The following is a 137,465-nucleotide window of genomic DNA, read 5'->3' on the forward strand; positions in this document are numbered from 1 at the left end:
AGAATTAAAGGCTGAAATTAAAATCATTTTTAAAGTAGGATTGTTGTTTTTTACTCTGTCCTGCAGTTCAAGCTGTTCACATTTAACAAATTAACTTGAACATTTCAAAAAAAGTTCAGTAAAGCTGCTTTGAGTTCAACTTTAAGGAAACACAAGAGGAACAAACAATAAAACTGAGACTTTAAAGTGTTTTAGATCAGCACAGTGGAAACTTATATCTACTACAAATGTTCAGACGTAGAAATTATAAACTTAACTGATGATACAGTATTTAATATTTTAGCAGAAACTTACTTCCAACATCCAGTCTGGTTCCTCCACCGAATGTGAACCACAGTGATACAAACTCATTGAGCCGCCGTACAAAAACCTCTCAGTGTAGAGAGACACGGCTCTCTGACTTTGACACAAACAAACTCACCAAAATGAAGTAAAATTACTGAAATAACTCGAAAACTTACAACAACACAGAGCCGCCAATTTATGAATATGTGATTTTATTTCGTATATAATGATTTTAAAACTCAAGTTATATTATCTTTTTGTGGTAATACATTTGAATATAACAAAATACATTCTAAAAAAAAAAAACAGTCGTCAATACACATGAAGTCCAAACCACATAAAAATAAACACTGACACATCCTAATCAATACTGTGATAAGTTGATTGATCCATTGATGAAACAGCATCATCAGAGTAATCCAAGTCCCTGTTGGAGTCAGTCAGAGCATTTCCATAGAGAGCCACTTTGCATCAGCGGCACCATGCTCCAGTGCTCTGGGAGAGTTTATAGTCCTGAGAGTTGAACACTGGATGACTGACAGCTGTCCTTCATCACAACAGAAGCCACAGAAATCCTCCTCATCAACAACATGACTTTGATCTCCGTCCTCATCTGGACTCTCCTCTGCTGCTGCTTCACAGGTAAAGTCCAGAGAATCAAACTCCTCTCCTCTATGAACATCCGTCCCTCTGAAATGAAGCCCACAAAACCATCAAAACCATGACGCTGCTTTATGTTTTTGTCTCTGTATCCTCAGAGTCCAGAGGCCAGATCACAGTGACTCAGCCTGCAGCAGCGACATCTGCTCTGGGAGGCTCCGCAACCATCAGCTGTAGGACCAGTCAGGATGTTTATAGTTGGGGCAGGGCTCGCTACCACGCTTTAGCCTGGTACCAACAGAGAGATGGAGAAACTCCTAAACTGCTCATTTATGATGCTAATAATCGAGTATCAGGGATTCCACGTCGTTTTACAGGCAGTGGATCAAACTCTGACTTCACTCTGACCATCAGTGGAGTTCAGGCTGAAGATGCAGCAGTTTATTACTGTCAGAGTCTCCACTCTATCAACAGTCAGTATGTGCTCACACAGTGAAAAACCGTCGTACAAAAACCTCCCTCAGTCAGACTGAACAGAAACTGACTGATACAGTTCACTGAACACACACACACACACACACACACACACACACACACGCACACACACACACTTTATTAAGTGTGTCAAAACTAAAACTATATTCAAACAATGAAATAAAGGACTCACACAAACAGTTTTATTTATAAGGAGATTCCTCTGAAATCAGTGAAGTTTACCATCACAGCTTCTTAGCATCAACTCAACAATGATCCCATGTTTGTCATTAATTATGAGCTCAGTGTTTCCTCTTTGAAAAGAGAGAATATACCAGTCTGCTACTGTTGGTGAGCCATGGCTCAGTATGGCTGATGACCTTTAACCAAAACCATCAAAACAGGTGATATACTGTGGTTATTACATATGTAACAACAGCTCACATGTTGTAACAAGATCATTAAGGAACAGAAACATGTCAGGTATTTGGGCAGGAAAAAAATCAAGGTGGTTAAGCTGTTTCCTTGATATCAAATATGTTATTTGTGCAGGTTTTGAGACACACAGCTCTGAGATTTGTCAGCCCAACAAAGGAAGCGGGAGTCATTTTCACAGACCTATCTGCATGGAAAGATATCACATGAAAGAGCCGACCAGCAGTGTGTTTGAGAAGGAAAAAAAACTCAACTAAACATTGACATACATTAGTATTAAACTGTGTCATCCTTATGATGGTATGGTATATATGGCTGTGAAGTCAGAAGGAGGAGGATGGAGTGGATGGCAGGCGTACAACATGCAGGACTCTGGCAGCAGAGACCCGGGTTTGCATCCTGAGTCCCGTGTGTAGTTGGGTTTAGGCAACAAGTCAGGGTGGGGGCGACTCCACCCACTGCAGGGAGAGAGACTGATCACATTTCTGCTCTTCAGTGTTTCACTTCCCTCTTTGAGCTCAGTAACCATGGCAACAGACAGGCATCACTGCTGAACCATGACAACAGACAGGTTTCAGTACTAAAGATAAAAACCAAACTAATAGTTTACATCTTGATCATTTCAAAAATCACCCGTTAGCAAGAGTGTAAAACTTTAGTTTCATTATATTAAAATTAAAAATTTCTGGACCAAACCTTCAGGTTGTGTGAACCAGAGGGCTATTGCACAAAAGCAGAATTCAGAAATCCAGGATAACTGAAAAAGTGAGGCTTGACCTGGTCTAATCAGTGCATCCAGGCTTAATCCGTTGCACATTTGCCAAGCCAGGATGAGGAGGTGCGACTATGTCAAGCCAGGTGTAAGTAATTCCGATAAGTTTCTTGAACAGACCACAAGGTCGATCACAGATTTACTGATGCAGAAATGGAGAAGACGTGTGACTCATACTTCTCCCCAAATGAGCAACAGCTTGTCATGGAAACTTATGAGGAGGTGAAACATATTATAAGTAAAAAGGCAATATGGCCGCTGTAATTAAACAGAGAGAAAAAGCCTGGTAGACAATAGCAGACCGACTGAATGCGTAAGTAGTCCAATAATATACACTTATTAACCACTACTCCACTGAAACCGTCATAATTACAATTCAACAAGTTGTCATTTTCACAAATTAACAGTTGTACACTTTGCCTTAAAAGTGATCAGTGGAAGTTAATGTTACTCAGGAAATGTACCATGAAGACTAATTACAAACCACAATGCAAGAATATGTACTACAACCATATGTGCAAATCTGTGTCTCTATATCTCTATATCTCTCTATCAATGTTCATACAGAACAAACATGACTGGACAGAAGAGGATTTGGCAACAAGTAAAACTTAAATGAAAGAACATTTTGCAGGCTGGTTAGTGCCTTGATTGCTGATGATAATGTACAAATGAGGTGTATAAATTACTTAGAACGTGCCTGCTCACATTTTATTGTCTGTACTGATTTTAGGGGGGTGTTGGCCCATGGTGTTATGTGGACCGTCTTACTTTGGCTTGCCTTGCAGCATCTGGTAACACACTCTCTCTTCTGGAGCCACTAGACGATAATCTGGTGAGTATTATTCATTAAAGGTGTAGGTTTGGCACATCCTGTCAATACAAGTTCTATTGGATATGACGGGGGGGGGCACTTCTGCAGCAGATGACGAGGAGTCTGTGTCACTGGACTCCAGAGGGCTTGAGGTATCATGTCAATCTTGTGGAAATACTTTAGTCCATAATGGATAAGAAGTCAGTGTTGTGGTGCTCCATAAAAAAAATATCACATTTGTAACAGGACCCAGATGTTTTACAGCCAGATAGCCAGCATGGAAACGTAGTGAGTATTGCCTAAAGGAAATCCACATTATGCACAATTCCTGCTGTGCTAATTGACAGGTGTTTTACAGAATTCACAAACTCTCAGATGTCTATACACCAAACACCTAGAGAGACAAATAGAGCTGGCAGATGTGAAGATAAAAGTCTACAAGAAAAAACTGCAGGATATGGACCTTGATATGGAGATCAAACGAAAGACACTGAGGAAACTGGACCCAGAAATCCTGAAACTAGAAAGGGAAGTGATTTCAATGCACACTGTAAGCATGACTGTAACACAGTGTATTAATCATTGTTGTTCTCTCTCCCAAGCTCCAAGCTGACAAGTGATGACTGCAAAATAAAAAGGTCAAAACACTTTGTGGTGTCCTCCCAGTTTCATGAATGTACAGTACACTATATAGTTATCGGTCCACTGAAGTGAGACTATAATTTGGGAAGATTATACAATTATGAAACCTAACAACAAACTGTGTGCTACCAATTCCAAATAAAATATATGTACACAGGGAAGAGTGACATACACTGTCCTTTATTAGTAAGGGATAGGCCTCATCAGCATTTCTAATCATCTCAAGATGTGCAATAATATACGTATTCATCAAACCTCTGACAGCAATATGAACAGTAGGCCTAACAGTGATGACTATCACATGAATAATTATAAAAATGATAATGGTTACAATTAAAATAACAGTGGATCTACTTCACTGAATGGCAATGTATCTGTGGTATTTTAAAGCAGGATAATAAAAATGAAGAAAAATATATACAGAAGAACATGGAATAACTGTAAAACACACTTATTACCGATCGGAGTGACAGCTGACTGGTCAGATAGAGCCAGGATTAATCAAGCCTGGCCGTTAGCCTGGTCTGAAGCAGGCTAGCTGCACAGAATGAATCTCCATGGTAACTTATGTGCCTCACCTTTAGTGGATGTTTCTCAAGCATTTGTTGTTTGATATCCTTAAAGTTTAACAGTGTGTGACTCCCTCTAGTGGATGTTGTGGAGTATTCTGTTGTCTTTGCTCCAAAGGTTTTTGTACAGAGTTTTGGTGTTTCCTGTCACTGTGGGCTGCAGAGCACAGTAGTACACAGCAGAGTCAGACACTGCAGCAGAGGAGATCTGCAGAGGAACTGATTTTGAGGTTGAATCCAGTGTAGATGAAAATCTTTTTTTAAACTCATTTGGTGTGTTCCCTTCGTTCAGGTTAACTCGGCTCAGGATGAACTTGGGGCTGTTGTTTCCATCCTGTTTGTACCAGAACAAAGTGCGACTTGGGTAACTGGTCTCAAATGTACAAGCAAGTGTAACTGTGTCTCCTTCAGCAGCAATGACATCTCCTGTTGGCTGGGTCACGCTGTCTTGTCCTTTACACTCTGGGGAAGAACAGAACATGCAGAGGAAGAGATGAATCAATAAAGATGATTGATTAAAGGAGAACAATCAGCAGCTTTAAAGAGTTACCTAGCAGACACTGAGACATCTAGAATAGTCTGTTTCTACTGACTGCTGTCTGTCAGACTGAACTACACCTCATTCTCTAAAAAAGTTATAAATGGAGGCAGAAATAACTTGTTTCCTTTATGATGGACATTAAAAGCACTTTTAGCTCAGTTGTGTGTTAAAAACTGTTGAGAAAGGAAACACATTCTGCTTTCTGTCTTACCAAAGAAAAGAGCAGCAAGAATAATCCACAGCCAATGTTCCATCTCTACAACAAGGTTTAAATCAACAGGAGAAACTATCTGATGTTCAACATTCAGTCTGAGAATTGTTCTCTTCACAGCAGCAGTTATTATTGACAGAATGGTTGAACACAGTGCAGAAGTAGTGCACCGCCTACTTGATAATGTGGCCCTCTAGTGGAGGTAAAAAGTTCAGTACAACAGTGTGGAAAAAAGGCTTCCAGCAGCTTGTCAGTGTGTCAGCTTGTGTTTTTGTACAGAGACTGTGGGTTTGCTGTCACTGTGGGCCTCACAGCACAGTAGTACAGAGCAGAGTCTGTCACTGCAGCAGAGGAGATCTGCAGATCCATTTGGGTTTTATCTTCATTCACATTAAAAGACAGTCTAGGTACTGGATCTGATATCAGACTTCCTGTTCCTGAGTGAGAGATGAGGAATTCTGGTTGTTTTCCCGGATATTGTCGATACCAGAAGAATTGATTAGAACCAGTTGCAGGTTTTGAGTATTTGTAGGACAGAGTAACAGTGCTGCCTTCTAAACTGTTCTCTTCATTGTTGACTGGAGTGAGTTCTTGACAGCTGACACCTAAAGGAAGAGATAACTCTGTTATAACATGTTAAAGTCACGATCAAGGAATCACATTCAGACAAAAGTGGAATTGAATTTTTTTCATGCAGAAACTTTCATACCTGTCAGAATGACTAGAAACAGTAAAGAAAATACATAATAGTCCAATGCCAGCATGTTGAATGAAGGTAATGTTTGTGGTTTGTGTATTGAACTCTGCTGAATATGGAAGTTCGTCTCTCTTCTATAGTTCAGTAACAGCTTAGCTCCTCCCTGAATCTCTCCGTCTCCTCTTAGATCTGTATTTTCACTTCTCTCAGTTACTCTTCCTCTACCTTCAACTCTGGAAACTCTGATGCTGCAGTCACCATCATATAAATCATGTTTCACTCATGTTGGATACAAAAAGTGATTTTACATTAAAATAATTTCAGTTTTTTTTCACATCATCACTTCGTCCTCAGTAACAGTTCAGTCAGGAGAGACTTGTGTAAGTTGTACTAATTACTCAGTAATTACAAGGAAGCCTTTTTGATTCAATTATAAATCACTCAGAGGAAAAAAGATATTAGTTTTCTTTGACTATAGCCATTTAATATTTTATGCATGATGAATAAACTCCACTACTTGTAGCTATTTAATATCTTGATGGAGGATGGAATGAATGAGTTCTTGTACCGGTTCAGTCTGCATTGCAGGATCCTGAAAGGCAACACTTCAAATTCAGAGTTCAGGATGTGTGTTGGATCATTCAGAATTTTCTGTGCCTCTCTGAGCACAGATTTTTCACACAAAGACTGAAGATGGTTTTGTTCTTTTTGACCTATAATCTTCATGTCTGTTTGGATAAGATGTGCAAGCTTAGACTTAAAAAGTGCTGACAGGTTACCAAACTTTCTAAAATCATTTGGTAAAAATAAAAACATTAGTTTGCTGTTTAGAGTCTAAGCCTTCTCACAAAGTACATCCTCTGTTGTGGCCTGGAGCAGATTTTCAACATGTACATGCCATGTGAGCGAGCTGTCAGTGTGAACAACGAGATATTTGTATGAAGAAACCTGTTTGTTGGGTGTGTTGTGAGTGATAGTTGGACTATGGTCACCAATTGACTTTGGATCGAATATCATCTCCTCTGTTTTATTTATATTCAAGATAAGATGGTGAGCGTCACATTAATCCACAAACTGTTTGATATCATAGTGGTAAAGTGATGTGTCTTCATCACTGTGTAATAAGCCCAGAATGGTGGCGTCATCAGAGAATTTTACAATGTAGTTTTGTGGAGTTTTGCTCAAACAGCCGTTCATGTAAAGCGTGTGTTATGGAATTTTCCTTCTTCAGGGGTTATTAATTGGGTTGCATTGGGTCAAGCCTGGGCCTTGAGGTCACACTGTAATTCTTAAGCAGGAATGGGACATATTCTCCTCTCCTTGAGACTCCAGCTGTCTGTGATGTTTTGGGGAAAGCAGAAACCTCTCTGATGGAGGGTAAATCAGCATCGCCATGGTCACCGAGGTCGGAGGAGGGTTTCCTGGACAACACAGATAGGTGGATACGTAGATTCTACTGACGCAGTCAGACATTCAAAACAAATCTCCTGACAGTGGCCTGAAATTTCATGCAACCTGACCTAAACTGACATGGGTAAAATGTAATTCCTTGTTTAGAAACTAGTGAACCAATTAAACTAATTTTTGCTATATAAATAAAGTTTATTATTATTTGTTTTTTTCATTTAATATTTTTTGTCTCTGAAATGGTGTCTTGTGTTTGAAGCATCATCCAGCTGGTTTGTCATTGATGTGGATTTGCTGCTCATGTGAATCCTCCCACAGTGTTTCATTAGCAGCTGTAACCACAGTGACTCTGATAAAACAGGAATTAGCAGAATCCATCTAATATGAAGCTGTGGTTTGAATACCACTTCCCTCCTCTTTGAAGAGTAGTCAGATATCTGTGTTCAGGTTTTTGTACAGCCTCTTCTACACTTTCTATCACTGTGGGCCTCAAAGCACAGTAGTAGAGAGCTGTGTCTGCCAGGGTTAGACTCGGTATGGTCAGCTCAGTTGATGTAGCTAATGTTTGGTATTTACGTTGTATAAACTGAGGTGCCTGAAGATCAGAATGATGTTTGTACCAGTAAAGGTAAGCATCTCCATAACTCGTCTCATAGGTACATGTGAGTGTGACAGATTCTCCTTCTCTTCCACTGACTTCATCTCGTACAGGAGAGATTGTGTCTCCAGCTATTAGTCCTGGAAAAAGTAGAGAAAATGAAGCCATTAGACTAATATTGTTCATGAGGCTGAGAGGAGAAGACAGTGGAAAATGTCAACTGTACAGTGTTACTCTGTGGACACAAACTGATCAACTGTTCATTTGACTGATTTCAATAGAAATCATCTTCCAAGGTGTTACCTAGTGAAGGAAACATGTTGTATTAAAGTTCTGTTCCAGAGTCAAATATCCATCATTTGGAAAATATCACACAATGACAAAAACATACGTACCTACAAGAGCTGAAAACAGTAAAATGACAGCCAGTGTTTCCATGGTTACACAAGTGAAATGCTGTAAGTGAATGTTGAGTTTGAATAAGTGTTGAGTGGTTTTGTGAGTTGTGTTTGGTCTGATGTTCACAGCTGGAATCAAACGGCTCTCTGCCATGCAGCCACCTCTGCAGTCAGTAGGAGGAGACTCATATGTCAAATGACATTCATTTGTAAAACTCTTCATCACAACTGTGTCTCATGAGGGAAAAGAATCTAGACTGTTTGATAAGAAACCACTGAAGTTTAACAGTGTGTGACTCCCTCTAGTGGATGTTGTGGAGTATTCTGTTGTCTTTGCTCCAAAGGTTTTTGTACAGAGTTTTGATGTTTTCTGTCACTGCCACAAAAAAACCTTACAAACACAAACTAAAATGAAACACACAGCAGTGAAAACAACATCAATAAATCCATAAAAGCAGCATCATATAAAATAGGGTTAAAACAGTAAATAGAAGTATAAAATCATCATCAATGCAAAGTTGATTTGAATAAAGCAATCAGAGGGAATGAGCCACTTTGAAAAGCTGCGTTTTAAGACGGGATTTGAAGGTTCAGAGAGAATCAGTGTTGTGTATGTCTGGGAGACAGAGGTCCAGAGGTGAGGGGCAGCACAGCTGAAGGCTCTGGACCCCATGGTTGTCAAGCAGGCAGGAGGTGTAGTGAGGAGAATGGCAGAGGATGATCTGAGAGTACAGGAGGGTGTGAAGGTGTGAAGGAGGTCAGAGAGATACAGAGGTGCTAACTTATGAAGGGCCTTGAAGGTGAGAAGCAGAATCTTAAAGTCAATATGGTGTTTAACAGGAAGCCAGTATAGTTGCTGGAGAACAGAGGTGAAATGTTCTTTGGAAGAGGTTCTGGTAATGATACGGGCAGCCGACTCTTGAACAAGTTGAAGTTTATGGAGGAACTTGTGAGGAAGACCAGAAAGGATAGAGTTGAAGTAATCAATACAGGATGTAATCAGAGCATGAGTGAGAATGGCGGTACTGTTGGATGTAAGAGACAGACAGAGATGAGAGATATTGTGTAAGTGGAAGTCAGCAGACAGGGTGATATTATTGATGTGTGGCTCAAAGGATAATGTGCTGTCAAGGATGACGCCCAGACTCTTAACCTGGGGGGAAGGGGTGACTGTGGAATAATCAATAGTCAGTGAAAAACTGGTGAGTTTGGATAAAGTAGATTTTGTACCCACGAGGAGAATCTCTGTTTTATCACTGTTAAGTTTGAGGAAATTATGTGAAAGCCAGGATTTGATTTCCAGCAGGCAAGCGGAAGAGGAAGAGGATGCAAGAGTGGAAGTAGGTTTGGTAGACAGGTAGAGCTGGGTGTCATCCGCATAGCAGCGGAACTGTATTCCAAATTTTCTGAGAATATGGCCAAGTGGTAAGAGATAAATGATAAAACGAAGGAGGCCCTAGACAGAGCCCTGAGGAACACCGCTAATAACAGGGAAGGACTGGGATTTTAGATTTTCAAGTTGGACAAAATGAGGGCAACCAGAGATATGAATGAAACCAGGAAAGTGGGATACCAGTGATTCCAGTGGAAGCTAATCTGTCAAGGAGGATGGTATGTGACATGGTGTCAAAGGCTGCACTCAAATCCAGGAGGACAAGTATGGTTGAGAGGCCAGAGACTGCTGCTATCAACAGGTCATTGGTGATTCTGACCAAGTCTGTCTCTGTACTGTGGGAGGGACGGAAACCAGACTAAAAAATGTTCATACAGGTTATTGTCTGACAAGTGAACCTGAATCTGAGCTGCAACTGTTCTTTTGAGCATTTAAGAGAGAAATGGTAAATTTGATATTGAAATTATTCAAATTGTGTTGACAGATGAAGGAACAAGACCAGAAATAAGGGAGGAATGTACGATGTCGGTTATTAGAGAGGACATGTGGGGTAGACAGGCTCTTACCAAGTGAGTAGGAGGAAGATCTAGTTGGCAGGCAGAAGATTTGGATTTTTGAATGTGGCTAGATATTTCAGCAACAGTTGGTAGTTTAAAACTAGAGAGTGTAGAAGAGGGGGAGCACAGACTGGTGGATAAAGTGAACTGCATGTTATATTTCTTGAATAGGTCAGTTTCAGGTGGATATTTTTAATTTTGACACTAAAAAAGGTTTTTGTACCTCAGTGACAGTTTGCTCCTCCCTTAATCTCCTCCTCCCTGCTCTCACAGCTCTGACTAATAATGTGTTCAATGTGCTTTTCATATCACATCATACTGATTAGCTCATAGCTAATATGATACTGAAATATAATATTGAACATTTTAAAGATTGACCTAAATGTCAAATTATGATTTTACAGCAGAACCTAAACAGCTCATGATAAAAACTGACAGTATGAAACAAACATTCTCATATTTTCATTACATTCACTTTTTAACCCGACGAGTAACTTCAGGTTTTTGTTCAACACACAGTTTTATGTCACTTTATGTTTGATGGTGTCTTGTGTTTGAAGCATCATCCAGCTGGTTTGTCATTGATGTGGATTTGCTGCTCATGTGAATCCTCCCACAGTGTTTCATTAGCAGCTGTAACCACAGTGACTCTGATAAAACAGGAATTAGCAGAATCCATCTGATATGAAGCTGTGGTTTGAATACCACTTCCCTCCTCTTTGAAGAGTAGTCAGATATCTGTGTTCAGGTTTTTGTACAGCCTCTTCTACACTTTCTATCACTGTGGGCTGCAGAGCACAGTAGTAGAGAGCTGTGTCTGCCAGGGTTAGACTCTGTATGGTCAGCTCAGTTGATGTAGCTGATGTTTGGGATTTATATCGTTTATCAGGAATATATTCAGCTATGCTCCCCTTTCCTCCTTTCCTGAGTATAAACTGAGGTGCCTGAAGGTCAGAATGATGTTTGTACCAGTAAAGCCAAACACTCCCTGCATAGCTTGTCTGATAGGTACATGTGAGTGTGACAGATTCTCCTTCTCTTCCACTGACTTCATCTCGCACAGGAGAGATTGTGTCTCCAGCTATTAGTCCTGGAAAAAGTAGAGAAAATGAAGCCATTAGACTAACATTGTTCATGAGGCTGAGAGGAGAAGACAGTGGAAAATGTCAACTGTACAGTGTTACTCTGTGGACACAAACTGATCAACTGTTCATTTGACTGATTTCTATAGAAATCATCTTCCAAGGTGTTACCTAGTGAAGGAAACATGTTGTATTAAAGTTCTGTTCCAGAGTCAAATATCCATCATTTGGAAAATATCACACAATGACAAAAACATACGTACCTACAAGAGCTGAAAACAGTGAAATGACAGCCAGTGTTTCCATGGTTACACAAGTGAAATGTGCTGTAAGTGAATGTTGAGTTTGAATAAGTGTTGAGTGGTTTTGTGAGTTGTGTTTGGTCTGATGTTCACAGCTGGAATCAAACAGCTCTCTGCCATGCAGCCACCTCTGCAGTCAGTAGGAGGAGACTCATATGTCAAATGACATTCATTTGTAAAACTCTTCATCACAACTGTGTCTCATGAGGGAAAAGAATCTAGACTGTTTGATAAGAAACCACTGAAGTTTAACAGTGTGTGACTCCCTCTAGTGGATGTTGTGGAGTATTCTGTTGTCTTTGCTCCAAAGGTTTTTGTACAGAGTTTTGGTGTTTCCTGTCACTGTGGGCCTCACAGCACAGTAGTACACAGCAGAGTCAGACACTGCAGCAGAGGAGATCTGCAGATCAACACGTTTCTCTGTTTTGTTAATGTGAGCTGAGAAATCAGAAACAGTTGGATAAATCGATCCCCCCTCAGTGATGTAGAGCAGGAACTCTGGTCTGGATCTCTGGTATTGTCGGTACCACTGGATATTGTAGATAGAACCCTCATATTTACAGGTCAGGTTGATGTTTCCTCCCTCTGCAACACGTTCTTCAGTATTTTCTGGCTTTATGCTGTTCATGGAACCCATGGCTGCAAAATGAGTCATTCATGTCAGTTAGTCTGCAAGAGATTTTAAAAGAGACTCAACAGAGGTTCTTGACTTTTACTGTCATCTTTGATCATTTTAAAATACATTAAAAACCCAACATGTTCTTTCTGTTTGTGAATTTACTTCCACAAAATCATCCAGCTATGAAAAACAGATATCTGGTTAATACATCAGGTAAAATGAGACTTTCATCTCTGTTCTAACACTCACCTATAAAGTGAGATAACAGCATAAAGAGGTAAAGCAACATGTCTTTGGAGTTGTTGAAACCAAACAGACAGTAGATGATCAATGTTCTTCCACTGCAGTAGAATGAAGAAACTAAACAGCCTCTCTGCTGCACAGCCCTTCTCCTCAGCATCAAGCTGATTGGGATTTTACTTCCTCAAACATTTCTGCTCTGCAGACAGAAAGAATCTCATTGGTTGAGTTGAACCTCAGTGGGCGGGGCCAGGAAATCACCTCTATAGGTTGTTGAACCGTCAATGACATCATGAACTTCATCACAATTTAACACGGCTTTCAGTTCTGTTAAGTTTGAGTTGAACACTGAGATCCATCAGCCTCCTGACAAACTCATCATATTTACTTGGAGCTCCTGACAGTTATCTCAGGCCAAACACTCGCTCCAACTATTTAAAATGTCAGAAAATGTCTTTCTGTGTGCATGAAAAAGAACAGCTTGCCTGAACTAAAACTTGTTACTGATTATGTTTGTTATATTTCTGTGTCATGGAAGCAGCAGGAGATGTTCTGTTGTTCAGGAGGACTGTGTGGAAAAAGCAGTGCTGGACCAGCACAAAGCAAACACTCCCTCAGTGTTTGGAATAGATCTGCAGCCATCAATCAACCAGTCAATCAACAGGAAATTAATCAGCATGTATTTTCATAATCAAATAATAATTTCAGCCATTTTTTCAACAGAAGTACCAAATATTTGATGGTTGCAGCTTCTTAAATGTGAGGATCTGAAGCTTTTCTGTGTCATACACGATCATACACTGAATTTCTTTGGTTGTCAGACTGCTAATCAGACTAACAGGACATGTGAAGACGTCAACATAGTCTTAAAGATGAAGGGTAAAGTCCCTGCATGTTTTGAAGGCAGACAGCACAATCCTCAAGCAACAGACCAACTCTGTCTTCAACCCCCCAGCAATGCTGGCCGATAATACCAAACTCCTCACTGACCAGATCATCTAAACCACCTCCTGCAAACAGAAAGGATCGGATAATGAACCCCCATCTCCTGCATGGTCACCAAACCAGACCACTGACCCAAACCATCTTTGATCCTTCAAGCTACAAGAACCAGCAAGATGGAGAGACCAATTCACACCCCAGTGTGAACTGATGGTACCATCTGGATAAAAGACCCCCACCATTGGTTATCATAACTCACCTCTAACAGCCAGTCACACACAGAGACGAGCTGGCACCAACTTTAATCCCACTGTGGATTTTGATTTTCAGATTTTCCAGGACTCGAATGACCAACCCAAGAACTGATCACTGGGCAAACCAGCATAAGGCACAAGACATGCTCCACAATATGTCATGCTCCAGTGACATACAGACACTCACAGACATTTACCAGAACACACACACACACACACACTAAAGCTACTATCAAAAATGCAAAATTAAGAATCATGCAATTGCTAAATTGTAAATACTTTGATTAATGGAGTAACCATATTCAGGAGTTGAACCTGCCTGTCCATGAACAGGAGGGGACTGACTGTGCCCCCCCAGAACTCTGCAACCCCTGGGACTGACCAGGATGCACATTCTAGGCGGGCAGACCAAAACTTTAAAACAGTGTCTTATCTGAGACTCTAGGCTGTTTTGTTGAGGCCGCTGCTTTTTGCTGGTTGCTGGCTGGTTTTTCCAGGCTGGTTGTCCAGGCTGGCTACTGGTTTCTTCTTACTTTTGATTTTGTATTCTTGCTTTCTGTCATGCCAGTGTGAAGCTTGAAGTTTGCTAGTCTGAAGATGTGACTCAGAACAACAGGAGGTTAAACCTCAGAATCTAGAGTCATGAGTTGAGGGTCAAGCCTAGGAGAGCATGAGAACATAAACCAGGAGCTTTCAAGTTCAGACCGGCCAATTTACTCATCATTACAAGATCCAGACTCCAGCTCCTCACCCCAGCACATCAGACTCGATTCTCCATAAGAAGCCACCCCAGAGAGCAAGCAAGTATTCATACAAAACCTTCACCAACTTGCTTAAACCCTGGTGCTTTCATGATTTCTCATTTCAATTGGCAATTCAGAACTCAGTTGTTGTACCATTGATTTGACTCACTGCTTCTCAGGTAACAGTCATCTCATCTGTTTATCAGGTCTCTCATACCAACTACACAATAGATAACTCTGCATCATGCATTTCAATCATTCACTAGCCATAGCCTTGTGTACCAGTTTCTCTTTCCCTCTTGTGTCTTGTCTGTAAAATGTTGTAGTGTTTAGTACTATTATTAGTAATAAATGTGAATGTAACTAAAGTGAACTTGTTTCTGTTGTCTTGTGCTTGCATGTCAGTCACTTAACCTTAAAAGACCTTATACTCTTGCAAAATCATAATTAATATTAATAACAATCATAATTCTAATTGACCTTTCTTGTGCGGCCAACAAGGAGGACTATTTCCCTGTTATTATACCTACTCTAATATGAGTGTAGCCCGTCTACCCTCTATATTATGTAGATGGGGCCCTGAGTTCTTTATCCTAATTTCCTTTGTTATATTATCTCTGATTAATTTAATGTTTTTTGCTTGGGTCACTTTGGAAATCCTATACCTCTTGAATAAACCTTATTGTAAGACCACAGTGTAACAAACAATTGAGTGTACTAACCCTTTAACACAGTACAATACCACACTCTAATATAAGTTGGTATAGAGTATGAAGGCTATATAGCTTTTAACCTCTGAAATAGTAAACACACTCAGAAACCATTTAAAATTAGAAGTAATAATTTCCTCCTTTAATTTTAAAGCTAAATTAAATGAAAATAATATTAAATTAAATACCAGGAGTGTTCACTGCTTTTGTTTCACAAGTCTCTATCACATGTAAAACCAGTTCAAGTGTTGGTGCCTACCTCAACTGGTACCTTCAAAAAGATGGAGAATGACCCAAACTCCTGATTTATCAGGCTACAAATCATTGGTCTGGAGTTTCAGACCATTTTAGTAGAAGCGGATATGAGACTGACTACACTTTGACCATCAGTAGAGTTCAGACTGAAGATACAGGAGTTTAATACTGTCAGGAGTTTATTACAGGAAATTCAGGATTTTACTACATTCAGCAGTGTGACAGTTTTCTGTTCTCACAGTGATACAATATCATACAAAAACCCCCCTTAGCTGGAGAGGAACTGATCTGACTCAAGCTGCACAGAGATTTAATCACTAGAGGTTTGATTAAATTACAGTTTATGGTAGAACACCAACACTAAAAACTCATTAAACTTTCAGCATGATGATATTGTTCATGTTTTACATCAATGTACATTTAAAGTTACTCTTTGTGGAATTTTTATAATGCAAGTTATCAAAACATTACAGTGTTAGTAACCGAACACAATCCCAAGCTTCTCTTTTCATCTTTGTTCTACTTTTAAAAAAGTCAGAAGCTTTATTATCTCAAACTGATTCATGCTCTCTTAAACTGCATAGTAATATTTGTAACTTTTAACATTTTTAGTGTGTTTGTAGTTCATATTGTGATTCATTGTGGAGAATAATAATCGCAACACGTAATCTCAACAAACTAATACAGTAGAATCCAGTGGCGGGCAAGGCCTGGAGCATTATTTCTTTGTAAAATCATCACCTGAAATCCTTGTGACCTTAACCTTTAACCAAATTCTGTTCGCGTTGATGAAATATATCTGTTTTCAGTAGTTATAGTAACATACAGTATAACAGCAGTTATATTTTTAATAATATGGACACAACTGATTTGATGTATAGATCTGCATAGTTTTAACATATAAAGCACATCAATATTACTGCAAGAAATAAAAAAGATAATGTGAAGACTGCTGACAGAGAGAGAGACTGTGCTATCTTCTTCTCTCAGTCTGTCGCTGAAGTGGAACTTACTTATGACTTGGTTTAAATCTCAGATCAGAGACATTTTATATCACATGATGCTGATGATACCCTGATTTCTCTATCTAATGTTGAAAATGAAAAAAACATGTCCCTCTTCAAGAAGATCCATGTTTTTAACCAGATATTTAGTGGTGACAGATACCCTAGATTGGTGGATTACCTTTGCATCAATAGAGATGATACTGCTACATGAAGAACATATTCCATGGTACACAATGGAATTAAAAGGTGATCTGGGAAAAAGACTGACTTGTTTCTATCATGGATGTGTATATTAACTGAGTTAATGCTCCTAATGGATTCTATATATGGAATAGTGTCACTCTTATTGTAAAATACACCTTGACAGTTGCATTTTTGATGAAACTTTATTGTTTTAAAATTTTGAAACATTCAACATTACAGCAAACCAGAACACTTAAATGTTGAAACACGCAACGAGAGAAAGAAACAGACAAAGTGCAGACTGAAAGCAGTAGCAGAGTAAAACCAGTAGCAGAGTCCCAGTGAGTCAGGTCAGGACTGGGAACACTGGTCTCTCCTCAGTGTCTCTGAGACTGGAGTCTGGGAGCCCTGGGTGGCCTCACAGGTCACAGAGCCCACCTTCCTCCACTGGTCTGCAGGGAGCCTCAGGGTGCTGCTCCAGCTGTAGCGGCCGTCCTTCTGCAGCACCCCGGGGCTCCTGCTCTCCTCCCCGCTGCTGCTGCTGCTGCCGTCCACCTTCCAGGCCAGACTCCAGTCTGAGGGGTAGCCCTTGTTGGCCAGACATATGAGCGTGGCCTTCCCCTGCTGCAGCTCCTCACTGGAGGGCGGCAGCACCGTCAGGGTGGGGGTGACTCGACCCACTGCAGGGAGAGAGATTGATCACATTTCTGCTCTACAGTGTTTCACTTCCCTCTTTGAGCTCAGTAACCATGGCAACAGAGAGGCATCACTGCTGAACCATGACAACAGACAGGTTTCAGAACTAAATATAAAAAGTTGAAAGCGCTCTGTCTTACTCCGATGTATCATTTTCAACAACTAGACTAATTGTTTACATCTTCATCATTTCAGAAATCGCCTGTTAGCAAGAGTGTAAAACTTTAGTTTCACTATATTAAAATGATTTCACTGAAGCTTAACGTTTGCACAAGATACACATGTTTGCTGTCCTCATGTAAGCAGGTATCTCTACTGAATAACAAGGTTTCATTACTGGAAATATAAAAATGAGCATTTTAAACAACTTTAATTGTGTTTTTAAATCCAGTTTAATTCTAATAATCCAGAATATGATTCATCTCCTACAGTGGGATTATATTTACTGTCAATTCTGAAATTAATCTTTCATTAGTGTGAAAGTAAGACTGAGTAAAACCAATACAACATTTACAGAAACTGTAATTACTCATTAAGCAGGTTGGAAGATTTCTTCATGTAAAATGTATAAATTGGTTGTTTAAAACTTTACAGAATGTTTCTCAGACATTAATTAATTTAACCAATTAAATAATGAGAATTTACAAACTGTCAAAACCTTTTTGTATAAAAGTTTTTAGTCTCTTTGAATGGATTTAAGGAGGGAAGAAAAAAATACTGAACATGTTACATTTATTAATTAAAATATATATAATTAGATTGATCAAGTTCATGGAGAAAGAAAATGTACTTACAGTCAACATCCAGTCTGGTTCCTCCACCGAACGTGTACCACAGTGATACAAACTCATGGAGCCGTCGTACAAAAACCTCTCAGTGTGGAGAGACACGGCTCTCTGACTTTGACACAAACAAACTCAACACGATTAGTCTGTTTGTAACATTTATAAGATCATTTAAAAACAACAACAACAAAGTGCCACAAATGTAATAAATGTGTCATTTTATTTATACAGTATAGTAATTTTAAATGAAATGCACTGACACATCCTAATCAATACTCTGATAAGTTGATTGATCTACATTGTTGAAATAAATTTTAATTCAACGTCATAATAGTTAATTACTAAAAGGAACATTTAAATACACATTTTGGTTAACATTTTAAAGTTAAAGTATTCTTCTTTTATCTTTTCTTCATTTCAAGCTGTTCACATTTGAGTTTTTTTTTTTTCAATGCAATTCAATTTTATTTATATAGCGCCAAATCACAACAAAAGTCATCTCAGAGCACTTTCACATGGAGCAGGTCTAGACCGAACTCTTTAATTTACAGAGAGAGAGACCCAACAATCCCCCCATGAGCAGCACTTGGCGACAGCGGTGAGGAAAAACTCCCCTTTAACAGGAAGAAACCTCAAGCAGAACCCGGCTCTAGGTGGGCGCCATCTGCCCTGACCAGTTCGGTTGAGAGAGAACAGCAACAACAACAACAACAACAACAACAACAACAACAACAACAACAACAACAGATACATGACTAGCAGCAACAAACAGCAACCACAGGAGGAACAGCTGGTGAAGGACAGGAGAAGGACGTCAACACGTCAGCATGGTTTATGGGGTTTCCTGCAGATGAGAAAGCACAAAGAACTGCAGGTTAGAGGTCAAGTTAGTAACATGCATTAATGGTAAAAGAATACATACAGATGGAGAAGAGGAGAGAGGAGCTCAGTGCATCATGGGAAGTCCCCCGGCAGTCTAGGCCTATAGCAGCATAACTAAGGGCTGATCCAAGGCGAGCCTGGTCGGCTCTAACTACAAGCTTTATCAGAAAGGAAAGTTTTAAGCCTACTCTTAAACGTGGAGAGGGTGGTGGTAGCAAATATTCAAACGAGAACTTTGAAGGCCGAAGTGGAGAAGGGTTCCATGTGAAAGCAGTTGAACATGTGAGACAATAATGTTTAAAGATCAGTTTATTGAAGCTGCTCTGAGTTACTCCATGATTAAAGTAATGAAATTAGAGACACGGCTCTCTGACGTTGAAACAAACAAACTCAACAAAATTAGCCTTTAATATTAAAAGAAACATCCATCGAGTGCCACAGATTCACAAAGGTATACTTTTATTTCATAAATTTTACTGTTAAATTAATTTTATACTAAATTCTGTAGAAATAAACTTTCATACACAATCCAAGTCCCTGTTGGAGTCAGTCAGAGCATTTCCATAGAGAGCCACTTTGCATCAGCGGCACCATGCTCCAGTGCTCTGGGAGAGTTTATAATCCTGAGAGTTGAACACTGGGTGACTGACAGCTGTCCTTCATCACAACAGAAGCCACAGAAATCCTCCTCATCAACAACATGACTTTGATCTCCGTCCTCATCTGGACTCTCCTCTGCTGCTGCTTCACAGGTAAAGTCCAGAGAATCAAACTCCTCTCCTCTATGAACATCCGTCCCTCTGAAATGAAGCCCACAAAACCATCAAAACCATCAAAACCATGACGCTGCTTTATGTTTTTGTCTCTGTATCCTCAGAGTCCAGAGGCCAGATCACAGTGACTCAGCCTGCAGCAGTGACATCTGCTCTGGGAGGCTCCGCAACCATCAGCTGTAAGACCAGTCAGGATGTTTATACTTGGACTGAAAGTGGGAGCACCTACCATGCTTTAGCCTGGTACCAACAGAGAGATGGAGAAACTCCTAAACGTCTCATTTATGCTGCTCAGTATCGACCATCAGGGATTCCAGGTCGTTTTACAGGCAGTGGAAGAAACTCTGACTTCACTCTGACCATCAGTGGAGTTCAGGCTGAAGATGCAGCAGTTTATTACTGTCAGAGTCTCCACTCTATCAACAGTCAGTATGTGTTCACACAGTGAAAAACTGTCGTACAAAAACCTCCCTCAGTCAGACTGAACAGAAACTGACTGATACAGTTCACTGAACACACACACACACACACACACACACACACACACACTTTATTAAGTGTGTCAAAACTAAAACTATATTCAAACAATGAAATAAAGGACTCACACAAAGAGTTTTATTTATAAGGAGATTCCTCTGAAATCAGTGAAGTTTACCATCACAGCTTCTTAGCATCAACTCAACAATGATCCCATGTTTGTCATTAATTATGAGCTCAGTGTTTCCTCTTTGAAAAGAGAGAATATACCAGTCTGCTACTGTTGGTGAGCCATGGCTCAGTATGGCTGATGACCTTTAACCAAAACCATCAAAACAGGTGATATACTGTGGTTATTACATATGTAACAACAGCTCACATGTTGTAACAAGATCATTAAGGAACAGAAACATGTCAGGTATTTGGGCGGGGAAAAATCAAGGTGGTTAAGCTGTTTCCTTAATATCAAATATTTTATTTGTGCAGGTTTTGAGACACACAGCTCTGAGATTTGTCAGCCCAACAAAGGAAGCGGGAGTCATTTTCACAGACCTATCTGCATGGAAAGATATCACATGAAAGAGCCGACCAGCAGTGTGTTTGAGAAGGAAAAAAACTCAACTAAACATTGACATACATTAGTATTAAACTGTATCATCCTTATGATGGTATGGTATATATGGCTGTGAAGTCAGAAGGAGGAGGATGGAGTGGATGGCAGGCGTACAACATGCAGGACTCTGGCAGCAGAGACCCGGGTTTGCATCCTGAGTCCCGTGTGTAGTTGGGTTTAGGCAACAAGTCAGGGTGGGGGCGACTCCACCCACTGCAGGGAGAGAGACTGATCACATTTCTGCTCTTCAGTGTTTCACTTCTCTCTTTGAGCTCAGTAACCATGGCAACAGAGAGGCATCACTGCTGAACCATGACAACAGACAGGTTTCAGTACTAAAGATAAAAAGTTGAAAGCGCTCTCTCTTACTCCAATGTATCATTTTCAACAACCAGACTAATAGTTTACATCTTGATCATTTCAAAAATCATCTGTTAGCAAGAGTGTAAAACTTTAGTTTCATTATATTAAAATTAAAAATTAAAATTTCTGGACCAAAACCTTCAGGTTGTGTGAACCAGTTTCAGTTTGAAGGATAAACAGCAGCAGAGAGAGAGAGAGAGAGAGAGAGAGAGAGAGAGAGAGAGAGAGAGGACACCTTTAGTGGATGTTCCTCAAACATTTGTTGTTTAATATCCTTAAAGTTTAACAGTGTGTGACTCCCTCTAGTGGATGTTGTGGAGTATTCTGTTGTCTTTGCTCCAAAGGTTTTTGTACAGAGTTTTGGTGTTTCCTGTCACTGTGGGCTGCAGAGCACAGTAGTACACAGCAGAGTCAGACACTGCAGCAGAGGAGATCTGCAGATTCATTTGGGTTTTGTCTTCACTCACTTTAAAAGACAGTCTAGGTACTGCAGCTGATAGTGGATTTCCTGTGCCATAATGAGAAATAAGGAATTCTGGCGGTTTTCCTGGATATTGTCGATACCAGAAGAAATAATCAGTATAATCAGCTCGTCTGGAGTATTTGTAGGACAGAGTAACAGTGCTGCCTTCTAAACTGTTCTCTTCATTGTTGACTGGAGTGAGTTCTTGACAGCTGACACCTAAAGGAAGAGATAACTCTGTTATAACATGTTGTCAAAGACTCAATGAATCACATCCAGCTACTATTAGTATTCAACTTTTATAAAATACAGAATCCAACATACCTGCAAGAATGGCCAGAAATAGTAAGTAAAATACGGAGTATTGCAAAGCCAGCATGTTGAATGAAGGTAATGTTTGTGGTTTGTGTATTGAACTCTGCTGAATATGGAAGTTCGTCTCTCTTCTATAGTTCAGTAACAGTTTAGCTCCTCCCTGAATCTCTCCGTCTCTTTGTAGTTCTGTATTTATAGTTCTCTCTGTTAGGAAAGGCAAGTTTATTTGTGAAGCGCATTTCAACAACAAGGCAATTCAAAGTGCTTTACATAGACCATAAAAGGCATCAAGACAGAATATAAAAGCAACACAAGTAAAAAGACATTTAAATACAATAAAAAGTGTTAAATTTGGAAATAAAAAGAAGCTAAAAAAAAGAATAAGACAGATAAAACAGGAGAATAAAAGTTACAGTGCAGTGTAAAATATTGACCCTTAAATTTGGTTTAATAAAACTCAAACAGAAAAGTCTTCAGCTGCGATTTAAAAGAACTGAGAGTTGCAGCAGATCTGCAGTTTTCTGGGATTTTGTTCAGATATGTGGAGCATAAAAACTGAACGCTGCTTCTCCATGTTTAGTTTTGACTCTGGGGACAGAAAGCAGACCTGATCCAGACGACCTGAGAGGTCTGGATGGTTCATAATGAAGCAGCAGATCAGAAATGTATTTTAAACCATTCAGTGCTTTATAAACATACAGCAGTATTTGACATCAGTTGTTTGACAGACAGGAAGCCAGTGTAAAGATCTGAGAACTGGAGTGATTTGATCCACTTTCTTGGTCTTAGTGAGGACTCGAGCAGCAGTGTCTGAATCAGCTGCAGCTGTCTGATTGTTTTTTAGGGAGACCTGTGAAGACAGCGTTACAGTAGTTGAGTCTACTGAAGATAAATACATGGACAAGTTTTTCCAAATCCTGCTGAGACATAAGTCCTTTAATTCTTGATATATTCTTCAGGTGATAGTAGTCTGACTTTGTAATTGTCATAATGTAGCTGTTGACATTCAGGTCTGAGTCCATGACTACACCAAGATTTCTGGCTTGGTTTGTAGTTTTTAACATTATCGACTGAAGCTGAGTGCTGACTTTTAAACGTTCTTCCTTGGCTCCAAAAACAATTACTTCAGTTTTGTCTTTGTTTAATTGAAGAAAATTCTGGCACATCCAATCATTGATTTGTTCAGTGCACTTACTCAGTGCTTGTATTGGACCATAGTTTCCTGGTGATATGGTTTTGTAAATCTGTGTATCATCTGCATAACTAGTAACATATTTAGTTGTTTTCCATAACTTGAGCTAGTGGCAGCATGTAGATGTTGAACAGAAAAGGCCCCAGAATGGAGCCTTGAACAGACAAACACTGACACACTACATCAGTATCTGCAGTAATACTCAGGTGATTCATCAGATCAAGTATCTGCCATGATGAGACCAATCTACATGTAATACAGTCTCTTCTTCCATGTCATAATAATACTTCAGTGTTTTCACTACCAGTTATATTCATTCAGTCACGTCAGCAATCCATGACCTCATGTGACCTCATGTTGAAGTTGTTCCAATGAGTTTCAAGCAGTGGGGTGCACAGATTTGAATGTGGGAAAAAGAGAGCACTGCTATGGGATCAGTACTCTGCATCAGCAGATACTCTGAGCTGAGAGACAGGAATCCTTATCAAGAGAGAAAGAGTCGGACCCATTCATCCCTTCTGTTACACTTCTGTGATTCAACTGTGGAAATGACACCGATGCTGCAGTCACCATCATAATCCAGGTTTCACACATGTTGGATACAGATGAGTCTTTTGTAGGGCTGAGTCAAATATGTGAAGATTCAAACCACTGAAGTTTAACAGTGTGTGACTCCCTCTAGTGGATGTTGTGGAGTATTCTGTTGTCTTTGCTCCAAAGGTTTTTGTACAGAGTTTTGGTGTTTCCTGTCACTGTGGGCTGCAGAGCACAGTAGTACACAGCAGAGTCAGACACTGCAGCAGAGGAGATCTGCAGATCAACTCGATTTCTCTCATTATTCAGTTTAACAGTCAGTCGAGGGTGTGGAGGTGTTGCATTCACCACAGTAGGAGATGTTGATTGAGTGATGAGGAGAAGGAACTGAGGAGCTGATCCAGGATTTTGTCGATACCACTGGAGATTTTCAGCTTTATTTGAATAGTTACAGGACAGAGTAACACTACGGCCCTCTGATGAAAACACTTCAGCACTGCTGGCAGTAATATCATCTTCCAAGGTGTTACCTAGTGAAGGAAACATGTTGTATTAAAGTTCTGTTCCAGAGTCAAATATCCATCATTTGGAAAATATCACACAATGACAAAAACATACGTACCTACAAGAGCTGAAAACAGTAAAATGACAGCCAGTGTTTCCATGGTTACACAAGTGAAATGTGCTGTAAGTGAATGTTGAGTTTGAATAAGTGTTGAGTGGTTTTGTGAGTTGTGTTTGGTCTGATGTTCACAGCTGGAATCAAACAGCTCTCTGCCATGCAGCCACCTCTGCAGTCAGTAGGAGGAGACTCATATGTCAAATGACATTCATTTGTAAAACTCTTCATCACAACTGTGTCTCATGAGGGAAAAGAATCTAGACTGTTTGATAAGAAACCACTGAAGTTTAACAGTGTGTGACTCCCTCTAGTGGATGTTGTGGAGTATTCTGTTGTCTTTGCTCCAAAGGTTTTTGTACAGAGTTTTGGTGTTTCCTGTCACTGTGGGCTGCAGAGCACAGTAGTACACAGCAGAGTCAGACAGCTGCAGCTTCTGGATCTTCAGAGGAACTGATCTTAAGTTGGAATCCAGTGTGGATGAAAATCTTTCCTTAAACTCATCTGGTGTGTTTCCTTCGTCCAGTTTAACTCGGTTCAGGATGAATTTGGGGCTGTTGTTTCCAACCTGTTTGTACCAGAAGAGGTAATTAGTTGTAACACTGCTGTTATATTGACAGTCAAGTGTTACTGCCTCTCCTTCAGCAGCAGTCACATCTCCTTTTGGTTGCAGCACGTTGTCTTTTTGTGCTCTGCATTCTGTAAAACAGCAACAAACAGTATCAGTGAGCTGTTAAAGAATCATGTCAATGTTGGATTGATATGACAGAAACAGAGCTGTGTTCATACCAAGGCACATAGCAGCCAGCATCACTGAGATGAACAGAGACGTCATATCTGCAGTGTTGAGTAACTCTAAGCTACAGCGAGTATAAAGAAGACTCTGATCTCTGTTTAGTCTTCATCAACACTAAGTTGGTGGATTTAAAGGAGGAGTCTGATCACAGTGACAGAGCTCATTCACAGCCCTGTGTTATTCCTCCTACTGACAACTTTACACTAAACACATGTTTGTGCCTCTCTCCTTTCCTAGCATAGCTTGTCTTGTATGTAGTCATCACTGGAGATTGAATGTTTCCTGTTTTACATCTGGTGCAGACTCACTTTGATCCTCAACATATTGTAGCGACCCTGTTAATGTTCTTGTACTGTTAAGCGTTTGTTGGTAGCCACATGTTAAGAGGGCGTGAGTAGGGGAGGGGCAGGGATGTGAGTGTGTGTGTGCGCGTGCGCGAGGAGGAGAGTGAGTGAGAGAGCGAGAGGCGCGAGTGACAGCAGCTACAGTTCTGTGAGTTCGAGTTACATTATTGTTGTTGTTTTTTTGGCGTGGTTACGGCCAACAGTAACCCATCCTGTTCAGCTAAATAAACGGTACAGTGCTGATCAGTTGCCTGTTATTTGAACACGTCCTGGCGGACGCTACAATATAGTGATTGATTTATTTATTGACTGGGACAGTGTGCAGTTTTAAACATTAAAGATGCACCAGAGTTAGCTCGAAGCTAATTTGCATCCCTCGTCCTGACAAAAAACATACAACAGCACATCAACAAACAGTACAAAGCAAAAAAAAACCAAAACAAAACACAGAGAATACACCATACCAAATAGAAAAAACAAAGCCACACACAGCACATCACATACACCCACAATGTCAATTAGAAATTAATAATGTAAATTTATCAAATTAAAAGCAAGACTACCTGCGCTAATAAGAAGACCATAGATGGAGTTTAGACTCAATGGTCACTCAGCTGATTGGTCTTTAGTAGATTTTTTAATTTGGCCTTGAATGTATTGATTGAACTACAGTTCTTCATATCATCAGGTAGGACGTTCCACTGAGTTGTGGCTTTCACAGAGAAAGCTGACTGTCCAAATGCAGTGTGATTAAATGGTACAATCTTGTTTAGAGGATATTCTGGAGGATCTAATAGAACTTACTGAGCGAGTGAACACAAAGTCACATAGTGGAGGAGGCCAAACCATTTAACATTTATAAACTAGGCACAAATTTGAGAATAATATAAACTTCTCAAAGCTCAGTAAATTGTATTTCTCCAGAACCCTACAGTGATGGAAATGCATTGGCTTTTTGTCCAGAGTTTTTAGAGTTTGTTTGTATAAGGACTCAAGAGGTTTTATGGCTGTTTCTCCAGCCTGCCCCCAACATGTGATCAATAAGACATCTGGGAAAAAATCATAGCTGCATAAATATCTGCAGCGTCCAAAGAGAGACAGTTTCTAATATGTCTAAAATTTGCTAAGTTGAACTTTATGGTTTAAACCGTTTTTTTAACATGTTTCTCAAAGTTCAAATTTGGACCCAGTGTCACACCAAGATATTTAAAATCAGTAACTATGTCAATTTTTTCACCTTTGATGAGAATATCAGCGTTATGAGGTTGTACCATAGTCTTAGAGAAAAACATACCCTTCGTCTTGTTTACATTTAGACTCAGACATGATTGATCAAGCCAGTGTGTGATCCTTTCCAATGCAGTTGTTAGCTTAGCAGCAGCTAACTCAGCTGTTTTTGCATGTGTGTACACAACAGTGTCATCTGCATACATTTGTAGCTCTGCATCATGACATTGTTGAGGGAGATCATTAATATATAGGCTAAATAATAGGGGACCTAACACTGACCCTTGTGGAACACCCATTGTGCACTTCATGTTACTGGACAGTGTGTCACCAACTTTAACACATTGTCTCCTGTTAGATAAATATGAAGACATCCATGCCAGTGCTCTAGATGAGAAGTTAAATTTAGAGAGTTTCGATATTAAAACATCATGATTGACTGTGTCGAATGCTTTATGCAGATCTAAAAATACAGCACCAACTACTCCTCCTTTGTCAAGTCTTGATTTAATTTGCTCTATTAAGTGCAAGGTAGCAGTTTCAGTGGAATGATTTGCTCTGAAGCCAAATTGCATACAATGTAGACCAAAATTGTTTGTATTAAGAAATGTTGTCAGTTGTTTAATGACAACTTTCTCAGCAACCTTTGAGAGTACTGGCAGTATACTTATTGGTCTGTAGTTACTGGCTTCAAGGCGGTCTCCAGATTTAAAAACAGGCGTGACAACGGCACGTTTCCAGTCATCAGGAAAGGAGCTGTGTTTAAAAGACAGGTTAATTAAATGAGCAAACGAGATTTAGCTTCTCTTAGCTCTTGGATAACTTTGTTCCTTAAACCTTTATAAATCAGCATGTCGGTGTCTCTTCTAGTTTTAATTGCCGTCCTTAGTGCAGCATCTCTAGATTTCATTAGTTTCCACATATTTTCATTAAACCAGGGTAAATTGTTTTTATTTTTAGATTTTATCTGTATCCTCACATTAAATATTTCCCTCACAGAGTTGATTCTGTGAGTAAAAGTATCACAGCCTGTCTAATGGAAACAACTCATGATAAAAACTGACAGTATGGAACAAACATTCTCATATTTTCATTACATTCACTTTTTAACCCGACGAGTAACTTCAGGTTTTTGTTCAACACACAGTTTTATGTGACTTTATGTTTGATGGTGTCTTGTGTTTGAAGCATCATCCAGCTGGTTTGTCATTGATGTGGATTTGCTGCTCATGTGAATCCTCCCACAGTGTTTCATTAGCAGCTGTAACCACAGTGACTCTGATAAAACAGGAATTAGCAGAATCCATCTGATATGAAGCTGTGGTTTGAATACCACTTCCCTCCTCTTTGAAGAGTAGTCAGATATCTGTGTTCAGGTTTTTGTACAGCCTCTTCTACACTTTCTATCACTGTGTGTCTAGAGCACAGTAGTAGAGAGCTGTGTCTGCCAGGGTTAGACTCTGTATGGTCAGCTCAGTTGTTGTATCTGATGTTTGGGATTTAAATCGTTTATCAGGAATATATTCACCACTCACTGATCCTTTCCAGAGTATAAACTGAGGTGCCTGAAGGTCAGAATGATGTTTGTACCAGTAAAGGTAAACACTAGTATAGCTTGTCTTATAGGTACATGTGAGTGTGACAGATTCTCCTTCTCTTCCACTGACTTTATCTCGTACAGGAGAGATTTGTTGTCCAGCTATTAGTCCTGGAAAAAGTAGAGAAAATGAAGCCATTAGACTAACACTGTTCATGAGGCTGAGAGGAGAAGACAGTGGAAAATGTCAACTGTACAGTGTTACTCTGTGGACACAAACTGATCAACTGTTCATTTGACTGATTTCTATAGAAATCATCTTCCAAGGTGTTACCTAGTGAAGGAAACATGTTGTATTAAAGTTCTGTTCCAGAGTCAAATATCCATCATTTGGAAAATATCACACAATGACAAAAACATACGTACCTACAAGAGCTGAAAACAGTAAAATGACAGCCAGTGTTTCCATGGTTACACAAGTGAAATGCTGTAAGTCAATGTTGAGTCTGAATAAGTGTTGAGTGGTTTTGTGAGTTGTGTTTGGTCTGATGTTCACAGCTGGAATCAGACAGCTCTCTGCCATGCAGCCACCTCTGCAGTCAGTAGGAGGAGACTCATATGTCAAATGACATTCATTTGTAAAACTCTTCATCACAACTGTGTCTCATGAGGGAAAAGAATCTAGACTGTTTGATAAGAAACCACTGAAGTTTAACAGTGTGTGACTCCCTCTAGTGGATGTTGTGGAGTATTCTGTTGTCTTTGCTCCAAAGGTTTTTGTACAGAGTTTTGGTGTTTCCTGTCACTGTGGGCCTCACAGCACAGTAGTACACAGCAGAGTCAGACACTGCAGCAGAGGAGATCTGCAGATTCATTTGGGTTCGACCCTCAGTCACTTTAACAGATAACCTTGAGTTTGTTAAATTCTTTTCTGGTTCTGTTCCATAATGAGAAATAAGGAACTCTGGTGGTTTTCCTGGATATTGTCGATACCAGAAAAAATAATCACCAGCTGCAGCAGCTTTGGAGTATTTGTAGGACAGAGTAACAGTGCTGCCTTCTAAACTGTTCTCTTCATTGTTGACTGGAGTGAGTTCTTGACAGCTGACACCTAAAGGAAGAGATAACTCTGTTATAACATGTTATTAACATTTCAATGAATGATTCAGAATTCAAAAAATACAAGAATGAAATGTAACATACCTGTTAGAATTACAAGAAAAAACACAGGAAATACATAATAGTCCAATGCCAGCATGTTGAATGAAGGTAATGTTTGTGGTTTGTGTATTGAACTCTGCTGAATATGGAAGTTCGTCTCTCTTCTATAGTTCAGTAACAGCTTAGCTCCTCCCTGAATCTCTCCGTCTCCTCTTAGATCTGTATTTTCACTTCTCTCAGTTACTCTTCCTCCTGGTTAACAGACTGGTTACATTTATAACTGGAGTTGCAGAAAGGTAGCTGATCACCTTTTCAGGCTTTACAAACACAAAAAGGACCTGATTGTTTGCTTCAAAAGTGGAGACGACATTATTTCATCACTATTCAACTTAACTCAGCTGATGGTGAAAGGAAAACACAGCATCAAATATTATACACAGACTATGAGCAGTAAGATTAACATCAACAGACAGTTTCAGCAGGATTTCACCTGTTTGGCAGAATTTTAGGGTCAAGTTAAAGGATCTCAGTTTAAGAATCACTGGATTGTAGGAAGATCTGGAACACTAACACTTAACTCTTTGATCCAACAGTAACATGTAAAGTGAAAACAAGAGGACCCAGGATTGAACCCTGTGGTTCACCACAAGAAATCCAAGAGAACTACAGAGAAACTTGTTTTATAATAAGAATAAACCAATCAAACTGATTCTGTGGTTTCAACCAGTTTACGGAGATATTTGATTCATATTGTTTGATCTGTCAGTGGAGTTCAATATATATATAACCATGATGTCCATATACTGAAAATTCTACTCAAATATATTATTCACATTATTAAAATTGTTTTTTATTTGGGCAGTTATGAATAAGAGTGCCTCGTAAAAATAGTTGTTCACAGTTGAATTGGAGCTCTATTAGATATCAAAGGATTTGCTGTTACACTCAGTTATGATGACATATTGTTTATATAAATAATATCTGTTTTATCTGTAGTTTTCATTTTCTGTTGTTTTTATCACCACTACAAGAAATCTAGACTGTTTCATATCAAACCACTGAAGTTTAACAGTGTGTGACTCCCTCTAGTGGATGTTGTGGAGTATTCTGTTGTCTTTGCTCCAAAGGTTTTTGTACAGAGTTTTGGTGTTTCCTGTCACTGTGGGCTGCAGAGCACAGTAGTACACAGCAGAGTCAGACACTGCAGCAGAGGAGATCTGCAGAGGAACTAATCTTAAAGAAGAATCCAACGTGGATGAAAATCTTTCCTTAAACTCATCCTCTGTTTTCCCCGGGCCAATTTTAAAGCAGCTCAGGATGAATTTGGGGCTGTTGTTTCCATCCTGTTTGTACCAGAAGAGGTTATGATTTGATGAACTGGTGTTATATTGACAGCCAAGTGTTACTGCCTCTCCTTCAGCAGCAGTCACATCTCCTTTTGGTTGCAGCACGTTGTCTTTTTGTGCTCTGCATTCTGTAAAACAGCAACAAACAGTATCAGTGAGCTGTTAAAGAATCATGTCAATGTTGGATTGATATGACAGAAACAGAGCTGTGTTCATACCAAGGCACATAGCAGCCAGCAACACTGAGATGAACAGAGACGTCATATCTGCAGTGTTGAGTAACTCTGAGCTACAGCGAGTATAAAGAAGACTCTGATCTCTGTTTAGTCTTCATCAACACTAAGTTGGTGGATTTAAAGGAGGAGTCTGATCACAGTGACAGAGCTCATTCACAGCCCTGTGTTATTCCTCCTACTGACAACTTTACACTAAACACATGTTTGTGCCTCTCTCCTTTCCTAGCATAGCTTGTCTTGTATGTAGTCATCACTGGAGATTTAATGTTTCCTGTTTTACATCTGGTGCAGACTCACTTTGATCCCCAACATATAAAAGGAGATAATATTCCTGAACCTGCTGCTGCTCCTTTAATATTTTTCATCTTAAAAGCTGAAAACTGAGAATGAATATTTGAACAATTTATGACTTTTTAAGTTCTTCTTGGAATTTTGTAAAGCAGATAAAATAGACAAATTGAGATAAAATAGCATATACTACCCAAATGCCTGTCTGAACAACCAGGTTTTAGCTGCTTTTTAAAGGAGTCTACATTATCCAAGGACCTTAAGCTTGTTGGAAAACTGTTCCAAAGCTTAGCATGATCTCCGTGGGTCTTAAAATGTGTACGAGGTACACTTAGAAAGCCCTGGGTGGAGGGTCTCGGAGCTCGACTAGTGGTGTAGGGGTGCAGAAGGACTGTAATGTACTGTGGAGCCATGTAGGGCTCTATAAGTGAGCACCAAATATTTAAAATGACTTCTAAAATTTACTAGAAGCCAGTGCAATGAGATTAAAATAGGAGTTATATGTGACCATCTGTTGGATTGTGTTAAAAGCCTAGCAGCAGCATTTTGGACAGTTTGTAAGCAGTGTATGGAAGATTTATTAAGGCAGGTAAAAAGAGAGTTACAGTGGTCCAAACGTGATGATATAAAAGCATGTATTAACATCTCCATTTCATTTCTTGATACCACAGACCGGAGTTTGGCTGTTTCTCAGGTGAAAGGAACATGATCGAGTTAGCGTCTTAACATGCGCTTCAAAACTCATGGATTAGTCAAAAATTACACCAAGATTGTGCAGGCAAGACCGATAAGATGAAGATAAGGCACCAAGGTTCTGCCTGATTGATGACTGAAGGTTATCAGGGCCAAAGATCAGGACTTCAGTTTTATCTGCATTTAACTGCAGAAAATTATTTGCCATCCAATTCCTACTTGCGTTTAAATAGTTGTTAAGTACAGAGAGTTTGTGAAGCTCATTAGGTTTAAATGAAAAGTACAACTGGATGTCATCAGCATATAATTGATAGGAGATGTTCTTGAAACAGCTGATGATCTGTCCCAGTGGCAGCATGTATATGGAGAATAAAATGGGTCCCAAGACTGATCCCTGGGGGACACCGCATGACAAAGCTTCCATGTCCGACACAAATTCACCTACAGAGACTGACAAAGATCTATCCATGAGATATGAGGAGAACCACTCCAATGCAGTCCCGGAAATGCCCACCAGGTGATTTAGCCTGTGGATCAGAATGTGATGGTCCACAGTATCGAACGCTGCGCTAAGGTCCAACAGTACTAGAACAGAACCATCTCCAGCATCTGCAGCCATTAAAATGTCATTTGAGACCTAAAGTAGAGCTGCTTCAGTGGAGTACAGTTTACAGAAACCAGATTGAAATCTATCAAACACCCTGTGCAATTCCAGTGTTTGAACAAGATGTTTTTCAACAGTATTTTCTAAAATTTTGGAAAAGAAAGGGAGTTTTGAAATGGACCTGTAGTTCTCTGGCAGGGAGGGGTCCAGGTTTGATTTCTTTGATAGAGGCTGAACTATAGCCTGCTTAAAGTATCTGGGGACACACCCTGATAGTAGACAGCAGTTTATAATATTGGCTATGCAAAAATCTTTAAAAACATAGTGGTTGGTAGGACATCTAGTGGGCTTGAGGAGGGTTTCATTTGTCCTAACAGGGCTGCTATATCCTCCATGGACACTGGACAAAAGGAGGAGCCACTAGTAAGCGGACTGGACATGGGTGAGATGTTTGCCCTGATTGACCTTGTCAATAAAATATGTAACACTAATTAGTTCAATTTTACACATAAAAAATGAAGTTCAAGCGACCATCTCGCCATTCTCACACAGGCTTTACTTGACAGCTTCCCTCCCTGAGCGTGATGTCAGAGGAAAATGGGCGCCATGTGAATATGGTCCATTACAACAGCATCACAGGGCACTGCGTTACATCCTCTTCATTTAAAGGGCACATCATAATTTCTCGTTTTAAGGGCACAGGGCACTGTCACATTTTCTCCCACTGAAAGGCACCATGAGGACACGTCATTCCAGATTGTCACATATAGAGGCTCTATAGAGCATTTCATCCTGATTTACCCATAACTAGACAGTCATTAAAGAACTTCTGCATGTTTTCTCCTTTGTTCGGGAACCTTAGAGGGCACTTTCGGAGTATTTTTTGTCCTCATCCCCCCCCAAGTCCACCAGTGCTGCCTTTTCTGCTCATGTGAATCCTCCCACAGTGTTTCATTAGCAGCTGTAACCACAGTGACTCTGATAAAACAGGAATTAGCAGAATCCATCTGATATGAAGCTGTGGTTTGAATACCACTTCCCTCCTCTTTGAAGAGTAGTCAGATATCTGTGTTCAGGTTTTTGTACAGACTCTTCTACACTTTCTATCACTGTGTGTCTAGAGCACAGTAGTAGAGAGCTGTGTCTGCCAGGGTTAGACTCTGTATGGTCAGCTCAGTTGTTGTAGCTGATGTTTGGGATTTATATCGATCATCAGGAATAAATTCATCACTGCTCCCTTCTTGTTTCCAGAGTATAAACTGAGGTGCCTGAAGGTCAGAATGATGTTTGTACCAGATAAGGTAAGGAGTAGTATCAGTTGTCTCATAGGTACATGTGAGTGTGACAGATTCTCCTTCTCTTCCACTGACTTCATCTTGTTCAGGAGAGATTGTGTCTCCAGCTATTAGTCCTGGAAAAAGTAGAGAAAATGAGGCCATTAGACTAACATTGTTCATGAGGCTGAGAGGAGAAGACAGTGGAAAATGTCAACTGTACAGTGTTACTCTGTGGACACAAACTGATCAAAACAGATTTATTTATTTAACATTTAAAATGAAAAGATATATAAAAACATGATGTGTTTTCTGTCTTACCAAAGAAAAGAGCAGCAAGAATAATCCACAGCCAATGTTCCATCTCTACAACAAGGTTTAAATCAACAGGAGAAACTATCTGATGTTCAACATTCAGTCTGAGAATTGTTCTCTTCACAGCAGCAGTTATTATTGACAGAATGGTTGAACACAGTGCAGAAGTAGTGCACCGCCTACTTGATAATGTGGCCCTCTAGTGGAGGTAAAAAGTTCAGTACAACAGTGTGGAAAAAAGGCTTCCAGCAGCTTGTCAGTGTGTCAGCTTGTGTTTTTGTACAGAGACTGTGGGTTTGCTGTCACTGTGGGCCTCACAGCACAGTAGTACAGAGCAGAGTCTGTCACTGCAGCAGAGGAGATCTGCAGATCCATTTGAGTTTTATCTTCACTCACATTAAAAGACAGTCTAGGTACTGCATCTGATATTGGACTTCCTGTTCCTGTGTGAGAGATGAGGAATTCTGGTTGTTTTCCCGGATATTGTCGATACCAGAAGAATCGATTAGAACCAGTTGCAGCTTTGGAGTATTTGTAGGACAGAGTAACGTTGCTGCCTTCTAAACTGTTCTCTTCATTGTTGACTGGAGTGAGTTCTTGACAGCTGACACCTAAAGGAAGAGATAACTCTGTTATAACATGTTAAAGTCACGATCAAGGAATCACATTCAGACAAAAGTGGAATTGAATTTTTTTCATGCAGAAACTTTCATACCTGTCAGAATGACTAGAAACAGTAAAGAAAATACATAATAGTCCAATGCCAGCATGTTGAATGAAGGTAATGTTTGTGGTTTGTGTATTGAACTCTGCTGAATATGGAAGTTCGTCTCTCTTCTATAGTTCAGTAACAGCTTAGCTCCTCCCTGAATCTCTCCGTCTCCTCTTAGATCTGTATTTTCACTTCTCTCAGTTACTCTTCCTCTACCTTCAACTCTGGAAACTCTGATGCTGCAGTCACCATCATATAAATCATGTTTCACTCATGTTGGATATAAATAGTGTTTGTTTCTTCATTATCATTGAGTCAAACATATGAAACCAACATACAAACTATAAAAAAGTCTCATGTAGAAATGATTTGCTCTACTGATTATGAAAGTGTTGAGATGAAATTACATAACAGTTGATGATTTTTGATGATTCTTGTTCCAAACCAACCAAAGTGAGATCAGGGAGAGATGAAAAGCAAAGTGTCTCTGAGGAAACTTAAAGAAATGAGCTTCTGAATTCTGACATTATATAAAGTCTTGAGTGTTAGTTTACTTCAAATACACACAATGTCTCAATGAGTGTTACAGGACAACTTCTCTACTTTGGTGAATGTCATTGTACCTGCTGGAATTTAAGCAGTTAAACATCAGCTTCAACCTAAATCTGTTGCTTTTAGATAATCAATGAAAATAATTATTGATCCTGTGTCTTGTTTTTTTATCCTCTGGACCAAACTGTCAGGTTGTGTGAAGCAGTTTGAGCTTTAAGGATCAAACAGCAGTGGAGAGAAAGGACATCCTTGGTGGTATCCTCTCTGTTGTTAGATTAGTTGTCTGAAGAGTTACTGTGTGATACTCTCACTTATGTCAACAACAGCTCACATACAAAGTTAACATCCCAAAACCTTATTGTCATCAGTGTTGCACCATACAACTACATATCAAATTCATATTCAAATAAGCTTTATTGACATGACAGATCACAAACCTATATTATCAAAACACTACAGAAAATTATTAACATTGACAGATGATTAGCAATAAATATACAATATGCAAATATCAACAATCATATCAAATACAATATAATAAAAGGCTTTTTTACAGATGTAATCACACAGAAACATGTAGTACAGAGCTTGTTTCTCTTAAAGTATGACAATATTTAACATATTTTGCAGCTATTACTGCACACTGACTTCTCTCCCCACATAGAGGCAGGTTCTGAGGGTCGGGGAGATGGATCAACTCAGGATATATATGATTTATTTTTTCTCTCTTAAATCCTTATATTTCTCACAGTATAACAGGAAGTGAGATGCTGTCTCAACCTCTCTTTTATGACAAAGTGAACACAGCCTGGCCTCCCTGGGGAGCCTGTTCTGCCTGTGACGACCTGTTTCTATGGCCCGGCTGTGTCCACTCAGTCTGTCAGTGTTTTCCTTAGTTTTCTATCGGTCACGGTGGTCAGGTACTCTGCCACCATGTACTCTCTCTTTAGGGTCAAATACAATTCTAATTTACTTTGTGATTCGGTGGTTTGGTTCCAATATTTGATATCATCTTCTTGTTGTTTTGAGTTGATTGAGTTGGGCCAGATTGTTTGGTGTCTGTCCTGAAGCCCTGGTGTGTGAGGGCAGAGCTTCAGGACCAGCTGGCAGAGGGGACTCTTATCTTTGTTCAACTCTTGGCACTGAAGGGCTTTGTACTGGTAGGAGTGGGGGTCGCTAGATTGGAGGTCTTTATCAAATTTGATGTCTGGCTTTTGAATTTGAATTATTAAAGAGTATTTAAGTAGTAAGTTTATCACTCTCCATCATTTTTTCATCTTAATTTCTGCACTTTTCCTGAGAATTTTATCATTTGAACAAATGCAGACTGTTTCATAACAAACTTGAACTTTAGTGGACGGGGCTCTGAAACCAGCTGTTGACATTCTGTGATCAGTGAGGTTCAACTCCAACAATCACATTTTTCTGTGTGTTAATAACAAATGTGCCTCTGAGAAATGATCCAAACTGTATCTGAGATGTTCTGTTGTCACTTTTGTCCACACTGGAGGATCTTGTTGTTCCTCTTTGAGTTTAACTGATATCAGAAAGTTGTTTTTTACATCTCAAAAATCACTGAGTTGAACAGTCAACACAAATAAACTACTTTGTGTTCATTATACTGTTATTATATATGTATAACTGTCTGGTTGATATTCATGTGAAGCTCATTAACATCAGAGTTTCAGTTTTATAAAACAAACACTTAGACCTCTGAAGTTTAACAGTGTGTGACTCCCTCTAGTGGATGTTGTGGAGTATTCTGTTGTCTTTGCTCCAAAGGTTTTTGTACAGAGTTTTGGTGTTTCCTGTCACTGTGGGCCTCACAGCACAGTAGTACACAGCAGAGTCAGACACTGCAGCAGAGGAGATCTGCAGTTTGACTCCACGCTTTTCTTCAAACAGATCAGTAAAGAATCTTGTTTCTGACTTCAGAAAGTCTGCTGGTCTCATGATGTTACTGCCTGTGATGTACATGAGGAACTCTGGTGGTTTTCCTGGATATTGTCGATACCAGAAGAAATAATCACCAGCTGCAGCAGCTTTGGAGTAGTTGTAGGACAGAGTAACAGTGCTGCCTTCTAAACTGTTCTCTTCATTGTTGACTGGAGTGAGTTCTTGACAGCTGACACCTAAAGGAAGAGATAACTCTGTTATAACATGTTGTCAAAGACTCATAACATGAATACATACAACTTCATGCTCAGTGTTCAAACATCAATAGAAGTAAATATGAAGTGTGTCACCTACCTGTTAGTGTGATCAGAAACAAAGTTGAAAACAGACTTAATTGCATTGACACCATCTTGAAGATAAGAAGAAACTGTCTGTGTTGTTTAGTATGAAACACCACAGTGAAAGTTTGTGTCTTTCTGTACTTCAGTGACAGTTTTGCTCCTCCCTTAATCTCCTCCTCCCTGCTCTCACAGCTCTGACTAATAATGTGTTCAATGTGCTTTTCAGATTGATATAATATCAATCAATAAGAAAATACTATTTATATTTAATTAAAATATAATATTGAACATTTTAGTCAAACACAAATATCAGTAATATTGTATTTGTGGTACATGTCAGGACTAAAAAACACAAAAAAGATCTGAAAATTATATTAAGGGCGAAGGCCCTCTTGTATTTTGTGTGTTTGTTTCTTTCTTTATTATTGCGCCACTTAAACCCTAAATTTGACCCCATAAACATGCTCAAAAACTTATCAAATTTAGCATGCACATCAGGTGTGATGATAAATTTAATAAAATGGAAATATTCACCCATCACCTTTATAACTTAAAGCAATGGGGAGGCATGACCTTTGTGTCAAACAGAGGCTTCTTACATCTAAACTATAAGTCTGACCACTTTCAAACCTGTGTCAATGGTGAGATGTTTCCTCCTAAAATATGATTTCTAATGTAAGATTTGGCCAAAGTCATGGGATTTATGAGGATATTTCACCAGAAGAGTACTCTAAAATTCTCCTCTCCAATGAGAGGGAGAGAGAGAGAATAGGAGGGGGGGGGGGGGGGGGGGGGGGTTGAATGCAGCTCATTTTTGTAGGATGCAGCAGAAAGGTCTATATACATACAGTACATTATATACAAACTTTGTATGAAGTTTGGTGTTATTATCATTTATTTTGCAATGATTATAGGTCTTATATTCATAATTCAGTAGTGGGGATGACCTATGAGGGGAAGGGAACAAATGGAGTGAGGGAACTCTCAACATTTACATCACATTTACATTTCAGCTGTTTAGCTGACGCTCTTATCCAGAGCAGCTCATCATGAGGAGATTGAACCTTTGAATCTTTTTGTTACAACAAAGTTGAACCATTTATCCTCCCTGGTATAATTATGAATCAGCATCATGAGACTCTATAGTTTCTACTTGTCTTATCTTAACAATGATACTTAAACAAACTGTAGAGAAAACAGACAATAAACCACAAATTAAAAGACTCATTAAATGAATCACACTCAGAAAACATTGGAAGAGTTTTTTAAATTCAGAATCAGCAGCTTTAAGGATTTATGTAAAAACCATGAAAGAGAAATGAGTTTCAAATGGCCTCGTTTTGTCCTTCTATCCACAGCAGCCCTTAGCTGCTTTATGATAGCACTGCTACACAGAGACACTCAGAGTTAGTGGATAGAAGACAATGTAGGAAGTGATCGCACTATTTATTATAACAGACCATCACCTGGAAAATCTTCTTCACTGCACCTTGATGCAGCTTTGAGTCTTTAATCTGCTGTATTATCTTTTAAGACACATGTTTTCACAATTGCTTTCTCCTAAAGAGTTTTTATCTGATGGTTATTTGATCTTTTCTCATCATGTCTTCTGAATTCAATTTGATCCAGTTTTATTGTTTTTATCAGTGTTTTATTGTAAATGTCATGATTACTTTCTTTCATGTAAAACTCTTTGTGTTGCATTTTATGAATGAATTGTTCTGTGGAAATAATGTTTATTATCATTTAATTTTGATTATTATCATAAAGAATACGACATCTGCCATCCATATGATAATATCCAGAGAAAAAAGTCTGATTTGAAGAGAAAATCTTTATTTTGTTCAAACTTGAATGAGCATTATAACAGCAAAGAAAACATGAAGAACTGATGTTGACTAATACTGAATCAGTGTGATAAGAGAGAGAGAGCTGCAGTGATCAGAGTGAGAGCAGTAGCAGAGTAAAACCAGTAGCAGAGTCCCAGTGAGTCAGGTCAGGACTGGGAACACTGGTCTCTCCTCAGTGTCTCTGAGACTGGAGTCTGGGAGCCCTGGGTGGCCTCACAGGTCACAGAGCCCACCTTCCTCCACTGGTCTGCAGGGAGCCTCAGGGTGCTGCTCCAGCTGTAGCGGCCGTCCTTCTGCAGCACCCCGGGGCTCCTGCTCTCCTCCCCGCTGCTGCTGCTGCTGCTGCTGCCGTCCACCTTCCAGGCCAGACTCCAGTCTGAGGGGAAGCCTTTGTTGGCCAGACATATGAGCGTGGCCTTCCCCTGCTGCAGCTCCTCGCTGGAGGGCGGCAGCACCGTCAGGGTGGGACGGACATCACCTAGGAGACACCAATCAGATTAGAGGACAGCTGTCAATCCAACACCAGACACTTGGACACCTTAACTGTGAGAGGGTGGAGCCATATGAGGACTCTTTCTGTGCTGATATGCATGAGAGGTTTCTCAGAGGGAAGTGAAACAGTGTGTCAGTGAGTGACTGGTGGAGCAGAAACTCCTTTAAGTCGTTTATATGACTGTTTAATGTATTTTATTTTAAACTATACACTATATATAAATAAGGACATAAAGTTTGAATATATAACTCAGACATCTATGATTTAGTTTGAATTTATAACAACATATTTACTTTCAAAACTATCAAAAGATCAACAGTTAATCAGATTCATCAGTCAAAACTAACAGACCACCGTAATATACGGAAAATGTTGAGACATTCAAAAAATTTGCATCACTTTGCATCAGCGGCACCATGCTCCAGTGCTCTGGGAGAGTTTATAGTCCTGAGAGTTGAACACTGGATGACTGACAGCTGTCCTTCATCACACCAGAAGCCACAGAAATCCTCCTCATCAACAACATGACTTTGATCTCCGTCCTCATCTGGACTCTCCTCTGCTGCTGCTTCACAGGTAAAGTCCAGAGAATCAAACTCCTCTCCTCTATGAACATCCGTCCCTCTGAAATGAAGCCCACAAAACCATCAAAACCATGACGCTGCTTTATGTTTTTGTCTCTGTATCCTCAGAGTCCAGAGGCCAGATCACAGTGACTCAGTCTGCAGCAGTGACATCTGCTCTGGGAGGCTCCGCAACCATCAGCTGTAGGACCAGTCAGGATGTTCTTATTGACAGCATCGACCACTACTTAGCCTGGTACCAACAGAGAGATGGAGAAACTCCTAAACTGCTCATTTATTTCGCTAATAATCGAGCATCAGGGATTCCAGATCATTTTACAGGCAGTGGATCAAAATCTGACTTCACTCTGACCATCAGTGGAGTTCAGGCTGAAGATGCAGCAGTTTATTACTGTAAGAGTTATCACTATATCAACAGTCAGTATGTGTTCACACAGTGAAAAACCGTCGTACAAAAACCTCCCTCAGTCAGACTGAACAGAAACTGACTGATACAGTTCACTGAACACACACACACACACACACACACACACACACACACACACACACACACACTTTATTAAGTGTGTCAAAACTAAAACTATATTCAAACAATGAAATAAAGGACTCACACAAACAGTTTTATTTATAAGGAGATTCCTCTGAAATCAGTGAAGTTTACCATCACAGCTTCTTAGCATCAACTCAACAATGATCCCATGTTTGTCATTAATTATGAGCTCAGTGTTTCCTCTTTGAAAAGAGAGAATATACCAGTCTGCTACTGTTGGTGAGCCATGGCTCAGTATGGCTGATGACCTTTAACCAAAACCATCAAAACAGGTGATATACTGTGGTTATTACATATGTAACAACAGCTCACATGTTGTAACAAGATCATTAAGGAACAGAAACATGTCAGGTATTTGGGCGGGAAAAAATCAAGGTGGTTAAGCTGTTTCCTTAATATCAAATATTTTATTTGTGCAGGTTTTGAGACACACAGCTCTGAGATTTGTCAGCCCAACAAAGGAAGCGGGAGTCATTTTCACAGACCTATCTGCATGGAAAGATATCACATGAAAGAGCCGACCAGCAGTGTGTTTGAGAAGGAAAAAAACTCAACTAAACTTTGACATACAGTACAGACCAAAAGTTTGGACACACCTTCTCATTCAATGAGTTTCCTTTCTTTTCATGACTATTGACATTGTAGATTCACACTGAAGGCATCAAAACTATGAATTAACACATGTGGAAATATGTACTTAACAAAAAAGTGTAAAACAACTGAAAATACGCCTTATATTTTAGTTTCTTCAAAGTAGCCACCTTTTGCTCTGATTACTGCTTTGCACACACTCTGCATTCTCTTGATGAGCTTCAAGAGGTAGTCACCTGAAATGGTTTTCACTTCACAGGTGTGCCCTGTCAGGTTTAATAAGTGGGATTTCTTGCCTTATAAATGGGGTTGGGACCATCAGTTGTGTTGTGCAGAAGTCAGGTGGATACACAGCTGATAGTCCTACTGAATAGACTGTTAGAATTTGTATTATGGCAAGAAAAAAGCAGCTAAGTAAAGAAAAACGAGTGGCCATCATTACTTTAAGAACTGAAGGTCAGTCAGTCCGAAAAATTGGGAAAACTTTGAAAGTGTCCCCAAGTGCAGTCGCAAAAACCATCAAGCGCTACAAAGAAACTGGCTCACATGAGGACCGCCCCAGGAAAGGAAGACCAAGAGTCACCTCTGCTGCGGAGGATAAGTTCATCCGAGTCACCAGCCTCAGACATCGCAGGTTAACAGCAGCTCAGATTAGAGACCAGGTCAATGCCACACAGAGTTCTAGCAGCAGACACATCTCTAGAAAAACTGTTAAGAGGAGACTGTGTGAATCAGGCCTTCATGGTAGAATAGCTGCTAGGAAACCACTGCTAAGGACAGGCAACAAGCAGAAGAGACTTGTTTGGGCTAAAGAACACAAGGAATGGACATTAAACCAGTGGAAATCTGTGCTTTGGTCTGATGAGTCCAAATTTGAGATCTTTGGTTCCAACCACTGTGTCTTTGTGCGACGCAGAAAAGGTGAACGGATGGACTCTACATGCCTGGTTCCCACCGTGAAGCATGGAGGAGGAGGTGTGATGGTGTGGGGGTGCTTTGCTGGTGACACTGTTGGGGATTTATTCCAAATTGAAGGCATACTGAACCAGCATGGCTACCACAGCAGCTTGCAGCGGCATGCTATTCCATCCGGTTTGCGTTTAGTTGGACCATCATTTATTTTTCAACAGGACAATGACCCCAAACACACCTCCAGGCTGTGTAAGGGCTATTTGACCAAGAAGGAGAGTGATGGGGTGCTGCGCCAGATGACCTGGCCTCCACAGTCACCGGACCTGAACCCAATCGAGATGGTTTGGGGTGAGCTGGACCGCAGAGTGAAGGCAAAAGGGCCAACAAGTGCTAAGCATCTCTGGGAACTCCTTCAAGACTGTTGGAAGACCATTTCAGGTGACTACCTCTTGAAGCTCATCAAGAGAATGCCAAGAGTGTGCGAAGCAGTAATCAAAGCAAAAGGTGGCTACTTTGAAGAAACTAGAATATAAGACATATTTTCAGTTGTTTCACACTTTTTTGTTAAGTATATAATTCCACATGTGTTAATTCATAGTTTTGATGCCTTCAGTGTGAATCTACAATTTTCATAGTCATGAAAATAAAGAAAACTCTTTGAATGAGAAGGTGTGTCCAAACTTTTGGTCTGTACTGTATGTCAATAAACTTTTTCAGCTTTAAGACATCAAAGGCTCGTGTCCACTTTTCTCCACTGAGGTGCTGACCATCGCTCAAAATATCCACAACAGCGTGAAGGGAAGTGGGGAGCTCACACATCCTTGTAGGACACCTGTGCTGATGTGTTCAGGGTCAGATATTGCCTCATTTATCTTTACATACTGAACTCTGTCAGTTAAAAAAGAAAAATACCATTTAATAATAAAAGGATTGACATTCAACTGTTTCAGTTTATTTCATAATAAATAAGGCTGCAAAGTGTTAAAAGCTGAGCTAAAATCAATAAAAAGTAAACGTGCACCAAATGTCTAAGTCTAAGTGGGTGATACTGCTGATGACATCATCAGTGCTCCTTCCTTGTTTATAAAACCTGCCAGGATTTTAACTCTGGGTTCACCTCATTATTCAGTAAAGACACAATATATATTTCAAAGCATTTCATCACTATTGAGGTTAATGCTACAGTCTATAATCATTGTTCTCAACTGGACAAGACTTCTTTGGGACTGGAGTGATAAGAGTTTTTTCCACTGTGCAGGGACAGTGTGGGAGTCTATTAAGCACTGAAAGAGTGGACGACAAGCTGGAGTGAGTTCTTCGGCACTGGTTTTTAAGAGGAGGATAGAAATCCCATCAAGTCCCCCTCATCAAACATTATTTAACAGAAATTGTTGTTTCATTGCTGGACTTCTGCTGTGTGATTTGGTTTCATGGTGTTGAATGGAAAACTCCTCTAAAGTGTCATTTATATACATCATTTAAATCTGTTTAGTAGACAAAACATTAATTTCCATGAATCAGTTACATATGATGTCATTCTGATCTGATACCTTGAATTTTTAATAAGAGTTTGTTTTACAGTGTTTTCAGTGTCCAGTTATTATGTTTGATGGTGTCTTGTGTTTGAAGCATCATCCAGCTGGTTTGTCATTGATGTGGATTTGCTGCTCATGTGAATCCTCCCACAGTGTTTCATTAGCAGCTGTAACCACAGTGACTCTGATAAAACAGGAATTAGCAGAATCCATCTGATATGAAGCTGTGGTTTGAATACCACTTCCCTCCTCTTTGAAGAGTAGTCAGATATCTGTGTTCAGGTTTTTGTACAGCCTCTTCTACACTTTCTATCACTGTGTGTCTAGAGCACAGTAGTAGAGAGCTGTGTCTGCCAGGGTTAGACTCTGTATGGTCAGCTCAGTTGTTGTAGCTGATGTTTGGGATTTATATCGTTTAACAGGAATATATTCTTGTCTACTCCATGATTTTGCTCCTTTCCAGAGTATAAACTGAGGTGCCTGAAGGTCAGAATGTTTGTACCAGTAAAGCGAAGGATGAGTATCGGTTGTCTGATAGGTACATGTGAGTGTGACAGATTTTCCTTCTCTTTCAATGACTTGTTCTTTTACAGGAGAGATTGTGTCTCCAGCTATTAGTCCTGGAAAAAGTAGAGAAAATGAAGCCATTAGACTAACATTGTTCATGAGGCTGAGAGGAGAAGACAGTGGAAAATGTCAACTGTACAGTGTTACTCTGTGGACACAAACTGATCAACTGTTCATTTGACTGATTTCTATAGAAATCATCTTCCAAGGTGTTACCTAGTGAAGGAAACATGTTGTATTAAAGTTCTGTTCCAGAGTCAAATATCCATCATTTGGAAAATATCACACAATGACAAAAACATACATACCTACAAGAGCTGAAAACAGTAAAATGACAGCCAGTGTTTCCATGGTTACACAAGTGAAATGTGCTGTAAGTGAATGTTGAGTTTGAATAAGTGTTGAGTGGTTTTGTGAGTTGTGTTTGGTCTGATGTTCACAGCTGGAATCAAACAGCTCTCTGCCATGCAGCCACCTCTGCAGTCAGTAGGAGGAGACTCATATGTCAAATGACATTCATTTGTAAAACTCTTCATCACAACTGTGTCTCATGAGGGAAAAGAATCTAGACTGTTTGATAGGAAACCACTGAAGTTTAACAGTGTGTGACTCCCTCTAGTGGATGTTATGGAGTATTCTGTTGTCTTTGCTCCAAAGGTTTTTGTACAGAGTTTTGGTGTTTCCTGTCACTGTGGGCTGCAGAGCACAGTAGTACACAGCAGAGTCAGACACTGCAGCAGAGGAGATCTGCAGTTTGACTCCACGCTTGTCTTCAAACAGTCCAGTAGAGAATCTTGTTTCTGACTTCAGAGAATCTGCTGGTCTTGTGAAACTACCGCCTGAGATGTACATGAGGAACTCTGGTGGTTTTCCTTGATATTGTCGGTACCAGAAGAAATCTTCATTAGTTATGGTATTGGAGTAGTTGTAGGACAGAGTAACAGTGCTGCCTTCTAAACTGTACTCTTTATTGTTGACTGGAGTGAGTTCTTGACAGCTGACACCTAAAGGAAGAGATAACTCTGTTATAACATGTTGTCAAAGACTCATAACATGAATACATACAACTTCATGCTCAGTTTTCAATCAAACATCAATAGAAGTAAATATGAAGTGTGTCACCTACCTGTTAGTGTGATCAGAAACAAAGTTGAAAACAGACTTAATTGCATTGACACCATCATGAAGATAAGAAGAAACTGTCTGTGTTGTTTAGTATGAAACACCACAGTGAAAGTTTGTGTCTTTCTGTACTTCAGTGACAGTTTTGCTCCTCCCTTAATCTCCTCCTCCCTGCTCTCACAGCTCAGAGAGTGGCTGCACCAGAGATGGGCTCCTGAATACATCTCAAACTTGGACCTACAAAGTGGGACATTTTGCAAAATAACCTTCAAATACTCTTCAGAAGATACTCTACAGAAGAGGCAACAAAATTAATTAACAGTAGAGGAAATATCATCTTTAGATATATTTTTAAATCAAAACAGCTAGCTAGCTGTCAACTGCTACCTGCTACTGTTACCTACATTCCAAAGGAGAAACTGCACTGAGGAAGCTAACAGAAGAGTTATTTTGTGAAGAAGAGAAAGAGACAAGAAGAGAAATTAAGGGGTCCTTGTTGGTGGTATTCTCTCTCTCCATGAACTGGTGTGATGGTGGCACAACCAACGTTTGCAGCGGCCTCTCGTAGTTCTGACTTGCAGTATCGTTGTCCATGTCTACGTCTACGTCTGTGTCATCCTGTGGAGTGTAGGGGAAATATGTCTATAATATGTCTATATCAGTTTTTTTGGACATTTGTAACAAAGACTTTTGCTTCGAGAAATACTGGCTGGGAGCTAAATCAGCTGATGGCGTTTGGTCTGCTGCACCCAGTGGACCTAAAGAAAGCGCAGATGAGTGCAAGCTAGGCTAACTGTTAACCTATACACACCGGTCATGCAACAACAATCATGTTGCCAAATGTTCTCTGGACAGCATAATGGATTATATAACTCCCCCATCAGTGCTGGTCAGTTGTTGACATGCAAGAGCTGTCTACATCCAATTGAGACATGTACTTTTCTCTCTAAATGCACTTTAATACACTGTGCTGCTAACTGCTCGATCATTTTTTGTTTTTGTCTCTTGGGATTTATGTGTTTTTATCATTTTTTTAAATAGAATTTTTGCATACACAGTATATCTTTATCCTTTATGTTGTTGTTGCGCTGCTGTGAGCTGGGAGGAACAGCATTTTGTTTCTTGTATATGCAAATACACAAGAAAATGTCAATAAACTAAATCTTGAATCTTGAAGTAAAGATTTAGTTATATAGTTAAATAGTGCCTCAAAACCTCTGTTGTATCATCACTGAATAAGAAAGTTAAAGAAGTTTTTAAACATCCAGCTTCTCATAGAGTCCAGGCAATCCTTTAAATCAGACAGTTTGTTGAAATTGCCACATTTGAGGGAAATGTACAGCTGTTTGTCGTCTACATAAAAGTGAAAAGATATGTTAAAACAGTAGTATATGAATAGAAAATAAGATAGGACCAATAACAGACCCTTGAGGCACTCCATAACTCAAGACAGCAGCATCAGACATATCATTACCAACCATCACAAATAATTATTTATTTGATAAATATGATATAAACCAGCTTAAATCAGAAACAGATGGGCCAACCCACCGTTGTAGCCTGTCACTGAGGACTCCATGATCCACTTTATCGAAATCTGAGCTAAGATCCAACAACTCAAAATATTTTTTGAAATAAAAGGTCATTTTGAGCTAGACCTGAAATGATTGCATACAGTTGGATCCAGATCAGGTTTGTTAAGCAGACACTGCACACTAGTTAACTTTAAACAGTTAAGAAGCATTAATCATGGCCAATAACCAAAGACCTACAGTGGCTACAACCTGATTGAGAAATGTACTGTAACTTGTGCTGAAATTCTTCAAGAAATTCATAATGTAGTACCATGTTAATAGATAGTGATATGTAGCACAAGAAGCTAGCGAAGCTCTGTTAACAGAATAGCATTCCTGCACATGCTCAGTAGTCAATGACCATATCTCATTCACACTCGTAGTTCAAACAGTGGAGGCAGCAGACACCCTTGTTGAATGTCTAATGGAAACAGCTCATGATAAAAACTGACAGTATGAAACAAACATTCTCATATTTTCATTACATTCACTTTTTAACCGGACGAGTAACTTCAGGTTTTTGTTCAACACACAGTTTTATGTCACTTTATGTTTGATGGTGTCTTGTGTTTGAAGCATCATCCAGCTGGTTTGTCATTGATGTGGATTTGCTGCTCATGTGAATCCTCCCACAGTGTTTCATTAGCAGCTGTAACCACAGTGACTCTGATAAAACAGGAATTAGCAGAATCCATCTGATATGAAGCTGTGGTTTGAATACCACTTCCCTCCTCTTTGAAGACTAGTCAGATATCTGTGTTCAGGTTTTTGTACAGCCTCTTCTACACTTTCTATCACTGTGGGCCTCAAAGCACAGTAGTAGAGAGCTGTGTCTGCCAGGGTTAGACTCTGTATGGTCAGCTCAGTTGTTGTAGCTGATGTTTTGGATTTATATCGTTCATCAGGAATATATTCACCACTCCATGATCCTCCTCCTTTATAAAGTATAAACTGAGGTGCCTGAGGGTCAGAATGATGTTTGTACCAGTAAAGGTAAGCACCCCCTGCACTTGTCTGATAGGTACATGTGAGTGTGACAGATTCTCCTTCTCTTCCACTGACTTCATCTTGTTCAGGAGAGATTGTGTCTCCAGCTATTAGTCCTGGAAAAAGTAGAGAAAATGAAGCCATTAGACTAACATTGTTCATGAGGCTGAGAGGAGAAGACAGTGGAAAATGTCAACTGTACAGTGTTACTCTGTGGACACAAACTGATCAACTGTTCATTTGACTGATTTCTATAGAAATCATCTTCCAAGGTGTTACCTAGTGAAGGAAACATGTTGTATTAAAGTTCTGTTCCAGAGTCAAATATCCATCATTTGGAAAATATCACACAATGACAAAAACATACGTACCTACAAGAGCTGAAAACAGCAAAATGACAGCCAGTGTTTCCATGGTTACACAAGTGAAATGCTGTAAGTGAATATTGACTTTGAATAAGTGCTGAGTGGTTTTGTGGGTTGTGTTTGGTCTGATGTTCACAGCTGGAATCAAACAGCTCTCTGCCATGCAGCCACCTCTGCAGTCAGTAGGAGGAGACTCATATGTCAAATGACATTCATTTGTAAAACTCTTCATCACAACTGTGTCTCATGAGGGAAAAGAATCTAGACTGTCTGATAAGAAACCACTGAAGTTTAACAGTGTGTGACTCCCTCTAGTGGATGTTGTGGAGTATTCTGTTGTCTTTGCTCCAAAGGTTGATTTTAGCATCAATCCGTTCTTCAGCTGCAGTATTAGCTGCTGTTCCAGAGAAGCTTTGAAGTAACAACTTTGGGAAATCGTTTACTTCTTGTTTGTACCAGAACAAAGTAGAACCTGTTCTACTGGTCTCAAATGTACAAGCAAGTGTAACTGTGTCTCCCTCAGCAGCAATGACATCTCCTGTTGGCTGGGTCACGCTGTCTTGTCCTTTACACTCTGGGGAAGAACAGAACATGCAGAGGAAGAGATGAATCAATAAAGATGATTGATTAAAGGAGAACAATCAGCAGCTTTAAAGAGTTACCTAGCCAGAGAGTCAGAATCAGGATGTTTCTCAGCCAGTGTTTCATGTCTGCAGTGAGAGGGGAGGAGAGAGAGGAAGAACATTGATACTCTGATGGATCTGGGCCTTCACATCATTGGCCCTTCCTCTTTATCATCTGTTGAGGAACTCTCAACATTTACATCACATTTACATTTCAGCTGTTTAGCTGAGGCTCTTATCCAGAGCAGCTCATCATGAGGAGATTGAACCTGTTAACTAACCTAACCAACCTAAACATCAGAAGTGTATAGTGCTTTCAGGTCTAACAGCTGCTAAGAAAATGATTGCAGTATGTTGGAAGCCCCCAAACACTCTGACCATCAGACAATGGGTTCTCTCTTTTCTTGATGTTATAATGATAAAAACGATATAAACGGGGATAAAGAAGTGAATTTGAATATGAGGCTCTCAGCTGCTGAGACATTGAAAGGCCTGTTGTGATTCCTGTATCTGTCATGATCTTCTGCTGCCTGCTGTGTATTGATCCACACTCACTGTGGTCATCCTTGATCATCCAATGAGTCCACACGAACTGTTCCACTGGTCCTGGGTTCATTTATTTATTATTTATTTATTGTTATGTGGGGGCAGACAGGGTTGGGGGAAGCTCTGCTGTGGGGTGATATGTTTCATTGTTACTTCAAAGGAGATATTACATTATGTTCAATGGCTGAACATTATTAGTGTTTGTACTCTTGTTAAGAAATATTTTAAAAAAGATTTGATAAAAAAAAATAAAGATTTCATTTGATCAGTGAATCATGTTGTCAGTGTCCACCTGATGGCGCTGTTGTTCAATAAAAGGAGGAGTTGAAGTGTGTAAATGTTCTGGTACTTCTCCACCTCAGCACAGCCTTCGATACAGTTGACCATGAAATTCTTCTTAAGAGCTTTGAACACTGTTTAGGCCTTAGAGGCACTGTTCTTAACTGGTTTTCTTCTTATCTTACTGGTAGATCTTTCTCTGTTTCTGTTGGTAACTTTGAATCAGATGAAGTCAGCGTTCCATATGGAGTCCCTCAAGGGTCAGTTCCTGGTCCTCTACTGTTTAATCTGTATATGCTCCCACTTGGGTCCATCATTCAACAATACAACATATCATATCAGTCCTATGCTGACGACACACAGTTATACATATCTGTTTCTGCCAACCACCTTAACCCAGTGAATGATCTCATCCAGTGCTTTACTGATGTCAAATATTGGATGGCCAAAAATTTCTTACAGCTAAATGAGGACAAAACAGAGACTCTTTTAGCAGGTCTGAAGGTTTTGAGGCACCAGATTCACTCTTTGTTAACTCCCCTGTTGGTAAAACCCTGTGAGCATGTCAAAAACTTGGGTGTGATTTTGGACGCTGATCTTAACTTTCAGAAGCACGTATCCGATATCTCTAAGACTGCTTTTTATCATCTTAGAAATATATCCAAAGTTAGATCTTTCCTATCACAGTCAGATTCTGAAAAGTTGGTTCATGCATTAATTTCCAGTCAACTAGACTATTGTAATGGACTCTTTGCTGGACTGGCAAAGCAAGCGTGTAATAAACTCCAGCTTATTCAGAATGCTGCAGCCAGAGTATTAACCAAAACCAAAAGGTGTGAACAGAAAGAACTGATTTTAAAATACTTCTTATTGTTTTTAAAGCTATGAACAGTCTAGCTCCCTCCTACGTCATTGACATGCTCTCTGAACACACAGCAGACAGACCCCTGAGATCATCAAGTAAATGTCTCCTCACTATACCAAGAATAAACTCTCAAGCTGACCTGTCACGTCTTCAGCTTGTACAAAATGCAGCAGCGAGGCTATTAACTAGGACTGGCCGCAGATCCCACATCACTCCTGTTTTAGCCTCACTGCATCGGCTGCCAGTGAAGCTCAGGATTGATTCCAAGATTCTCTTCATCACTTACAAGGCCTTACACGGTTTAGCTCCTGCCTATGTATCCCAGCTACTAAGCCCGTATACTACCATGCGGTCAGTTAGGTCTTCCAACCAAAACCTGTTGGCCGTACCACGTGCCAAACTAAAAACCAAAGGTGACTGTGCTTTTGCTGCCCTGGCACCCAGACTTTGGAACAATCTCCCCACTTCCATCAGATCAGCTGAATCTGTTGACTGTTTCAAAAAAACACCTAAAAACCTCCTTTTTTTAAAATGGTTTTCTCATAACATTTGATAAATTCAAGTGTGTGCTCTGGGTGATGACTGTATGCTTGCTGTGTTCCTATGTTTGAGATGTCTGTATGTGTTCTTGAATGTGTCTTTCATGGTTTTTGTGTCCTATTTTCTTTGTGTCCCAACGTCACTGTAAAGCACTTTGTAACCTGTGTTAAAAAAGGTGCTATATAAATAAAGTTTTACTTACTTACTTAATCAGCTCATGGTGCCTTCAGTCATTATGGTCCTACTCTCTGGAATTCTCTACCACATGAACTCAGGTCTGTTACAACAGTGTCTTCCTTTAAAAGCAGACTAAAAACATCTTTTAGTTAGTTAGTTACAAGCTTTTAGTTAGTTTAAAGGGTAAAACCTTCATTTTATAATCAGTATTATTATTGTTATTTCTTTTTAATAATGATAATAATAATACCTTCTCACCCTATTCTCTTATTGCAATACCTTCTTACCTTCTAAGTTTATATGTTGTCTGATATGTTTTTATATATGTAACATCTCCTTATTTTATGTTTTATCTTATATTTTATATATGTAATGTTAATGTAATGTCATAGGTTTTTGTCATGTATGATCTTTACTTTCTTTTGTTTTGTTTTGCTTTTGTTTTTAAGCACAATGAGTTTATGCCTGTTGTGTGAAATGTGCTATATACATAACAGTTTATTTAATTTGACTTGACTTGTGGTTCAAACAGTGGAGGCAGCAGACACCCTTGTTGAATGTCTAATGGAAACAGCTCATGATAAAAACTGACAGTATGAAACAAACATTCTCATATTTTCATTACATTCACTTTTTAACCCGACGAGTAACTTCAGGTTTTTGTTCAACACACAGTTTTATGTCACTTTATGTTTGATGGTGTCTTGTGTTTGAAGCATCATCCAGCTGGTTTGTCATTGATGTGGATTTGCTGCTCATGTGAATCCTCCCACAGTGTTTCATTAGCAGCTGTAACCACAGTGACTCTGATAAAACAGGAATTAGCAGAATCCATCTGATATGAAGCTGTGGTTTGAATACCACTTCCCTCCTCTTTGAAGAGTAGTCAGATATCTGTGTTCAGGTTTTTGTACAGCCTCTTCTACACTTTCTATCACTGTGTGTCTAGAGCACAGTAGTAGAGAGCTGTGTCTGCCAGGGTTAGACTCTGTATGGTCAGCTCAGTTGTTGTATCTGATGTTTTGGATGCATATCGTTTATCAGGAATATATTCAGCTGTGCTCCCTTCTCGTTTCCAGAGTATAAACTGAGGTGCCTGAAGGTCAGAATGATGTTTGTACCAGTAAAGCCAAGGAGCACTATAGCTTGTCTGATAGTTCCATGTGAGTGTGACAGATTCTCCTTCTCTTCTACTGACTTCTTCTTTTACAGGAGAGATTGTGTCTCCAGCTATTAGTCCTGGAAAAAGTAGAGAAAATGAAGCCATTAGACTAACATTGTTCATGAGGCTGAGAGGAGAAGACAGTGGAAAATGTCAACTGTACAGTGTTACTCTGTGGACACAAACTGATCAACTGTTCATTTGACTGATTTCTATAGAAATCATCTTCCAAGGTGTTACCTAGTGAAGGAAACATGTTGTATTAAAGTTCTGTTCCAGAGTCAAATATCCGTCATTTGGAAAATATCACACAATGACAAAAACATACGTACCTACAAGAGCTGAAAACAGTAAGATGACAGCCAGTGTTTCCATGGTTACACAAGTGAAATGCTGTAAGTGAATGTTGAGTTTGAATAAGTGTTGAGTGGTTTTGTGAGTTGTGTTTGGTCTGATGTTCACAGCTGGAATCAAACAGCTCTCTGCCATGCAGCCACCTCTGCAGTCAGTAGGAGGAGACTCATATGTCAAATGACATTCATTTGTAAAACTCTTCATCACAACTGTGTCTCATGAGGGAAAAGAATCTAGACTGTTTGATAAGAAACCACTGAAGTTTAACAGTGTGTGACTACCTATAGTGGATGTTGTGGAGTATTCTGTTGTCTTTGCTCCAAAGGTTTTTGTACAGAGTTTTGGTGTTTCCTGTCACTGTGGGCTGCAGAGCACAGTAGTACACAGCAGAGTCAGACAGCTGCAGCTTCTGGATCTTCAGAGGAACTGATGTTTTGTTCAATGTAGCATCAAATCTGTCTTTCTGGAACTCGGCAGCATTATCTCCTCCTCCAGACAAACATTGCAAAACATACTTTGGGAAATCATTTACTTCTTGTTTGTACCAGAACAAATAAGGAGTTACACTGCTCTTATATTGACAGCCAAGTGTAACTGTGTCTCCTTCAGCAGCAATGACATCTCCTGTTGGCTGGGTCACGCTGTCTTGTCCTTTACACTCTGGGGAAGAACAGAACATGCAGAGGAAGAGATGAATCAATAAAGATGATTGATTAAAGGAGAACAATCAGCAGCTTTAAAGAGTTACCTAGCAGACACTGACACATCTAGAATAGTCTGTTTTTTACTGACTGCTGTCTGTCAGACTGAACCACATCTTTTTTGTTAAGTTATAAATGTTCCCTCTATGAAGGACATTAAAAGCACTTATAGCTCAGTTGTGTGTTAAAAACTGTTGAGAAAGGAAACACATTCTGTTTTCTGTCTTACCAAAGAAAAGAGCAGCAAGAATAATCCACAGCCAATGTTCCATCTCTACAACAAGGTTTAAATCAACAGGAGAAACTATCTGATGTTCAACATTCAGTCTGAGAATTGTTCTCTTCACAGCAGCAGTTATTATTGACAGAATGGTTGAACACAGTGCAGAAGTAGTGCACCGCCTACTTGATAATGTGGCCCTCTAGTGGAGGTAAAAAGTTCAGTACAACAGTGTGGAAAAAAGGCTTCCAGCAGCTTGTCAGTGTGTCAGCTTGTGTTTTTGTACAGAGACTGTGGGTTTGCTGTCACTGTGGGCCTCACAGCACAGTAGTACAGAGCAGAGTCTGTCACTGCAGCAGAGGAGATCTGCAGATCCATTTGAGTTTTATCTTCACTCACATTAAAAGACAGTCTAGATACTGGATCTGATAGTGGATCCCCCGTTCCTGTGTGAGAGATGAGGAATTCTGGTGGTTTTGCTGGATATTGTCGATACCAGAAGAATCGATCATTGCCATCAGCTTGTTTGGAGTATTTGTAGGACAGAGTAACAGTGCTGCCTTCTAAACTGTTCTCTTCATTGTTGACTGGAGTGAGTTCTTCACATCTGACACCTAAAGGAAGAGACAACTCTGTTATAACATGTTGTCTCAGTAAATGAATCACATTCAGATACTATTAGTATTAAACTTTTAAAAAATACAGAATCCAACATACCTGTAAGAATGGCCAGAAATAGTAAGTAAAATACGGAGTATTGCAAAGCCAGCATTTTGAATGAAGGTAATGTTTGTGGTTTGTGTATTGAACTCTGCTGAATATGGAAGTTCGTCTCTCTTCTATAGTTCAGTAACAGCTTAGCTCCTCCCTGAATCTCTCCGTCTCCTCTTAGATCTGTATTTTCACTTCTCTCAGTTACTCTTCCTCTACCTTCAACTCTGGAAACTCTGATGCTGCAGTCACCATCATATAAATCATGTTTCACTCATGTTGGATACAAAAAGTGATTTTACATTAAAATAATTTCAGTTTTTTTCACATCATCACTTCATCCTCAGTAACAGTTCAGTCAGGAGCGACTTGTGTAAGTTGTACTAATTACTCAGTAATTACAAGGAAGCCTTTTTGATTCAATTATAAATCACTCAGAGGAAAAATGATATTAGTTTTCTTTGACTATAGCCATTTAATATTTTATGCACGATGAATAAACTCCACTACTTGTAGCTATTTAATATCTTGATGGAGGATGGAATGAATGAGTTCTTGTACCGGTTCAGTCTGCATTGCAGGATCCTGAAAGGCAACACTTCAAATTCAGAGTTCAGGATGTGTGTTGGATCATTCAGAATTTTCTGTGCCTCTCTGAGCACAGATCTTTCACACAAAGACTGAAGATGGTTTTGTTCTTTTTGACCTATAATCTTCATGTCTGTTTGGATAAGATGTGCAAGCTTAGACTTAAAAAGTGCTGACAGGTTACCAAACTTTCTAAAATCATTTGGTAAAAATAAAAACATTAGTTTGCTGTTTAGAGTCTAAGCCTTCTCACAAAGTACATCCTCTGTTGTAGCCTGGAGCAGATTTTCAACATGTACATGCCATGTGAGCGAGCTGTCAGTGTGAACAACGAGATATTTGTATGAGGAAACCTGTTTGTTGGGTGTGTTGTGAATGATAGTTGGACTATGGTCACCAATTGACTTTGGATCGAATATCATCTCCTCTGTTTTATTTATATTCAAGATAAGATGGTGAGCGTCACATTAATCCACAAACTGTTTGATATCATAGTGGTAAAGTGATGTGTCTTCATCACTGTGTAATAAGCCCAGAATGGTGGCGTCATCAGAGAATTTTACAATGTAGTTTTGTGGAGTTTTGCTCACACAGCCGTTCATGTAAAGCGTGTGTTTTGGGGAAAGCAGAAACCTCTCTGATGGAGGGTAAATCAGCATCGCCATGGTCACCGAGGTCGGAGGAGGGTTTCCTAGACAACACAGATAGGTGGATACGTAGATTCTACTGACGCAGTCAGACATTCAAAACAAATCTCCTGACAGTGGCCTGAAATTTCATGCAACCTGACCTAAACTGACACGGGTAAAATGTAATTCCTTGTTTAGAAACTAGTGAACCAATGAGACTAATTTTTGCCATATAAATAAAGTTTATTTATTTTTTTTTTTCATTTAATATTTTTTGTCTCTGAAATGGTGTCTTGTGTTTGAAGCATCATCCAGCTGGTTTGTCATTGATGTGGATTTGCTGCTCATGTGAATCCTCCCACAGTGTTTCATTAGCAGCTGTAACCACAGTGACTCTGATAAAACAGGAATTAGCAGAATCCATCTGATATGAAGCTGTGGTTTGAATACCACTTCCCTCCTCTTTGAAGAGTAGTCAGATATCTGTGTTCAGGTTTTTGTACAGCCTCTTCTACACTTTCTATCACTGTGTGTCTACAGCACAGTAGTAGAGAGCTGTGTCCGCCAGGGTTAGACTCTGTATGGTCAGCTCAGTTGTTGTAGCTGATGTTTTGGATTTATATCGTTTATCAAGAATATATTCACTACTGCTCCTTTCTTGTTTCCAGAGTATAAACTGAGGTGCCTGAAGGTCAGAATGATGTCTGTACCAGTAAAGCACAGGATTGCTATAGCTTGACTGATAGGTACAGGTTAGTGTGACAGATTCTCCTTCTCTCCTACTGACTTCATCTCGTTCAGGAGAGATTGTGTCTCCAGCTATTAGTCCTGGAAAAAGTAGAGAAAATGAAGCCATTAGACTAACATTGTTCATGAGGCTGAGAGGAGAAGACAGTGGAAAATGTCAACTGTACAGTGTTACTCTGTGGACACAAACTGATCAACTGTTCATTTGACTGATTTCTATAGAAATCATCTTCCAAGGTGTTACCTAGTGAAGGAAACATGTTGTATTAAAGTTCTGTTCCAGAGTCAAATATCCATCATTTGGAAAATATCACACAATGACAAAAACATACGTACCTACAAGAGCTGAAAACAGTGAAATGACAGCCAGTGTTTCCATGGTTACACAAGTGAAATGCTGTAAGTGAATGTTGAGTTTGAATAAGTGTTGAGTGGTTTTGTGAGTTGTGTTTGGTCTGATGTTCACAGCTGGAATCAAACAGCTCTCTGCCATGCAGCCACCTCTGCAGTCAGTAGGAGGAGACTCATATGTCAAATGACATTCATTTGTAAAACTCTTCATCACAACTGTGTCTCATGAGGGAAAAGAATCTAGACTGTTTGATAAGAAACCACTGAAGTTTAACAGTGTGTGACTCCCTCTAGTGGATGTTGTGGAGTATTCTGTTGTCTTTGCTCCAAAGGTTTTTGTACAGAGTTTTGGTGTTTCCTGTCACTGTGGGCTGCAGAGCACAGTAGTACACAGCAGAGTCAGACACTGCAGCAGAGGAGATCTGCAGAGGAACTGATTTTGAGGTTGAATCCAACGTGGATGAAAATCTTTCCTTAAACTCGTCCTCTGTTTTTCCTGTGCCAATATTAAAGCGGCTCAGGATGAATTTGGGGCTGTTGTTTCCATCCTGTTTGTACCAGAAGAGGTAATGATTTGTACCACTACTGTTATATTGACAGTCAAGTGTTACTGCCTCTCCTTCAGCAGCAGTCACATCTCCTTTTGGTTGCAGCACGTTGTCTTTTTGTGCTCTGCATTCTGTAAAACAGCAACAAACAGTATCAGTGAGCTGTTAAAGAATCATGTCAATGTTGGATTGATATGACAGAAACAGAGCTGTGTTCATACCAAGGCACATAGCAGCCAGCAACACTGAGATGAACAGAGACGTCATATCTGCAGTGTTGAGTAACTCTGAGCTACAGCGAGTATAAAGAAGACTCTGATCTCTGTTTAGTCTTCATCAACACTAAGTTGGTGGATTTAAAGGAGGAGTCTGATCACAGTGACAGAGCTCATTCACAGCCCTGTGTTATCCCTCCTACTGACAACTTTACACTAAACACATGTTTGTGCCTCTCTCCTTTCCTAGCATAGCTTGTCTTGTATGTAGTCATCACTGGAGATTGAATGTTTCCTGTTTTACATCTGGTGCAGACTCACTTTGATCCCCAACATATAAAAGGTGATAATATTCCTGAACCTGCTGCTGCTCCTTTAATGTTTTTCATCTTAAAAGCTGCAAATAATTTGAAAAATGTTTGACTTTTTATGGTCTTTTCAGAATTGATTTCCTCTTGAATATAAATTGACAGTTTAGTGTCTTTTGGTCCTCTGCAGCCGTCTGTGGAAACTTCAATTTTTATGAATCAGCTGATTCTAAACTTGGTAAAAGATTCAGCTGTTAAACTGATTCTTTTGAGTTTGTGATGTGTGAAAATAGGAAAACAGTGATTTTAGACTGGTAGCATTGACATCAATTGAAGGCATTATGGTAGGGAACCTATGAAGCGAGGTACCAATTTGCTTATAATGATGGTGGATGCACTGATGATGCTCTAAACACGACAACTTATTTTAAAACACCTTGAAAATCCTACAGCTTATGTTAGACTAATGTTTATAGACTTTAGTTCACAATTTAATATCATACTCCCTCAGACCCTGTTAAACAAGCTGGAACAGATGGAGCTGAACCCCTATATAATCAGATGGTTCCTTGCATTTCTCATAGAAAGACAACAGCAGGTGAAAGTCAACTCAACTCTCTCTGACATAGAGGTTATAAGTACTGGAGCTCCTTAAGGCTGCGTAAGCTCTCCTGTTCTTTAACATTATATATGAATGATTGTAGAAACCAGTACACAAACTACTACATGATGAAGTTTTCTGATGATACAGCCATACTCAGTTTACTGACAAAAGATTTAGACATTGCTGTGTATAAGTCACAGATAGAAAAGGTTGTGCAGTGATGTGAGGGGTAAAAGCTGATGTTAAACGTTAAAAAAACTAAAGAAATGGTCTTCGATCCCAGGTCTGATGATGATCACAGCCCCGTTTGAATCAATGGGGAGAGTTGAGCAGGTAACAACATACAAGTATTTACTTTGATTTTCAGTTACATTGGGCTCATCAAGTGGAGTATGTCTGTTCACAAATGAGTCAGCGTCTGTATTTTCTGTGTAGGCTCAGGGTCCATGGAGTGGATAAAAGCATTATGTTACTGTTCTACAGGGCAGCCATTGATCTATTATTCGTTACAACGTCACAACATGGTTTGGTAACCTGTCCCTTAAACTCAAATAACAACTCCAAAACCTGATCAAAAGGACTGGAGAAATACGTGGCTTGCTGCCCCCATCTTCTCTCCAGGAGATATTTGAGGAGACAGTGTGGAGGCAGGGCCTTAAAATCACCTGTGACCCAAACCACATCCTTCACCGAGAGTACGAGCTGATGCCTTCTGGCAGAAGCTACAGGTTACCAAACTGTAAGTTTAACAGGTATAAATTCTCTTTAGTCCCACTATCAATCAAACTACTAATCAGTAAGAGATTAAGTGAGGGGAGGAGGGGTGTTATGGCTTTTACAAGGGGGGATGTGCAATGTCCTCATGTAGTGCATTGTTTAATATTCTTGGTAGGTATGTTCTGGTGTATACAGATCTGTGGGTGATACTGCATGTTGACTGTAGTTTGACTGTATATGAATACAGGTGTATTGTGTGTATATGGTGAGGCTGAGTGCTGCTATGTTCTCTTAAATGCCCAAGACAAATTTCTGTCAAGAGAGACAATAAAGGCTAATTTGATGTAATAAATGAGCAGCAATGTCAGAGTTTTTATGCTTCAGTGTGTATTTGGGGTGAAGCTCAACATGTTGCCAAGGATAATGAACAATGGAAGGAGCTGATTGTGGCCTGATATCCCACAGGGAACAAAGAGAATGAAGTCAGTCAGTCAGTGTCCATTTATTATGTTTGATGGTGTCTTGTGTTTGAAGCATCATCCAGCTGGTTTGTCACTGATGTGGATTTGCTGCTCATGTGAATCCTCCCACAGTGTTTCATTAGCAGCTGTAACCACAGTGACTCTGATAAAACAGGAATTAGCAGAATCCATCTGATATGAAGCTGTGGTTTGAATACCACTTCCCTCCTCTTTGAAGAGTAGTCAGATATCTGTGTTCAGGTTTTTGTACAGCCTCTTCTACACTTTCTATCACTGTGTGTCTAGAGCACAGTAGTAGAGAGCTGTGTCTGCCAGGGTTAGATTCTGTATAGTCAGCTCAGTTGTTGTAGCTGATGTTTTGGATTTATATCGTTTATCAGGAATATATTCACCACTGCTCCCCTCTTGTTTCCGGAGTATAAACTGAGGTGCCTGAAGGTCAGAATTATGTTTGTACCAGGAAAGCCAAGGATAGCTAGAAGTTGTATCATAGGTACATGTGAGTGTGACAGATCCTCCTTCTCTTCCACTGACTTCATCTCGTACAGGAGAGATTGTGTCTCCAGCTATTAGTCCTGGAAAAAGTAGAGAAAATGAAGCCATTAGACTAACATTGTTCATGAGGCTGAGAGGAGAAGACAGTGGAAAATGTCAACTGTACAGTGTTACTCTGTGGACACAAACTGATCAACTGTTCATTTGACTGATTTCTATAGAAATCATCTTCCAAGGTGTTACCTAGTGAAGGAAACATGTTGTATTAAAGTTCTGTTCCAGAGTCAAATATCCATCATTTGGAAAATATCACACAATGACAAAAACATACGTACCTACAAGAGCTGAAAACAGTAAAATGACAGCCAGTGTTTCCATGGTTACACAAGTGAAATGTGCTGTAAGTGAATGTTGAGTTTGAATAAGTGTTGAGTGGTTTTGTGAGTTGTGTTTGGTCTGATGTTCACAGCTGGAATCAAACAGCTCTCTGCCATGCAGCCACCTCTGCAGTCAGTAGGAGGAGACTCATATGTCAAATGACATTCATTTGTAAAACTCTTCATCACAACTGTGTCTCATGAGGGAAAAGAATCTAGACTGTTTGATAAGAAACCACTGAAGTTTAACAGTGTGTGACTCCCTCTAGTGGATGTTGTGGAGTATTCTGTTGTCTTTGCTCCAAAGGTTTTTGTACAGAGTTTTGGTGTTTCCTGTCACTGTGGGCCTCACAGCACAGTAGTACACAGCAGAGTCAGACACTGCAGCAGAGGAGATCTGCAGATCAACACGTTTCTCTGTTTTGTTAATGTGAGCTGAGAATTCAGAAACAGTTCGATGAATCGATCCCCCCTCAGTGATGTAGAGCAGGAATTCTGGTCTGGATCCCTGGTATTGTCGGTACAACTGGATATTTCTGATAGAACCCTCATATTTACAGGTCAGGTTGATGTTTTCTCCCTCTGCAACACGTTCTTCAGTATTTTCTGGCTTTATGCTGTTCATGGAACCCATGGCTGCAAAATGAGTCATTCATGTCAGTTAGTCTGCAAGAGATTTTAAAAGAGACTCAACAGAGGTTCTTGACTTTTACTGTCACCTTTCGTCATTTTAAAATGCATTAAAAACCCAACATGTTCTTTCTGTTTGTGAATTTACTTCCACAAAATCATCCAGCTATGAAAAACAGATATCTGGTTAATACATCAGGTAAAATGAGACTTTCATCTCTGTTCTAACACTCACCTATAAAGTGAGATAAAAGTATAAAGAGGTAAAGCAACATGTCTTTGGAGTTGTTGAAACCAAACAGACAGCAGATGATCAATGTTCTTCCACTGCAGTAGAATGAAGAAACTAAACAGCCTCTCTGCTGCACAGCCCTTCTCCTCAGCATCAAGCTGATTGGGATTTTACTTCCTCAAACATTTCTGCTCTGCAGACAGAAAGAATCTCATTGGTTGAGTTAAATCTCAGTGGGCGGGACCAGGAAATCACCTCTATAGGTTGTTGAACCATCAATGACATCATGAACTTCATCACAGTTTAACACGGCTTTCAGTTCTGTTAAGTTTGAGTTGAACACTGAGATCCATCAGCCTCCTGACAAACTCATCATATTTACTTGGAGCTCCTGACAGTTATCTCAGGCCAAACACTCGCTCCAACTATTTATAATGTCAGAAAATGTCTTTCTGTGTGCATGAAAAAGAACAGCTTGTCTGAACTAAAACTTGTTACTGATTATGTTCGTTATATTTCTGTGTAGGAGGACAATCGCTTGTTCTTTAATTCTGTTAACTAATCTTTTATTCTTAAGGAAAATAAGAGACAGACTCCCTTGATTCCTAAATTTGTAATAGCGGACCCTCGGCCTGACCTTTGTAACCGTCTAAGTGGGGGTTTGATCAGTGATGCTCAACAGACTCAGAAAGCTCCTAATAAACAATTTCGATAAGTTGAATTATGACACAAACTAAAAGCATGAACTGACCCTAAAGGCCACCTGGACCGGAGAGAAACAACTCCCACCTTAGAGGGAAGACAGACTCTTATCAACAACGCCATAAACTAACCCACATTCCTGAGGACTTTGTGAAGCCTCCCTGCAAATCTGAGGCAAACCTGAAATTCATGTAAATTAAATGTCCAATCATTATGCAACTTATATCATGCAATTTTTCATGTAAATACAAGAAGAATGGTATAACTTTCACATATGTATGACTATCTACTAAAGAGATACAGGACTTAGATTTCATTAACCTTTTATACTACAGGTAACCATACTGTCCTCTATTGACAAGAGCTACATTCCCCTATGTGAAGAGTTAATGAATGTTTGATAACCATGTTTTTGTATTTTAAGTGTTTAACTTGTGATCTATTAACCTCATAGACAATCATATTTTAGTAGTTAAATTAGAGTAGTTGTGTTGAAAGAATGAAGTTTCTAAAATAATACGAATGTAAAGATAATACTGGAAGGATCTGAGTTTAAAGTTTTCTCTTATTGTTAAACAACAGTCACATTGAATGCCTTCATATTATGAAGTAAGAGTTTAGCAACTCATATTTAAATAGGTTTCTGAAAGTAATCTAATCACATAAGTGTTGCATAACTTTATTTCCTTTCACTATAGTATTAAACTTTATTTCAATAGATGGTTTAAGATGTGTAGATAGTTTGAGAAAGTTGAACTAATGACAGTTGTATGCATAGACATCATGAAGTGTTAATACGAAGGTTATTGTTTGTTATTAGAAGAACTGACTTATCATGAATCATGTAAACTGCTTAACTGTTTCTTGAATGGTTTTACAAATATGATACAAGCTGACAGGACTGTTATTAATCAGAAATATCATGAATGCTTGGACACTATGAAAAGAATGTGTTTACAGCTTTAATGTGAAATAATAGGCAACAGTGACTTGAAGTGTGAGTTTTTGCATTTAAAAACTCAGAATTAGATTTCCCCAAATCCCTTTACTTCAGGAGGGCAGTGTGCAAAGCACCAGCCACACCTAAAGCCCCTAAGACAAAGAAATTGAATATTCATCAATAATTCGGCGCGAACCCCTTTAGAACACACCCAAGCTCCTCCCATCTTATTCTAACTTATAAAAACAGCTTCAAAAAGATTCCTTTTTGAGCTGGCCTCCAAGAACTCAAGAAAACTCATAGGACGTCTTTTTATTTTTCAACCAAATACATCTGTATTTAGTCTTTTATTGCAACAAGTTAATTTGTTTCTGTTTTATTAGTAACCTTAAGTCTTGTATTTCCACATACAGTATTTTATTTTGAAGTAGACGCCACTGAAGATTTGAGCGTAGTCAGACTAAACCTTATTCAACACTAAACTCAAGTTATTACAAGCCAAGTAAAGCCTGATCATAAGCTCCTGAAGAAGAAGAAGAAGAAGAAGAAGAAGAAGAAGAAGAAGAATGCTTGATACTGAACCTGCTCTCCGAGAGCAATACTGAAAACCAGAAGTGAAGGCGGCCTAAAGACTCTTTCAGAGCAGCCTGAAACAGCCTGATTCTTTGCCGACATTCAACGCCTCTGCATCTACGGAGATGTGCCACAGCCCAAAGCTGATCCGGGTTCTGTCACTGCAACACCACTGGAGATGCTGCACCAACAACACTGGACCTGCCAAGACGATGCCTCTACCATGACGCATCACATCAACAGTAAGGCATAACATGGCTTTGTGATCAAGGGCTGATGTTGAATAATTTTAAAGTTAAAGAATTTATTTAGAGAAGTTGAATTAGCTTTTCCCTTAGCATTCCCCGGTACAACACATTAAGCCTCGAGTCACGCACTTCGAGCCACTCTTGCTGAATAATTTTCTTTATTATTTTTATTATCATTCTTAGACCCTATTTATTTATTTATTTATTTTACTTTCCTTTTTATTTATTATTTTCTGTATATCATCTATGCTTTATAATGTATCCTCAAGACATTTAGCTATTAATAAATGTATAAATTATAAATGTGCAAGAGTTAGTGCTTCCTCCTGGCACTAACAAATCCTAACCAAAAAGGAGGTGGTGCCCTAATAACAAGGTAATTCATTAATAAAGTATTAATACTCCTACATTTATGGTGCCCCGTGTGAGGCCAAACAAACCAACTGTCCCCTGCTGCTCAAAGGTAAACAGATGTTAGCTTTAATGATAGCTGCTTAACCATGCTAGAAACTCATCAGAAGTCCAGGAAATCATTTGAAGCCCAGTCGAGGTTTGTTTGCATTTATTGTGAGATAGTGATGAAAATAATAATCTCAGCTGTGATTTGCAATCTTTGTTTTAACAGATGTTAGGCGTTAGCGCTAGCATTAGCTGTTAGCAGGCTAGCTTGAACTCATTAGCTATTATAGCTGAACTGGTTGTTTCACTTGTCGGCTGCTGGACAGCTTTCCTGAACTTAAACTTGTTACTGATTATATTTGTTATATTTCTGTGTCATGGAAGCAGCAGCAGACGTTCTGTTGTTCAGGAGGACTGTGTGGAAAAAGCAGTGTTGGACCAGCACAAAGTGGAGATTCTGTTGAAACAGTTTCCACGAGATAGTCAGACGACAAACAGGAGCTGTGTGAAGGTTGTATATGCTGCTGAAGAGTGTTTATGTTCATTACTTTGGTGGATGCAGAGTTTGACGACGGTTAAAGGACATATAGCGATCTGCAGAAGACTGAGGACCAGGAAACACTCCTTGGACTCTCTGGAAGAGGAGATGTCTCCCGCTCAGCTTTCACTTCATCTGGACTGTTGTCGCCCGCCAGCCTGTAACCTCACTCATCCTTCACCCATGTTTCAACTCAGGGATTTGTTAGTAACAACTAATGATTGCACCTGCTATTTTATTTGGTAGCTTGGATTTGCAAGTGAAGCGTCCATTTGTTTTAGGTCACTACACTCCCGAGCAACGACTCAGGTCTGCAACGTTTTGTTTTGGTTTGAAGGACACTATTTTATTTTGGTCACAGAGTGATTGTGTGTGTGTGTGTGTGTGAGAGAGAGTGTGTGAGTGTGTGTGTGTGTGAGTGTGTGCGTGTGTGTGAGTGTGTGTGGCCCCTTTAGTTAGGAGCTTCGCAACTGGTGAATAAGATAGAAAAAAGATGTAACTTTTGAGGAAGGATTAAAAGCAAACGCAAACATTTAATTTTTATAATATTTTTATATCTGTTTTATTTTCATAATTGGTTTAAATATTTGTTTTCATGAATGAAATTCATTATTTGCATTTAAAGTACTGTTTGTGTGTCATATTTACATTTCATTAAGGTGTGATTTCAGTTTTAAAAACAGGGAATAGTAATTAAAACATAATTCTTAGTGGGATTTAAAATGAGTGATTCCTACTATACAGTCCTGCTAACTGGAGGCACCATCATATATTTGTAGTTCATAGTTCTATTAAAAGTCAGCCACAGGTAAACGTACCCAGGGCCCCGCCCATAGTAATACAACACTTGTTAGACAGTTACTAACTAAATAGCTCCAAGGGTCGGGTGCTACAAAAGATATTTAACAAATATTGTTGTTTCATTGCTGGACTTCTGCTGTGTGATTTGGTTTCATGGTGTTGAATGGAAAACTCCTCTAAAGTGTCATTTATATACATCATTTAAATCTGTTTAATAGACAAAACATTCATTTACATAAATCAGTTACATATGATGTCATTCTAATCTGATACCTTGAATTTTTAATAAGAGGTTTTTTTTCAGTGTCCATTTATTATGTTTGATGGTGTCTTGTGTTTGAAGCATCATCCAGCTGGTTTGTCATTGATGTGGATTTGCTGCTCATGTGAATCCTCCCACAGTGTTTCATTAGCAGCTGTAACCACAGTGACTCTGATAAAACAGGAATTAGCAGAATCCATCTGATATGAAGCTGTGGTTTGAATACCACTTCCCTCCTCTTTGAAGAGTAGTCAGATATCTGTGTTCAGGTTTTTGTACAGCCTCTTCTACACTTTCTATCACTGTGTGTCTAGAGCACAGTAGTAGAGAGCTGTGTCTGCCAGGGTTAGACTCTGTATGGTCAGCTCAGTTGATGTAGCTGATGTTTTGGATTTGTATCGTTTATCAGGAATATATTCATTACCACTCTGTGATTTTGCTCCTTTCCAGAGTATAAACTGAGGTGCCTGAAGGTCAGAATGATGTCTGTACCAGAAAAGCCAAGGAGTAGTCTCGGTTGTATCATACGTACATGTGAGTGTGACAGATTCTCCTTCTCTTCCACTGACTTGTTCTTTTACAGGAGAGATTGTGTCTCCAGCTATTAGTCCTGGAAAAAGTAGAGAAAATGAAGCCATTAGACTAACATTGTTCATGAGGCTGAGAGGAGAAGACAGTGGAAAATGTCAACTGTACAGTGTTACTCTGTGGACACAAACTGATCAACTGTTCATTTGACTGATTTCTATAGAAATCATCTTCCAAGGTGTTACCTAGTGAAGGAAACATGTTGTATTAAAGTTCTGTTCCAGAGTCAAATATCCATCATTTGGAAAATATCACACAATGACAAAAACATACGTACCTACAAGAGCTGAAAACAGTGAAATGACAGCCAGTGTTTCCATGGTTACACAAGTGAAATGTGCTGTAAGTAAATGTTGAGTTTGAATAAGTGTTGAGTGGTTTTGTGAGTTGTGTTTGGTCTGATGTTCACAGCTGGAATCAAACAGCTCTCTGCCATGCAGCCACCTCTGCAGTCAGTAGGAGGAGACTCATATGTCAAATGACATTCATTTGTAAAACTCTTCATCACAACTGTGTCTCATGAGGGAAAAGAATCTAGACTGTTTGATAAGAAACCACTGAAGTTTAACAGTGTGTGACTCCCTCTAGTGGATGTTGTGGAGTATTCTGTTGTCTTTGCTCCAAAGGTTTTTGTACAGAGTTTTGGTATTTCCTGTCACTGTGGGCTGCAGAGCACAGTAGTACACAGCAGAGTCAGACACTGCAGCAGAGGAGATCTGCAGATCCATTTGGGTTTTATCTGCACTGACTTTAAAAGACAGTCTAGGTGCTGGATCTGATAGTGGATCTCCTGAACCGAAATGGGAAATGAGGAACTCTGGTGGTTTTCCTGGATATTGTCGATACCAGAAGAAATAATCATTGTCAGCAGCTTGTTTGGAGTAGTTGTAGGACAGAGTAACAGTGCTGCCTTCTAAACTGTTCTCTTCATTGTTGACTGGAGTGAGTTCTTGACAGTTGACACCTAAAGGAAGAGATAACTCTGTTATAACATGTTGTCAAAGACTCATAACATGAATACATACAACTTCATGCTCAATTTTCAATCAAACATCAATAGAAGTAAATATGAAGTGTGTCACCTACCTGTTAGTGTGACGAGAAACAAAGTTGAAAACAGACTTAATTGCATTGACACCATCTTGAAGATAAGAAGAAACTGTCTGTGTTGTTTAGTATGAAACACCACAGTGAAAGTTTGTGTCTTTCTGTACTTCAGTGACAGTTCTGCTCCTCCCTTAATCTCCTCCTCCCTGCTCTCACAGCTCTGACTAATAATGTGTTCAATGTGCTTTTCATATCACATTATACTGATTAGCTCATAGCTAATAGCATTACACTGGTTGACAGCTGACAGTTTTACCACATGGAGTTAATGACTGTGTTGTATATTGATTGAGTCCTTTAGGATAAAACAGCAGTGAGGAGAAAGTGGACCCTTGGTGGGAGCCTCTCAGCTGTTAGTGTTGTTGTCAGAAGAGTTACTGTGTGATACTCTCTCATTGATGTGAACCATACTTCATAGCTATCAGGACAGTCTACATCATTCTTCTATCTTTCTGCCTTCATTGTTCTTTCATTTTTCTCACCAGTGAAAAGAATCTCGACTGTTTGGTAACAAACCACTGAAGTTTAACAGTGTGTGACTCCCTCTAGTGGAGTGAGTTCTTCACAGCTGACACCTAAAGGAAGAGATAACTTGATGTTAAACACAAAGTTAAAATCAGATTATCTGCTCCACAAGTTTCTCACATTGTTAAAGACATTTATTATTCCTGTATTGTTTCACCTCCCTTTTAGTACAGTCACAAAAAAACAACAAAATATCACAACAATGCAGTGACAACATCTTACAGACAGTATCTGTGTTTAGTGGTTCAGGTATCGACTGCCTCTGACAACGGGAGTCTTCTTCTGTTCTCTTCTTCTGTGAGTCGCCCCTCCCTCCACCTATTCCTCCTCTCATGCCAATGTTATAAGCACCAAGACAAGACCTCTACATCTGTCTCTCTGTATATGTATGTATCTGTTTATTTGTTTGTTTGAAGCCCACAAAGATAAACCCGTTACTATGTCATCGTTCTCCAGACTAAATGTATTAAACTGCTGAATAATTAGAGACTCAAAACTCATCATGCACGAAGGAAACTAGGAATCTCACATGAGACATTGTGGGACACTTTAATTAATATTCATGTTGACATAAATCTTGGTATACATATGAACTACATTTTAATATAAAAATAGTACATTTATATAATAAATATATATTCTGACTATTGAACTGTATGTAGAGTATTTTAACTAACGTGCATATCCTGCACCATGGTAACACACTGTGAACCAGTCCTTCCACTGAACACACAGACAAAACTGATATCTATTCTACATCTAACTGCAGGTGAGACGCAAACAAGTTGAACTCCCAAAGAGTCAAAGTAACAGAGTGTTACTGAGCTTAGTGAGTGTAATGTAATTAGTGAGAGTAAAGTTGTAATCCCTTACACTTCAAGGTAGTGAAAAACAGTCATGACATTCCTATAACATGAAACATGAAACTCACCTCAACAACCACAAATATGTAGCACCCACCTGGGTGATGCACAGCAGCCATTTTCACCAGAACGCTCACCACATATCATCTTGAAGTGGAGGAGAAGGGAATCATTGAGCCAGTTACACTGGGGGATGATCAGGTGGCCAGATGGAGAGAGTCAGGTTGGGAATTTTACCAGGAAACTGGGGTCACATGGGAGCTTTAACAACCACAGTGAGTCAGGACTTCAGTTTAACGTCTCATCTGAAGGACGGCGTCTCCTACAGCACAGTGTCCCGTTACTGCACTGGGGTAGCAGGATTTATTAGAACCAGAGGGAAGACTGGCCCCTACTGGCCCACCAACAACACTTCCAGCAGCAACTTAGCTTTTCCAGGAGGTCTCCCATCAAAGCACTAACCAAACCCACACCTGCTTAGCTTCAGTCATTCAGCAGAAACAGGGTACATGTTGGTATGGCTGCTGAATGCTCAGTCTTACTGCCCAAAACTTATAAATACACACATGTAATATTAATAACCTGATCAGATATTAAATATACCATGTTGGATTTCCAAAAAGTCTTCCAGATTAAACACCAGAATACATCGTAGGTCCATGCCCTCCAGAATGACACATAAGTATTTTTTTAAAGTCACTATAAGGACAAAATTGTTGTTTCAAAAATCAAACCTTTTTATGATGTGACCACACGATGGTTAAGGTTTGATTAGGTTAGGGCACTAAAACAACTTGGATAGGGAAACGTTGTACTTTGTTTTAAAAAATACTAGTTGGTAAAATACTCTGACTCTTTTAAACCTGCTGCTGCCTCTTTATTTGTCTTTGAATAAATTAATGTTTTACATCTGCTGCAGACTCACTTTCTTCCTGAACATATAAAAGGTTCATTTTTGTGAACCTGCTGCTGCTCCTTTAATATTTCTATTATAAACTGAGAATGAATATTTGAAAAACTGATTTTTTGTTTTCTTTTTAGAATTTATTTCCTCTTGAATATAAATTGATAATTTTGTGTCTTTTGGTGCTCTGCAGCTGTCAGAGGTCAGATGTAAAGATGGTGGAGTTGTTGTGGAAGCTTCAGTTTTAATGAATCAGCTGATTCTAAAGCTTCAGCTGTTAAAGTGATTCTGTTGAGTTTTTCATGTGTGAAGATATAAACGAGCAGTGATTTCAGAGTTTTAATGCTTCAGTGTGTATTTGGGGTGAAGCTCAACATGTTGTCAAGGATAGTGAACAATGGAAGGAGCTGATTGTGGCCTGATGGCCAACAGGGAACAAAGAGGCTGAAGTCAGTCAGTCAGTGTCCATTTATAAATACCTGAAGACAACATGAAGTCAGTGACAATATCTCATTAACACTCGTAGTTCAAACAGTGGAGGCAGCAGACACCCTTGTTGAATGTCTAATGGAAACAGCTCATGATAAAAACTGACAGTATGAAACAAACATTCTCATATTTTCATTACATTCATTTTTAACCCGACGAGTAACTTCAGGTTTTTGTTCAACACACAGTTTTATGTCACTTTATGTTTGATGGTGTCTTGTGTTTGAAGCATCATCCAGCTGGTTTGTCATTGATGTGGATTTGCTGCTCATGTGAATCCTCCCACAGTGTTTCATTAGCAGCTGTAACCACAGTGACTCTGATAAAACAGGAATTAGCAGAATCCATCTGATATGAAGCTGTGGTTTGAATACCACTTCCCTCCTCTTTGAAGAGTAGTCAGATATCTGTGTTCAGGTTTTTGTACAGCCTCTTCTACACTTTCTATCACTGTGTGTCTACAGCACAGTAGTAGAGAGCTGTGTCTGCCAGGGTTAGATTCTGTATGGTCAGCTCAGTTGATGTATCTGTTGTTTGGGATTTATATCGTTTATCAGGAATATATTCATAACCACTCACTGATCCTGCTCCTTCATAAAGTATAAACTGAGGTGCCTGAAGATCAGAATGATGTTTGTACCAGTAAAGGTAAGCACCATCATAATCTGTCTCATAGGTACATGTGAGTGTGACAGATTCTCCTTCTCTTCCACTGACTTCATCTTTTACAGGAGAGATTGTGTCTCCAGCTATTAGTCCTGGAAAAAGTAGAGAAAATGAAGCCATTAGACTAACATTGTTCATGAGGCTGAGAGGAGAAGACAGTGGAAAATGTCAACTGTACAGTGTTACTCTGTGGACACAAACTGATCAACTGTTCATTTGACTGATTTCTATAGAAATCATCTTCCAAGGTGTTACCTAGTGAAGGAAACATGTTGTATTAAAGTTCTGTTCCAGAGTCAAATATCCATCATTTGGAAAATATCACACAATGACAAAAACATACGTACCTACAAGAGCTGAAAACAGTGAAATGACAGCCAGTGTTTCCATGGTTACGCAAGTGAAATGTGCTGTAAGTGAATGTTGAGTTTGAATAAGTGTTGAGTGGTTTTGTGAGTTGTGTTTGGTCTGATGTTCACAGCTGGAATCAAACAGCTCTCTGCCATGCAGCCACCTCTGCAGTCAGTAGGAGGAGACTCATATGTCAAATGACATTCATTTGTAAAACTCTTCATCACAACTGTGTCTCATGAGGGAAAAGAATCTAGACTGTTTGATAAGAAACCACTGAAGTTTAACAGTGTGTGACTCCCTCTAGTGGATGTTGTGGAGTATTCTGTTGTCTTTGCTCCAAAGGTTTTTGTACAGAGTTTTGGTGTTTCCTGTCACTGTGGGCCTCACAGCACAGTAGTACACAGCAGAGTCAGACACTGCAGCAGAGGAGATCTGCAGTTTGACTCCACGCTTGTCTTCAAACAGATCAGTAAAGAATCTTGTTTCTGACTTGAGAGAGTCTGCTGTTTTTGTGATGTTACTGCCTGTGATGTACATGAGGAACTCTGGTGGTTTTCCTGGATATTGTCGATACCAGAAGAAATAATCATTAAAACCAGCTTCTTTGGAGTAGTTGTAGGACAGAGTAACAGTGTTGCCTTCTAAACTGTTCTCTTCATTGTTGACTGGAGTGAGTTCTTGACAGCTGACACCTAAAGGAAGAGATAACTGTTATAACATGTTGTTAAAGTCACGATCAAGGAATCACATTCAGAAAAAGTGGAACTGAATTTTTTTCATGCAGAAACTTTCATACCTGTCAGAATGACTAGAAACAGTAAAGAAAATACATAATAGTCCAATGCCAGCATGTTGAATGAAGGTAATGTTTGTGGTTTGTGTATTGAACTCTGCTGAATATGGAAGTTCGTCTCTCTTCTATAGTTCAGTAACAGCTTAGCTCCTCCCTGAATCTCTTAGATCTGTGTTTTCACTTCTCTCAGTTACAGAAAGGTAGCCACGATGATTTAAAGGATGACTCACATTTTCAGGATTTGCAAACTCAAGAAGGATCTAATCTATGTTCCTAAAGTTGATACAACATTTATTTGTCACATTATAACATAAATCAGCTGAAAAGCTTGAAGGAAAACTCAGCATCACATCAAGACCATGAGCAGCATGCTTAACATTAATGGACACCTTAGCAGGTTTGAGTTAAATCAGTCTAAAGAATTTTAACGGCAAGTTAAAGGATCTCTTTTCTAGAATCACTCAAATGCTGTTGTTTCACACTTTGCTGTAAGTAACTAAATATATCAGATTCTATAGTTACCGATTCAAAGGCAACACATGAACTGAAAGTGAGAGGACCTAGGATTGAACCCTGTGGTACACCAGAAATATTGTGACTCGAGAAATCAGTTCTATTCTATTATAAAATGAAGAATAAAAAGATTCAATACCAGAGTCTGAAGTCACACAGTTCATGGAGATGATGGATTCAAGTTGTTTTATTTCTCAATAGTAGAGTTCAAATTACGAAGGATCAGCAAAACCTAAAAGTTGTAGTTTCAAATAACTGAATATTTCATTTAGCATCTTATATTCAAGAATATATTCAGGAATTCTGCTGATGTTCTGATCCAGAACAGCTCATGAGAGGATTGAAAACCTGTTTTGTTTTAAACATCACAGTGAAAGTTTGTGTCTTTTCTGTCCTTCAGTCATAGTTTTGTTCCTCAATAAATCCCTTCCTACCTCACCTCACAGCTCAACTAAAGGGAACATTTTGGACTTGGAGTCATGTTTAACAGACAACATCTCTGAGCTGATGAATAGTATCTATGAAACATTCTGTACTGTAATACTTGGTGATTGTAACTGATATAATGCACCATACTGCCAATTCATGCTTTTTCCTTGTGTTAATGAAGCTATTCAGACTCTATACCTGTATTCTAATTTGTCTGCTGTTTTAATCATCACTACAATAAATCCAGACTGTTTGATAAGAAACCACTGAAGTTTAACAGTGTGTGACTCCCTCTAGTGGATGTTGTGGAGTATTCTGTTGTCTTTGCTCCAAAGGTTTTTGTACAGAGTTTTGGTGTTTCCTGTCACTGTGGGCTGCAGAGCACAGTAGTACACAGCAGAGTCAGACACTGCAGCAGAGGAGATCTGCAGATGGATTTGTTTTTCCTTCACTGAAATCCCCAGTCCAGAGATGGGAGCATTTAATGTTCTTCCAGTTCCATAATGAGAGATGATGAATTCTGGTGGTTTTCCTGGATATTGTCGATACCAGAAAAAATAATCACTACCAGTTGGTTTTTTGGAGTAGTTGTAGGACAGAGTAACAGTGCTGCCTTCTAAACTGTTCTCTTCATTGTTGACTGGAGTGAGTTCTTGACAGCTGACACCTAAAGGAAGAGATAACTCTGTTATAACATGTTGTTAACATTTCAATGAATGATTCAGAATTTAAAATACAGGAATGAAATGTAACATACCTGTTAGAATTACAAGAAAAAACACAGGAAATACATAATAGTCCAATGCCAGCATGTTGAATGAAGGTAATGTTTGTGGTTTGTGTATTGAACTCTGCTGAATATGGAAGTTCGTCTCTCTTCTATAGTTCAGTAACAGCTTAGCTCCTCCCTGAATCTCTCCGTCTCCTCTTAGATCTGTATTTTCACTTCTCTCAGTTACTCTTCCTCCTGGTTAACAGACTGGTTACATTTATAACTGGAGTTGCAGAAAGGTAGCTGATCACCTTCTCAGGCTTTACAAACACAAAAAGGACCTGATTGTTTGCTTCAAACATGGAGACGACATTATTTCATCACTATTCAACTTAACTCAGCTGATGATGAAAGAAAAACACAGCATCAAATATTATACCCAGACTATGAGCAGTAAGATTAACATCAACAGACAGTTTCAGCAGGATTTACTTTACTTACTTACACCACTTTCCACACATATTCCACTGCAGCTTGTATATTATGTAACAATATGATAACCATGTTATTCATATACTGAATATTTTACTCAAATATATTGTTCACATTATTAAAACAGTTTTGTATTTGGGCAGTTATGAAGAGTGCCTCATAAAAATAGTTGGTTCACAGAGTTTAATGTGAGCTCTATTAGATATCAGAGGATTTGCTGTAACACTCAGTTATGATGTTATTGTTTATATAAATAATACATGTTTTATCTGTAGTGTTTCATCTTCTGATGTTTTTATCACCACTACAAGAAATCTAGACTGTTTGATAACAAACCACTGAAGTTTAACAGTGTGTGACTCCCTCTAGTGGATGTTGTGGAGTATTCTGTTGTCTTTGCTCCAAAGGTTTTTGTACAGAGTTTTGGTGTTTCCTGTCACTGTGGGCTGCAGAGCACAGTAGTACACAGCAGAGTCAGACACTGCAGCAGAGGAGATCTGCAGATCAACTCGCTTTGTCTTCAGTTCAACAGTCAGTTGAGGGTGTGGAGGTGTTGCATTCACCACAGTAGGAGATGTTGTATCAGTGATCAGGAGAAGGAACTGAGGAGCTGATCCAGGATCTTGTCAATACCACTGGAGATTATCACCTTTAACTGAATAGTTACAGGACAGAGTAACACTACGGCCCTCTGATGAAAACACTTCAGCACTGCTGGCAGTAATATCATCTTCCAAGGTGTTACCTAGTGAAGGAAACATGTTGTATTAAAGTTCTGTTCCAGAGTCAAATATCCATCATTTGGAAAATATCACACAATGACAAAAACATACGTACCTACAAGAGCTGAAAACAGTACAATGACAGCCAGTGTTTCCATGGTTACACAAGTGAAATGTGCTGTAAGTGAATGTTGAGTTTGAATAAGTGTTGAGTGGTTTTGTGAGTTGTGTTTGGTCTGATGTTCACAGCTAGAATCAAACAGCTCTCTGCCATGCAGCCACCTCTGCAGTCAGTAGGAGGAGACTCATATGTCAAATGACATTCATTTGTAAAACTCTTCATCACAACTGTGTCTCATGAGGGAAAAGAATCTAGACTGTTTGATAAGAAACCACTGAAGTTTAACAGTGTGTGACTCCCTCTAGTGGATGTTGTGGAGTATTCTGTTGTCTTTGCTCCAAAGGTTTTTGTACAGAGTTTTGGTGTTTCCTGTCACTGTGGGCTGCAGAGCACAGTAGTACACAGCAGAGTCAGACAGCTGCAGCTTCTGGATCTTCAGAGGAACTAAATTGGAATCCAGTGTGGATGAAAATCTTTCTTTAAACTCATCTGGTGTGTTTCCTTCATCCAGGTTAACTCGGCTCAGGATGAATTTGGGGCTGTTGTTTCCATCCTGTTTGTACCAGAACAAAGTCGGACTTCCACTGGTCTTAAATGTACAACCAAGTGTAACTGTGTCTCCTTCAGCAGCAATGACATCTCCTGTTGGCTGGGTCACGCTGTCTTGTCCTTTACACTCTGGGGAAGAACAGAACATGCAGAGGAAGAGATGAATCAATAAAGATGATTGATTAAAGGAGAACAATCAGCAGGTTCGTTTCTGAATTTACTTCCACAAAATCATCCAGCTATGAAAAACAGATATCTGGTTAATACATCAGGTAAAATGAGACTTTCATCTCTGTTCTAACACTCACCTATAAAGTGAGATAAAAGTATAAAGAGGTTAAGCAACATGTCTTTGGAGTTGTTGAAACCAAACAGACAGCAGATGATCAATGTTCTTCCACTGCAGTAGAATGAAGAAACTAAACAGCCTCTCTGCTGCACAGCCCTTCTCCTCAGCATCAAGCTGATTGGGATTTTACTTCCTCAAACATTTCTGCTCTGCAGACAGAAATAATCTCATTGGTTGAGTTGAACCTCAGTGGGCGGGGCCAGGAAATCACCTCTATAGGTTGTTGAACCATCAATGACATCATGAACTTCATCACAGTTTGTGTTTGAAGCCTCATCCAGCTGGTTTGTCATTGATGTGGATTTGCTGCTCAAGTGAATCCTCCCACAGTGTTTATTCAGGCTCTGACTGTAAAATTGACCATCAGACTTTTCACAGACTTTGTTCTGCTGCAACAAATACTTCACACATATCCTCAAGTTTATCTGATCAGCATGTACCATCTATCTGCTCACCAGGCAGGATTCCAGTCCATGCAACTGAAAGACCTCATAGACCATTTTAAAATCTAATTCAACAAATCTCAGTCTCTTATAAGACCTCATATGCATCCCTGCATCCAGTAGCTGTTACCAACCACTTACAGATCAAAGCAAGACAGTAAATCTGCAAATAGCACTTTTAAATATCAGGTCCCTCAGCAGTCAAACCTTTTAAATGAATGATCTTATTGTAGAGCCTCAGTTTGACTGTCTATTTTCAACTGAAACCTGGCTAAACACAGATGCTCTTAATGAAATTTAACCTGCAAACTTATAATTTCTCCTACTCCATTAGACAAGGGAAGAGGGGCGGAGGGACAGCCGCCATATGTATCGATGCTCTGAGGCTGAGGGATGTTTCTTTAGATGATTTTAGTTCATTTGAGTACCATGCTGTCATACTGAAATGTCTTTTTGCAGTTATTGTCTGTAGACCACCAAAGCATTGCCCAAATGTCTTGTCTGATCTCTCTGAGCTCTTATCTATCATCAGCTCTAACTATGACAATATGATCATCATTGCTGACTCTAATTTACACACTGACAATAACACAGACAAGAAGGCTTCTGACTTTTCACATCTATTGGAAGATCTGAGCTTCATACAACATGTCAATGAACCAACTCACAGCTGTGGTCAAACCTTAGACCTTGTCACTACACGGGGACTTTCTGCTGACATTTCATCAGTTATGAATGTACTTCTGTCTGATCATTTATTGAATTAACCGTCTCTCTTCATATGCTGCATTGTAATTCTAGACACACTGTAAAAAGATGATATCTTACATCTGAAATGGCAGTAAATTTTATGTTGCATACAAATAATATATCTTTGCCAACTCTCCCTTTATCTGTTGATGATCTAGTGGACAATTTAAATACAAAACTACAATCAGCTATTGACCATATCGCCCCAGTCAGGGACAAAAAAATCCTCAAAAACAGAAACCATCATGGAGAAAACAGGATATCAACCAACTCAAATTAAACTGTCACAAAGCTGAATGGAGATGGAGAAAGACAAAACTTCAGGACCACCATGATGTCTTAAAAGAACTCTGAGCAGAACACAATGCAGCCATCAGAAACACCAGGCGATCGTATTTCTCTCAACTCATAAATACAAATTCTAACAATCCAAGGCTTCTCTTTTCAACTGCTGACAGTCTCATGAGCCCGGCCCCGAACTATTACTCTGATCACCTGAACGTTACTAAATGCAATGACTTTTCTGCCTATTTTACAGACAATGAATGAATATTATAATACACCAAGCATCAGTTACATCAGTTTACATCAGTGGACTTGGAAACAATCAAGAAAGTTGTCTGTGAGTTAAAATCCTCTACCTGTGCTCTTGATCTCATTCCCACCACTTTTTAAAAACTGTTTTTTAACTTTTTAGCAGAGGAAGTTTTAACAATAATTAATCACTGACTGTTCACAGGCACCTTTCCTGCAGCTTTCAAAACCACTTTAATTAAACCACTGCTTAAAAAGACAATATAGATTGTTCTGTCATCTCAAACTACAGACCAATATCCAACCTGCCTTTTCTGAGTAAGATTTTAGAAAAAAATGTTGAAGGAGGTCTTCTGTGACAACACTGTATTTGAAAAGTTCCAGTCTGGTTTCAGGGCCCATCACAGTATGGAAACAGTTCTAGTCAAAGTTGTGAATGACCTCAGGATGAACACTGATGAGAAGAATCTCTCTGTGCTTGTCCTGTTAGATCCCAGTGCTGCATTTGATCCTGTAGATCACATTATTCTGCTGGACAGACTTGAACACTGGGTCTGTCTCTCTGGTACAGTTCTTTGATGGTTCAGGTCTTACTTAACTGGTCGACAATTCATTGTGGCCATGGACAACCACTCCTCTAATAAAATAGACCTGACGTGGTGTCCCTCAGGGCTCTATCTTAGGACCAATTCTTCTCAGTCTGTATATGTTACCGCTTGGCAATATTATTAGATATCGCAACGTCAATCTCCATAATTACGCAGATGATACCCAGCTATATACGTATCTCTGTAAGTTCAAATGATTACAGTTCTATCAGTGACAAGATTGCATGCATCTGACTCAGAACTTGTTACAGCTGAATCAAGACAAAACTGAGATCCTGATGACCACCTAAAATTATTCACACTAAACACCAAGGAGCAGGTCAATAATCTTGGTGTTATTATTGACGGACCTAAATGTTTAATGTCACATAAGAAAAGTGACTCAAGTGTCCTATCATTTAAGGAATAGTGCCAGAGTCAGACACAGAAAAGTTAATACATACAGGTTGTACAATACAGGCTGGACTATTGTAATGCTCTTCTGTCTGGTGTGTCTAAGAAAGCTGTTGGTCAGTTACAGCTCGTACAGAACGCAGCAGCAGGTGTTCTGATGAAAACCAGACAGAGACACCACATTACTCCAATTTTAAAATATTTACACTGGTTACCTGTCAGTCTCAGAATTAATGTTAAAGTTCTTCTATTGGTTTTAATCACTGACTGGCTTTGCCCCGTCTTATCTGTCTGACATGGTTAAGACAGATGATCCTCTGGCTCAAACCTCTTGATTGTTCCTGAGGTCAGAACTAAAAGACTCAGGGAGGCAGCCTTTGTTAATTACAGTCTGTCTGAGAGTCTGAAGGGCTCTGAATCTGTTGACACTTTACAATGAAAACTTAAGACACATCTTTTTACTGTTGCTTTCTCCTGAAGTGTTTTTACCTTATGGTTATTTTATGTTGTCTTATCCTGTTGTTTTAATTTAACTCGCTCTTTTTTATTTGTTTTATTTTCCTTTTTTTTTGTTTTATCAGAAATGCTATGATTATCTGTTTTCATATTTAGCAGTTTGTGTGGCATTTTATGCATGAATTGTGATATATAAATAGAGTTGTTGTGGATTTGCTGCTCATGTGAATCCTCCCACAGTGTTTCATTAGCAGCTGTAACCACAGTGACTCTGATAAAACAGGAATTAGCAGAATCCATCTGATATGAAGCTGTGGTTTGAATACCACTTCCCTCCTCTTTGAAGAGTAGTCAGATATCTGTGTTCAGGTTTTTGTACAGCCTCTTCTACACTTTCTATCACTGTGTGTCTACAGCACAGTAGTAGAGAGCTGTGTCTGCCAGGGTTAGACTCTGTATGGTCAGCTCAGTTGTTGTAGCTGATGTTTTGGATTTATATCGTTCATCAGGAATATATTCATCACTGAGTATAAACTGAGGTGCCTGAGGGTCAGAATGATGTTTGTACCAGTAAAGGTAAACACCACCATATGCATTGTCTTATAGGTACATGTGAGTGTGACAGATCCTCCTTCTCTTCCACTGACTTGTTCTTTTACAGGAGAGATTGTGTCTCCAGCTATTAGTCCTGGAAAAAGTAGAGAAAATGAAGCCATTAGACTAACATTGTTCATGAGGCTGAGAGGAGAAGACAGTGGAAAATGTCAACTGTACAGTGTTACTCTGTGGACACAAACTGATCAACTGTTCATTTGACTGATTTCTATAGAAATCATCTTCCAAGGTGTTACCTAGTGAAGGAAACATGTTGTATTAAAGTTCTGTTCCAGAGTCAAATATCCATCATTTGGAAAATATCACACAATGATAAAAACATACGTACCTACAAGAGCTGAAAACAGTAAAATGACAGCCAGTGTTTCCATGGTTACACAAGTGAAATGCTGTAAGTGAACGTTGAGTTTGAATAAGTGTTGAGTGGTTTTGTGAGTCGTGTTTGGTCTGATGTTCACAGCTGGAATCAAACAGCTCTCTGCCATGCAGCCACCTCTGCAGTCAGTAGGAGGAGACTCATATGTCAAATGACATTCATTTGTAAAACTCTTCATCACAACTGTGTCTCATGAGGGAAAAGAATCTAGACTGTTTGATAAGAAACCACTGAAGTTTAACAGTGTGTGACTCCCTCTAGTGGATGTTGTGGAGTATTCTGTTGTCTTTGCTCCAAAGGTTTTTGTACAGAGTTTTGGTGTTTCCTGTCACTGTGGGCTGCAGAGCACAGTAGTACACAGCAGAGTCAGACACTGCAGCAGAGGAGATCTGCAGTTTGACTCCACGCTTGTCTTCAAACAGATCAGTAAAGAATCTTTTGTCTGACTTCAGAGAGTCTGCTGGTCTCGTGTGATTTAGCCCTGAGATGTACATGAGGAACTCTGGTGGTTTTCCTGGATATTGTCGATACCAGAAGAAATTATCATTGACATCAGCTTGTTTGGAGTATTTGTAGGACAGAGTAACAGTGCTGCCTTCTAAACTGTTCTCTTCATTGTTGACTGGAGTGAGTTCTTCACAGCTGACACCTCAAGGAAGAGATAACTCTGTTATAACATGTTGTCAAAGACTCATAACATGAATACATACAACTTCATGCTCAGTTTTCAATCAAACATCAATAGAAGTAAATATGAAGTGTGTCACCTACCTGTTAGTGTGATCAGAAACAAAGTTGAAAACAGACTTAATTGCATTGACACCATCTTGAAGATAAGAAGAAACTGTCTGTGTTGTTTAGTATGAAACACCACAGTGAAAGTTTGTGTCTTTCTGTACTTCAGTGACAGTTTTGCTCCTCCCTTAATCTCCTCCTCCCTGCTCTCACAGCTCTGACTAATAATGTGTTCAATGTGCTTTTCAGATTGATATAATAGCAATCAATAAGAAAATACTATTTATAATTAATTAAAATATAATATTGAACATTTTAGTCAAACACAACTATCAGTAATATTGTATTTGTGTTACATGTCAGGACTAAAAAACACAAAAAAGATCTGAAAATTATATTTAGGCCCCGAGCCTAAAGGGCGAAGACCCTCTTGTATTTTGTGTGTTTCTTTCTTTCTTTCTTTATTATTACGCCACTTGAACCCTAAATTTGACCCCGTAAACATGCTCAAAAACGTATCAAATTTGGCATGCACATCAGGTGTGGTGATAAATTTGATGAAATGTAAAAATTCACCCATCACCCTTATAATGTAAAGCAATAGGGAGGCATGACCTTTGTGTCAAACAGGCTTCTGACGTCTAAAGTACAAGTCTGACCACTTTCAAACCTGTGTCAATGGATTCGCCACAAAATTTGCTCCTAAAATATGATTTCTAATGTAAGATTTGGCCAAAGGATGGGATTTCTGAGGATATTTCACCAGAAGAGTACTCTAAAATTCTCCTCTCCAACTGAGAGGGAGAGAGAGAGAATAGGAGGGGGGGGGGGGGTGGGTGTGGGGGCTGAATGCTTTTCTATAGAAATCATCTTCCAAGGTGTTACCTAGTGAAGGAAACATGTTGTATTAAAGTTCTGTTCCAGAGTCAAATATCCATCATTTGGAAAATATCACACAATGACAAAAACATACGTACCTACAAGAGCTGAAAACAGTACAATGACAGCCAGTGTTTCCATGGTTACACAAGTGAAATGTGCTGTAAGTGAATGTTGAGTTTGAATAAGTGTTGAGTGGTTTTGTGAGTTGTGTTTGGTCTGATGTTCACAGCTAGAATCAAACAGCTCTCTGCCATGCAGCCACCTCTGCAGTCAGTAGGAGGAGACTCATATGTCAAATGACATTCATTTGTAAAACTCTTCATCACAACTGTGTCTCATGAGGGAAAAGAATCTAGACTGTTTGATAAGAAACCACTGAAGTTTAACAGTGTGTGACTCCCTCTAGTGGATGTTGTGGAGTATTCTGTTGTCTTTGCTCCAAAGGTTTTTGTACAGAGTTTTGGTGTTTCCTGTCACTGTGGGCTGCAGAGCACAGTAGTACACAGCAGAGTCAGACACTGCAGCAGAGGAGATCTGCAGAGGAACTGATCTTAAGTTGGAATCCAGTGTGGATGAAAATCTTTTCTTAAACTCATCTGGTGTGTTCCCTTCATCCAGGTTAACTCGGCTCAGGATGAATTTGGGGCTGTTGTTTCCATCCTGTTTGTACCAGAACAAAGTCGGACTTCCACTGGTCTTAAATGTACAAGCAAGTGTAACTGTGTCTCCTTCAGCAGCAATGACATCTCCTGTTGGCTGGGTCACGCTGTCTTGTCCTTTACACTCTGGGGAAGAACAGAACATGCAGAGGAAGAGATGAATCAATAAAGATGATTGATTAAAGGAGAACAATCAGCAGGTTTGTTTGTGAATTTACTTCCACAAAATCATCCAGCCATGAAAAACAGATATCTGGTTAATACATCAGGTAAAATGAGACTTTCATCTCTGTTCTAACACTCACCTATAAAGTGAGATAAAAGTATAAAGAGGTAAAGCAACATGTCTTTGGAGTTGTTGAAACCAAACAGACAGCAGATGATCAATGTTCTTCCACTGCAGTAGAATGAAGAAACTAAACAGCCTCTCTGCTGCACAGCCCTTCTCCTCAGCATCAAGCTGATTTGGATTTTACTTCCTCAAACATTTCTGCTCTGCAGACAGAAAGAATCTCATTGGTTGAGTTGAACCTCAGTGGGTGGGGCCAGGAAATCACCTCTATAGGTTGTTGAACCATCAATGACATCATGAACTTCATCACAGTTTGTGTTTGAAGCCTCATCCAGCTGGTTTGTCATTGATGTGGATTTGCTGCTCAAGTGAATCCTCCCACAGTGTTTATTCAGGCTCTGACTGTAAAATTGACCATCGGACTTTTCACAGACTTTGTTCTGCTGCAACAAATACTTCACACATATCCTCAAGTTTATCTGATCAGCATGTACCATCTATCTGCTCACCAGGCAGGATTCCAGTCCATGCAACTGAAAGACCTCATAGACCATTTTAAAATCTAATTCAACAAATCTCAGTCTCTTATAAGACCTCATATGCATCCCTGCATACAGTAGCTGTTACCAACCACTTACAGATCAAAGCAAGACAGTAAATCTACAAATAGCACTTTTAAATATCAGGTCCCTCAGCAGTCAAACCTTTTAAATGAATGATCTTATTGTAGAGCCTCAGTTTGACTGTCTATTTTTAACTGAAACCTGGCTAAACACAGATGCTCTTAATGAAATTTAACCTGCAAACTTATAATTTCTCCTACTCCATTAGACAAGGGAAGAGGGGCGGAGGGACAGCCACCATATGTATCGATGCTCTGAGGCTGAGGGATGATTCTTTAGATGTTTTTAGTTCATTTGAGTACCATGCTGTCATACTGAAATGTCTTTTTGCAGTTATTGTCTGTAGATCACCAAAGCATTGCCCAAATGTCTTGTCTTATCTCTCTGAGCTCTTATCTATCATCAGCTCTAACTATGACAATATAATCATCATTGCTGACTCTAATTTACACACTGACAATAACACAGACAAGAAGGCTTCTGACTTTTCACATCTATTGGAAGATCTGAGCTTCATACAACATGTCAATGAACCAATTCACAGCTGTGGTCAAACCTTAGACCTTGTCACTACACGGGGACTTTCTGCTGACATTTCATCAGTTAAGGATGTGCTTCTGTCTGATCATTTATTGAATTCACCGTCTCTCTTCATATGCTGCATTGAAATTCTAGACACACTGTAAAAAGATGATATCTTACATCTGAAATAGAAGTTAATTTTATGTTGCATACAAATAATATATCTTTGCCAACTCTCCCTTTATCTGTTGATAATCTAGCGGACAATTTAAATACAAAACTACAATCAGCTATTGACCATATCGCCCCAGTCAGGGACAAAAAAATCCTCAAAAACAGAAACCATCATGGAGAAAACAGGATATCGACCAACTCAAATTAAACTGTCACAAAGCTGAACGGAGATGGAGAAAGACAAAACTTCAGGTCCACCATGATGTCTTTAAAGAACTCTGAGCAGAACACAATGCAGCCATCAGAAACACCAGGCGATCATATTTCTCTCAACTCATAAATACAAATTCTAACAATCCAAGGCTTCTCTTTTCAACTGCTGACAGTCTCATGAGCCCGGCCCCGAACTATTACTCTGATCACCTGAACGTTGCTAAATGCAATGACTTTTCTCCCTATTTTACAGACAATGAATGAATATTATAATACACCAAGCATCAGTTACATCAGTTTACATCAGTGGACTTGGAAACAATCAAGAAAGTTGTCTGTGAGTTAAAATCCTCTACCTGTGCTCTTGATCTCATTCCCACCACTTTTTAAAAACTGTTTTTTAACTTTTTAGCAGAGGAAGTTTTAACAATAATTAATCACTGACTGTTCACAGGCACCTTTCCTGCAGCTTTCAAAACCACTTTAATTAAACCACTGCTTAAAAAGACAATATAGATTGTTCTGTCATCTCAAACTACAGACCAATATCCAACCTGCCTTTTCTGAGTAAGATTTTAGAAAAAAATGTTGAAGGAGGTCTTCTGTGACAACATTGTATTTTAAAAGTTCCAGTCTGGTTTCAGGGCCTTTCACAGTATGGAAACAGTTCTAGTCAAAGTTGTGAATGACCTCAGGATGAACACTGATGAGAAGAATCTCTCTGTGCTTGTCCTGTTAGATCTCAGTGCTGCATTTGATCCTGTAGATCACATTATTCTGCTGGACAGACTTGAACTTGAACTCTCTGGTACAGTTCTTTGATGGTTCAGGTCTTACTTAACTGGTCGACAATTCATTGTGGCCATGGACAACCACTCCCCCAATAAAATAGACCTGACGTGGTGTCCCTCAGGGCTCTATCTTAGGACCAATTCTTCTCAGTCTGTATATGTTACCACTTAGCAATATTATTAGATATCGCAACATCAATCTCCATAATTACGCAGATGATACCCTGCTATATACGTATCTCTGTAAGTTCAAATGATTACAGTTCTATCAGTGACAAGATTGCATGCATCTGACTCAGAACTTGTTACAGCTGAATCAAGACAAAACTGAGATCCTGATGACCACCTAAAATTATTCACACTAAACACCAAGGAGCAGGTCAATAATCTTGGTGTTATTATTGACGGACCTAAATGTTTAATGTCACATTAGAAACGTGACTCAAGTGTCCTTCTGTCATTTAAGGAATAGTGTCAGAGTCAGACACAGAAAAGTTAATACATACAGGTTTTACAATACAGGCTGGACTATTGTAACGCTCTTCTGTCTGGTGTGTCTAAGAAAGCTGTTGGTCAGTTACAGCTCGTACAGAACGCAGCAGCAGGTGTTCTGATGAAAACCAGACAGAGACACCACATTACTCCAATTTTAAAATATTTACACTGGTTACCTGTCAGTCTCAGAATTAATGTTAAAGTTCTTCTATTGGTGTTAATCACTGACTGGCTTTGCCCCGTCTTATCTGTCTGACATGGATAAGACAGATGATCCTCTGGCTCAAACCTCTTGATTGTTCCTGAGGTCAGAACTAACAGACTCAGGGAGGCAGCCTTCGTTAATTACAGTCTGTCTGAGAGTCTGAAGGGCTCTAAATCTGTTGACACTTTACAATGAAAACTTAAGACACATCTTTTTACTGTCGCTTTCTCCTGAAGTGTTTTTACCTTATGGTTATTTTATGTTGTCTTTTCCTGTTTTTTTAAATTTTTTATTTGTTTTATTTTCCTTTTTTTTTATTTTATCAGAAATGCTATGATTATCTGCTTTCATATTTAGCAGTTTGTGTGGCATTTTATGCATGAATTGTGATATATAAATAGAGTTGCTGTGGATTTGCTGCTCATGTGAATCCTCCCACAGTGTTTCATTAGCAGCTGTAACCACAGTGACTCTGATAAAACAGGAATTAGCAGAATCCATCTGATATGAAGCTGTGGTTTGAATACCACTTCCCTCCTCTTTGAACAGTAGTCAGATATCTGTGTTCAGGTTTTTGTACAGCCTCTTCTACACTTTCTATCACTGTGTGTCTACAGCACAGTAGTAGAGAGCTGTGTCTGCCAGGGTTAGACTCTGTATGGTCAGCTCAGTTGTTGTAGCTGATGTTTCGGAATCATATCGATTATCAGGACTATATTGATCACTCAATCCCTTTGCTCCTTTCCTGAGTATAAACTGAGGTGCCTGAAGGTCAGAATGATGTTTGTACCAGTAAAGGTAAATATAAGTATCACTTGTATCATAGGTACATGTGAGTGTGACAGATTCTCCTTCTCTTCCACTGACTTGTTCTTTTACAGGAGAGATTGTGTCTCCAGCTATTAGTCCTGGAAAAAGTAGAGAAAATGAAGCCATTAGACTAACATTGTTCATGAGGCTGAGAAGAGAAGACAGTGGAAAATGTCAACTGTACAGTGTTACTCTGTGGACACAAACTGATCAACTGTTCATTTGACTGATTTCTATAGAAATCATCTTCCAAGGTGTTACCTAGTGAAGGAAACATGTTGTATTAAAGTTCTGTTCCAGAGTCAAATATCCATCATTTGGAAAATATCACACAATGACAAAAACATACGTACCTACAAGAGCTGAAAACAGTGAAATGACAGCCAGTGTTTCCATGGTTACACAAGTGAAATGCTGTAAGTGAATGTTGAGTTTGAATAAGTGTTGAGTGGTTTTGTGAGTTGTGTTTGGTCTGATGTTCACAGCTGGAATCAAACAGCTCTCTGCCATGCAGCCACCTCTGCAGTCAGTAGGAGGAGACTCATATGTCAACTGACATTCATTTGTAAAACTCTTCATCACAACTGTGTCTCATGAGGGAAAAGAATCTAGACTGTTTGATAAGAAACCACTGAAGTTTAACAGTGTGTGACTCCCTCTAGTGGATGTTGTGGAGTATTCTGTTGTCTTTGCTCCAAAGGTTTTTGTACAGAGACTGTGGGTTTGCTGTCACTGTGGGCCTCACAGCACAGTAGTACAGAGCAGAGTCAGACACTGCAGCAGAGGAGATCTGCAGATCCATTTGGGTTTTATCTGCACTCACTTTAAAAGACAGCCTAGGTACTGGATCTGATATTGCATCTCCTGAACCGAAATGGAAAATGAGGAACTCTGGTGGTTTTCCTGGATATTGTCGATACCAGAAGAAATATTCATTGCCAGCAGCTTGTTTGGAGTAGTTGTAGGAAAGAGTAACAGTGCTGCCTTCTAAACTGTTCTCTTCATTGTTGACTGGAGTGAGTTCTTGACAGCTGACACCTAAAGGAAGAGATAACTCTGTTATAACATGTTGTCAAAGACTCATAACATGAATACATACAACTTCATGCTCAGTTTTCAATCAAACATCAACAGAAGTAAATATTAAGTGTGTCACCTACCTGTTAGTGTGATCAGAAACAAAGTTGAAAACAGACTTAATTGCATTGACACCATCTTGAAGATAAGAAGAAAGTGTCTGTGTTGTTTAGTATGAAACACCACAGTGAAAGTTTGTGTCTTTCTGTACTTCAGTGACAGTTTTGCTCCTCCCTTAATCTCCTCCTCCCTGCTCTCACAGCTCTGACTAATAATGTGTTCAATGTGCTTTATAACATGTTGTAAAAGTCACAATAAATGATTCACATTAAAGTAAAGTGAGTTACAGAAAGGTAGCCATGATGATTTAAAGGATGGATCACCTTTTCATGTTCAACCTAATCTATGTTCCTACAGTTGATACAACATTATTTGTCACTTTATGACGTAAGTCAACTGAAAAGCTGAAAGGAAAATTCAGCGTCAATTACATCCAGCCCATGAGCAGTATGCTTAATATTAATGGACACCTTAGCAGGTCTGAGTTAAACTAGTCTAAAGGATTTTAGGGGCAAGTTAAAGGATCTCTTTTCTAGAATCACTCAAGTACTGTTGTTCCACACTTTCCTGCAACTAACTGATTAAATAAATCAAATTCCATAATTACTGGATTTTAATGGAATCATGTATTGTTAGCCAAACAATGGATATTGATGATGTTTTTTAAAAATAATTTGATCCAGTGGCAACTCATGAACTGAAAGAGGACCTAGGATTGATCCCTGTGGTACACCAGAAGAAATTGTGACCCAAGAAAACAACAGAGAAACTTCTATTATAAAATGAAGAATAAAATGATTCAGTACCTGAGTCTGAAGTCAAACAGTTTATGGAGATGATGGATTCAAGTTGTTTGATCTTCCAGTAGTAGAGTTTAAATTGAGAAGGATCAGCAAAACCTAAAAATTGTTGTTTCAAACAACCATAAAGGCCCTCTGTAGCAGCGACATTCTCACCATAATGTCCCCCCTCACTCTCTCTCCCCCCACCTGAACTCTGCCTCACATGACATGAACTTTGAGCTAATCAGAACTGAGCTAGGTTTGCTCACACTTTTCCTCAAAAAAGTAGTCTGAAGTCTGCCATCATTCAGATGCCTTTCTGGATTGAGGACTTTGCCTTTTATAAGTGTCATCTGGAGTTAAATGCGTCTAGTGTGAGTGAGTGACGTGTTTGAAAATGACTGTTACAGTTGCTGTTCGCTAGTAAATTGTTTCTGTGTTTAGTCGACCTAACGGGGCCCATGTTCATGTGTTCTGTTGACTGCGTAGCCTCATATTAGCAGCTGTTACTCACAGTTACTAGATGTTAATAGCTATCATGCCTCAGGCATACTGTTAGGACTTTATATTTGGTTTGTGTTGGTTTATAATGTTATCGATAGAACAGCAGACCGAACAGCCACTAGTAGGTCAGCTCGTTAATTAATGAGGCATGCACAACACGTGTAGCTTAGCAGCTAGTTCAGCCCCCGGTATTGATGCCATGCATGTATACTACTGGCCAATAGAGGGCGATGCTGCACTGCTGATGGACATTAATCTACTGTTAGAGGGAATATGCTGTTTCAGCATCAGATATGCCTGTTTAATACATAGCCACATTATTTATCTGCTGTTTGCCAGTTGTATAACCTTGTACACTGGAAATTTATACTTTTCAGAAAGCAATGTAGTTACATTTCCTAGATTATATTTTCATACAGATGTCTGATATGTTCATTCTCTGAACCACTGAGTCATCTGCTGTACAAGGATTGTGGTTGTGGTGGTGACAATAATAACCTAAAAACTGAAGACATCTGTGTGATTCTGATCGATCACCTGCAGGTTCTCCTTGAACAAATCCAGCACATAGTCATAGCAGAGAAACTACACCTTCCTCAAACGAATATTTCATTTAGCATCTTGTATTCAAAGTATGTATTCAGGAATTCTGCTGACATTCTGATCCAGAACAGCTAAGGAGACGCTTCAAACCTGTTTTGTTTTAATCATCACAGTGAAAGTTTGAGTCTTTTCTGTCCTTCAGTCAGAGTTTTGTTCCTCAATAAATCCCTTCCTACCTCACCTCACAGCTCAACTAAAGGGAACATATTGGACTTGGAGTCATGTTTAACAGACAGCATCTCTGAGCTGATGAATATTATCTATGAAACATTTTGTGCACCAGTTTGTCTTTGAATAAATAACTGTATACAGACTCTGTACCTATATGCTAATTTTTCTGCTGGTTTTATCACAAGTATATGAGGTCTAGACTGCATTTATGAAGTTTAACAGTGTGTGACTCCCTCTAGTGGATGTTGTGGAGTATTCTGTTGTCTTTGCTCCAAAGGTTTTTGTACAGAGTTTTGGTGTTTCCTGTCACTGTGGGCTGCAGAGCACAGTAGTACACAGCAGAGTCAGACAGCTGCAGCTTCTGGATCTTCAGAGGAACTGATGTCCCGTTAATTTTAGCATCAAATCTGTCTTTCTGGAACTCGGCAGCATTATCTCCTGTTCCAGAGAATCGTAGCAAAATATACTTTGGGAAATCATTTACTTCTTGTTTGTACCAGAACAAATATGCATTATTATATATACTTGTCTCAAATGTACAAGCAAGTGTAACTGTGTCTCCTTCAGCAGCAATGACATCTCCTGTTGGCTGGGTCACGCTGTCTTGTCCTTTACACTCTGGTGAAGAACAGAACATGCAGAGGAAGAGATGAATCAATAAAGATGATTGATTAAAGGAGAACAATCAGCAGCTTTAAAGAGTTACCTAGCAGACACTGAGACATCTGGAATAGTCTGTTTTTACTGACTGCTGTCTGTCAGACTGAACCACATCTTTTTTTTTTTAAAGTTATAAATGTTTCCTTTTTGATGGACATTAAAAGCACTTATAGCTCAGTTCTGTGTTATAAACTGTTGAGAAAGGAAACACATTCTGTTTTCTGTCTTACCAAAGAAAAGAGCAGCAAGAATAATCAACAGCCAATGTTCCATCTCTACAACAAGGTTTAAATCAACAGGAGAAACTATCTGATGTTCAACATTCAGTCTGAGAATTGTTCTCTTCACAGCAGCAGTTATTATTGACAGAATGGTTGAACACAGTGCAGAAGTAGTGCACCGCCTACTTGATAATGTGGCCCTCTAGTGGAGGTAAAAAGTTCAGTACAACAGTGTGGAAAAAAGGCTTCCAGCAGCTTGTCAGTGTGTCAGCTTGTGTTTTTGTACAGAGACTGTGGGTTTGCTGTCACTGTGGGCCTCACAGCACAGTAGTACAGAGCAGAGTCTGTCACTGCAGCAGAGGAGATCTGCAGATCCATTTGGGTTTTATCTGCACTCACATTAAAAGACAGTCTAGGTACTGGATCTGATATCAGACTTCCTGTTCCTGAGTGAGAGATGAGAAACTCTGGTGGTTTTCCTGGATATTGTCGATACCAGAAGAAATAATCAGTGCCAGCAGCTTGTTTGTAGTATTTGTAGGACAGAGTAACAGTGCTGCCTTCTAAACTGTTCTCTTCATTGTTGACTGGAGTGAGTTCTTGACAGCTGACACCTAAAGGAAGAGATAACTCTGTTATAACATGTTGTTAACATTTCAATGAATGATTCAGAATTTAAAATACAGGAATGAAATATAACATACCTGTTAGAATTACAAGAAAAAACACAGGAAATACATAATAGTCCAATGCCAGCATGTTGAATGAAGGTAATGTTTGTGGTTTGTGTATTGAACTCTGCTGAATATGGAAGTTCGTCTCTCTTCTATAGTTCAGTAACAGCTTAGCTCCTCCCTGAATCTCTCCGTCTCCTCTTAGATCTGTATTTTCACTTCTCTCAGTTACTCTTCCTCCTGGTTAACAGACTGGTTACATTTATAACTGGAGTTGCAGAAAGGTAGCTGATCACCTTCTCAGGCTTTACAAACACAAAAAGGACCTGACTGTTTGCTTCAAACGTGGAGACGACATTATTTCATCACTATTCAACTTAACTCAGCTGATGATGAAAGTAAAACACAGCATCAAATATTATACCCAGACTATGAGCAGTAAGATTAACATCAACAGACAGTTTCAGCAGGATTTACTTTACTTACTTACACCACTTTCCACACCTATTCCACTGCAGCTTGTATATTATGTAACAATATGATAACCATGTTATTCATATACTGAATATTTTACTCAAATATATTGTTCACATTATTAAAACAGTTTTGTATTTGGGCAGTTATGAAGAGTGCCTCATAAAAATAGTTGGTTCACAGAGTTTAATGTGAGCTCTATTAGATATCAGAGGATTTGCTGTAACACTCAGTTATGATGTTATTGTTTATATAAATAATACATGTTTTATCTGTAGTGTTTCATTTTCTGATGTTTTTATCACCACTACAAGAAATCTAGACTGTTTGATAAGAAACCACTGAAGTTTAACAGTTTCAGTACTAAAGATAAAAAGTTGAAAGCGCTCTCTCTTACTCCAATGTATCATTTTCAACAACCAAACTAATAGTTTACATCTTGATCATTTCAAAAATCGCCCATTAGCAAGAGTGTAAAACTTTAGTTTCACTGTATTAAAATAAAAAAATAAAATTTCTGGACCGAAACCTTCAGGTTGTGTGAACCAGTTTCAGTTTGAAGGATAAACAGCAGCAGAGAGAGAGAGAGAGAGAGAGAGAGAGAGAGAGAGAGAGAGAGGACACCTTTAGTGGATGTTCCTCAAACATTTGTTGTTTTATATCCTTAAAGTTTAACAGTGTGTGACTCCCTCTAGTGGATGTTGTGGAGTATTCTGTTGTCTTTGCTCCAAAGGTTTTTGTACAGAGTTTTGGTGTTTCCTGTCACTGTGGGCTGCAGAGCACAGTAGTACACAGCAGAGTCAGACACTGCAGCAGAGGAGATCTGCAGATCAACTCGCTTTGTCTTCAGTTCAACAGTCAGTCGAGGGTGTGGAGGTGTTGCATTCACCACAGTAGGAGATGTTGTATCAGTGATCAGGAGAAGGAACTGAGGAGCTGATCCAGGATCTTGTCGATACCACTGGAGATTATCAGCTTTAACTGAATAGTTACAGGACAGAGTAACACTACGGCCCTCTGATGAAAACACTTCAGCACTGCTGGCAGTAATATCATCTTCCAAGGTGTTACCTAGTGAAGGAAACATGTTGTATTAAAGTTCTGTTCCAGAGTCAAATATCCATCATTTGGAAAATATGACACAATGACAAAAACATACGTACCTACAAGAGCTGAAAACAGTAAAATGACAGCCAGTGTTTCCATGGTCACACAAGTGAAATGCTGTAAGTGAATGTTGAGTTTGAATAAGTGTTGAGTGGTTTTGTGAGTTGTGTTTGGTCTGATGTTCACAGCTGGAATCAAACAGCTCTCTGCCATGCAGCCACCTCTGCAGTCAGTAGGAGGAGACTCATATGTCAAATGACATTCATTTGTAAAACTCTTCATCACAACTGTGTCTCATGAGGGAAAAGAATCTAGACTGTTTGATAAGAAACCACTGAAGTTTAACAGTGTGTGACTCCCTCTAGTGGATGTTGTGGAGTATTCTGTTGTCTTTGCTCCAAAGGTTTTTGTACAGAGTTTTGGTGTTTCCTGTCACTGTGGGCCGCAGAGCACAGTAGTACACAGCAGAGTCAGACACTGCAGCAGAGGAGATCTGCAGATCCATTTGGGTTTTATCTTCACTCACATTAAAAGACAGTCTAGGTACTGCAGCTGATAGTGGATCCCTCGTTCCTGTGTGAGAGATGAGGAATTCTGGTGGTTTTCCTGGATATTGTCGATACCAGAAGAAATAATCATCAGCTGCAGCAGCTTTGGAGTATTTGTAGGACAGAGTAACAGTGCTGCCTTCTAAACTGTTCTCTTCATTGTTGACTGGAGTGAGTTCTTCACAGCTGACACCTAAAGGAAGAGATAACTCTGTTATAACATGTTGTCTCAGTAAATGAATCACATTCAGATACTATTAGTATTAAACTTTTATAAAATACAGAATCTAACGTACCTGCAAGAATGGCCAGAAATAGTAAGTAAAATACGGAGTATTGCAAAGCCAGCATGTTGAATGAAGGTAATGTTTGTGGTTTGTGTATTGAACTCTGCTGAATATGGAAGTTCGTCTCTCTTCTATAGTTCAGTAACAGTTTAGCTCCTCCCTGAATGTCTCCGTCTCTTTGTAGTTCTGTATTTATAGTTCTCTCTGTTAGGAAAGGCAAGTTTATTTGCGAAGCACATTTCAACAACAAGGCAATTCAAAGTGCTTTACATAGACCATAAAAGGCATCAAGACAGAATATAAAAGCAACACAAGTAAAAAGACATTTAAATACAATTAAAATGTGTTACATTTGGAAATAAAAAGAAGCTAAAAAAAGAAAAAGACAGATAAAACAGGAGAATAAAAGTTACAGTGCAGTGTAAAATATTGACCCTTAAATTTGGTTTAATAAATGTCAAACAGAAAAGTCTTCAGCTGTGATTTAAAAGAATTGAGAGTTGCAGCAGATCTGCAGTTTTCTGGGAGTTTGTTCATATATGTGGAGCATAAAAACTGAATGCTGCTTCTCCATGTTTAGTTTTGACTCAGGGGACAGAAAGCAGACCTGATCCAGACGACCTGAGAGGTCTGGATGGTTCATAATGGAGGAGCAGATCAGAAATGTATTTTGGCCCTAAACCATTTAGTGCTTTATAAACATACAGCAGTATTTTGACATCAGTTGTTTGACAGACAGGAAGCCAGTGTAAAGATCCAAGAACTGGACTGATATGATCCACTTTCTTGGTCTTAGTGAGGACTCGAGCAGCAGCGTCTGAATCAGCTGCAGCTGTCTGATTGTTTTTTAGGGAGACCTGTGAAGACAGCGTTACAGTAGTCGAGTCTACTGAAGATAAATACATGGACAAGTTTTTCCAAATCCTGCTGAGACATAAGTCCTTTAATTCTTGATATATTCTTCAGGTGATAGTAGGCTGACTTTGTAATTGTCTTAATGTGGCTGTTGAAATTCAGGTCTGAGTCCATGACTACACCAAGATTTCTGGCTTGGTTTGTAGTTTTTAACATTATCGACTGAAGCTGAGTGCTGAATTTTAAACGTTCTTCCTTTGCTCCAAAAACAATTACTTCAGTTTTATCTTTGTTTAATTGAAGAAAATTCTGGCACATCCAATCATTGATTTGTTCAGTGCACTTACTCAGTGCTTGTATTGGACCATAGTTTCCTGGTGATGTGGTTATATAAATTTGTGTGTCATCTGCATAACTAGTAACATATTTAGTTGTTTTCCATAACCTGAGCTAGTGGCAGCATGTAGATGTTGAAGAGAAAAGGCCCCAGAATGGAGCCTTGAACAGACAAACACTGACACACTACATCAGTATCTGCAGTAATACTCAGGTGATTCATCAGATCAAGTATCTGCCATGATGAGACCAATCTACATGTAATACAGTCTCTTCTTCCATGTCATTATAAGACTTCAGTGTTTTCACTACCAGTTATATTCATTCAGTCACGTCAGCAATCCATGACCTCATGAGACCTCATGTTGAAGTTGTTCCAATGAGTTTCAAGCAGTGGGGTGCACAGATTTGAATGTGGGAAAAAGAGAGCACTGTTATGGGATCAGTACTCTGCATCAGCAGATACTCTGAGCTGAGAGACAGGAATCCTTATCAAGAGAGAAAGAGTCGGACCCATTCATCCCTTCTGTTACACTTCTTTGATTCAACTGTGGAAATGACACTGATGCTGCAGTCACCATCATAATCCAGGTTTCACACATGTTGGATACAGATGAGTCTTTTGTAGGGCTGAGTCAAATATGTGAAGATTCAAACCACTGAAGTTTAACAGTGTGTGACTCCCTCTAGTGGATGTTGTGGAGTATTCTGTTGTCTTTGCTCCAAAGGTTTTTGTACAGAGTTTTGGTGTTTCCTGCCACTGCCACAAGGAAACCTTACAAACACACAGCAGTGAAAACAACATCAATAAATCCAACAAAGCAGCATCATACAAAATAGGGTTAAAATAGTAAATAGAAGTATAAAATCATCATCAATGCAAACTTGATTTGAATGAAGCAATCAGAGGGAATAAGCCACTTTGAAAAGCTGCGTTTTGAGACGGGATTTGAAGGTTGGGAGAGAATCAGTGTTGTGTATGTCTGGGAGACAGAGGTCCAGAGGTGAGGGGCAGCACAGCTGAAGGCTCTGGACCCCATGGTTGTCAAGCAGGCAGGAGGTGTAGTGAGGAGAATAGCAGAGGATGATCTGAGAGTACAGGAGGCTGTGAAGGTGTGAAGGAGGTCAGAGAGATACAGAGGTGCTAACTTATGAAGGGCCTTGAAGGTGAGAAGTAGAATCTTAAAGTCAATACGGTGTTTAACAGGAAGCCAGTATAGTTGCTGGAGAACAGAGGTGAAATGTTCTTTGGAAGAGGTTCTGGTAATGATACAGGTGGTAGAATCTTGAACAAGTTGAAGTTTATGGAGGAACTTGTGAGGAAGACCAGAAAGGATAGAGTTGAAGTAATCAATACAGGATGTAATCAGAGCATGAGTGAGAATGGCAGTACTGTTGGATGTAAGAGACAGACAGAGATGAGAGATATTGTGTAAGTGGAAGTCAGCAGACAGGGTGATATTATTGATGTGTGGCTCAAAGGATGACGCCCAGACTCTTAACCTGGGGGGAAGGGGTGACTGTGGAATAATCAATAGTCAGTGAAAAACTGGTGAGTTTGGATAAAGTAGATTTTGTACCCACGAGGAGAACCTCTGTTTTATCACTGTTAAGTTTTAGGAAATTATGTGAAAGCCAGGATTTGATTTCCAGCAGGCAAGCAGAAGAGGAAGAGGATGTAAGAGTGGAAGTAGGTTTGGTAGACAGGTAGAGCTGGGTGTCATCCGCATAGCAGCGGAACTGTATTCCAAATTTTCTGAGAATATGGCCAAGTGGTGAGAGATAAATGATAAAACGAAGGAGGCCCTAGACAGAGCCCTGAGGAACATCGCTAATAACAGGGAAGTACTGGGATTTTAGATTTTCAAGTTAGACAAAATGAGTGCAACCAGAGAGATATGAATGAAACCAGGAAAGTGGGATACCAGTGATTCCAGTGGAAGCTAATCTGTCAAGGAGGATGGTATGTGACATGGTGTCAAAGGCTGCACTCAAATCCAGGAGGACAAGTATGGTTGAGAGGCCAGAGACTGCTGCTATCAACAGGTCATTGGTGATTCTGACCAAGTCTGTCTCTGTACTGTGGGAGGGACGGAAACCAGACTGAAAATGTTCATACAGGTTATTGTCTGACAAGTGAACCTGAATCTGAGCTGCAACTGTTCTTTTGAGTATTTAAGAGAGAAATGGTAAATTTGATATTGAAATTATTCAAATTGTGTTGACAGATGAAGGAACAAGACCAGAAATAAGGGAGGAATGTACGATGTCGGTTATTAGAGAGGACAGGTGGGGTAGACAGGCTCTTACCAAGTGAGTAGGAGGAAGATCTAGTTGGCAGGCAGAAGATTTGGATTTTTGAATGAGGCCAGATATTTCAGCAACAGTTGGTAGTTTAAAACTAGAGAGTGTAGAAGAGGGGGAGCACAGACTGGTGGATAAAGTGAACTGCATGTTATATTTCTTGAATAGGTCAGTTGCAGGTGGATATTTTTAATTTTGACACTAAAGAAGGTTTTTGTACCTCAGTGACAGTTTTGCTCCTCCCTTAATCTCCTCCTCCCTGCTCTCACAGCTCTGACTAATAATGTGTTCAATGTGCTTTTCATATCACATCACACTGATTAGCTCATAGCTAATATGATACTGAAATATAATATTGAACATTTTAAAGATTGACTTGAATGTCAAATTATGATTTTACAGCAGAACCTAAACAGCTCATGATAAAAACTGACAGTATGAAACAAACATTCTCATATTTTCATTACATTCACTTTTTAACCCGACGAGTAACTTCAGGTTTTTGTTCAACACACAGTTTTATGTCACTTTATGTTTGATGGTGTCTTGTGTTTGAAGCATCATCCAGCTGGTTTGTCATTGATGTGGATTTGCTGCCCATGTGAATCCTCCCACAGTGTTTCATTAGCAGCTGTAACCACAGTGACTCTGATAAAACAGGAATTAGCAGAATCCATCTGATATGAAGCTGTGGTTTGAATACCACTTCCCTCCTCTTTGAAGAGTAGTCAGATATCTGTGTTCAGGTTTTTGTACAGCCTCTTCTACACTTTCTATCACTGTGTGTCTAGAGCACAGTAGTAGAGAGCTGTGTCTGCCAGGGTTAGACTCTGTATGGTCAGCTCAGTTGATGTATCTGATGTTTCGGAATCATATCGATTATCAGGACTATATTGATCACTCAATCCCTTTGCTCCTTTCCTGAGTATAAACTGAGGTGCCTGAAGGTCAGAATGATGTTTGTACCAGTAAAGCCAAACACCCCATACACTTGTCTCATAGGTACATGTGAGTGTGACAGATTCTCCTTCTCTTCCACTGACTTCATCTTTTACAGGAGAGATTGTGTCTCCAGCTATTAGTCCTGGAAAAAGTAGAGAAAATGAAGCCATTAGACTAACATTGTTCATGAGGCTGAGAGGAGAAGACAGTGGAAAATGTCAACTGTACAGTGTTACTCTGTGGACACAAACTGATCAACTGTTCATTTGACTGATTTCTATAGAAATCATCTTCCAAGGTGTTACCTAGTGAAGGAAACATGTTGTATTAAAGTTCTGTTCCAGAGTCAAATATCCATCATTTGGAAAATATCACACAATGACAAAAACATACGTACCTACAAGAGCTGAAAACAGTGAAATGACAGCCAGTGTTTCCATGGTTACACAAGTGAAATGCTGTAAGTGAATGTTGAGTTTGAATAAGTGTTGAGTGGTTTTGTGAGTTGTGTTTGGTCTGATGTTCACAGCTGGAATCAAACAGCTCTCTGCCATGCAGCCACCTCTGCAGTCAGTAGGAGGAGACTCATATGTCAAATGACATTCATTTGTAAAACTCTTCATCACAACTGTGTCTCATGAGGGAAAAGAATCTAGACTGTTTGATAAGAAACCACTGAAGTTTAACAGTGTGTGACTCCCTCTAGTGGATGTTGTGGAGTATTCTGTTGTCTTTGCTCCAAAGGTTTTTGTACAGAGTTTTGGTGTTTCCTGTCACTGTGGGCCGCAGAGCACAGTAGTACACAGCAGAGTCAGACACTGCAGCAGAGGAGATCTGCAGATGGATTTGTTTGTCCTTCACTGTAATCTCCAGTCCAGGTTTTGTATTTGCTACTGCTCCAGAACCTAAGTGCTGGATGAGGTTCTCTGGTGGTTTTCCTGGATATTGTCGATACCAGAAGAAATAATCACTAGATTTAAGTTTTGGGTATTTATAGGACAGAGTAACAGTGCTGCCCTCCAAACTGTTCTCTTCATTCTTGACTGCAGTGAGTTCTTCACAGCTGACACCTACATGAAAATATTTAAATCCAGAAGTTAGTGAACAAATTTACATTTTCTTGGGCTTCTTGTTCTGTGCTTCAGTAACTATGTAGCTGCTTTAATTACATTATCAGATATGAATGTTCTTGCCACTGAATTCAACTAATTAATAAAGTTAATAAAATGTGACTTACCAGTGAATATACAGAGGAGCAGAGCTGGCACTAAAAGCAACATGTTCAAAGATAAACAGCTCAGTAATCCTCAAAGTCAACTTACTGAAGTCTGCTTACTTTCTGATGGTGACAGCTGGGCTTCTCCCATCTGTAGAGGAAGCCCCTCCTCCCTTAATGACATCACTGTGACATCACTGATCCCAGTAAGGAGGATGTGTATACTGACATCCTACCAGTTATATCACCATCGCAGGACTCTTTCTCTTCTCTTATGTCTTCATTGTCAACATAAAAACTTTGCCTGGAGCAGCTTTTACATGACTGATCTGTTGTCATGTGAAACTACAGAAGCATCAAAAATCTGTCAGGTTGTGTTTGAGTTTGAGTTTTGGTGTTTTCTGTCACTGTGGGCTGCAGAGTCAGACTGGGAACAAAATTCTGCCCTGGCAATTCTCATCTGGACCGGCCCCATTTACCCCCAACAAACACACTTATGAGTTGCATAAAGCAATAACAGGGTATTTATAACATATAAGCTAAGCAATAGATATCAAGTTAGAACCCAAACAACAGGTGTACTTACAGGGTTTCATAAAATAATATAATCAATAAATAAATAGACAAGAAATAGCTGAGAGGACAAATCAGCAGCCCAAGAGGTGTATTTAGGATTTAATTCATTGATGATCTGGAATTGTGAGAACTATTAATAGTCAATCATCCAACATTGTGTTTGCAGCTGATCTGATGCAATTCACACATCAGGCTTAACAGTCAGGATTTCATGCTACCGACACTATTTAAACATTCACTCACTGGTATTGTCAGGCTGTGACAAGCAGCAGGCCTGCAGCCTAATGGAGTGGACCCAGTGTGACCAATCAGCTGACATCATTTAAAAAACAGCATAAGCAACAAATAGAATAGAATAGAATAGAATAGAATAGAATAGAATAGAATAGAATAGCATGTCCTACCTTAGCCGGTGAGAAGATGTCTCTTCTCTGCCATCCTGTCGATTACATCATTCCATCAGTGTCTGAAGCTATAAGAAAGTTTTATTCTGTAGCCATAAACATGAACGCTTCTAAATGTAGTGCTCCGTAATCTATTCTTGATGAAGCTGCTCTTGCATGCTACTTGTGTAACAGAGAGCGTCAGGTTCAGAGCTCTGCTGTTAACACTGTCACTACATGAGCTAACGTTAGCAGTATCACCTGCTGGAGGTTATCATGCAGCTTTCACTCGTCCTCGGCAGCGTCCTCCTCTTCTTGCTCCTGCTCTCCACTGGAATCAGCCTGCTGCTCATCTGTCCAGACTCTTCCTCCTCCTCTTCATTTGGCCATGGACTGTTAATGTTATCACTGCAGCTAGCCATGCTAACGCTAACAGGATTTTGGTTGGCAGTGGCATCGATATTTTGAATAAATGTGTTAACTTGAAACATTTTGCAGCATCAGCCTCAAGATCTTTTTTCTTTTTCTCTCTGACCTTTTCTGCTCCACCTTTTTGTTTTTTGGGACCTTCATCCATTTGTATCGGCTAGCGTTATTTTAGATTCAAACTCTTTCCATCTTGATTTGATTATTTCCCGCTTGACCTGTGACATTACATGGATGGACGCATCCAATTGAAGCGATGGGGGGAGGACGATGGTAGCACTTCCTGAACCTGCCTTACAGTATAGGCAGCCTATTGACAGTTGGGACTGTGTAACCCCCAGAAGGTTGAATTTCCCCCCACATTGCTGGTGACTTTGCTGCTGTCCATCTCAAAGTTATTCCATGACAGAAGTAGGTTTTCTCTGCATAATGCTGGTGTACACACCAAACACATTTATAGCACAGTTCCTCCAAAGCATTACTCCACTCATGAGTAGTTTTTCATCACAATCAGCAATGTCGTGGTGCCAAACATTGAAAAGCCAACGCTCTGCATACAAATCTTCATGGCAGGAAACACACAATGCCTTGATTTGAAGGAACTGACGTTAACCAGGATTCCTCCAAAGCGTTACTCCTGCTGAATGTGCCCATAATAAGCAGAGCGAGGGTGCCGAATATTTACAGGTACCCCCTCTGATACAGATGTTAATCACAGAAAACACATACTTCCTGTAAGTTCCTAAAGCCAAACACTTTGTTTAATCTGCTGCATTTCTGTGACTACTAGCAGATTTTACCCATGATCAGCAATGTCACATAGGTTGATGTACATGTTCACGGTCTCTCGTTGGGGTTTTCTTCACTCAACAGACACATATGCAATGCAAGCAGGGATAGCCAACCACGAAGGGATTCAAACCCTCAATCTTCTGATCCAAAGTCAGACACCTCGTCCTTTAGGCCACGTGGTCATGTGGAAAGGGAAGTGTACGTTTCAATGTGGCTACAGTAGTAGTCTCCTGACAACGAGTAAGAAGGAGCAGGACTTTGGACGTGAAGCTTTCACAGGATACACGTGTGAGATGATGTGGCACTGTTGGTCATTCCATGGGTTAGAAACAGGGAAGTTTACATCAACTTTCTTTCCATCTGCAGGCGGCATAAGAACTTCTCCCTTTACAACAACTGATCCTGGCCAGTATAGAGATCGAACCTGTGACCTTGGCGTTATCAGCACCACGCTCTCAGTGTATTCCGGGAGTGATGTCCAAATAAGGAAATGTGAGTCATGTAGCAGGTGGATGTGACTCCCCTCATTGAGACCTGCTGATAGACGTAACAGTGGAGCAGAGGAGAGACACTGAGATAGTGATGTAACCGACCTGCACGCTGGTATTTCACATGTTTTTTGTGCTTTGCTGAATAGTGACAACAAACACTTGAAATCTTTATACAAACCAAAAAAAGGAAAAATGAACAAGGCTGCAAATATCAAAACTTTAATGTGAATAATCTGTTGATTTGTTTTTTTCATTTAATCTTTTGTTCCATGAAATGGTTTTGAGTTTGAAGCATCATCCAGCTGGTTTGTCATTGATGTGGATTTGCTGCTCATGTGAATCCTCCCACAGTGTTTCATTAGCAGCTGTAACCACAGTGACTCTGATAAAACAGGAATTAGCAGAATCCATCTGATATGAAGCTGTGGTTTGAATACCACTTCCCTCCTCTTTGAAGAGTAGTCAGATATCTGTGTTCAGGTTTTTGTACAGCCTCTTCTACACTTTCTATCACTGTGTGTCTAGAGCACAGTAGTAGAGAGCTGTGTCTGCCAGGGTTAGACTCTGTATGGTCAGCTCAGTTGATGTATATGATGTTTCGGATGTATATCGTTCATCAGGAATATATTCATCTATATAATCATAATTATATTCATATTCAGAAGTACTCTCTGGTTTTGCTCCTTTCTTGAGTATAAACTGAGGTGCCTGAAGGTCAGAATGATGTTTGTACCAGTAAAGGTAAATATAAGTTGCACTTGTATCATACTTGCATCTGAGTGTGACAGATCCTCCTTCTCTTCCACTGACTTCATCTTTTACAGGAGAGATTGTGTCTCCAGCTATTAGTCCTGGAAAAAGTAGAGAAAATGAAGCCATTAGACTAACATTGTTCATGAGGCTGAGAGGAGAAGACAGTGGAAAATGTCAACTGTACAGTGTTACTCTGTGGACACAAACTGATCAACTGTTCATTTGACTGATTTCTATAGAAATCATCTTCCAAGGTGTTACCTAGTGAAGGAAACATGTTGTATTAAAGTTCTGTTCCAGAGTCAAATATCCATCATTTGGAAAATATCACACAATGACAAAAACATACGTACCTACAAGAGCTGAAAACAGTAAAATGATAGCCAGTGTTTCCATGGTTACACAAGTGAAATGTGCTGTAAGTGAATGTTGAGTTTGAATAAGTGTTGAGTGGTTTTGTGAGTTGTGTTTGGTCTGATGTTCACAGCTGGAATCAAACAGCTCTCTGCCATGCAGCAACCTCTGCAGTCAGTAGGAGGAGACTCATATGTCAAATGACATATGGGGCGGCTGTGGCTCAGGAGGTAGAGCGGGTCGTCCACTAATCGGAAGATCGGCGGTTTGATTCCCGGCTCCTCCAGTCCACATGCCGATGTGTCCTTGGGCAAGATACTTAACCCCAAAAAATTGCTCCTGATGGCTGTGCCATCAGTGTATGAATGTGTGTGAATGCTTAGCTTCCTCTGATGGGCAGGTTGGGACCTTGCATGGTAGCCCCTGTACCCATTCAGCGTATGAATGTGTGTGAATGGGTGAATGTGATTCGTAGTGTAAAAAGCGCTTTGAGTGGTTGGAAGACTAGAAAGGCACTATACAAGTACAGTCCATTTACCATTTACCATTTACATTCATTTGTAAAACTCTTCATCACAACTGTGTCTCATGAGGGAAAAGAATCTAGACTGTTTGATAAGAAACCACTGAAGTTTAACAGTGTGTGACTCCCTCTAGTGGATGTTGTGGAGTATTCTGTTGTCTTTGCTCCAAAGGTTTTTGTACAGAGTTTTGGTGTTTCCTGTCACTGTGGGCTGCAGAGCACAGTAGTACACAGCAGAGTCAGACACTGCAGCAGAGGAGATCTGCAGATCCATTTGGGTTTTGTCTTCACTCACTTTAAAAGACAGTCTAGGTACTGCAGCTGATAGTGGATTTCCTGTGCCATAATGAGAAATAAGGAATTCTGGTGGTTTTCCTGGATATTGTCGATACCAGAAGAAATAATCATAGCTATCAGCTTCTTTGGAGTATGTGTAGGACAGAGTAACAGTGCTGCCTTCTAAACTGTTCTCTTCATTGTTGACTGGAGTGAGTTATTCACAGCTGACACCTAAAGGAAGAGATAACTCTGTTATAACATGTTGTCTCAGTAAATGAATCACATCCAGATACTATTAGTATTCAACTTTTATAAAATACAGAATCTAACATACCTGCAAGAATGGCCAGAAATAGTAAGTAACATACGGAGTATTGCAAAGCCAGCATGTTGAATGAAGGTAATGTTTGTGGTTTGTGTATTGAACTCTGCTGAATATGGAAGTTCGTCTCTCTTCTATAGTTCAGTAACAGTTTAGCTCCTCCCTGAATCTCTCCGTCTCTTTGTAGTTCTGTATTTATAGTTCTCTCTGTTAGGAAAGGCAAATTTATTTGTGTAGCACATTTCAACAACAAGGCAATTCAAAGTGCTTTACATAGAGCATAAAAGGCACCAAAACAGAATTTAAAGGCAACACAAGTAAAAAGACATTTAAATACAATTAAAATGTGTTAAATTTGGAAATAAAAAGAAGCTAAAAAAAGAAAAAGACAGATAAAACAGGAGAATAAAAGTTACAGTGCAGTGTAAAATATTGACCCTTAAATTTGGTTTAATAAATGTCAAACAGAATAGTCTTCAGCTGTGATTTAAAATAACTGAGAGTTGCAGCAGATCTGCAGTTTTCTGGGAGTTTGTTCAGATATGTGGAGCATAAAAACTGAACGCTACTTCTCCATGTTTAGTTTTGACTCTGGGGACAGAAAGCAGACCTGATCCAGACGACCTGAGAGGTCTGGATGGTTCATAATGAAGCAGCAGATCAGAAATGTATTTTAAACCATTCAGTGCTTTATAAACATACAGCAGTATTTTGACATCAGTTGTTTGACAGACAGGAAGCCAGTGTAAAGATCCAAGAACTGGAGTGATTTGATCCACTTTCTTGGTCTTAGTGAGGACTCGAGCAGCAGTGTCTGAATCAGCTGCAGCTGTCTGATTGTTTTTTAGGGAGACCTGTGAAGACAGCGTTACAGTAGTCGAGTCTACTGAAGATAAATACATGGACAAGTTTTTCCAAATCCTGCTGAGACATAATTCCTTTAATTCTTGATATATTCTTCAGGTGATAGTAGTCTGACTTTGTAATTGTCTTAATGTGGCTGTTGACATTCAGGTCTGAGTCCATGACTACACCAAGATTTCTGGCTTGGTTTGTAGTTTTTAACATTATCGATTGAAGCTGAGTGCTGACTTTTAAACGTTCTTCCTTGGCTCCAAAAACAATTACTTCAGTTTTATCTTTGTTTAATTGAAGAAAATTCTGGCACATCCAATCATTGATTTGTTCAGTGCACTTACTCAGTGCTTGTATTGGACCATAGTCCCCTGGTGATATGGTTATGTAAATTTGTGTATCATCTGCATAACTAGTAACATATTTAGTTGTTTTCCATAGCCTGAGCTAGTGGCAGCATGTAGATGTTGAACAGAAAAGGCCCCAGAATGGAGCCTTGAACAGACAAACACTGACACACTACATCAGTATCTGCAGTAATACTCAGGGGATTCATCAGATCAAGTATCTGTCATGATGAGACCAATCTACATGTAATACAGTCTCTTCTTCCATGTCATTATAATACTTCAGTGTTTTCACTACCAGTTATATTCATTCAGTCACATCAGCAATCCATGACCTCATGAGACCTCATGTTGAAGTCGTTCCAATGAGTTTCAAGCAGTGGGGTGCACAGATTTGAATGTGGGAAAAAGAGAGCACTGCTATGGGATCAGTACTCTGCATCAGCAGATACTCTGAGCTGAGAGACAGGAATCCTTATCAAGAGAGAAAGAGTCGGACCCATTCATCCCTTCTGTTACACTTCTTTGATTCAACTGTGGAAATGACACTGATGCTGCAGTCACCATCATAATCCAGGTTTCACACATGTTGGATACAGATGAGTCTTTTGTAGGGCTGAGTCAAATATATGAAGATTCAAACCACTGAAGTTTAACAGTGTGTGACTCCCTCTAGTGGATGTTGTGGAGTATTCTGTTGTCTTTGCTCCAAAGGTTTTTGTACAGAGTTTCGGTGTTTTCTGTAACTGCCACAAGGAAACCTTACAAACACAAACTAAAATGAAAGACACAGCAGTGAAAACAACATCAATAAATCCAACAAAGCAGCATCATATAAAATAGGGTTAAAATAGTAAATAGAAGTATAAAATTATCATCAGTGCAAACTTGATTTGAATAAAGCAATCAGAGGGAATAAGCTACTTTGAAAAGGTGCGTTTTGAGACGGGATTTGAAGGTTGGGAGAGAATCAGTGTTGCATATGTCTGGGAGACAGAGGTCCAGAGGTGAGGGGCAGCACAGCTGAAGGCTCTGGACCCCATGGTTGTCAAGCAGGCAGGAGGTGTAGTGAGGAGAATAGCAGAGGATGATCTGAGAGTACAGGAGGGTGTGAAGGTGTGAAGGAGGTCAGAGAGATACAGAGGTTCTAACTTATGAAGGGCCTTGAAGGTGAGAAGTAGAATCTTAAAGTCAATACGGTGTTTAACAGGAAGCCAGTATAGTTGCTGGAGAACAGAGGTGAAATGTTCTTTGGAAGAGGTTCTGGTAATGATACAGGTGGCAGAATCTTGAACAAGTTGAAGTTTATGGAGGAACTTGTGAGGAAGACCAGAAAGGATAGAGTTGAAGTAATCAATACAGGATGTAATCAGAGCATGAGTGAGAATGGCGGTACTGTTGGATGTAAGAGACAGACAGAGATGAGAGATATTGTGTAAGTGGAAGTCAGCAGACAGGGTGATATTATTGATGTGTGGCTCAAAGGATGACGCCCAGACTCTTAACCTGGGGGGAAGGGGTGACTGTGGAATAATCAATAGTCAGTGAAAAACTGGTGAGTTTGGATAAAGTAGATTTTGTACCCACAAGGAGAATCTCTGTTTTATCACTGTTAAGTTTGAGGAAATTATGTGAAAGCCAGGATTTGATTTCCAGCAGGCAAGTGAAAGAGGAAGAGGATGCAAGAGTGGAAGTAGGTTTGGTAGACAGGTAGAGCTGGGTGTCATCCGCATAGCAGTGGAACTGTATTCCAAATTTTCTGAGAATATGGCCAAGTGGTGAGAGATAAATGATAAAACGAAGGAGGCCCTAGACAGAGCCCTGAGGAACATCGCTAATAACAGGGAAGGACTGGGATTTTAGATTTTTAAGTTGGACAAAATGAGGGCAACCAGAGAGATATGAATGAAATCAGGAAAGTGGGATACCAGTGATTCCAGTGGAAGCTAATCTGTCAAGGAGGATGGTATGTGACATGGTGTCAAAGGCTGCACTCAAATCCAGGAGGACAAGAATGGTTGAGAGGCCAGAGACTGCTGCTATCAACAGGTCATTGGTGATTCTGACCAAGTCTGTCTCTGTACTGTGGGAGGGACGGAAACCAGACTGAAAATGTTCATACAGGTTATTGTCTGACAAGTGAGCCTGAATCTGAGCTGCAACTGTTCTTTTGAGTATTTAAGAGAGAAATGGTAAATTTGATATTGAAATTATTCAAATTGTGTTGACAGATGAAGGAACAAGACCAGAAATAAGGGAGGAATGTACGATGTCGGTTATTAGAGAGGACAGGTGGGGTAGACAGGCTCTTACCAAGTGAGTAGGAGGAAGATCTAGTTGGCAGGCAGAAGATTTGGATTTTTGAATGAGGCCAGATATTTCAGCAACAGTTGGTAGTTTAAAACTAGAGAGTGTAGAAGAGGGGGAGCACAGACTGGTGGATAAAGTGAACAGCATGTTATATTTCTTGAATAGGTCAGTTGCAGGTGGATATTTTTAATTTTGACACTAAAAAAGGTTTTTGTACTTCAGTGACAGTTTGCTCCTCCCTTAATCTCCTCCTCCCTGCTCTCACAGCTCTGACTAATGTGTTCAATGTGCTCATATCACATCATACTGATTAGCTCATAGCTAATATGATACTGAAATATAATATTGAACATTTTAAAGATTGACCTAAATGTCAAATTATGATTTTACAGCAGAACTTAAACAGCTCATGATAAAAACTGACAGTATGAAACAAACATTCTCATATTTTCATTATATTCAATTTTCAACCTGATGAGTAACTTCAGGTTTGTTTTTCATCACAATTTTATGTCACTTTATGTTTGATGGTGTCTTGTGTTTGAAGCATCATCCAGCTGGTTTGTCATTGATGTGGATTTGCTGCTCATGTGAATCCTCCCACAGTGTTTCATTAGCAGCTGTAACCACAGTGACTCTGATAAAACAGGAATTAGCAGAATCCATCTGATATGAAGCTGTGGTTTGAATACCACTTCCCTCCTCTTTGAAGAGTAGTCAGATATCTGTGTTCAGGTTTTTGTACAGCCTCTTCTACACTTTCTATCACTGTGTGTCTACAGCACAGTAGTAGAGAGCTGTGTCTGCCAGGGTTAGACTCTGTATGGTCAGCTCAGTTGTTGTAGCTGATGTTTTGGATTTATATCGTTTATTAGGAATATATTCAGTTGTTCTCTCCTTTGCTCCTTTCCAGAGTATAAACTGAGGTGCCTGAAGGTCAGAGTGATGTTTGTACCAGTTAAGGTAAGGATGAGTATAATCTGTCTCATAGGTACATGTGAGTATGACAGATTCTCCTTCTCTTCCACTGACTTCATCTTTTACAGGAGAGATTGTGTCTCCAGCTATTAGTCCTGGAAAAAGTAGAGAAAATGAAGCCATTAGACTAACATTGTTCATGAGGCTGAGAGGAGAAGACAGTGGAAAATGTCAACTGTACAGTGTTACTCTGTGGACACAAACTGATCAACTGTTCATTTGACTGATTTCTATAGAAATCATCTTCCAAGGTGTTACCTAGTGAAGGAAACATGTTGTATTAAAGTTCTGTTCCAGAGTCAAATATCCATCATTTGGAAAATATCACACAATGACAAAAACATACGTACCTACAAGAGCTGAAAACAGTAAAATGACAGCCAGTGTTTCCATGGTTACACAAGTGAAATGTGCTGTAAGTGAATGTTGAGTTTGAATAAGTGTTGAGTGGTTTTGTGAGTTGTGTTTGGTCTGATGTTCACAGCTGGAATCAAACAGCTCTCTGCCATGCAGCAACCTCTGCAGTCAGTAGGAGGAGACTCATATGTCAAATGACATTCATTTGTAAAACTCTTCATCACAACTGTGTCTCATGAGGGAAAAGAATCTAGACTGTTTGATAAGAAACCACTGAAGTTTAACAGTGTGTGACTCCCTCTAGTGGATGTTGTGGAGTATTGTGTTGTCTTTGCTCCAAAGGTTTTTTTTACAGAGTTTTGGTGTTTCCTGTCACTGTGGGCTGCACAGCACAGTAGTACACAGCAGAGTCAGACAGCTGCAGCTTCTGGATCTTCAGAGGAACTGATCTTAAGTTGGAATCCAGTGTGGATGAAAATCTTTCCTTAAACTCATCTGGTGTGTTTCCTTCATCCAGTTTAAAGCGGCTCAGGATGAATTTGGGGCTGTTGTTTCCATCCTGTTTGTACCAGAAGAGGTAATTAGTTGTAACACTGCTGTTATATTGACAGTCAAGTGTTACTGCCTCTCCTTCAGCAGCAGTCACATCTCCTTTTGGTTGCCGCACAGTGTATTTTTGTGCTCTGCATTCTGTAAAACAGCAACAAACAGTGTCAGTGAGCTGTTAAAGAATCATGTCAATGTTGGATTGATATGACAGAAACAGAGCTGTGTTCATACCAAGGCACATAGCAGCCAGCAACACTGAGATGAACAGAGACGTCATATCTGCAGTGTTGAGTAACTCTGAGCTACAGCGAGTATAAAGAAGACTCTGATCTCTGTTTAGTCTTCATCAACACTAAGTTGGTGGATTTAAAGGAGGAGTCTGATCACAGTGACAGAGCTCATTCACAGCCCTGTGTTATTCCTCCTACTGACAACTTTACACTAAACACATGTTTGTGCCTCTCTCCTTTCCTAGCATAGCTTGTCTTGTATGTAGTCATCACTGGAGATTGAATGTTTCCTGTTTTACATCTGGTGCAGACTCACTTTGATCCTCAACATATAATGATTGATTTATTTATTGACTGGGACAGTGTGCAGTTTTAAACATTAAAGATGCACCAGAGTTAGCTCGAAGCTAATTTGCATCCCTCGTCCTGACAAAAAACATACAACAGCACAACAACAAACAGTACAAAGCAAAAAAAAAAAAAAAACACACACAGAATACACCATACCAAATAGAAAATACAAAGCCACACACAGTACATCACATACACCCACAATGTCAATTAGAAATTAATAATGTAAACTTGTCAAATTAAAAGCAAGACTACCTGCGCTAATGAGAAGACCATAGATGGAGTTTAGACTCAATGGTCACACAGCTGATTGGTCTTTAGTAGATTTTTTAATTTGGCCTTGAATGTATTGATTGAACTACAGTATGTAGTCATCACTGGAGATTTAATGTTTCCTGTTTTACATCTGGTGCAGACTCACTTTGATCCCCAACATATAAAAGGTGATAATATTCCTGAACCTGCTGCTGCTCCTTTAATGTTTTTCATCTTAAAAGCTGTAATAACATGAACAATGTTTGACCGTCTATATTCTTTTTAGAATTTGTTTCCTCTTTAATCTTTTGAATATAAATGAGCAGTTTAGTGTCTTTTGGTCCTCTGCAGGTCAAATGTAAAGATGGTGGAGTTGTTGTGGAAGCTTCAGTTTTTATGAATCAGCTAATTCTAAACTTGGTAAAAGCTTCAGCTGTTAAACTGTAATCCTGCTGGGTTTGTCATGTCTGAAAATATAAATTACCTTGTGTTTGAACCAGCTGCTGAAATTACAGGAATTTAAATGAACGTTTAAACATGTGTCGTCTGTATTGACCCCTGAGGTACACCACAAGAATTCACCTCTTCTGAAAGAACAGCTGAGAAACTGGTATTACAGAGAAAATAATAAAACCAATCAGAAGTTGAGTCTTTGATGTCAACACATTTATGCAGATGATTGAATATATGTCAAATGAAACAAGACAATTCAACTAAACTTTAAATCTGCGATTGCAAATGATGAAAAATTCAGTCTATACTCCCTTTTATGAAAATCAAATATTTATAGAAGAATGTTTAACATCAACGGACAACTTAACAAGATTAGATTTCATTTGATCGACAAGATTTCAGAGGAGTTACAGGATCTCAACAGCACTTAACATGTAATAAACCAGCTGCAATAATGACTGGATGTTAATGGAATATATAATCTCATATGATCAGAAAAACAATAGAAATTGGTGCCATGTTTAATACAAATTTGATCCAAGACAATATGTTGATTAAAAGTGAGAGGACCTAGGATTGAACCCTGTGGTACACCACAAGAAATCACAGTCTGAGAGAACAGAGAAACTTGTTTTAATGTGTGTGATCTGTCAATAATGGAGTTCAATAATAACAAAATAAAATGTTGACACACTATTATATATGATAACCATGTTATTCTGATATTCAATATTTAATTTTTTTACTCATATATATTGTTCACATTACTAATAATGTTACATATATAGCAGTTGTAGAATGGTCGCTGGCAGGGTGAAGAATACCAGTCACACCGGGAACCAGGATCTGCATGTTTATTCCATGGGAGCAGCACGGAGCACAGTCAGTACACAGACACACAGTGGCAGCTCTCTCTCAATCCCCAGCACACAAAAGCTGTCCAACTTTTGCTGGGAGTTTGTGGCTACGTCACTCATGTGTCTTTTGTGTGTCGTTAATTAAAGCCCCCCCTGCTACAACAGGTAACCCGGAACTATGAAGATTCACTCACTCATTCAATACATTATATTCAATACGTAGAAATTTACATTGCATAGATTTTGAGAATGTTCACCAAAAAAATAAAAAAATAGAAAATTAAAATAAAATGAACAGTAAATTGACTCAGCTACACATAGTTGGAAAGTCATGGATAAGAGTGTCTCATGAAAATAATTGATTCACAGAGTTGAATTTGAGCTCTATTAGATATCAGAGGATTTGCTGTTACACTCAGTTACAATGAAATATTGTTTATATAAATCACACATTTTATCTGTTATGCTTCATTTTCTGTTGTTTTAATCACCACTACAAGAAATCTAGACTTTGATAAGAAACCACTGAAGTTAAACAGTGTGTGACTCCCTCTAGTGGATGTTGTGGAGTATTCTGTTGTCTTTGCTCCAAAGGTTTTTGTACAGAGTTTTGGTGTTTCCTGTCACTGTGGGCTGCAGAGCACAGTAGTACACAGCAGAGTCAGACAGCTGCAGCTTCTGGATCTTCAGAGGAACTGATGTCCCGTTGATTTCAGCATCAATCCTATCTTCAGCTGCAGTATTAGCTGCTGTTCCAGACATTAAACGTCTCAGCATAAACTTTGGGGAATCATTTACTTCTTGTTTGTACCAGAACAAAGTAGAACCTGTTCTACTGGTCTCAAATGTACAAGCAAGTGTAACTGTGTCTCCTTCAGCAGCAATGACATCTCCTGTTGGCTGGGTCACGCTGTCTTGTCCTTTACACTCTGGGGAAGAACAGAACATGCAGAGGAAGAGATGAATCAATAAAGATGATTGATTAAAGGAGAACAATCAGTAGCTTTAAAGAGTTACCTAGCCAGAGAGTCAGAATCAGGATGTTTCTCAGCCAGTGTTTCATGTCTGCAGTGAGAGGGGAGGAGAGAGAGGAAGAACATTGATACTCTGATGGATCTGGGCCTTCACATCATTGGCCCTTCCTCTTTATCATCTGCTGAGGAACTCTCAACATTTACATCACATTTACATTTCAGCTGTTTAGCTGACGCTCTTATCCAGAGCAGCTCATCATGAGGAGATTCAACCTGTTAACTAACCTAACCAACCTAAACATCAGAAGTGTATAGTGCTTTCAGGTCTAACAGCTGCTAAGGGTTGCTGGGTTTATTTATTTATTATTTATTTATTGTTATGTGGGGGCAGACAGGGTTGGGGGAAGGTCTGCTGTGGGGTGATATGTTTCATTGTTACTTCAAATGAGATGTTACATTATGTTCAATGGCTGAACATTATTAGTGTTTGTACTCTTGTTAAGAAATATTTTTAAAAAGATTTGATAAAAAAAATAAAGATTTCATTTGATCAGTGAATCATGTTGTCAGTGTCCACCTGATGGCGCTGTTGTTCAATAAAAGGAGGAGTTGAAGTGTGTAAATGTTCTGGTACTTCTCCACCTCAACGCAGCCTTTGATACAGTTGACCATGAAATTCTTCTTAAGAGCTTTGAACACTGTTTAGGTCTTAGAGGCACTGTTCTTAACTGGTTTTCTTCTTACCTTACTGGTAGATCTTTCTCTGTTTCTGTTGGTAACTTTGAATCAGATGAAGTCAGCGTTCCATATGGAGTCCCTCAAGGGTCAGTTCCTGGTCCTCTACTGTTTAATCTGTATATGCTCCCACTTGGGTCCATCATTCAACAACACACAGTTATACATATCTGTTTCTGCCAACCACCTTAACCCAGTGAATGATCTCATCCAGTGCTTTACTGATGTCAAATATTGGATGGCCAAAAATGTCTTACAGCTAAATGAGGACAAAACAGAGATTCTTTTAGCAGGTCTGAAGGTTTTGAGGCATCAGATTCACTCTTTGTTAACTCCCCTGTTGGTAAAACCCTGTGAGCATGTCAAAAACTTGGGTGTGATTTTGGACGCTGATCTTAACTTTCAGAAGCACGTATCCGATATCTCTAAGACTGCTTTTTATCATCTTAGAAATATATCCAAAGTTAGATCTTTCCTATCACAGTCAGATTCTGAAAAGTTGGTTCATGCATTAATTTCCAGTCAACTAGATTATTGTGATGGACTCTTTGCTGGACTGGCAAAGCAAGCGTGTAATAAACTCCAGCTTATTCAGAATGCTGCAGCCAGAGTATTAACCAAAACCAAAAACTGTGAACAGAAAGAATTGATTTTAAAATACTTCTTATTGTTTTTAAAGCTATGAACAGTCTAGCTCCCTCCTACGTCATTGACATGCTCTCTGAATGCACAGCAGACAGACCCCTGAGATCATCAAGTAAAGGTCTCCTCACTATACCAAGAATAAACTCTCAAGCTGACCTGTCACATCTTCAGCTTGTACAAAATGCAGCAGCGAGGCTATTAACTAGGACTGGCCGCAGATCCCACATCACTCCTGTTTTAGCCTCACTGCATTGGCTGCAAGTGAAGCTCAGGATTGATTTCAAGATTCTCTAATCACTTACAAGGCCTTGCACGGTTTAGCTCCTGCCTATGTATCCGAGCTACTAAGCCCGTATACTACCATGCGGTCAGTTAGGTCTTCCAACCAAAACCTGTTGGCCGTACCACGTGCCAAACTAAAAACCAAAGGTGACTGTGCTTTTGCTGCCCTGGCACCCAGACTTTGGAACAATCTCCCCACTTCCATCAGATCAGCTGAATCTGTTGACTGTTTCAAAAAAACACCTAAAAACTCCCTTTTTTAAAATGGCTTTCTCATAACATTTGATAAATTCAAGTGTGTGCTCTGGGTGATGACTGTATGCTTGCTGTGTTCGTATGTGTGAGATGTCTGTATGTGTTCTTGAATGTGTCTTTCAAGGTTTTTGTGTCTTATTTTCTTTGTGTCCCAACGTCACTGTAAAGCACTTTGTAACCTGTGTTAAAAAGGTGCTATATAAATAAAGTTTTACTTATTTACTTAATCAGCTCATGGTGCCTTCAGTCATTATGGTCCTACTCTCTGGAATTCTCTACCACATGAACTCAGGTCTGTTACAACAGTGTCTTCCTTTAAAAGCAGACTAAGAACATCTTTTTTCACAAGCTTTTAGTTAGTTTAAAGGGTAAAACCTTCATTTTATAATCAGTATTATTATTGTTATTTCTTTTTAATAATGATAATAATAATACCTTCTCACCCTATTCTCTTATTGCAATACCTTCTTACCTTCTAAGTTTATATGTTGTCTTATATGTTTTTATATATGTAACATCTCCTTATTTTATGTTTTATCTTATATTTTATATATGTAATGTTAATGTAATGTTATAGGTTTTTGTCATGTATGATCTTTACTTTTTTTGTTTTGTTTTGCTTTTGTTTAGTTTATGCCTGTTGTGTGAAATGTGCTATATACATAACAGTTTATTTAATTTGACTTGACTCGTAGTTCAAACAGTGGAGGCAGCAGACACCCTTGTTGAATGTCTAATGGAAACAGCTCATGATAAAAACTGACAGTATGAAACAAACATTCTCATATTTTCATTACATTCACTTTTTAACCCGACGAGTAACTTCAGGTTTTTGTTCAACACACAGTTTTATGTCGGTTTATGTTTGATGGTGTCTTGTGTTTGAAGCATCATCCAGCTGGTTTGTCATTGATGTGGATTTGCTGCTCATGTGAATCCTCCCACAGTGTTTCATTAGCAGCTGTAACCACAGTGACTCTGATAAAACAGAATTAGCAGAATCCATCTGATATGAAGCTGTGGTTTGAATACCACTTCCCTCCTCTTTGAAGAGTAGTCAGATATCTGTGTTCAGGTTTTTGTACAGCCTCTTCTACATTTTCTATCACTGTGGGCTGCAGAGCACAGTAGTAGAGAGCTGTGTCTGCCAGGGTTAGACTCTGTATGGTCAGCTCAGTTGTTGTAGCTGATGTTTGGGATGTATATCGTTTATTAGGAATATAATCAACACCACTCGCTGATTTTGCTCCTTTCAAGAGTATAAACTGAGGTGCCTGAAGGTCAGAATCATGTCTGTACCAGTAAAGGACAGGGTAATCCGAGCTTGTCTGATAGGTACATGTGAGTGTGACAGATTCTCCTTCTCTTTCACTGACTTCATCTTTTACAGGAGAGATTGTGTCTCCAGCTATTAGTCCTGGAAAAAGTAGAGAAAATGAAGCCATTAGACTAACATTGTTCATGAGGCTGAGAGGAGAAGACAGTGGAAAATGTCAACTGTACAGTGTTACTCTGTGGACACAAACTGATCAACTGTTCATTTGACTGATTTCTATAGAAATCATCTTCCAAGGTGTTACCTAGTGAAGGAAACATGTTGTATTAAAGTTCTGTTCCAGAGTCAAATATCCATCATTTGGAAAATATCACACAATGACAAAAACATACGTACCTACAAGAGCTGAAAACAGTGAAATGACAGCCAGTGTTTCCATGGTTACACAAGTGAAATGCTGTAAGTGAATGTTGAGTGTGAATAAGTGTTGAGTGGTTTTGTGAGTTGTGTTTGGTCTGGTGTTCACAGCTGGAATCAAACAGCTCTCTGCCATGCAGCCACCTCTGCAGTCAGTAGGAGGAGACTCATATGTCAAATGACATTCATTTGTAAAACTCTTCATCACAACTGTGTCTCATGAGGGAAAAGAATCTAGACTGTTCGATAAGAAACCACTGAAGTTTAACAGTGTGTGACTCCCTCTAGTGGATGTTGTGGAGTATTCTGTTGTCTTTGCTCCAAAGGTTTTTGTACAGAGTTTTGGTGTTTCCTGTCACTGTGGGCTGCAGAGCACAGTAGTACACAGCAGAGTCAGACACTGCAGCAGAGGAGATCTGCAGATGAAATATCTTTGTTTCTTTGTCATGTTTAAAAGACAACCCTTCTTTCACTGAATGTTCCATGATGAGCAGCTGTGGAGACAAACTGGACTTCTGTTGATACCAGTAGAGTTGGTCAACATAACCAGAATAGTTGCAGGAGAGAGTCACATTGTCTCCTTCCAAAGCCAGCATTACATCTTTAAATGGTTTCAGTAAATCCTCAGAGGATCCTGAAAACAACAAATATATTTTTTTACCATAAAATTTGTATTTTTAAAATGATAAAATGTCTTTAAAATAAGTTTAGTTGTAAAGAAAAAGTTAATAATTGTTTATTGAATGATGTCTATCATCTCTTGTTACATGTTGATTGGTGTCCTGAGTACTTACCAGTATGAAAAGTGAGCATCATCATCCAAATGAAATGAAGTAACATTATTTGACTTGTAGTGAATGAACAATAGAAAGAACACAGTATCTCTTCAGTTCCAAATGAAGCTTTTCATATTCAGTTGTGTAGCTCCTCCTCTTGCTGTGGTCTGTTTACATTCAGGCTGATGGAAGCTTTAGAAATGACAGTGATGCTGCAGTCATCATCATCCAAGAAGGTCAGACTGAAGGAGGAATCTGCAGAAAATTCACCACAATCAATCTGTAGAGAAACAACTTTCTGACAAGTCAAAAAGTCCAAACTGCAAACTGTACAGAAAGTAACTGTGTTGTGAGTGTGAAACATGTTCAGGTTAACAGTGTTTTAGTCTCATACAGTCTGCCTGCTGGATGAACACATCATGGATACTGAACTACATGACTACTCACTTTCATTTCATTTATTAGTTGATTTGTCAGGGACAGTGCTCATTGATGAACATATACATATTAATGAGCCAGTGTTAGTCTGAGAGGATTAGTTTCATCTGTTGTCTCTGACCAGATATTAAAGCCTATAACTACATGAACAGAATAAGGTAATAACTGAAGACATATGATAAAACAGAATTACATGTATCACATTAAAAACACAAGATGGCAGCAGAGAGGGCTGTCGACAGACTAATGTCGGCAAACCTGGTTTTCAATGAGCCACATCGTCAGCTGGTCTGTGAAAGTGTGATATGTATGAATTTCCTTGATGAGCTTGAGGAGCGAGTTCCACTGTTTAGCTGCAATGACAGAATACTGACTGACTGAAAGCACTTTTTCTGATGGGAACGATGCGTTCTGTGTTGTGTTCATCTACTGACACATCATGGCTGAATAGTGACAACAAACACTTGAAATCTTGATACAAACCAAAACAAGGAAAAATGAACAAGGCTGCAAATGTCAAAACTTTTTAAATTTGAATAATCTGTTGATTAGTTCCACTAATTTAATTAGTGCATATAACTGGCACGGACCTGATATTATAGCCCCCTCTTCTATTTCCCCTCATCCCATAGGTTTATGCCTGAACTCTGCAGCTAGCTATCCTCTGAGTGATGATGGTGTTTCTGATTCTCCTTCACTGGTGTCAACTATTCCAGTACATTATACTGCAAGGCTATCCAAAAAATGGACCGGCAGACACAAAAGGGTCCCATCTGACCTCATTTCTTTTAAGACTCAGTCTGCCAGTTGTTGCAGTGCATCGTTTTTAAATGGTTGTCTGTGGAATTTAAGATCTATCACCAATAAGTCTTTTACTGATAAAGATTTTATTTCTTCTAATGATTTAGATTTTATCTTTATGGTTGAAACTTGAGCAGACACCGATGTCTCATTGAAGCATGTCCCCCCGGATATACATTTTGGAATAGTCCTAGGTTAAGTGGACGTGGAGGTGGACTTGCTGTCATTTATAAAGCAGTCAACAAATGTACACCAACTGCTATTGGCAATTTTATCTCATTTGAGTTATTCTCATTCACTATTTCCCACCATACGATCTTTTTTGGGCTGTTATATCGCCCTCCTAACTCAAAAGGCAACTTTCTTTCAGAATTTGATCACTTGCTTTCAATAACTACCACTAACTGTGAGAAAGTTATTTTATTGGGAGACTTAATATTCACATTGACAACCAAAGTGACAAACGTGCATCTGAATTCCTTGATCTTATCAGTACTTTTGACTGTATTCAGCATGTCTCTGGCTCTACTCACCAACATGGTCATACTCTTGACCTAATTATTACTTATGGCATTAATCCAGTAAATCTACAGACCTTAAACAAGCATGTTTCTGACCTTGCAGCTATCCTTTTTAACATCCCATTAGTGCCTATGGTTTCGAACCCTAGAGGCCCTCGTTATTTTAGACCCATCACGCCACAAACCTGTGAGAATTTCTGCAATACCTCAGAAACTGCACTTTTAAAGTAAGTTTTAAATGACATTAGAATGAATTTGGATGCTGGCTGCTGTAATGTTCTGGTACTTTTAGACCTTTCTGCAGCATTTGACACAGTCGATCATGGAATATTAATTAATCAACTAGAAAACTGCATGGGCGTGACTGGTACTGCTCTAGACTGGTTTAAATCTTATTTGACAACAGAACATTCTCTGTTTCAATTGGAAATGTCTCTTCCAAATCCTCAATTATCAGCTGCAAAGTTCCTCAAGGATCAGTTCTTGGCCCTTTACTGTTTTCCATTTACATGTTACCACTGGGTCAAGTCATTCACAACTCTAATATTTCCTTCCATATTCATGCAGACGATACATAGATATATCTATCCATAAATCCATCAGACATTACCTCACTTACCTCACTCACAACGTGTCTTGCAAGTATTAGATCTTGGATGTCCAATAATTTCTTAATGCTCAATAATGACAAAACTGAAGTGATGGTGTTTGGGCCCAGAGCACACAGGGACTCTATAAGCAAGACCTTAGTTTCCCAGGATTTGCAGTGCACCCATGAGGCCAGAAATCTGGGTGTAATCTTTGATTCAGACTTGAATTTTTCTAAACATTTTACCAAAATCACCAAATCAGCTATCACTCAAATCAGGAACATTGCAAAGATTAGATCTTTTCTTTCTTTCAGTGATGCTGAAATGCTCATTCATGCTTTTGTCTCTAGTCATTTAGATTACTGCAACTCCTTATTTGCTGAACTGCCCCTAAAATCAATCAACCACCTACAGCTTGTACAGAATACTGCGGCTAGGTTTCTTATAAGAGCTAGAAAATATGATCACATTTCCCCTGTTCTCGCCTCATTGCACTGGTTACCTGTGGTTTTTAGAATTGATTTTAAAATTTTACTGCTTGTTTTTAAATCTCTGAATGGCCTAGCCCCGTCTTATATCACTGACCTTCATCCCTTGCACCCCAGCTTGTTCTCTAAGATCTGTGGACCAGCTGTTGCTCTCAGTCCCCAGGGCAAAGCTTGAGACGGGGTAGAAGGGCATTGCTGTTAGAGCTCCCCAATTGTGGAATAACCTTCCTCTGGAAATCACACAAGCTACCTCAGTGTCCTCTTTTAAAACTCTTTTAAAAACTCATTTTTATATAAGTTCATTTAATTAGAGTTTTTTTGTTTTTTTTAATTGTTTATTTGGTCTTACCTTTGTTTCCATTTCTTACTGTCTTTTAGCTTTTCGATATGTAATTGCATTGTGTATTTTGTTTTATGTCTGTGAAGCACTTTGTAAACTTGTTTTTGAAAAGTGCTATATAAATAAAGTTTATTATTATTGTTATTATTATTTGTTTTTTTCATTTAATATTTTTTGTCTCTGAAATGGTGTCTTGTGTTTGAAGCATCATCCAGCTGGTTTGTCATTGATGTGGATTTGCTGCTCATGTGAATCCTCCCACAGTGTTTCATTAGCAGCTGTAACCACAGTGACTCTGATAAAACAGGAATTAGCAGAATCCATCTGATATGAAGCTGTGGTTTGAATACCACTTCCCTCCTCTTTGAAGAGTAGTCAGATATCTGTGTTCAGGTTTTTGTACAGCCTCTTCTACACTTTCTATCACTGTGTGTCTAGAGCACAGTAGTAGAGAGCTGTGTCTGCCAGGGTTAGACTCTGTATGGTCAGCTCAGTTGTTGTATCTGTTGTTTGGGATTTATATCGTTTATTAGGAATATATTCTTGTCTACTCCGTGATCCTGTTCCTTTCCAAAGTATAAACTGAGGTGCCTGAAAGTCAGAATGATGTCTGTACCAGTAAAGGTCAGGATAATAGCTTGTATCATAGGTACATGTGAGTGTGACAGATTCTCCTTCTCTTCCACTGACTTGTTCTTTTACAGGAGAGATTGTGTCTCCAGCTATTAGTCCTGGAAAAAGTAGAGAAAATGAAGCCATTAGACTAACATTGTTCATGAGGCTGAGAGGAGAAGACAGTGGAAAATGTCAACTGTACAGTGTTACTCTGTGGACACAAACTGATCAACTGTTCATTTGACTGATTTCTATAGAAATCATCTTCCAAGGTGTTACCTAGTGAAGGAAACATGTTGTATTAAAGTTCTGTTCCAGAGTCAAATATCCATCATTTGGAAAATATCACACAATGACAAAAACATACGTACCCACAAGAGCTGAAAACAGTAAAATGACAGCCAGTGTTTCCATGGTTACACAAGTGAAATGCTGTAAGTGAATGTCGAGTTTGAATAAGTGTTGAGTGGTTTTGTGAGTTGTGTTTGGTCTGATGTTCACAGCTGGAATCAAACAGCTCTCTGCCATGCAGCCACCTCTGCAGTCAGTAGGAGGAGACTCATATGTCAAATGACATTCATTTGTAAAACTCTTCATCACAACTGTGTCTCGTGAGGGAAAAGAATCTAGACTGTTTGATAAGAAACCACTGAAGTTTAACAGTGTGTGACTCTCTCTAGTGGATGTTGTGGAGTATTCTGTTGTCTTTGCTCCAAAGGTTTTTGTACAGAGTTTTGGTGTTTCCTGTCACTGTGGGCCGCAGAGCACAGTAGTACACAGCAGAGTCAGACAGCTGCAGCTTCTGGATCTTCAGAGGAACTGATGTTTTATTCAATGTAGCATCAAATCTGTCTTTCTGGAACTCTTCAGCATTATCTTCTGTTCCAGAGAATCGTAGCAAAATATACTTTGGGAAATCATTTACTTCTTGTTTGTACCAGAATAAGTATGGACTTGGGTCACTGGTCTTAAATGTACAAGCAAGTGTAACTGTGTCTCCTTCAGCAGCAATGACATCTCCTGTTGGCTGGGTCACGCTGTCTTGTCCTTTACACTCTGGGGAAGAACAGAACATGCAGAGGAAGAGATGAATCAGTAAAGATTATTAAAGGAGAACAATCAGCAGCTTTAAAGAGTTACCTAGCAGACACTGACACATCTAGAATAGTCTGTTTCTACTGACTGCTGTCTGTCAGACTGAACTACATCTTCTTTTCTAAAAAAGTTATAAATGGCAGCAGAAATGATCTGTCTCCTCTATGATGGACATTAAAAGCACTTATAGCTCAGTTCTGTGTTAAAAACTGTTGAGAAAGGAAACACATTCTGTTTTTTATCTTACCAAAGAAAAGAGCAGCAAGAATAATCCACAGCCAATGTTCCATCTCTACAACAAGGTTTAAATCAACAGGAGAAACTATCTGATGTTCAACATTCAGTCTGAGAATTGTTCTCTTCACAGCAGCAGTTATTATTGACAGAATGGTTGAACACAGTGCAGAAGTAGTGCACCGCCTACTTGATAATGTGGCCCTCTAGTGGAGGTAAAAAGTTCAGTACAACAGTGTGGAAAAAAGGCTTCCAGCAGCTTGTCAGTGTGTCAGCTTGTGTTTTTGTACAGAGACTGTGGGTTTGTTGTCACTGTGGGCCTCACAGCACAGTAGTACAGAGCAGAGTCTGTCACTGCAGCAGAGGAGATCTGCAGATCCATTTGGGTTTTATCTTTAATCACATTAACAGACAGTCCAGAAACTGGATTTTCAACCACATTTCCGTTTTCCATGTGAGAGATGAGGAACTCTGGTGGTTTTCCTGGATATTGTCGATACCAGAAGAAATAATCAGCAGCTCCTTTAGTATATTTACAGAACAGAGTAACAGTGCTGCCTTCTAAACTGTTCTCTTCATTGTTGACTGGAGTGAGTTCTTGACAGCTGACACCTAAAGGAAGAGATAACTCTGTTATAACATGTTGTCAAAGACTCATAACATGAATACATACAACTCCATGCTCAGTTTTCAATCAAACATCAATAGAAGTAAATATTAAGTGTGTCACCTACCTGTTAGTGTGATCAGAAACAAAGTTGAAAACAGACTTAATTGCATTGACACCATCTTGAAGATAAGAAGAAACTGTCTGTGTTGTTTAGTATGAAACACCACAGTGAAAGTTTGTGTCTTTCTGTACTTCAGTGACAGTTTTACTCCTTCCTTAATCTCCTCCTCCCTGCTCTCACAGCTCTGACTAATAATGTGTTCAATGTGCTTTTCATATCACATTATACTGATTATCTCATAGCTAATAGCATTACACTGCTTGACAGCTGACAGTTTTACCACATGGAGTTAATGACTGTGTTGTATAATGTTTTTTTTAAACAGTAAACACAATAACAATCTATTGATAATGATTAACATATTGATATAATATCAATCAATAAGAAAATACTGTTTATAATCAATTAAAATATAATATTGAACATTTTAGTCAAACACAAATATCAGTAATGTTGTATTTGTGTTACATGTCAGGACTAAAAAACACATAAAACTCAAATTTATTGATAAAGCACATTTAAAAACAACAAGTTGACCAAAGTGCTGAACAATCAAGATAACAAAAGCCATAAACAACACAATAAAGACACAAAGACCAGTTTAACAGACAAAAAGACAAAATATTATTTAGTAGTTGTTTAGTAGTTCATCTGCTCACCTACCTGTCAGTGTGACGAGAAACAAAGTCAGAAACAGACTAAAGTGCACTGACAGCATCTTAAAAACCAACCGTGTTTGTGTTAAAGTCCACAGTGAAAGTTTGTGTCTTTTCTGTTCTTCAGTCTCAGGTTTTCTCCTCCCTCCTCTCAGCTCTCAGCTGTTTTTTCTTCCTGCTGCTGTCTTCCTCTTCAGAATATTATATAACTACGATCAGGTGATAAAAGGATAATTATCAGACTTTGTAGCTTGTTCATTACATTTTTAAATGTTTCTTTGTGAGAACAGTGAACGTAATAAACTTTGGCTTCAATCTACATGTTTTCAGACATTAATGTGATCATTATTTTGCAGCAGATACTGCTCCATTAAAATATTTACTTCTTTAATTCATAAGTTGAGATGTTTTTAAGTGTGTGATGTGCTAAAAACATCAGTTTCCAGAGAGGGTCTCTTATATTTCACAGATGCTGACTGATGACTTTAATGCAATAGTTCATAATAAATTAATATTTGAATGTATAACTGTTTAGAGTAAAACAGCAGTGGAGAGAAAGATTAGACTGTAATCATTATCTCAGAAACACATGTACAATATTTTCATAATACAAAATGTTTTCATATTTCTCTGTTATAACATGTTAAAGTCACGATCAAGGAATCACATTCAGACAAAAGTGGAATTGAATTTTTTTCATGCAGAAACTTTCATACCTGTTAGAATGACTAGAAACAGTAAAGAAAATAGATAATAGTCCAATGCCAGCATGTTGAATGAAGGTAATGTTTGTGGTTTGTGTATTGAACTCTGCTGAATATAGAAGTTCGTCTCTCTTCTATAGTTCAGTAACAGCTTAGCTCCTCCCTGAATCTCTCCGTCTCCTCTTAGATCTGTATTTTCACTTCTCTCAGTTACTCTTCCTCCTGGTTAACAGACTGGTTACATTTATAACTGGAGTCGCAGAAAGGTAGCTGATCACCTTTTCAGGCTTTACAAACACAAGAAGAACCTAATGGTTTGCTTCAAAAGTGGAGACAACATTACCTCTTCACTGTACGATTTAAGTCGGCTGATGATTAAAGGAAAACACAGCATCAAATATTATACACAGACTATGAGCAGTAAGATTAACATCAACAGACAGTTTCAGCAGGATTTCACCTGTTTGGCAGAATTTTAGGGGCAAATTAAAGGATCTCAGTTTAAGAATCACTGGATTGTAGGAAGATCTGGAACACCAGCACTTAACTCTTTGATCCAACAGTAACATCTAAACTGAAAATAAGAGGACCCAGGATTGAACCCTGTGGTTCACCACAAGAAATCCAAGAGAACTACAGAGAAACTTGTTTTATAATAAGAATAAACCAATCAAACTCTGAGTCTGTGATGTCAACCGGTTCATGAAGAGAAATTCATGATGTCATATTTTCTATAGAATGTTGATATGATCTATTTATCTGTATTGCTTCTATTTCTGTTGTTTTCATCACCACTACAAGAAATCTAGACTGTTTGATAATAATTGACTTGACAAATAATCAGCCCACCCTCCCTTCTATATTCACCTTCATCCAGCCCTTTTGCACTTTGTGCTCCGGCACATTCATGAACCTGAATAACAGGAGTGCCTGGAGACGCCTGCACAGTCCGTACATCCAGGATCTACCACGCTGCACTTAAAATACGGTCCGTTATGTGTCTACAAAAGTAATCAGTGAATATGTTTCTTATTATTATTATTTATTATTTATCCTCTGGGCCAAACTGTCAGTGAACCAGATTCAGCTTTAAGATTAAAACAGCAGTGGACTTCCTCTTTCTGCACCACTCTCTACATTTTGTCATCATTACATTAGAAACATCACAAAATTTCAGATGTTGTTTCAGTCACACTATTGAAAAATCTATCTATATGCCGATGACATTTTATTATATTTCACAAAATCCTATATTCCTTCTGGTATAATAATTATAATCAGATCTCAGAGGGAAACAATGTTGGTATCTCTTGGTTTCATGGCAGGAGCTGAAATTAAGGAGGGCTTTTAAGAAGAACTCTAATGGAAACAAAATTATCTTAGATAGTCATTTTTGTGTTATTAGCAGTTTTTTCCCTTTTTTCTTTCAGATACACATGAAAAGGTCAGAGGTCTAGTGTGGGGGGAACATGGGGAGGCAGGCCGTATGCACTACATTTGTACAATGATTGTACCTACTGTATATGTACATAGTGTAACTTTAGAGATCACACTCATGTTTTGTTATTTTTACATATTTGATATGATTATGTCCTGCATTCTATGTCAGATCTTCATTTTTTATTCTTTAGACTTTTGTCAATTTATTGACAGGATTCAGGATATCAGCTTAATGCACATTTACCCTTTATGAAACTGAAATAATAATAAATTACATCAAGGTCAAAGGATACCTGGATGATTTTCCATGAAATGATCAAACCAGTTTAGAAAACTAAAATATGAGCAAACAAAGTCCTATATCTGTTTAAAACATTACAAATACATATTTTAATTTTCTCTTTGAATAAGATAATACCCTTTCAGACATTAAAACATATTATTGCACATTTTAACATCTCAAAACCAGGGATAATTCAATAAGAACTTTAATGCAGCACATAAATAAAAACACATCAGAGGTGTTCTTTTGGTATTCTTAAAGAAACATGCAACAAACATACTGACATGGAAACCTTTGGTGTAAAAGAAGAACCAGGTGATATCATCTTCTGCTGACAATACTCTGCACTTTGTTTCTAATCCTCAAAACTCTATTAATGTAAACTACATTTTGAAAGGATCTTAAAATTATGGGATCCTTTCATCCTTCCATTAACACCATGTTTTACATAATGATTTATGATACCACTGCTAAACAGACACACTGTCAGTTGAGACTCAAAGACTTCATAGATATGTAACAATACTTTATATAATCCCAAGATTAAGATCAAGAAAGAGTTATAATCCTGCATGTATTGTTGGTGTCAAACATCCACAGAAAAATATTTGATTTCAAGAGAGAAAATGTTTATTGTTTCAAGCATCTAAGTCATCAGTACTACAATAATGCAGTTGTTACAGTTTGAAGTTACACAATGTTAAACTGTTCTGATTAGAGATCAGAGTGAGAGCAGTAGCAGAGTAAAACCAGTAGCAGAGTCCCAGTGAGTCAGGTCAGGACTGGGAGCACTGGTCTCTCCTCAGTGTCTCTGAGACTGGAGTCTGGGAGCCCTGGGTGGCCTCACAGGTCACAGAGCCCACCTTCCTCCACTGGTCTGCAGGGAGCCTCAGGGTGCTGCTCCAGCTGTAGCGGCCGTCCTTCTGCAGCACCCCGGGGCTCCTGCTCTCCTCCCCGCTGCTGCTGCTGCTGCTGCTGCTGCCGTCCACCTTCCAGGCCAGACTCCAGTCTGAGGGGAAGCCCTTGTTGGCCAGACATATGAGCGTGGCCTTCCCCTGCTGCAGCTCCTCGCTGGAGGGGGGCAGCACCGTCAGGGTGGGACGGACATCACCTAGGAGACACCAATCAGATTAGAGGACAGCTGTCAATCCAACACCAGACACTTGGACACCTTTACTGTGAGAGGGTGGAGCCATATGAGGACTCTTTCTGTGCTGATATGCATGAGAGGTTTCTCAGAGGGAAGTGAAACAGTGTGTCAGTGAGTGACTGGTGGAGCAGAAAAAACATCTGACAGAAACTCCCTTAAGTCGTTTATATGACTGTTTAATGTATTTTATTTTACACTATACACTATATATAAATAAGGACATAAAGTTTGAATATATAATTCAGACATCTATGATTTAGTTTGAATTAATAACAACATATTTACTTTCATAACTATCAAAAGATCAACAGTTAATCAGATTCATCAGTCAAAACTAACAGACCACCGTAATATACGGAAAATGTTGAGACATTCAAAAAATGAAAAACCCTCAAAAATTTGTCAAAATGATTTCAGACTGAGGTTAAAAGACAACTGGAGACATTTTAAATGATCAGAGATTCACAGCATTTCACATTGTTTATCTTCTTTGAATTTAAATTATTATATTAAAACAGAGAATTAAAGGCTGAAATTAAAATCATTTTTAAAGTAGGATTGTTGTTTTTTACTCTGTCCTGCAGTTCAAGCTGTTCACATTTAACAAATTAACTTGAACATTTCAAAAAAAGTTCAGTAAAGCTGCTTTGAGTTCAACTTTAAGGAAACACAAGAGGAACAAACAATAAAACTGAGACTTTAAAGTGTTTTAGATCAGCACAGTGGAAACTTATATCTACTACAAATGTTCAGACGTAGAAATTATAAACTTAACTGATGATACAGTATTTAATATTTTAGCAGAAACTTACTTCCAACATCCAGTCTGGTTCCTCCACCGAATGTGAACCACAGTGATACAAACTCATTGAGCCGCCGTACAAAAACCTCTCAGTGTAGAGAGACACGGCTCTCTGACTTTGACACAAACAAACTCACCAAAATGAAGTAAAATTACTGAAATAACTCGAAAACTTACAACAACACAGAGCCGCCAATTTATGAATATGTGATTTTATTTCGTATATAATGATTTTAAAACTCAAGTTATATTATCTTTTTGTGGTAATACATTTGAATATAACAAAATACATTCTAAAAAAAAAAAACAGTCGTCAATACACATGAAGTCCAAACCACATAAAAATAAACACTGACACATCCTAATCAATACTGTGATAAGTTGATTGATCCATTGATGAAACAGCATCATCAGAGTAATCCAAGTCCCTGTTGGAGTCAGTCAGAGCATTTCCATAGAGAGCCACTTTGCATCAGCGGCACCATGCTCCAGTGCTCTGGGAGAGTTTATAGTCCTGAGAGTTGAACACTGGATGACTGACAGCTGTCCTTCATCACAACAGAAGCCACAGAAATCCTCCTCATCAACAACATGACTTTGATCTCCGTCCTCATCTGGACTCTCCTCTGCTGCTGCTTCACAGGTAAAGTCCAGAGAATCAAACTCCTCTCCTCTATGAACATCCGTCCCTCTGAAATGAAGCCCACAAAACCATCAAAACCATGACGCTGCTTTATGTTTTTGTCTCTGTATCCTCAGAGTCCAGAGGCCAGATCACAGTGACTCAGCCTGCAGCAGCGACATCTGCTCTGGGAGGCTCCGCAACCATCAGCTGTAGGACCAGTCAGGATGTTTATAGTTGGGGCAGGGCTCGCTACCACGCTTTAGCCTGGTACCAACAGAGAGATGGAGAAACTCCTAAACTGCTCATTTATGATGCTAATAATCGAGTATCAGGGATTCCACGTCGTTTTACAGGCAGTGGATCAAACTCTGACTTCACTCTGACCATCAGTGGAGTTCAGGCTGAAGATGCAGCAGTTTATTACTGTCAGAGTCTCCACTCTATCAACAGTCAGTATGTGCTCACACAGTGAAAAACCGTCGTACAAAAACCTCCCTCAGTCAGACTGAACAGAAACTGACTGATACAGTTCACTGAACACACACACACACACACACACACACACACACACACACACACACACTTTATTAAGTGTGTCAAAACTAAAACTATATTCAAACAATGAAATAAAGGACTCACACAAACAGTTTTATTTATAAGGAGATTCCTCTGAAATCAGTGAAGTTTACCATCACAGCTTCTTAGCATCAACTCAACAATGATCCCATGTTTGTCATTAATTATGAGCTCAGTGTTTCCTCTTTGAAAAGAGAGAATATACCAGTCTGCTACTGTTGGTGAGCCATGGCTCAGTATGGCTGATGACCTTTAACCAAAACCATCAAAACAGGTGATATACTGTGGTTATTACATATGTAACAACAGCTCACATGTTGTAACAAGATCTTTAAGGAACAGAAACATGTCAGGTATTTGGGTGGGAAAAAAATCAAGGTGGTTAAGCTGTTTCCTTAATATCAAATATTTTATTTGTGCAGGTTTTGAGACACACAGCTCTGAGATTTGTCAGCCCAACAAAGGAAGCGGGAGTCATTTTCACAGACCTATCTGCATGGAAAGATATCACATGAAAGAGCCGACCAGCAGTGTGTTTGAGAAGCAAAAAAACTCAACTAAACATTGACATACATTAGTATTAAACTGTATCATCCTTATGATGGTATGGTATATATGGCTGTGAAGTCAGAAGGAGGAGGATGGAGTGGATGGCAGGCGTACAACATGCAGGACTCTGGCAGCAGAGACCCGGGTTTGCATCCTGAGTCCCGTGTGTAGTTGGGTTTAGGCAACAAGTCAGGGTGGGGGCGACTCCACCCACTGCAGGGAGAGAGACTGATCACATTTCTGCTCTTCAGTGTTTCACTTCCCTCTTTGAGCTCAGTAACCATGGCAACAGAGAGGCATCACTGCTGAACCATGACAACAGACAGGTTTCAGAACTAAAGATAAAAACCAAACTAATAGTTTACATCTTCATCATTTCAAAAATCACCCGTTAGCAAGAGTGTAAAACTTTAGTTTCACTATATTAAAATTAAAAATTTCTGGACCAAACCTTCAGGTTGTGTGAACCAGAGAGCTATTGCACAAAAGCAGAATTCAGAAATCCAGGATAACTGAAAAAGTGAGGCTTGACCTGGTCTAATCAGTGCATCCAGGCTTAATCCGTTGCACATTTGCCAAGCCAGGATGACGAGGTGCGACTTTGTCAAGCCAGGTGTAAGTAATTCCGATAAGTGCGCGTTCACGGCTTTCTTGAACAGACCACAAGGTCGATCACAGATTTACTGATGCAGAAATGGAGAAGACGTGTGACTCATACTTCTCCCCAAATGAGCAACAGCTTATAATGGAAACTTATGAGGAGGTGAAACATATTATAAGTAAAAAGGCAATATGGCCGCTGTAATTAAACAGAGAGAAAAAGCCTGGTAGACAATAGCAGACCGACTGAATGCGTAAGTAGTCCAATAATATACACTTATTAACCACTACTCCACTGAAACCGTCATAAATACAATTCAACGAGTTGTCATTTTCACAAATTAACAGTTGTACACTTTGCCTTAAAAGTGATCAGTGGAAGTTAATGTTACTCAGGAAATGTACCATGAAGACTAATTACAAACCACAATGCAAGAATATGTACTACAACCATATGTGCAAATCTCTGTCTCTATATCTCTATATCTCTCTATCAATGTTCATACAGAACAAACATGACTGGACAGAAGAGGATTTGGCAACAAGTAAAACTTAAATATAAGAACATTTTGCAGGCTGGTTAGTGCCTTGATTGCTGATGATAATGCGCAAATGAGGTGTATAAATTACTTAGAACGTGCCTGCTCACATCTACTTCACTGAATGGCAATGTATCTGTGGTATTTTAAAGCAGGATAATAAAAATGAAGAAAAATATATACAGAAGAACATGGAATAACTGTAAAACACACTTATTACCGATCGGAGTGACAGCTGACTGGTCAGATAGAGCCAGGATTAATCAAGCCTGGCCGTTAGCCTGGTCTGGAGCAGGCTAGCTGCACAGAATAAATCTCCATGGTAACTTATGTGCCTCTGCTTTTGTGGATGTTTCTCAAGCATTTGTTGTTTGATATCCTTAAAGTTTAACAGTGTGTGACTCCCTCTAGTGGATGTTGTGGAGTATTCTGTTGTCTTTGCTCCAAAGGTTTTTGTACAGAGTTTTGGTGTTTCCTGTCACTGTGGGCTGCAGAGCACAGTAGTACACAGCAGAGTCAGACACTGCAGCAGAGGAGATCTGCAAAGGAACTGATTTGGAATCCAGCATGGATGAAAATCTTTTTTTAAACTCATTTGGTGTGTTCCCTTCGTTCAGTTTAAATCGGCTCAGGATGAATTTGGGGCTGTTGTTTCCATCCTGTTTGTACCAGAACAAAGTGGGATTTGAGTAACTGGTCTCAAATGTACAAGCAAGTGTAACTGTGTCTCCTTCAGCAGCAATGACATCTCCTGTTGGCTGGGTCACGCTGTCTTGTCCTTTACACTCTGGGGAAGAACAGAACATGCAGAGGAAGAGATGAATCAATAAAGATGATTGATTAAAGGAGAACAATCAGCAGCTTTAAAGAGTTACCTAGCAGACACTGAGACATCTAGAATAGTCTGTTTCTACTGACTGCTGTCTGTCAGACTGAACCACATCTTTTTTTCTAAAAAAGTTATAAATGGAGACAGAAATAACTTGTTTCCTTTATGATGGACATTAAAAGCACTTATAGATCAGTTGTGTTAAAAACTGTTGAGAAAGGAAACACATTCTGCTTTCTGTCTTACCAAAGAAAAGAGCAGCAAGAATAATCCACAGCCAATGTTCCATCTCTACAACAAGGTTTAAATCAACAGGAGAAACTATCTGATGTTCAACATTCAGTCTGAGAATTGTTCTCTTCACAGCAGCAGTTATTATTGACAGAATGGTTGAACACAGTGCAGAAGTAGTGCACCGCCTACTTGATAATGTGGCCCTCTAGTGGAGGTAAAAAGTTCAGTACAACAGTGTGGAAAAAAGGCTTCCAGCAGCTTGTCAGTGTGTCAGCTTGTGTTTTTGTACAGAGACTGTGGGTTTGCTGTCACTGTGGGCCTCACAGCACAGTAGTACAGAGCAGAGTCTGTCACTGCAGCAGAGGAGATCTGCAGATCCATTTGGGTTTTATCTGCACTCACTTTAAAAGACAGTCTAGGTACTGCAGCTGATAGTGGATTTCCTGTACCATAATGAGAAATAAGGAATTCTGGTGGTTTTCCTGGATATTGTCGATACCAGAAGAAATATTCATTAGCTGCAGCAGCTTTGGAGTAGTTGTAGGACAGAGTAACAGTGCTGCCTTCTAAACTGTTCTCTTCATTGTTGACTGGAGTGAGTTCTTGACAGCTGACACCTAAAGGAAGAGATAATTCTGTTATAACATGTTGTCTCAGTACATGAATCATATCCAGATACTATTAGTATTAAACTTTTATAAAATACAGAATCTAACATACCTGAAAGAATGGCCAGAAATAGTGAAGAAAATAAAGAGTATTGTAATGCCAGCATGTTGAATGAAGGTAATGTTTGTGGTTTGTGTATTGAACTCTGCTGAATATGGAAGTTCGTCTCTCTTCTATAGTTCAGTAACAGCTTAGCTCCTCCCTGAATCTCTTAGATCTGTGTTTTCACTTCTCTCAGTTACAGAAAGGTAGCCACAATGATTTAAAGGATGGATCACATTTTCAGGATTTGCAAACTCAAGAAGGATCTAATCTATGTTCCTAACGTTGATACAACATTTATTGGTCACATTATAACATAAATCAGCTGAAAAGCTTGAAGGAAAACTCAGCATCACATCAAGACCATGAGCAGCATGCTTAACATTAATGGACACCTTAGCAGGTTTGAGTTAAATCAGTCTAAAGAATTTTAACGGCAAGTTAAAGGATCTCTTTTCTAGAATCACTCAAATGCTGTTGTTCCACACTTTGCTGTAAGTAACTAAATATATCAGATTCTATAGTTACCGATTCAAAGGCAACACATGAACTGAAAGTGAGAGGACCTAGGATTGAACCCTGTGGTACACCTGAAATATTGTGACCCAAGAAATCAATTCTATTCTATTATAAAATGAAGAATAAATAGATTCAATACCAGAGTCTGAAGTCACACAACTCATGGAGATGATGGATTCAAGTTGTTTTATTTCTCAATTGTAGAGTTCAAATTCAGAAGGATGAGCAAAACCTAAAAACTGTTGTTTCAAATAACCAAATATTTCATTTAGCATCTTATATTCAAGAATATATTCAGGAATTCTGCTGATGTTCTGATCCAGAACAGCTCATGAGAGGATTGAAAACCTGTTTTGTTTTAAACACCACAGTGACAGTTTGTGTCTTTTCTGTCCTTCAGTCATAGTTTTGTTCCTCAATAAATCCCTTCCTACCTCACCTCACAGCTCAACTAAAGGGAACATATTGGACTTGGAGTCATGTTTAACAGACAGCATCTCTGAGCTGATGAATAGTATCTATGAAACATTTTGTACTGTAATACTTGGTGATTGTAACTGATATAATGCACCATACTGCCAATTCATGCTTTTTCCTTGTGTTAATGAAGCTATTCAGACTCTATACCTGTATTCTAATTTTTCTGCTGTTTTTATCACCACTACAAGAAATCCAGACTGTTTGATAAGAAACCACTGAAGTTTAACAGTGTGTGACTCCCTCTAGTGGATGTTGTGGAGTATTCTGTTGTCTTTGCTCCAAAGGTTTTTGTACAGAGTTTTGGTGTTTCCTGTCACTGTGGGCTGCAGAGCACAGTAGTACACAGCAGAGTCAGACACTGCAGCAGAGGAGATCTGCAGATGGATTTGTTTTTCCTTCACTGTAATCCCCAGTCCAGAGATGGGAGCATTTACTGTTGTTCCAGTTCCTAAATGAGAGATGATGAATTCTGGTGGTTTTCCTGGATATTGTCGATACCAGAAGAAATAATCACCACCAGTTGCTTGTTTGGAGTAGTTGTAGGACAGAGTAACAGTGCTGCCTTCTAAACTGTTCTCTTCATTGTTGACTGGAGTGAGTTCTTGACAGCTGACACCTAAAGGAAGAGATAACTCTGTTATAACATGTTGTTAACATTTCAATGAATGATTCAGAATTTAAAAAATACAGGAATGAAATATAACATACCTGTTAGAATTACAAGAAAAAACACAGGAAATACATAATAGTCCAATGCCAGCATGTTGAATGAAGGTAATGTTTGTGGTTTGTGTATTGAACTCTGCTGAATATGGAAGTTCGTCTCTCTTCTATAGTTCAGTAACAGCTTAGCTCCTCCCTGAATCTCTCCGTCTCCTCTTAGATCTGTATTTTCACTTCTCTCAGTTACTCTTCCTCCTGGTTAACAGACTGGTTACATTTATAACTGGAGTTGCAGAAAGGTAGCTGATCACCTTCTCAGGCTTTACAAACACAAAAAGGACCTGTTTGTTTGCTTCAAACGTGGAGACGACATTATTTCATCACTATTCAACTTAACTCAGCTGATGATGAAAGTAAAACACAGCATCAAATATTATACCCAGACTATGAGCAGTGAGATTAACATCAACAGACAGTTTCAGCAGGATTTACTTTACTTACTTACACCACTTTCCACACATATTCCACTGCAGCTTGTATATTATGTAACAATATGATAACCATGTTATTCATATACTGAATATTTTACTCAAATATATTGTTCACATTATTAAAACAGTTTTGTATTTGGGCAGTTATGAAGAGTGCCTCATAAAAATAGTTGGTTCACAGAGTTTAATGTGAGCTCTATTAGATATCAGAGGATTTGCTGTAACACTCAGTTATGATGTTATTGTTTATATAAATAATACATGTTTTATCTGTAGTGTTTCATTTTCTGATGTTTTTATCACCACTACAAGAAATCTAGACTGTTTGATAAGAAACCACTGAAGTTTAACAGTTTCAGTACTAAAGATAAAAAGTTGAAAGCGCTCTCTCTTACTCCAATGTATCATTTTCAACAACCAAACTAATAGTTTACATCTTGATCGTTTCAAAAATCGCCCGTTAGCAAGAGTGTAAAACTTTAGTTTCACTGTATTAAAATAAAAAAATAAAATTTCTGGACCGAAAACTTCAGGTTGTGTGAACCAGTTTCAGTTTGAAGGATAAACAGCAGCAGAGAGAGAGAGAGAGAGAGAGAGAGAGAGAGAGAGAGAGAGAGAGAGAGAGAGAGAGAGAGAGAGAGAGAGAGAGAGAGAGAGAGAGAGAGAGAGAGAGAGAGAGAGAGAGAGAGAGGGGGGACACCTTTAGTGGATGTTCCTCAAACATTTGTTGTTTTATATCCTTAAAGTTTAACAGTGTGTGACTCCCTCTAGTGGATGTTGTGGAGTATTCTGTTGTCTTTGCTCCAAAGGTTTTTGTACAGAGTTTTGGTGTTTCCTGTCACTGTGGGCTGCAGAGCACAGTAGTACACAGCAGAGTCAGACACTGCAGCAGAGGAGATCTGCAGATTCATTTGGGTTCGACCCTCAGTCACTTTAACAGATAACCTTGAGTTTGTTAAATTCTTTTCTAGTTGTGTTCCATAATGAGAGATGAGGAACTCTGGCGGTTTTCCTGGATATTGTCGATACCAGAAGAAATATTCATTAGCTGCAGCAGCTTTGGAGTATTTGTAGGACAGAGTAACAGTGCTGCCTTCTAAACTGTTCTCTTCATTGTTGACTGGAGTGAGTTCTTGACAGCTGACACCTAAAGGAAGAGATAACTCTGTTATAACATGTTGTCAAAGTCTCAATAAATGAATTACATTTAAAAAACATTAAAATATTTAATGGATAAATCAAACATACCTGCTAAAATGCAGAGAAACAGCAATACAAATACAGAGCTATTCAATGCCAGCATGTTGAATGAAGGTAATGTTTGTGGTTTGTGTATTGAACTCTGCTGAATATGGAAGTTCGTCTCTCTTCTATAGTTCAGTAACAGCTTAGCTCCTCCCTGAATCTCTCCGTCTCCTCTTAGATCTGTATTTTCACTTCTCTCAGTTACTCTTCCTCTACCTTCAACTCTGGAAACTGATGATCCACACAAACATCCAGCAAACAATCAAAGATGTTTTATGTTTTGACTCCAATTTTTTCCCATAACTCATGTTTTGTCTTTTTTCTTTTCATTCACTTGTTCCTGAGAATGTTCATTTTAGCAAAACAACCAATATTTTATTCAGCTTATTAAAATGTATTCAGGATTTACTACTTTTTTGCACTCCTTTGCACATCGGTTTAAACAGACATATCACAACACAACAATATAACTGGGTCCTGTTGGAATGTCAGATTTTCATGTGCAGCATCATTTGTGTTTCTTCATGAAGCTTTAATGTTCTCCGGCTCGTCCTCCTGCTGTGGTCTGCTGAGAGTGTTGCTGATAGAAGGTCACAGTTATTCTAGTTAAGTATTAAGCAATACCTGAAGACAAGATGAAGTCAGTGACCATATCTCATTCACAATTGTTTCTTGAAAAGGTTG

The 137,465-nt window shown here is 39.2% G+C and overlaps 2 protein-coding genes and 13 gene segments (V, D, J or C); 3 read left to right on the forward strand and 12 right to left on the reverse strand.

The window, feature by feature from the left end:
* Positions 1-2,192, reverse strand: part of LOC121908850 — a 3,233-nt gene extending 1,041 nt beyond the window's left edge. The window contains 2 exon segments of the C gene segment in view: positions 295-370; positions 2,154-2,192. Of these exon segments, the coding sequence occupies positions 295-370; positions 2,154-2,192 (115 nt within the window).
* Positions 2,193-4,751: 2,559 nt separating this feature from the next.
* On the reverse strand, positions 4,752-5,630 carry LOC121909140 (the record flags this gene model as incomplete). The annotated part of the segment is given in 2 exon segments: positions 4,752-5,053; positions 5,344-5,630. Coding segments are annotated over 2 exon segments (345 nt in total), but the record flags the coding sequence as incomplete, so codon positions are not given.
* Positions 5,517-12,883, reverse strand: LOC121908851. Its single transcript, XM_042429146.1, has 4 exons — positions 12,646-12,883; positions 12,136-12,416; positions 5,634-5,931; positions 5,517-5,536 (listed from the first exon to the last, which is right to left on the reverse strand). The coding sequence occupies exons 1-4, from the start codon at positions 12,794-12,796 to the stop codon at positions 5,517-5,519; spliced, it is 750 nt and encodes a 249-aa protein (XP_042285080.1). The 5' UTR covers positions 12,797-12,883.
* Positions 12,884-16,922: 4,039 nt separating this feature from the next.
* On the reverse strand, positions 16,923-19,357 carry LOC121908852. The segment is given in 3 exon segments: positions 16,923-17,410; positions 18,221-18,296; positions 19,322-19,357. Coding segments are annotated over 3 exon segments (441 nt in total).
* Positions 19,358-19,793: 436 nt separating this feature from the next.
* Positions 19,794-20,314, forward strand: LOC121908853. The segment is given in 2 exon segments: positions 19,794-19,845; positions 19,971-20,314. Coding segments are annotated over 2 exon segments (396 nt in total).
* Positions 20,315-39,580: 19,266 nt separating this feature from the next.
* On the reverse strand, positions 39,581-40,525 carry LOC121908854. The segment is given in 2 exon segments: positions 39,581-40,092; positions 40,507-40,525. Coding segments are annotated over 2 exon segments (351 nt in total).
* Positions 40,526-40,631: 106 nt separating this feature from the next.
* On the forward strand, positions 40,632-41,144 carry LOC121908460. The segment is given in 2 exon segments: positions 40,632-40,683; positions 40,800-41,144. Coding segments are annotated over 2 exon segments (384 nt in total).
* Positions 41,145-45,530: 4,386 nt separating this feature from the next.
* On the reverse strand, positions 45,531-68,261 carry LOC121908458 (the record flags this gene model as incomplete). The annotated part of the segment is given in 2 exon segments: positions 45,531-45,850; positions 68,133-68,261. Coding segments are annotated over 2 exon segments (375 nt in total), but the record flags the coding sequence as incomplete, so codon positions are not given.
* A 4,065-nt stretch (positions 68,262-72,326) lies between these two features.
* On the reverse strand, positions 72,327-72,769 carry LOC121908461 (the record flags this gene model as incomplete). The annotated part of the segment is given in 2 exon segments: positions 72,327-72,646; positions 72,751-72,769. Coding segments are annotated over 2 exon segments (339 nt in total), but the record flags the coding sequence as incomplete, so codon positions are not given.
* An 8,366-nt stretch (positions 72,770-81,135) lies between these two features.
* On the reverse strand, positions 81,136-81,719 carry LOC121908457 (the record flags this gene model as incomplete). The annotated part of the segment is given in 2 exon segments: positions 81,136-81,458; positions 81,581-81,719. Coding segments are annotated over 2 exon segments (378 nt in total), but the record flags the coding sequence as incomplete, so codon positions are not given.
* Positions 81,720-91,470: 9,751 nt separating this feature from the next.
* Positions 91,471-93,633, reverse strand: LOC121908855 (the record flags this gene model as incomplete). Its single annotated transcript, XM_042429148.1, has 5 exons — positions 91,471-91,490; positions 91,588-91,809; positions 92,195-92,267; positions 93,224-93,507; positions 93,600-93,633. Coding segments are annotated over 5 exons (633 nt in total), but the record flags the coding sequence as incomplete, so codon positions are not given.
* Positions 93,634-100,725: 7,092 nt separating this feature from the next.
* LOC121908827 lies at positions 100,726-110,868 on the reverse strand. The segment is given in 3 exon segments: positions 100,726-100,919; positions 110,166-110,467; positions 110,558-110,868. Coding segments are annotated over 3 exon segments (459 nt in total).
* Positions 110,869-113,081: 2,213 nt separating this feature from the next.
* On the reverse strand, positions 113,082-113,601 carry LOC121909163 (the record flags this gene model as incomplete). The annotated part of the segment is given in 2 exon segments: positions 113,082-113,401; positions 113,490-113,601. Coding segments are annotated over 2 exon segments (366 nt in total), but the record flags the coding sequence as incomplete, so codon positions are not given.
* Positions 113,602-127,375: 13,774 nt separating this feature from the next.
* On the reverse strand, positions 127,376-129,114 carry LOC121908856. The segment is given in 3 exon segments: positions 127,376-127,879; positions 128,731-128,808; positions 129,093-129,114. Coding segments are annotated over 3 exon segments (435 nt in total).
* A 197-nt stretch (positions 129,115-129,311) lies between these two features.
* LOC121908857 lies at positions 129,312-129,817 on the forward strand. The segment is given in 2 exon segments: positions 129,312-129,363; positions 129,480-129,817. Coding segments are annotated over 2 exon segments (390 nt in total).
* Positions 129,818-137,465: the final 7,648 nt, after the last annotated feature.

The sequence above is a fragment of the Thunnus maccoyii genome, chromosome 12, assembly GCF_910596095.1.
Source record: "Thunnus maccoyii chromosome 12, fThuMac1.1, whole genome shotgun sequence".
Lineage (NCBI taxonomy): Eukaryota > Metazoa > Chordata > Actinopteri > Scombriformes > Scombridae > Thunnus > Thunnus maccoyii.

What these genes read in the sequence shown, in the direction of transcription:
- LOC121908851 (XM_042429146.1), bottom strand. Translation starts at nt 12,796, where the DNA reads ATGCTGAGGAGAAGGGCTGTGCAGCAGAGAGGCTGTTTAGTTTCTTCA. An exon ending in GCTGTTATCTCACTTTATAG is followed by an intron (nt 12,417 to 12,645) that starts GTGAGTGTTAGA and finishes CTCATTTTGCAG; the next exon opens with CCATGGGTTCCATGAACAGC. An exon ending in ACTCTGCTGTGTACTACTGT is followed by an intron (nt 5,932 to 12,135) that starts GCTGTGAGGCCC and finishes AGCTGTCAAGAA; the next exon opens with CTCACTCCAGTCAACAATGA.